General features: G+C 50.7%; 1 protein-coding gene across 1 annotated transcript; it reads left to right on the forward strand.

The window, feature by feature from the left end:
- The first annotated feature begins 7,812 nt into the window (after window positions 1–7,812).
- On the forward strand, window positions 7,813–83,909 carry SLCO2A1 (solute carrier organic anion transporter family member 2A1). Its single transcript, XM_053669211.1, has 14 exons — window positions 7,813–8,138; window positions 44,167–44,304; window positions 49,356–49,518; window positions 64,995–65,222; window positions 66,100–66,198; window positions 67,667–67,803; window positions 69,056–69,131; window positions 69,551–69,715; window positions 70,708–70,897; window positions 72,599–72,764; window positions 75,030–75,193; window positions 78,516–78,580; window positions 80,920–81,043; window positions 81,968–83,909. The coding sequence occupies exons 1-14, from the start codon at window positions 8,043–8,045 to the stop codon at window positions 82,086–82,088; spliced, it is 1,932 nt and encodes a 643-aa protein (XP_053525186.1). The 5' UTR covers window positions 7,813–8,042; the 3' UTR covers window positions 82,089–83,909.
- Window positions 83,910–104,262: the final 20,353 nt, after the last annotated feature.

Genomic DNA, 104,262 nt, shown 5'->3' on the forward strand with positions numbered 1-104,262 from the left:
CCTGCAGTGGACAAGGAAAGGGCGAGGTGAGGGCGGGAGGGAGGGGCCCCTCAGAGCAGGAAATGCCGAAAGGGCTTGAAGGAAGCCTGTCTCGGGGGGGCGGGGGTTGTGTGTGTGCACATGCTGCAGCCATGGACTTGGGCTCCCGGGAACAGGGGCGGCATTCCAAGGCTGTGCACATAGAGGGCAGGAGAGAGGAGAGCAGGGCCTGGGAGGAGGCTGAAGGGATCCTGCAGGTGCCCTCTGGATCCTCAGCTCCACCCCCAACATTAGGGGAGGGTGGGGCTCCAGCAAAGCTTGCTTGGGGATGGGTGCAGACTTACTCCTGCCTTCTGCCACTCTGTGGCACCCTTTATGCCTTCAGTGACCTCTGGCCTGGGAGGACAGATGACAGCCCCCTGCCCCCAGATTCAGCTTCCATAAATGGGCCTTGGTTTAAGTGTCTCCCCAGGCCCACTAAGGGGAAGCATACTGGGGAGATGCCCTTATGAAGAAAGCAGGGCCTCCTAAGGAGAAAAGCAGGGACAGCTGAGGAGGGGACAGGGGACCACAAGGAAGCACTGCTGAACTGGGAGAAAACAACAGTAATAATGGGGACCCTTACCAAGGACTTGGAGTCCAGTTCGCTCCTCACAAAGTACTAAGAGGCAGCTGCTGCACAGAGAGGTTAAGAGACTTGCCCTAGGTCGCATAGCTAGTAACTTAGAGCAGGGGAGAACAAGAGGAGAGCCCCCATTGGACCATGAAGTCCGATGCCTTGATTGTGCAGGTGAGGAATCCAGCTCTCTCCAGGAAGGGGGCCCACACAAGGCCCCCAACCTACAGTCAGGGGGGCTGAGTTCCTTCTCCAGAACTTGGGGTAGAGGATAGGGGTTTGGACCAAGGCAGCCACACCCCATGGCATCCTTGGGTCAGCCCCTAGTTGGCTGTCTGAGCACCAGGGCTTTGTCCAGGTTACTGGGGACAAGGGAGACTTCAGTGCCTGGGTAGACTCTACAGCCGAAACAGTCGTGCCGTTCCCCTTGGGGTGCTGGTGTCCCTCTACAGGTACCCAGAGAGGTGTTACTGGTGAGGAGGAAGAGACCAAAGAGGTGCAAATTCAGCATAAGGAATAACTGACTATCACAGAGGCCACTTTCTGGAGGCATCCAGATTACACTGCTGGGAAGCAGTTGTGAGGCAAAGAACTTTGGCAAAAAGTTACCTATCAAGCCACTGTTTGTTCAATGCAGGAATGAGAGACTTCTCCAATGTTCAGGACAAGTAGGGGTTTGAGTAACTGCTGGTTGCCTGTGTAGCCATTCAGAGAGATATGGATGCACCCCCCTCAACATGGAACAATGCTTATTGTAAAAGAGGGGAGACAAGGGATGTGCTATGATTTTTTTAAGTAAAGAGTTGCTTATGGGAAAGAATTAGAAAAAATAGAAAATTTAAATCGTGATCTGGAATTATGAGTGAACTGAATATTTCCTCTCCCAGGAGAGTTAAAAAACACAGTTGAAGTATTTTTGAAAGAGTATAAAGATTGCCTTGGCTGGTGTGGCTCCGTGGATTGAGTGCTGGCCTGCAAACCAAAAAGGGTTGCCAGTTTGATTCCCAGTTTGATGCCTGGACTGTGGGCCAGGTCCCTGGGGTGGGGCGCACAAGGGCAACCACACATTGACGTTTCTCTCCTTCTCTTTCTCTCTCCCTTCCCCTCTCTAAAAATAAATAAATAAAATATTTTTTTAAAGAGTATAAAGATTAACAAAGTTGAAAAACAAACATCATGGCAAAGAGACTAAGTGCTGATTTTCTGTTTACTTGGCATCACCCAGATGACAGGATTCAGAGACCCAGGCCTGCATGTGGCCAAGGACAGCAAGCAACTCAGGTGCTCTCTGAGTGTGTGTTGCGTGACCCCAGCAGGACCCGGAGGCAGAAGTGAAGTCCCAGCTCTGATTATCGAGAGGGTTGGTGGTTAGCTCGACATGACCTGAACAAGGTGGGGGGAGTGCAGAGGACAGGGCCAGGCTGGGGCCCCTTGCCCACAGGGAGGAGGCCTCTGAGACCGCAGCGGCTGTGGGACACAGCAGAGGCTGTGGGACACAGCAGATGTGGGAGAGGGGCCCGGCCAGGCCTGCTGGGGGTTCCTCTTTCCTACCCCTGCTCACCTCCTGCCAAAGCCGAGAGTGACCTCCACTGGGTGGGATGTGAAGCTGGAGCAGAACAGCTAGGCCTCAAGCAGTCTTTCCTGGAGGAAAACAGAAATCTCATCACTGTGCGCCCTGCCCTGTGCCAGGCACTGGGGGACCCCAGATAACATGCAGGGGGGCCAGAACCCTAGGAGGCAGGACACCCTGGCACCCCTCCCTCCCTTATTGCATCCTCTCAGGGCAGAAGGGGCGAAGTCAGCCTCAGACCCTGAGAGGGAGGTGTGGAGAGGATAAGGGCGTGGGGTGGGGCCCGGGGTCACAGTGGAAAAGAGAAAGGTGCGTGGTGGATGCTGCAGGGATAGCACGTCCCGCACAGTAGAGAACAGCAGATTGGAGGGTGGGTTGGGAGCTGGCTCCAGGAGGGCCCAGCGGCCGGGGCTCAGATGCTCATTTAGGGCTGGGTGTGGTGCTGGCAGCAGATTCCCAGGGTGCAGGGGTGGGCACCAAGGTGGGCCTCAGACCCCCGAAGGGTCGTCCTGTGAATGGGGTTGGACTGCGCCTGCCTGAGGCTGCGGCTAGGCTCTGCAGCTGGCTGCAGGGGGCTGAATCTGGCTCTGCCACTTACTACCAAATGGCCTTCAGCAAGTTATTTTAACCTCTGTGTGCCTCGGGTTCTCCAAACAGAAAATGGCACCAATACAAGCCACCCCTTTCCTTGGGTTGCATTGGGGATTAAACGCGTTGACATTGCAGCAGTCCCAGGCTCAGACCGCCAGCATTGCATGTTTGTTAAACATAAACCAGTGACCAGGGCAGCCCACAGGGACAGCCCACTGCCCCCGCAGTGACAGTGGCAAAGCAGTGGAGCCCTTGCCTGCTGAGGGGCCCTCCGCCTGGCAGTAGTAACAGTCACTGTGGGACCCCCTCATACCTGCTGGTGCACAAGGACCCAGGAGGCTAGAGTTAATCCATGACGACATGCGAGTACCCTAAGTGCCAACGGACCTGCTTCAGCACTGGAGAGTGTGGCCTGTGGACGGCTAAACACACCCAAGGGCCATGGCCAGCCACCAGTGAGGACAGATGGATGAAGGGAGGTGGGGCGGGGCTGGGCGGGGCGGGGGGGGGGGATGGAGGTCAGAAGGGATGAGCCTGGGAACACAGGCAGTGGGTGGGGCAGAGGGATCATGGTGCAGACAGCAATGGCCTGGAGGCCTCAGGACAAGGCCTCCCCCAGTCCCGGGGTCCTTCTGGAATTCATTTCAGCTCATTCCCACTTTCATAAACATTTTTAAGCCACAGGATATGCTGGGCCAAATGACAGACATGAGGAGGATTAACACAGAACTTGGTCCCAAGGAGCTCACCTCTGAGCTGAAGGAGAGAGAGGGGGTCGGTCCCACCTGGGAGGTGGACATTAACATCTCCACCTTAAAGAGAAGGACAGAGGATCTGAGAGGTTAAGCAAGCCACCTCAGGTGCCAGAGCGGACCTGAAGAGCGATCCTCATCCCTGTCCGACCAGAAGGTCTGTGCACTCGGCCGCCTCACAGACTGTCCCCACTGTGACCTGTGATGATAAAGGGAAGAGCCCTGAGCCTGTTCGCTCACCTGGAAATAATGACCTCCGGTGTCCTGGGTGACAAGGGATAATGTTTGTAACAGGTCTGTACCAGTGCAAGACATGTTTCTACACCTGTTAAGGGGCCCAAGACAGGTAGTCACAGGAGCTGCTCTGGAAGAGCAGATGCCAAGCATGGTGAGGCAGCAGCCCAGGCAGGGTGAGCAGCGAGCACAAGCCCAGAGGTGTGAGTGTGAGGTGTGAGTGTGCGGGGACCCGAGAAAGCCAGAGACAGCTTGGCAGAGAGGACAGCCTGAAGCTGCCCAGTCCCCCCCCCCCCCTCCCCCCCCCCCCCCAGTCCTCCATCCCTCCGCAGCACCTGGGAAGTGGCTGCCGGCTTCCTCCTTTCCAGTTCCGCCTCCACCCTCTTATCTGGGCCTCTGCGCCCATTGCTTGCCTGCGGGAAACTCTTGCCCAGGTCCTCAGTGCCAGCCTGTCGCCAGCCCAGGGGTCATCCTCAGGTCCATCTTACCCCTCAGCAACCCACCTGTGCTCTTGACCTCCTTCTCTTTGAAATGCCACCCTTGGGCTGCTATACTTCCCTCCACAGTGGACTCTCCCCTTGGTCTCCTTTGCTGGCTCCATCACTGTGCCACCCCGGATGTTGCTGGTCTTGGACCTGTTTCTTACGAACACACTCTCACTGGCAGACCCATCCATTCTCGAGGCTTACCCGTCGCCTCCGTGGGGGGTGTCCGAGTTGCCACCTCCGGCCCAGTGTGCACCTGAGCCCTGGATCCCCACACACCTGCCTGCTAGACACCTTGACTTGCATGTACCCCAGGCAGTCTGAACTCCAAGTGAGCCCAGGGGACTCAGTGCATTCCCTCCATAGTTGCTGCTCCTTCTGGGTTCCTTCTGCCAGGGGTTGGCCTCGCCGGTGCAGCTCGCCCAAGTCAGACCCTGGAAATCATCCCTGACGTCTCCCTGCCAACACCTGGATGTCCTCCCCTTTCAGTATCTCAGCGCCTTTCCCTCCTTCTCTGCTGCACAACGGGCCTCACGTTTGCTCCTGGGTTTCCTTCCAAAGACTGCCCCTTTGCACTCTTACCCAAATGCCAGAGAGGAGTCCATGAAATGCAAATCTGCCCAGGTCACCCCCATTCAGCAGCCTTTAATGGCTTCCCTTGCTTTTCGAAATAAAACCTACGCTTCGTAGCATGACACTCGGTATTCCAGCCTCTTCACCGCATACCTGCCCACTGTCCCTGGGTCTCATGCTCCAGCCAGACTGAAACCATTGAGTAAACTTGCCTTCCTTCACCACATTCCTCCTAATCCTCTCACCCTTAGGGCTCAGTGTGAGAGTCACCTCCTCCAGGAAGCCTTCCTGCTGCCCCAGGATGAGTTAGGGCTGCTCTATGACAATAGTTCTCTTCCTACACCTCATCGATGCTTTCTTTCCCTTCTCACTCCCCACATAAGACTATGTAGTCTTTGAAGTCAGGGATTGTCTTTGCGGTTTGTTTTGCTACAGTGCTAAGAAATATTTGCTGAAATCAAAGGATCTGGGAAGGGTTTTGGAAGCAGACCCTGAGGTGCCTTTAGGGAAATGAGTTACTCCATGGGCAGACACTGAAAGTCAAAAACACAATATACTTTTTTCCCCTTTCTCCTAACCGAGATGCAGTTTTGTTCAGGAGGCAGCGGTAGTATTAACTGCGTTCCTCAACCTCCTTTGCACAGGGTAGCCACGTGACCCAGTTTGGGCCAACAAGACTTAGTGAAAAGTAGCTAAGCATGTTTGGGGGAGAGTTGCTTCCCTGATGTAAGCACAGGCCTTTCCTATATTTCCTGTCTTTCATTTCCTTCCTGGAGTGAGAAGAGGAGGCTGGACATGGAACAGCCATCTCGGGATGATGAGCCAGGGAGGATGAGAGCCACACACCAAGGAATCCTGCAGGGGCCTTGATCATGGCACTCTTGACTAGCTACTAGCAGTCTTCTTATTATGAGAGACAAATAAATCTCACTGAAGCCACTTTGATTAGGTTTCCATTACATTTAGCTGAACTCCACCCAGTGAAGTAAAGGCAGGTGAAAGCAGATGACCACCGGCAAGCATTTCCGCACTGGCCCTCCCTTTGAAGAGGATGCTGGTCCTGACAGTGGGAAGAGGGCTAAGTTAATGGAGCAGGATGAGTTGAGGGTCGGAGAGGCTGCCCTGCCTGGGATTCCATCAGAGGGCCCTGCAAGGCTTCCAGGTTTGAGGAAGAAGCTTTCTTTGGCCATGGCAGCCCTAATGTGCCTGTGACCTTGACCTCTCTTCTCTGCTTGGTTTCACTTGTGAAATGAGGCTGCTGGAATAAATAACTTTTCAAAGGGCACAGGGCTCAAGTCTGGGCTTTAGAGTCAGACAAAGCTGGGTTCAAGTTTCAGGTCCATCACTTAGTAGCTGTGTAGTCTAGTCTTCCCGGCACTTTTTAAAGTTGACCTACATAGCACCATCACCTGTGAAATCCAGACAATAATAGCACCTGTAATTGTGGGGCGAGTGCTGGGCTCTGTGGAGTCTCACACATGGATGCCCAGCAGAATGCCTGGCACAGTCCACCCGGGGTGTCACAGCCCAGTGCTCAGCACACTTTGAGTACTCCGAGGTGGCAGTTGTCCTCATGTTCCAAGTTTTCTAAGAGAACATAGTGGTGACCTGGAGTCTCACGCCTGCCCTGGCTCTCAGGCTGGTGCTGGGCTCAGGAAAGCCTCTCCGGATGCCCTGCGCTCTGTGGTGGGTGAAGTGGCCAGAGGCTGCCCACTAGCCCATGGCTTTTCCTTCGGCAGTGCATGCTATTGTGTCCAGGGCCCTAGGACTACAGGACACGACAGCATGGTGGATGGGAGATAGGAGAAGCCCCCCGGACACAGGACAGCCCAGACCGGGCCTAGAAAGGCATGAGGTGTTGGGTAGAAATAAGAAACCTATGTAGTCCATCCATCCTGTGGGCTTTGTTATAACCAGCACTTCCTGGTATTGACAGTGGGCTGGCTAGTGCTTTTCCTGCAAGTAGGGTGGGCTTGCCAAGGTTGGCTTTGCAGGGGACTGCTCGAATTAGGGAGCTGGAAAAAAACCTCTGCCACTGGCTTCCTTACTGCAGCTGCTTTTAATAGAACTTTCTTCTTTTTCTCTTGAAAAGCCTCACCTATCTCTCTGCCACACTGAGAATCCTGGTGGGAAAGAAATCTTGGGGAAAATATGAAGCTGCTGCTCTCTGCCAGCCCTGGAAAGGAGGTCAGTGGGGTGCGTCCGTTTACTCAGCCACCCCCTCTCCCCATCTTCCCCTTAGCACTCTAGGCCAGCCCAGCGGAGCTGACACTTGACAGCGTCTGCAGTTTACCTTGGCTCCGGGCCACAGAGTTTGGCCCAGCCCCGGGCGGCCCCCACTTCTCCACCTTGTTACCGGCCCCCCTCGCCAGCGCAAAGAACAGCTTAAATATAAATCAGTCCTCGACACAAACAGAACCTCGGCGAGCCTCAGAGCCATCACCGGAACTGAGTGCGAGTCCAGGTTCTCTTGACGCGAGTGCAAACAAGCAGAGACTGGCTCCGTAAATCTCCCCGAGCGCATCGGGAGGGGCGCGGGGGCTCTCCTCCCCTCCAACACCCCTGGCTCCCGTGGGCCCCTCCAGAACCCCTCGGTCCTTTTCTGGCTTCCTCCTGCCCCCATAGCCCTGCGGACCCCTTCTCTGGATGCCTACAGTCTCCCGCCAGTGTGTTCCCCCTGCACCCACACCCCGCCCCGCCTGTCCCACCCGGCGACACCACCCACCCTTTCTCAGTCTCCGGCCCCCGCAGACATTATCTCCCTCCCCCCTCCCGCCCCCCGGCCCGCCGCACCCCCAGCCTCCTCCCCGCTGGCGGGACCTTCCTTCACTAGAGGCGGTTAAGCCTCGCGGGTCGCAGCCGAGCTCCTGGAGCACAGACGCAATCCCCGGCCCAGCCAAGCGGTCCGCCGCGTCACACCTGTCCGAGGGGGTGGCCTCAGCGGGGCGGGGCGGGGACTCGCAGCGCCTTGGACAGGCTGGGAGAAGGAGGAGGGGCGGCCACTTATAAAACTTCTGGGCGCGCACCCTCTCGCTCAGTCCCCGCGCTGCGGACCTGCTAGGGCCGGCGCCGCCACGCACGCCACCCCTGCGCCCGGCAGCACCGGCCCGGCTCCCGGCCCTTGCTCTACTGGCCTCCTGCCCCGGGTCCGGCCGCCAACGCCCTGACCGCACCGCACGGGACGCCGCCCCGCGCCACCGCCGTCTTTCGACCCCGCGCCCGCCCCGCCGTCGCCCCCCACCATGGGGCTCTTGCCCAGGCTTGGTGCGCGACGGGGCAGCGGCGCCTCCTCCGGCCCAGCCGGCCGCTGTCCCCGCTCTATCTTCAGCAACATTAAGGTGAGCCCGAGAACCGGACACTGTCCGGACCCGAGCAGCGCCGGGCGCACCTTCCGCGGAGCCCAGGAGGCTGTGGATGCGCCCAAGACTCTCCGCTTAGACCTGGGTGCCGCGCTCCGGGACGCATCCCGGGATCTGGCGCGGCGGGCGAGGGGACGCCTGGACAGGCGAACGCGTGCTGGGTGTGTGTCTGTGTGGTACAGTAAAGTACCTGCTTATCGGGATAACTCTATTCAGATAGGCTTGGCACCAGGGAGTTGTTCTGTTCTTTGATTGAAAAAGAACATCTCATGGGGCACTTTTCGAGATCTCCTGCAGGCAGTTACTTCCTAAACAGGGTGTGCTTGGAGGCGCACCCCCTGTCGGGGAAGGCTGTGGTCCCCCCAAAACGGAGGAGGTGAGAGCCCAGCTCATCCGTGGTGGGCATGAGAAGGGATGTTCTCCTTCCTCGGGCTTTTCTCTCCCCGGGAGCAGCAGCACGGGGGGCTCTGCTTCCTCCCTGCCTGCAATGTTCAGAATTCCCCCAGGATGGCTCTCAATCTTGTGCATGGGGGCCAGCTTTCCCGGTCCTGACATTGCCCCAGGCAAGCAGTGGGTTCTGGCAGTCTGTTCAGTAAGGGCTAGACACGTTCCAGGCAGTGGGGGAAGGCCGGGGCGGAGCAGCTGCCTGGTGCGGGCAGTTTCTTCTCCAGGGTCGGGAAGGCTGTCCACTCCCTCACTCGTCTAGGAGGACTCAGAAAGGTTGAGTCCGTGCTCAGGGTCTTTTGCCTGTTCCCGCTGGTCAAAGCAAGTGAGAACGCACCTGCCGAGGGGGCAAAGCCAGTGAGAGTGTGGGAGGTTGCAGAGCCCCACATCGGGGCTCCCCGGGGTCAGGCAGGGGGTCATGGGGCAGAGCAGTTGTTTTGGACAACCTTGCACTCCGATGGGGCAGAGGAGAGCCTCCAATGGGGCACCTATGGGGGAACCCAGATGTGAGCGTCCAACAAAAAGGGATCTGGAGGTCACAGTGGATCTCACCTGCCATGTTGTGCTGTGTATAGTGCATGTTTTTTGCCCAAATTTTGAGGGAAAATGAGGATGCACATTACAGTGTACATGGGTATGATAAATTCACATTCCTGTGTATTGCACACACAGAAATGTGGGTGCACATTATATATGGCAAAATACGGTACATGCTTATATTGTTGGCAGTGGACCGGGATCCTCATTCCTGCTTCTGCTCTCTCCCCACACCACAGTATGTACAGGCTGAACTGATGCCCTGGTTGGATATAAATAAGACACCCAAAATTTGAGATAATTTAAGATACTCCTCAGATCTCCTCACCTTTGGCCAGCCCTGGAGGAGAACGCTGTGTGTGGTTTTGATCCCACCATTTAAAAGAGTCTTGGAGAAGTTTCAACAGAGAGGGGCGGAAATTTTGGTGTTTATAACTTAGGAGACGGGGAGGAAATGGTGGGGAAATGGTCGGGTGGTCTGAAAAGAGAGGGTCTCAGGAGGGAGCCAGGGTGGGGGAAACTTCCGCTATTTCCACCACGAAGGGCCGGAAGGACAACTCATTCCAGAGCAGATTCCTGATGGTGAGGGCAACCCCAAATGAGGTCGATGCATTTAGACCCTCCCTGAGTCCCTAAAATAAATGCATGCGTGGCAGCAGTTTCTTTGAAGACCTGTAAGAGTAAGACAATTTCTCACGTGCTGATGCTTTAGCCACAGGTGCCTGAGGCCTGGGCCCCAGGCCAATTGGCCTCCTAAAGTCTCCTGCCAGTTGAGAGGTTTTCTTAACTCTAAAACCCAGATTTTCTTAATTATTGCCTCTGTTGATCCATTGTAATTCTAAGAGTTTGACAAAGACTTCATTTGGCTTCCCGGAAACAGTCTGAGACCAGGCATAAGGTTGGATCACCTTAAGGCAGATATAGGGCCTGAGATTTCATTGATTAAATTACTGGAAGCCTTTTCTTCCAGGGGATGTTACTAGCCATCTAGGGGCTTTGCTGTCTGATGGGAGATTATTTCCTCCTCTCTGTGAGAGGTTGGGCAGCCTCCCTGCACCCTCCCAGTGGGGTTTGTGTGACATGTGATGTATGTGACATGGGGCAGGGGAGAATAAGGGAACCCATCCATTTTCTGGGTCCCTTGTTGCTGGGGCGGGTGAAGCATTTACTCTGTGACATTCCTGCAAACCCCCACATACCGTATGGCTTCGGGCAGGGGTGTTGAACTCTTTCACTGGGGACCACATCAGCCTTCTGCCTCACGGGACTTCATGAGGATGGTGTGAGATGAGGCCTGGGGAAAGGCTTTGTGAGCCGTGCTGGGCTTGCTGGGATCGGCACCCACGTGAGGCTAATTCTGGCCTCAACGAATAGGCTACACATGCAAACATCACTTAGGCTCTATTGTTCCACTCGTTATAGTTCACAGTTAAGAGACACTATAGTTAATAATGTCCAAAATAATAGTAATAACTAATGGTAACAGAGCTGTCTGAATGTAGCAGGAACTCTGCAAATATTTTACCCATGTTAATCCTCATGACAGCACTCCCAAGTGGATACTGTTACTGTCCCCACTAAGGAGGAGGAAAATAAGGATCAGCAAAGCTGGCCCCTCCCATGTGGAGACACAGCCAGAAATCGGGGGTGGGCTGGTAATGGAGAGTCAGAGACCCTAAAGCAGGGTGTCAAACTCATCTTCACAGGGGGCCACATCAGCCTCGAGGTTGCCTTCAAAGGGCCGAATGTAATTTCAGGACTGTGTAAATGTAACTACCCCTTAACTAGGGCGAGGAGCTGGGCGCTGCTGCTGGGTAGAAACGAGGTGCCAGGTTGAATAAAACAAGGTGAAGGCCGGATTCAGCCTGCGGGCCTTGTGTCTGCCACCTGTGCCCTCACCACCACGCAGTGCACTCAGCTCCAGGTCAGCACGTGGGGACACCCTGGGTGTGCCTGTTCCCAGAGCTCAGGGCTCTCCAGGCCTGGGGACCCACACAGCCCAGCCACGACCGGGGGCTTGCAGCGGCTGCAGCGTGGCCGCTCCCAGTTGCTAATGGGCTCCTACCTCTCCTCTTTAATAACTCGTCATCCACAGAGCCCAGCTGCTCTCACTCTCGGGGTCGTTTTTCTGCCTCCTTCTGCAGGAGTAAACACAACGGCAGTTAATTTAGAGACAGCCTGGTGTCTCCGGCTTTGCCGGATTCTTAAAAAGTAGGGGGCCTGCTCACCAGTCACTGTCAGAGAGATCATGTGGTGTCTAGAACTCTAAAACTCTAAATTAAAAACGGGTTCATTCAACAATTACTGGGGCGGGAGTGAGGTAGGAGGGAGTCTTTGTGGCTACTTCATCCTGGCAGCCTCACAAAGATCTGTTTCTCCTTAAAATGAAACTTCTGGGGCCAAACTGAGGTTATGTTGTGAAAGGAGTGGCTGACTGGTGTCTGCTGCCCAAATTTCAGGCACTGACACACCCAGGGCCCCAGCGGAGTAAAACAGTGTATAGCCAGTGAGTGAGGGAACATCCTGTGGGGGCGGGGGGGGGGGGGGGAGGACAGGGAACTGGGGTGGGAAGAAAAGGAGAGATGACTCTGGCCTGAGTGGCCCTGGTGACCTCTGACGTGGGAGGGAGGGCTAAAGATGAGGGAGTGGTGCTGGTCCCCAGCCTGTGGCCTTAGCTCCCCGAGGTCCCTGAGGCCCAACCAGGGGCTTAACCTCCCCGTTTCCAGAGGAAATCACCATATCCCAACAACCTGTAGACTCAACAGAATGTCCAGCCAGGGCCAAAGACTTTTTAAGTGACCCCCTGGGGTACGAAGTGCCCTCTCCCCATCAGGGGTGGTTTCTCTGACTCTGAGGTCGGCATTGCTTCCATTTTCCCGGCATCTGTCCCAGCCTTGCCCCATTTGAAGGGGTACAATGGGAGAACAATGGGAATGGGCGGGGTGGGGGTCACAGGTCACTCAGACCCCTCCCTCCTGCCAATGCTCCAGGCCTTTCTTAGCTTTGATTTCTCTCCTGGTGATGGATTTGCGACCTGTGCTGCCACAGAACAAACAACACCGGGAGCTCATTTCATCTCTCCAATCGCTCTCTTTCATCTGTGACAGTGACTACTCTTCTTTCCACTCTGGGAGGCCCGGATGTTGGGATGTTGGGAAGTTGGGATGTTGGGAAGGGGTGTGGCTTCCCCTCACCTCTTTCTGTTCTGCAGAGAAGGTGGGTGGCCCCCAGTGCAGGCCTCACCCCTTCCTTGTTCTCCGTCTCCATGGTTTTGACTACCTCCTGCCCATATTTTACCCCCTTTCTGTCTGTGGAGGCGCTTGGCCTGCAGGGAGCCCCAGTTATGTGCCAAAGCCCAAGAGATAATAATGGCAGAGCTGAGAAGCCAGGGTGCGCCTGGGCGAATGGGCCCATCACAGGACTGTGCGTGGGGCTGGGCTAGTTTGGCCCTCATTCTGCTCTATGAGTTCACTGACGTGTCCTGGGCACTGCACTCTCTGTTTCTGTTGAAGAAGGGTGTGGTGTGTGCATTTACACGTGTACCTACCCCACAGGCCCAGGACAGGTGTGTTGTCACTGAGGTGCTTGGTCTCTTTATGTGGGACCATGGGAGAAAGCTGGGTTCTTAGTACCAGGCAAAGTTGAATTAATTTCTGAGTTTTTAAAAAATTTATTTTGAAACAATTATAGATCCACAGGGAAAATCGTACTGAGAGGTCCTGTGTACCTTTCACCCAGTTTCTCCAATGGTTCCACCTTATAAAACTACAGGCCCAGGCCAAAAGCAGGAAGCAGACATGGCTACAATGTGTATGTAGAGTTCCATGCCATTTTATCAAATGTGCAGCTTCCTGGACCCACCAGCCCACCACTTCAGGACGCAGAACTGTTCCATCGCCACAGAGATCTCCCTTATCGTCACACCCATCCCCTTTCAGCTGCTATTCCCAGTGCCTCATGGCCACTAATCTGTTCTCTATGACTAATTTTGTCATTTGGAGAATGTTACATAAAAGGAATCACACAGTGTATGACCTTCTAGGGTTGGTTTTTTTGAATTCAGCACAAGGCCCCGAGGTCCACCCAGGTCGCTGCATGCATCCGCCATTTGTTCTTTCTCATTGCTGGGTAGTTTCCCACTGCACGCACGTCCCGTGATCTGCCTAGGCAATCACCTGTGCAAGGACATCCGGGTTGTTTCCAGTTGGGGGCTGTTACCAATAAAGCTGCTAGGAACAGTTGTGACAGGTTTTCGTGGGGACATACATTCTCATGTCTTTGGTGTGAATGTCCGGGAGTGCATTTGCTGGGTCCGAGGTAGCTGCGTGTGGATTTCTTGTTAAAGACATTGGCACAGGATTCCCAGAGTGGCCATCCCATTTCCCCAGCAATGTGTGAGAGATGCAGTTTCTCGACATGCTTTTGGTGCCGGCCTTTGGTGCTGTCACTGCTTTTTGTTCTAGTTATTCTAATAGGTGTGTAGTAACTTCTCATCATGGTCTCAATTTGTATTTCCCTAATGGCTAGTGATGGGGAACATCTTTTTGTGTATTTATTTGCCATGTGTATTTACTTTCATTGAAATGTCTGCTCATATTATTTTATTTATTTTTCATTGGATTTTTTAACTATTGTTTTGAGAGCGCTTTATACTTATAAGTCCTTTGTTGGGCGTGTGGTCGACAAATATTTTCTCCCAGGTGGTAGCTTTTCATCCTCTTAACAAGATCTTTCAAAGAGAAAAAGGTTTTAATGCCGATGAAGTCCAATTTAAATATTCTGGATCCCGCTTTTGGTGTGATGTATAAGAACTCTTCACGGAACCCTAGCCCCCTGAAAGTTTTCTCATTTTGCATTTAAATCTGTGATTCACTTTGAGTTAATTTTTGTAGAAGTGTGAGGTTTAGATCAAAGTTAATTTTTTTTTTTTTTTTTTGCCGGGGATTATCCAATTACTCCCGCATCATTTGTTGCAAAGACTAACCATTCTCTACTGAATTGCCTTTGCATCTTGGTTGAAAATCAGCTGGCCGTACTTAGCTGGGTCTGCTCTGGGTTTCCCATTCTGCTTCACCGATGTACATGTGTATCTCTGCCAATACCATACTGTCTTGGTTACTGTTGCTAGATGGCAAGTCTTGAAATCAGATAAAAGCTTGGTTTTTATTCTGCAACGGTATGTGTTTATCTTGTAGATAAATTTTATAAGCCATTCAATTTCCCTTCTACTGTACTTTGCCTTTTAGGAAGATTTAAGGACAGATTTAAAGTTCGCTTTTAGTAATTGGATGGGGTTTTACACCTAACGTGTGTTCCAGCTTTTCTTCTGAACTTTGCTAAAAGGCTGGTTATCTTTTCCTTTGAACTTGATTTTTTAAAAAGACTTTATTTATTTAATTTTAGAGAGGGGAAAGGGAGGGAGACAGAGAAGGAGAGAAACATTGATATGTTTGCCTCTTGGATGTCCCCCACTGGGGACCTGGCCTGAAACCCAGGCATTTGCCCTGACTGGGAATCGAACTAGTGACTCTTTGGTTTCCAGGCTGGTGCTCAATCTACTGAGCCACACCAGCCAGGGCTGAACTTGAGTTTTAAGTTCCTAACTTAATTTTTATGTTCCTTAACTGCTATATAACAGCCCCCAAAGGAGGTATCAGCATCTCCATTTAAAGCAGGATCTTCCGTCAGAAACCTTACCCCTTCTTCCCATGGGTGCAGAGTGCCATTCAGCTCTGTAATCTCTAGCCCGGGGAGGGGGGGATCCTTTGGGCCTGAGTTCAGTGATCTGTGAGGTCCTTTCAAGTTCTCAGATTCTCATCTCATTGCTGTTCTCTTGCTGATTGAGATGAGAATAGGAGCAGGGCCATCTTGGTCTGGGCGTAGCTGGGAGATCTGCCTGCTACGAAACCTGGCGAAAGCAGAAGGTGCTGGCTGCCAGGTTGTCTTTGCTCAGCCCCCAGCTCTGGCTCTCGGTTTGAGGACCCTGATACCCTGGGTGTGTCTCACTGTTTGGGATGGATTGAAGTTGACCAGGGGTGGGGGAAGAAACCCAGGCAGGGCACACCAGACTCTGCAGGGTGGAAGGGTGGGATGATGTCACCCAGGGGGCAGCCCTCTTTCCGAGCTGAGTTGTCTTCCTGCCTCATGCCCCTGTTGCATGGAAGTGTGAGGGATGCCCAGGGGGAAACACTGAAGGCTCTGACACAACACCAGCCCAAGACTTGTGACCTTTGGGACACAGTCTGGTCAGCACTGAGCCCCACAGGGCTGTTCCCTCCACCTCTAGAAATGCAGGCCAGCTGACCCCTTCCTGCAGACTCAGCATGCACTTGAGTCCTACCAGAACCCGGAGGCCTGATGACAAGCCTCGCTGTGTTTACCCAAACATCAGGACACCTATTTATGTGTGTTCTGAGCAGGGCTCTGCCCCACGCCCTTGGGAGCTGTGGCGGAGAGCGCACAGCCTCGGTGAAAATGCCAGTGTCTGGGCGGAGCCGGTGCTGTCAGACGGCCCGACGACGCCCTGGATCCTGGGAGGGGGTGAACCAGTGTCCACACAGGGGCAGGGCCAGGGGACGAAGCCAGTATCTGGAGGTGAAGCCTGATGAACCGTGAATAGTACATTTCTGCGATAGTTTGCTTTATTTTTGCTTTCCAATTATTGTTTCTGTTTTTAATTTTATTTTTCCATTACCATTGATCCCCCCACCACACTCTCCTCTACCTCCACCCCTCCCACCCACAATCACCACACCATTGTCCTCATCCACGAGCTCTTTCTTTTCTTTCTTTTTCTCCTCAATTCCTTCCACGCCCAACACCCCCGAGCTGCCGTTGTCAGCTGCTCTCTATCTGAGTCTGTCTCTATTTTGCTTGTAGCTCAGTTCCTGATAATTTATGTTTTACCTTAAAATTAAGTGAATGTCACAGTTTTTCCACGATATCTGTATGCTTCCGAGTAGTACGTTGTCTTTCCCCCCCGCACATCTCGGCGCGACACCAGTGCTCCGGGAGGCCGTGCGTGTGTAGCTCGTGCTCCCAGACGCGGCTCCCAGGCGGGGCATAACCCATCTGGGGAAACACAGCACAGCAGACTCGCGTCAGAACTAGTTTATCCGGTTAGTTCTCCCAGCCAGCTCGTTGGGTGCAGAGGGAGCAGGTACCCAGAAAGTTTAAATGGGGCAGATGTAGGGTGTGGATGTCAGATAAGTCCTGGGCTGGGCCCTGTGGGACACCTCAGGTCGGGAGCGCCCTAGAGAATGCAGTGCAGGCCCTGTGGGCCTGGGGAAAGGGGACAGTGTCAAAAGGGAGGGGTCGGAGGGACAGCAGGTATCTGGGGTCACATTTGTCCTGCCTCTCGCTAAAGAGATGGCAAGATTGCAAGTCCAGATTAAACTGACCACTTTCTCAATCTGTTTTACAAGTCATTCCTGCCGGGTGCCTCGGGCCTGTTTGAAATCTTATGGCTTTGCCTCTGAGTCACGGTGCCTTAGAAGTGGCTGGCAGCGGAGTGTTGGTGCCTCAGCCCCGGCCTCCCTCGTGCGTAAGACTCTGCTGAGTGTTCCCCATGCCAGGCTCTTTACCAGGGGTCACTGTTGCCCCTTGGCTCCCTGAGAAGCTTCCAAGCTTCTAAGAAATAATTGCCTCTAAGTCCCCAGCTCCCCTGTGTGACCAACTGCCGAGATTTGCCCAGGACTGAAGGAAGGCTTCCTGGGACCCAGGACTTTGAGTTTGAGAACTGGGAAAGTTCTGGGCCGATTGGGACACATGGGTCACCCTACTACCTCCTTTTCTGTGACATTTTACCAGAATGGAGTGCCACCCTCTGACAGTGGGGTCAGGGAGGTCCCCAAGAAGGGTCAGGATGGTGCCCAGGAATGGAAACAAACCCCAAGGGTCTGAGTCAGGAGGAAACGGGGGGCTTCCCGAGAGCAGAGAGCGACAGAGCAGCAGGGCCGTTCCTCCCTCTCTTTTGTGGGGCAAGCCCTCCTGCCCTGTTCTGCCTTCATTGCCCGTCATGATTCTTATGGCAGTCTAAACTTTTATCTAGACTCTATGCAAATGATGATAAAGCGGAGCTATAGAAAGATGGTACTCCATGGCTCATAGAATTATTGAATTTTAAAATCGAAAGTGACTAGAAAGTGTGTCTGCTCAAAGAAGCAGGAATCCTCTGCCTACATAGCCCCTGTGATGGGGAACTCACCATGTCCCAAAGCAGGCCCAGCAATGAAGTGGTAGCACCATGGACTTTAAGCAAGTCTACCCTGTGCTGAGCTGAAATCTGCCCTTGGTCATGCATGGAAATGCCCCAAAGTGAAGCTGGCAGAAGCCCCCTCTCTGGTCACTCTCTTCACAGTTTCCTGTAGAAAGCAGTCTCCCCGCTCCCACCACCCCTGTAACTGAGGAGCTGCTAGCAGGGTTGAAAGGAAAAGCCACCCTTCTCTAAAGGCTGAACCAAGCCCTGAAGGTGGGTGTTACTGAGGGGCAGGTGTGGCCCCGGATTGTCCCTGAGCACAGAGCTTTCTTGGCTCCTTCCGATCACTGCCAGGAGCTTGGTTGTCACTCACGAGGAGACCTCAGGCTCAGGGTTTCCTAGTACAGAGGAGACCACCCTTCGAGCCCTCCAAGGTTGTTACATCCTCATGGGCTGCAAGGCCGGCTCCCACCCCACCTCTCACACCTTTCCTCCCGCCCCCATTTCTCTCTGTTCTCACTGCCCAGCTCTCACTTTTCCCTGACTTGGGGATGTTCATGGAGTATCCCAGCCAAGCCAGAAGAGCCCCAGACAGGCCACTGAGTCCACCCTCTGCTAGATGATGTCTCTCTGGAGGAAGTAAAGGGGCTCACTGGGGAGACCACATGCCCGGACTTCCTTAGCACGGGGCCCCACAGAGACCCTTACAGAGGGACCTGGCTAATGCTAGAACATACCTGTGGATCCCAGCCTGAGCCCCAGCACTGCACCCCGCACGTCTGACTCACCCAGACTGGAGGGGCCAAGTCAGTGTAGCACCAGCCGTGTCCGTGGGGCCCCCTTCACCCCTGGACCTCGTCACTGGCTCGTGAAGAGAGCCTGCAGGGCCTCATCCTCCCATCTCACCAGCACAGTGCCCTTGCTGTCGGGAGGCTGACCTGACCCCGCTGCAGTTCAAGCCTCCTTCTTAATACTGTGCCCCAGGAAAGCCTGGGTCCCCGAGCAACCTGGGAATTTAACATATACACGTGTAAAATTAACAAGGAGCGGAGGCAGGCTTTCATCAAGCCTGTTTGATTGCCTTAAAGTTACACACACTCTGAAATCCCACCCTCCGCATCAATGCATGTTTGGCGGCAATTAGGATTTTCTGAGCTATCATCACAAAGATGGATACATTTTATTAGGACACGTGTATGGTAAATATATGCGGGCATATGGATATTTAGTTATGAATGCAAATGTGTTTGGGCATACCCATTATGCGCCAAATGTAGTGAAATAAGTGGACAAGATTAGGTCCTTTCAGAAACGCCATCTGACAAAATGCTACCTCCAGTGCTAAGAGGTGTATATTGTCCACATTTTGTAGCGGAGGAAATTGGGGGGGGGGGGCGGCCCATGGGAATTGCCACATTGCACAGTGACACAACGAGGGGGTTTTGGGGACTCTGTCTTAAGACTCCTTTATGGCTGCTGCCTACGTCCAGCACAAACCGCAACCGGCTGAGCCAGAACTTTGCTACCTCAGTCCTTCCTGCTGACAGACATGGGCAGGGCTGCTTCTCTATCGTTACCATTTTATTTTCCCCAGCCAGATTTTGGCCACAGGGGCCTGAAAGTCTCCGTTCCTTGGGTTTCCTCACCGGCTGCACGTTCCCTCACCCATGGCCATTGGCTGGACCAACACTCTGCTGTACAGCACACAAGCATTGGGCCCAGGGACTGGCGTGGGGTGAGGGCCACAGTCAAGGGCTTAGAAACACCTCCTGGAAGAATAAAGGGAAACTCAGTCAGCTGAGCAACGTTTGATCGTCTGACTCCTTCACTCGGAAACTTAGAATGAGGACACGACTTATACATCTAGCAACTGGAGAGCCAATAATTAGACTCTGGGATAGCCATCAGTGGAATGTTATTTACAAATCATTTTTAAAAGTTTTATTGAGAAACACTTAAACTTGTGTGCAGGATATATTCTATGATATTAAGTAGAGGTGGCAGGGTCAGCAATGTATGTAGAGATGATCCATTTTTTTTCTAATTTATTGACTTGAGAGACATCAATTTGTTGTTCCACTTATTTATGCATTCGTTGGTTGCTTCTTGTATGTGCCCTGACTGGAGGTCGAACCCACAACCTTGGTGTGTCAGGACGACACTCTGACCACCTGAGCTACCTGGCTGGGGCCAGATGATCCAAATTCTTAAGAAGCTTGAAGAAGGTATACCTAAACAGAGATAGCACTCTGTTTTGGAAGCCTGTGCTTTTGTGTTTCTTCTTTGTGACTTTCCATGTTTTCATTTTTCTGCCATAAACATGTCCTGTATTTGGAATTAGAAAAAACTACCAGTTAATGTCTGTGGCCACCCCCACACCCCCCTTCTCTGGGTGCAGTGAGATAGCTCATCGTGGCAAGCAAAATGCCATCTAAAGCAGGAGGTAGCTGGTCTCCAGGTCCCTAAGGATGATGGACCAAGGATGCAGCCAGGACGGTAGCCAGGAGGATGGGGTATCTGGAAGGGCTGTTCCTGCAGCACCAATCATGGTCCCCACTGCGCTGATATACAGGGTCCAGCAGAAGTCAGGCCTGCTGCAGTGTGGTTGGTAGGGTAATGATATGGGTGTAATAATTTATAGCTTTAATCTGAACATTTCACCTAAAATGTCATATGGTGTGCTTGAGTGTGATATTGTTGTGTTACAGCTTATGTACATGCTTATAATTTTGTAAGAAAATATTTTGCAATTAAAAAAGGGGTTATTATTTGTGCCAGACCCTGTATATTATCACATTTGAGCTTATGGCTCCGCAGCGACGGAGAGAAAGTCAGATCACAACACTTTAACTCCTAAAGAGAGGTGACACTATGGAACATTTTCTTTTCTGGGAACAGCGAGAGGTGTTTGTGTCCAGGAAGCCCTTTCTGCTCTTCTGGTGCCCTCTCCCAGGACTGGCTCAGAGTTTGGGAATCCAGACCAAAGCACTGGCCAAACATCTCAGGGAAATGGGTGTATCTGATTGACTTCGTGCCATTAGGAAGAGGAGGGTGGACAGAGGATGGGATGGGATTTGCTAAGTGCTGCCTGGGGTCTGGTCCTGAGCCTAAAGTTTAGCACCTGGGAGGAGGTGGGGACATCCCTGGGTGGGCTTTCACCCGGCCACTTGGTGAGCCTTGATTGACCACCCACTGTTTGTAAGACAGTGCTCTACTCGTGTTGTGAACAGTTTTGAACTCCAAGGCCAGGAACAATGTCAGAACGTCTGCATGAGACGAATTCATTCATCCCTTCATTCACATGACCTGTGATTATTGATCACCTACCATCGGCCATGGGAGCTATAGTAGCGAACAGAACAGAGTGGGCCATGGGAGATATACGAAGACTGTCCAGAAAAAGTCCAACCATCACTAATATGTATGACCTCCGCATGGGGTGCACAACCACAAATCAGACTAGGTTTCTGTCTTCCAAAGGTTCCAGTTACTTGGGATAAGATGAATCTTTTTTTCTTAATAACTAGGAAATTACTTTTTATTTTTACTTTATTTTTAAAGATTTTATTTATTTATCTTTAGAGAGGAAAGAAAGGAGAGAGGGAGAGAAATATCAATGTATGGTTGCCTCTTGCGGGTCCCCTGCTGGGAACTGGCCTGCAACCCAGGCATGTGCCCTGACTGGGAATCAAACCGCAATCGTGTGGTTCTCAGGCCCGCACTCAATCCACTGAGCTACACCAGCCAGGGCGAGATGAATTTTAAAACTATAGCGAACTGTGGTCTCCGTCAACATGACAGGTTCCCATAGCATGGGACCCTCCTACCACACATACCTAGGAATGTTACAGAAAATAGAACACCAACAGATATTTAAATACACAGCTGAGCTTGAAAGAAAGAAAGTTAAAGCTTTAGGTACAAGAAATGCAGAATGAATTGCACACCAAAACAGTGGGTGCACCAGCGGACTCTGCGGCAGGGGCTGGGAACAGGGGCGGAATGTGTGTGCTGTGACTGGACCAGTAAAGAAACCCCAAAGAAACTCCTGGCGTATAAATCTGGGCCCCTTGGTGAGAAGGGAACTAGTACAAGTCTGCCCACCAGCCCAGGGACAGCAAAGAGGCTTATCTCTAACAGGACCTCTGGGTGAAATCATTCTTTTGGGAAATCAAAACATCAAGTCTGTGCCATATGGCACTAGAAACAGAATTCGTCCTATGCATGTGGTATGGGAATCTCTAAGCAAATAAATTAGCATAAACCATTGCTTATAGGCTGGTGATAACGCTGTGCCATCTGGTACACGCCAGAGTAGAACGGTTGTGGAGGGATACTTCCGCAGTCCAGACTGACCGGAATCCCCAAGAGAAGACAGTGCCCATGGAAGAGGCGCTCATGCAGTTACACAGGGAGGCCCTGGCCAGGTAGCTTAGTTGGTCGCAGCGTTGTCCCTTTGTGCCAAGCTTGTGGGTTTGATCCACGGTCAAGGCACATACAAGAAACAACCAATGACTTCACAAATAAACGGAAATTGATGTTTCTTTCTCTTCTTTCTCTCTCTCCTCCTCCCTTCTCCTTTTCTTTCTCTCTAAAATCAATTTTAAAAAAGTTATAAAAGAAAACAATGCACCTTAAGCAAAAATCAGCAGATATACAAAGAGAAAGATTAGCACTGCAAGATTTTGAGATAATGGAATGTTCCAAGGAGATTATAAAAATACATTAAAATGTTTAAAGAGGTACAGGAAGAAAGATAGCACCAGGAAAGAACACACACTGTGAAAAAGGAACAGACAGATTTGAGAAAGACATGAGAATTCTAGTAATAAAAAAATATTGGCATAGAAAATAAAAACTCAGAGAATGGTTAAATAGCAGGTTTGAAATCCATAATCACATTTGTACTAACTGGTAATTAGTTGTGGAAGATAGGGTTGAAGAAGTCTCTCTGAAGTCAGCACAGAGAAATAAAGAAGCAGGAACTGTAAAAGAAGGGTTAAGAGATATTTAGACAGTAAGGACCAAGTTCCAGGTGAGTCTGAAATGAGTGAGACTAGAGTGGATATATGATAGGTAGTGTTGGAAAAAATTGTAGAGAATTTCCAGAATTCACAAAACATACAATACCTCGATCTAAAGATGGCACAGTACGTTCTGACAGAAGTTTGCTCCCAAAGCACACCTACATATTATACACTGAAGCTGAAGAACAGAAAACTTTTCATAGCCACTAAATAAATTACAGCTTACTTGTAAGAATCAATTAGACCAACAAGAGGCTTCTCGATATAAATAATAGATACTAGAAAATAATGGAATAGTTTTCAAAATGCTAAGAGAGGATTACAACCAAATTGAAATTTTATAACGAAATAAGAGGACAAAATAGAGATTTTCAAACCAAGACAGAGACTTTAGTAATTATGAGTCCTCACTAAAACTAATAAAAGGTACAATTCATGATGCAAGAAATCAAACACAGAAGGAAAGGGTAGGACACAAAAAGTGGTAGTAATTATTGATTATAGACAGACAAGAAGGAATAATGACTGGTGGAGGGCAGAAAAGATGGAAAGGGAGATTGGAGTTAAAATCTGAAGTTCTAGGTTTGTTTGGGAGGAGAGTGGAAGAATTCATTAACTTTAGTCTTTGTCAAGTCAATTACATGTGTGAAAATGTGTGGGTAATCATTAAGAAAAAGATGTTGACTTTATACCTTCTAAAGAAAAAGGTACAAAGTAGAGACCTAATTAAACTAACAGAAGCCTGGAACAGAGCAAATAAAAAGCAAAAAACAAACAAACAAAAAATGTCATGATAAGTAGAAGCATAATAAAACGAAGTAGATCTGTATTTCTCAGAAATTACAACACATGAAAATGGACTACTCTTACCATTTCAAAGCTAGAGAATCTCGGGTTGGATAATGAGGAAGGGGGAAAGATAGGGAGAAGAGAGAGAGAGAGAATCTAGTTACATGTTCTTTTAAAAAATGTTGAAAATCAAAGGACAAAAGAAGATATATCAGGAGAATGCCAACTAAAGAAAGATTTATCTACCTTAATAGAAGTATGTTTCTAGAATATATAAAATATCTTGATAATCAGTAAGAAAAAGATAAGAAACACATTAAACAAATACATGAAGGATTTGGGCAGGTGGACCGGAATGTCAGCTGGGCTCTGTCTACCCTCTCTACTTTTCCCTGAATGTCGCTGTCATTATCTTCCTTTGTAAAAATTTATCTTTTTCATGGCTGAGACATGCTCAGCAACCAGCATACCTGCTGCCCTTCCAATGTGAAAAAATCCTGGGGCAGGATTCTGATTGGTTCAACTGGGTCATGTGCCCCTAGGGGTTTGCTTCTCCTGATGGGAATGGGAGGGGTGTGTTCCTGGAACCATGTGGCTGAGTAGGAGCCCTTCTCTAAAACAAGGGGGAGCACTATTCTCAAGGCTGAGAAGACAAGACAATTGAGATTTCCCGTGGAGAGGGAAAGAACAGACTCAAGACACCAAAAAGGAGGTGTGGTCCCTCTGAGGGAAGAGAGGTAGCCTGAATGAGGGCATCGGTAGTGAGGAAGAAGAAAGGGGTTGGTATGATTCATAGTTTGTATTATTTTTCTATTGCTGCTATAAGAATTCACCATAAATTTAGTGGCTTAAAACAACATGAATTTACTATTTTATAGTTCTGGAGGACTGAAGACCTAAAATTGAAGTGTAGGTAGGGCTGTGCTTTTTTTCTGGAAACTTTAGTGGAGAATCTGCGTCCTTGCCTTTCTTAACTGCTAGAGCCCCCTACATTCCTTGGCTCATTGGCCCTTTTCTCCATCCTCAGAGTCAGCAGCTTACCATCCTGAAATCTCTTTTCCTCTCACCTTTATTTTCCTGATTGACACTCCCACCTCCATCTTATAAGGACCTTTGTGATTACATTGGGCACACTCAGCCGATCCAAGAGAATCTCCCTATTCTAGAGCCTTAATTTAATCACATCTGCAAAGTCTTTGTAGCCACGTAAGGCAACGTATTTACACGTCCTGAGTATTAGGACGTGGACGTTGGGGAGGCTGTTAATGTGTCAACTTCAGGGGCCAATCAAACCAGAGCCAACAGAAAACACACACACACACACACACACACACAGAGAGAGAGAGAGAGAGGGAGATATTAACAGATTTACTACAAAGAATTAACACATAGTTGTGGGGCTGAATAAGCAAATCCAAATTTCACACGGTGGGCGGTCAGGAAGGATGATCACAGGCACGGGCTGAGGCTGCTGTCCACAGTATCTCTTGCTCTCTCTCCTCTCTCTGTCCTGCTTCCAAGTCCTGACTGATTGAATGTGGCCCATGCAGATTTTCTAGGATAATGTTCCTTACTTAAAGTCAAGTTATTATACATATTTTTTAATTACATCTGTAAACTCCTTCCATAGCAACACCTGAATGAATCTGGCTGAATAGTTGGTGACTCATCAAGAGTATTGTCCCGGGTGCAAAGGACAGTGACATTCAGGACTAGTATGGGACAGAAAGTGGCAGCAGGTGATAGAGAGCTCCAAGAGGGGTGTGCACCAATGGGCAATAGGAAACCCCAGAAGGAGGGGTGCAGGGATCAGAGGGGCTTTGCTGATGTCACTGATGGGAGGAAGGTATGTTTAGAAGTGAGCTTCTGCTAAGAGGCCTGGAATAGGGTATTCCCTCTAATGCATCCCAGAGTCTGCAGATCCCATGGCAAGGGTCTGTTGCTCTTCTGTACATGGCTCAGATGCCCAGCATGTCATCAGTGTCCATATGTCCCTTCCTTATGTTGTCTTCCAGTATTCGTTCTGTGACCTTCTGCTGAGAGGTCACATGCTCCTGGGCTGCAGACATGAATTTGCAGCAGTGTTGGAAAGGTGAATGAGCTCATGTCTGCTGCTCCTAGAGCTGCAGCTGGTAGTCAGTAAGCACTTGTTTAGCTAATCTTTCCTCATCTAAATCATCTTATTGATGATTTCGTGTGGGAGTCTCGAGCCCTGCAGGTACAAATCCCAGCCAAAACCAGCCAGGTATGAATAATGAAATCACAGCCCCTTGCACTTGCCTTCAAGAGCTCTAGGTGGGGTAGTGTGGAGTGCTCAGAGGAGCTGGGAGGTGGATGGAGGTGCACAGCGGGGCTAGTTGTGGGGCCCTCTCAGCCAGTACTGACAGTGCAGCCAGATGCTCACTGAGCAAGAAGACCCTGTGCCCAGGATTGGCAGATGGTCAAGGGAGAGAAGAGACTGTTTTAGTTTTACCCCTTTCCTTTGGGTTAAAGCTTGGGCCTTGACTCCAGGAAAGAGGTGTCTGGAAGGAAGGATTCAGTTGGAGTTTAGGAGAACCTACTTGAGCCTAAGGGTGGTCCCCACAGTGTGATCCCCATGCCCGCAACATCAGCATCACAAGAGAGCTTGTTAGAAATGCAGATTCTTGGGCCCCATCCCAATCCAAAACTGGAGAGGGGGCCAGCCTGCTGTTTCAACAAGCCCTCTGGGTAATGCTGATGCTCCCTGAAGCTGGAGCACCTCTGCTCTGGGCCAGTCTCATGTATCCAGATACTGATTCACATGCAGAGATCACCGAAGTGGCTGTGATATCCTGGTCCCCAAAGCATTCATTAAAGTTGGGAGATAATCATATTACACTGAAGTGGTCCCCAGGAAATGGAGTCACTCATGTGAAGCTGTAACTGATGGAAGAACTTTGGGGAGCATCCTCAATTGGCCAGTGAAGGCCTCCTGGAGCTTCCTGCTGTGGGCGGCATGGGGCCAAGTTAAAGGCTGTGAACCTCAGGCCCAGAGACCTGCCTCTGGCCTGGAGGAAGGGGGATGGGGAGGATGCGGAGGGCAGAACCTCCTCAGCCAGGAGAAGCCCCGAGGGCCACATGTTGGAATTCAGGGAATTTCCGGGGTTCCCTAGGCGCACAGGCTTGCTGGGCTAGGCTGAGTTCCACGTCAGTCATTTTTCCCCAGGTAGCCTGGTGATGGCAGATGTGCTCAGAGGGTGAAGTCAGTGGTGTTCTTGCTACTGATATTTATAGCTTAAAGTGAAATAGTGTAGGTAAACAGGGGATTTGAGAAGTTGGCTTGCTTTCCCCTTGCCCCCACTCCTCCCCTCATTTCCTGTGTCTAGACTGAACATTTCATGCTCAGAGAAGACCTTGGTATCCAATGACCCCCCCCCAGCAATAGGGGAAGGACACCGTGGCCTGTCCCTTGTGGCTCCCTGTAGGGGTCTTTGGCTGTAGGGAGTGCCAGAGGGTGTTCGTACCAGGGAAGGATGTCCTCATTTCTTTTATCTCAACATAGCTTTCTGGTGGAAAAGAAGGCTAGCATGCCTTGCCTGACCTCCTGCCTTGACCTCTCAGTGTCCTTTCCTCGGTCACGCCAGCCTGGGACTTGAGGAACTGTTTCCAGGAAAGGCTTCGGGCGTTTTCCGCCGGCATTTCCAACGGAAGCCCTCTCTCTTCTCTCTGCCTGAAGACTGGGTCCCACTCAGTTTCCTTACCTTTCCCCATCCAGGCCCTGCAAATATTCCTCCCTCTCCCCTCCTTCTTGCTCATCTGAGGAGCGGAAGGAGGAGGAAGGCAGACAGGGGGGAGGAGTGAGGGACCACCTTGGGAGATGCATAGGAAAGTCAAAGATGTGAGGCTATAAAAGGCACAGCCCTTTGTCCAGAAAAGTCCAGAGATAAGTTGCAATGATGGAGAGAGTAGAGCTGAAATAGAGGCTGGCCAGGGATGACCAGAGAAGACCAAGTATATGGCCTGACCACCTGCGTCCTGATGCAAACATCGCTGATTAGGCTGCCCATGCTGGGGCAAGGGCAGGGTGGGCTCCACGGGCAAACTGCTACCTGTCGAAGGACTAGACAGAAGACTCCACGTGGACCAAGACATGTCTGTCATTTGAAATCAAACAGCCTCCAGATCCTTTGTCTTTCACATCAGCATCAGACATCCCAGAGAGCCTTGTCAGAGTCCCCTTTGTCCTCCTGATTCTTCTGCAGACTTAGCAGGTAAAGTTCCGCTGGCATCCCCCTGGGGCTCCATTTCAGGCGCCCACTCTGAGAGGCTGCCTGCAGCTGTACCAGAAGATAAGAAGGCAGGAGGCTCCAGCCTCAGGGAGCAGGCAGAGAAGGGAACAGAGATAAAGTGGTAAGACATCATCTCACAGCTGCAGTCTTGCTCAAGGAGTGCCAACATTGGGTGGAGCCCAAAGGGGATTTATTTCCAGACCCCAAATGCAGCTTCTGAGTCACTGTTTTAATTTTAGGATTGGTCCTTGGATTCTATATGGTCCTTTCCTCCTGGACACCTGCTGCTTAGCCTGAAACACAGGAGTGGCTCCCTGGGTACTCACTTGAATCTTCTCCAGCTCATAGTCTAATTTTTGCCTCCCAACACTCACCCCACTCCCCTCTGTGTATTGAGTTCATGCTTCCCTTTCCTTGCTCTTCAGATACTCACTCACCATCCCTCACCTTTCCTTAATCATCAAATCATTGTCTTCCCCAGAGCTTCTCTCCAGCCCCTGGTCAGAGGCTCCATCTACTTTCTTACAAGACCTTTCATTGACCTTTCAGCCTCTGGTCTGTCTTCTCTTTCCTCTGTCTCTCACTCTGGTACAGGATGACCTTTCTAAAAAGTGTTTGGTGTGCATTATCGCTGCTCAGAAATCTTCAGTGACGACTAGGGAGAGACAATGTTCTCTGACTGCTCTTGATCACCAAGCCTCTTTCTCGAGGCGGTTTTCTCCTCTCATTTATCCAGAACTTTCTTAGACCGCCACTTTTTGAGCCCTAATCATGCTTGTGTTTTTCCATTCCTCATCCTGTCTCCTGGGCCGAGGATGACCCCTTCTTCCCTTTATACTTTCTGATATTCCCCTCATTCTCAAAAACAGCCCCTTTCTGATATTCCCCTCATTCTCAGCTCCAACCTCACTTTCTCCAGGGCCCTGTTCCTCACCCTCTTGCGGTCTCAGCGCCTCTAGCACAGTGCCATATTGCTCCCCGCCATCTGCCATGTGACCGGGAGAGTCGTTACTGCTGTCACACGCGTGCCCCTTATCTATAACTCACTGCCTCCACGGGGCCCCAGCCTGTGTGGCCCTTGGTCTCCCTCGGAATGTGCTTGGCCCACAATGATATATATATTTTTAAGATTTTATTTATTTATCTTTAGAGGGGAAGGAAAGGAGAGAGGGAGAGAAACATCAATGTATGGTTGCCTTTCATGCATCCCCTGCTGGGAACTGGCCTGCAGGGAAACGGCCTACAACCCCGGTATGTGCCCTGACTGGGAATCGAACCGCGATTGTCTGGTTCACAGGCCCGCGCTCAATCCACTGAGCTACACCAGCCAGGGCCCCCATAATGATATTTAATAAGTATTTGCTTATGACATTATTTTAAATGTTTCTTTTGGGCAAAATTAGCAATAATGTACCCCTCCCTATCACCACACATACACCTCCCCCAGGAAAATCTGTGAAAGTTGGCCAAGAGAATTGTAAACTGTGTGTGCACCTCTGCCAGAGAAGGGTGTCATTTCAGCTGTCACTGGGAAACACAGCATCCAGTGAAGAGTAAGTCTTGAGGTGTATGGTTTGAACTAAGTGATGGCTTCAGAAGTAGATCCCCGTATAACTATGACTGCCCTGGAATCACAACCGTGACAGCGTTGGAGACAGAGGCCCACAGGTTCCTGTGGGAATGTGCCAGCAAGGGAGTGGCCTAGATAAGGGACTGAGAAGCTTTCCTGGAGAAGTCATGTTCAGAGCTCAGAAGAGGAGTCAGAGTTAGGTGGTGAGACAGGGGAAGGGACAGGGGAGGGGGGCAGGAGAGGGGACAGAGGGCAGCATGCACAAGGAGTCGGAACCTGGTTGAAGAGGCATATATTCAAGGAATAGACCCAAGTTCAATGTGACTGGGCTGAGGCAGCCATGTAAAATAAGGTGCTCTTACAGGTGGGTGCGCTGGTGGATACAGGCTTAGGGTGAATCCTAAAAAGTCTAGGAAATCAAATCTGTCTACAGCCTTTACCTTTATAAAATCGAGAAAAGTTGTTGAGGAGACAGTCTCTGGCCTGTGGAGAAATACCTATAGATGGACTCTGACACTTGTGAGAATTTGCCATCGGCCAAGAAGGCAGAGAATTCTGCACAATAGCTTTGAAAGTCAGGAGGGGAAACAGTTCCAGCTTATGGAGAGAAGAAGGAATACCCCTTCCTTTCACATGGGCTTCCCGTAACTATGTGGCTCACACTCATATGTGGCTCAAAGGTCTGTGCATTTGGGGAAAATTCTCCTGGAACTTAAGCATCGGGGCCCTGCAGCTGAGAATAGAAGGCAGAAGAGCCTGGGAATGAGAAGAGGGGACCCCCAGGGTGGGGAGTGGAGGCTAAAGGTGAGACAGATCAAGGGTGGGAGCAGGAAATGGGTGACCCACACAGGAGGCTTTGGCTGTCGCGGTATGTGTCCACCGTGAACAATGAATGAGTAACAGAGGAATTAGGAAAATAGCTGGGGCTTGAACAATTAAAAAAATAAAGCAACCTGCTTCCTCAGTCACCTGGAGAGCAAGGGCGAGCAGGCTCTCCCTGGAGTTGGAGGGAGAAATGCAGTAAGCCCAGGAAAGGCAAAACAGGTTTTTGGTAGGATCAGCCGAGGATGTCTGGGCCCGAGGGACAGGACTCTGTCACGAACTAAACTGAGGGGATGAGGACCAAGCAGATCACGGAGCATGCCCCTTGTGCTTCTAGTGATTGCCAGAAATCCTTGGTGTTCCTTGGCTTGTAGACACCTCGCTCCATTCTCTCCCTCCATTGTCCAGTATTTCTCTGTATCCAAATTTCCTCTTTTTTTTGTTGTTTTGATCCTTGTCCAAGGGCATGTTTATTGATATGAGAATGACAGAGAGAGAGGAGCACTGATATGAGAGAGAAACATCAATCAGTTGCCTTTCGTACATGCCCTGGCCAGGGATCAAACCCACTACCTAGACATGTGCCCTGACTGGGAATCAAAGCTGCAGCCTTTTGGGGTCCAGGACAATGCTCCATCTCAGAGCAAATTTCCTCTTAAGGACACCTATCACTGGACTAGGGCCCACCCTCTTCCAGTATGACCTCCCCTCAACTTGATTACCTCTGCAAATGCCCTTTTTCCAAATAAGGTTACATTCATAGGCACCAGGGGTTAGGCCTTCAACTTACCTTTTTGGAGGAACACAGTTCAACCCATAATGTCCACCGCAGATGCTGGGGCAGTGTGGGTGATAGGGAATGTCCTCAGCCTTTTGCTCTAGTTCCAGGGGCAGCGGGTGTAGGGTGGGAAGAGGCATGAGAGCAGGCATGGGGGCCATAACAGAGCGCTGCTGGGGGACCGCCTGCAGGGCCGGAAGGGAGGGGCTCATGGGAGGTGAAGCACACGGGGCCTGTGCAGCAGGCCTGTGAAGCAGAGGTACACTGGGGACACACATCTCGGCTTCCCTGCCCAGAGTCATTTAAGGCAATGTAATCTTTGAGTCTGTATTGTTGGTATTTTGACTGCTGTCAGTCAGTGGGGAAACAGAGGACCAAGTTACATGTGCCTCCTACAACCAGCAGGAGGTCAAGTGGTGGAATTTGGAGCTGAGCTCATGGCTTACACTGGGGAGGACATTTTGTTCTCTCAAATTATCTGATGAGAAAGAGATTTGAATGTTTCCTTGTGGCGTCCCTCCACCTACCACCAGAGAAACAGAGGGAGGGAATAATCAGGGAAGTACACCGCTGGGTGGGGCCAGTCTGCTCTGTTGCAGGATGGGGTCCCCCCACCCTGAACATCTTACCCTGGCTGCCAAGGGCCTCTACACGGGACTGAGTCTTTGGGGGACTGCCGTTGCCTTTGGGGTGATGGGGCCTTGGGAGGGAGCGGGCGTCTGTGAGAACAGTCCATGGTTGTGGGTCCCAGGTCCCTTGGCAGGCAGGGGAACGCCAAGGTGATGGGGATGGTGTGTGGGGGGATGGCCTGTGAGAATGTTCCCATGCCAGGGAGGGCTTCTCTGCCAGTGACAGGCATGGTACAGCAGAGACCCCCCACCATGAGCACACGTGCTGGGAATGGCAGGCTGAGCACTCCTGTCTGTTGCACGTGTGTGCAATTCCAGAATGCTGTAGCCTCAGGAGACCCTCTGACACCATAGCTGTGAGCAGGGACATTGTTGACTATAAGCAGTCCCATCACTGTGGCCGAAGTCGAGGTTGACAAGCGTCCATGCACATCCACGCCCTGGCCTCTTGTGGTGAGCAGCTTGCTCACCCTCCTCTCAAGTGTCTACTGCTTTTGAGTCTATTGTAGGTGCTTGCAGTTTGTTCTCAGCCCTCCACTGTGGCTTTGACCGGGCTGGGTGTGCGGAGGCCTTCTTCCTCGTCCTGCAGGACACCCAGGTGTTCCCTCCTCAGTCTTGTTGCTGGCAGCGCCAGGAGAATGCCCAGATGTCCTGCCTCCTCACTCCTCAGAATGAGTCCCCAGCCTCCTCTGCTAAAGAACCAACGTGGATTCAGGCTTTCACTTCTCCAAATGGAGATACTTGGGAGCTCTGATGTGGAGCAGGCCTTGAGCATGGTTCTGATGGATGTGAAGGAATTGACGAGGCTTTGCTGAGTAGTTCGCTAGCCTATGGAACTTGGTCGGGAAAGGGGACAATAAATGGATACAGAAGAAGGGGGGAAATGACCTCTTTCTACAAGGACTTCATAGTCCAATTTGGTAACTTTACATCTGCTTACTCATGGGTGACTAGGTAACTGTCGGTGTCGCTCGCTGACTTTTTTCCTTTCGCACTGATTTGTTCAGCAACGAATATTGGCCAGTGGATTGCCTCTTCCTCATAAAGCAGCAGCCACACTCTGCGGTTGTCTCCCTCCTCCACCCTGCTGGCTGGCTAGACAGGCACAGGTCAGTGCCGAGATTGCTGCACTCAGGGTGGTATAATTGCAGTCTGGGCTCAGTGCCCTGGAGGAACAATAGAGGACGTGTAACAGGAGGGACTTTCTTTGCTGCCAGAAAGATAGGTGGGTAGAAGCTATCCAAGGAACGAGGCAGGAGTGAAGGTGGAGAGGGTGGCCCCACCCCCAAAGGCTCTGAGGCCATACATCCTCTCACACAGCCATGCATTTTCCCCTGAGCTACAAACTCCAGCTGCTTATCAGCACAGAGGAATGCGGGCGGCTTAGTGCCCCAGGAAGGGCCTTGGAGATGGGAGCCCAGGGGGAGCCAAAGTGGCTCCGGCTGCAGCAGGAGAGCCCTGGAGGCAGGGGTGCCCTGCCTGGTTTCCATCTGAGGTGGTAGGAGTTCTCTGGAGGGTGTTTTACAAGGTCATGACAGGCCTTGGTCTCCATTCTCAAGTTCTCAAAAGATGGTGCTGACGTGCTCTGTGCTTCCATAAAGTGTGAAACAGGCGAACTAACCTGCGTGGCTAGAATTCAGGAGAGTCGTCACCCTGGAAGTAGGCAGTGACTGAGAAGGAAGGGCACTAGGGGCCTTTTGGGAAGCTGGGAATGTGCTATTTCTTGATCTGAGTACTGGTCCCTCAGGTGGCCTCAGTCTGTGAATTGTTATCTAGCTGTGTCTGTAGGACTTTTGTGTGAACATTGTATTTAAAGAGTCTCAAAAGATTGCTCTGGCTGCTGGTTACAGACCAGATTGGAGAGAGGGAGGAGTGAAATTAGGGGAAAGGCAGGAGCCTGTCTGTGATGGTGGCCAGGCGGGACCTGACCGCAACCTGGGCACAGTAGAGATGGAGAGCATGGGATGGATTTGAGGCTTGGTTTGGAGGGTGAAGCAGCCACCAGTGCAAGAACTGGGATTGAGAGGAGGAGACGCTGTGGGGTGACAGTGATGGTTTGGGGCAGGAGTTTCAGAAACTGATCAGAAGTTGAAATTGTGGGATGGAGTTTACTGCAAGGCCTGGGGTGGAGGAGGGTGGTCCCCACTTTGGCTATGGGCCACAGCTCCAGTGTTCCCCGCCCCGATGACCCCCTGTGTGGATGAGTAGGACACCCAGGACAGAAGTGTGTGGAGACAGACAAAAGGCCCAAGGACAGACCTGGATACCATCTGCATTCTGTAGGGAGAGAAAAAAGGGCGCCCACAAGGGTTTCTAAGAAGGAACAGCCAGAGAGAGCAAGAACACTGGGAAGACAAGTGACATCTCAGATGGGGAGGGGGAACAGAGTATCACATGCTGCTGCCCCTAGGGAAAGCAGTCATGGGAGAGCCCATTGATCGGGCAGTTATAACTGGCCACCTTGGTGAAGAAAATTTCTGTGATACCTCCTTCCCCAAACTCTCTTGAGATTGGGCAGCATGGTGGAGCAGAATGAACGTCTTATTTGGAGTCAGTTGCTGCTATCATTTACCAACGGTGTAACGTGAGACAGTTTTGTAAGCTTCCCTGAAGTCTCTTCACCCATAAACAAAAGGAATTTCCATATACTGCCTCTTGGAATGTATATGGATGAACTTTATGCAACAAATATTTGTTGAACATTTTATGTGTCATACAGTCAGAAGGTACAGGATGACTAAGACTGACAAACGGGGAAACAGAAATTAATAAACAAATGAACAAACAAACAAACAAACAAACAAACAAACAAGATATGTGGAGAAAATGCTCAGCCCCTCTGTACTTCCCTGGGCCATGAACCTGCCTTCTCGGACAATGATGTCTCTCCTTCTTGGCTGGCTTTCTGGGCGTTAGCTCCCGAGGTCCTGGCTCTTGCGATAGGATGTGCCCGATCCCTACTTTCTCTCTGTAAAACTAGATTCCCCTTTTTTGAGGCGGGGAAGCAAAGGGCATAATCTTCAAACCCTTCAGGGAGGTGAAGGGAAATATTAACATCCCATCTTGTAACAGCAAAGACTTGGGAGAATATAAAATACGTGAGGGTTCCATATTGACACAGTCTGAGTGTTCTTTTCCTGCCATAAGCAGATTCAAAGCAGCTCCCAATGGTGCCTTATTACAGGCTAACAAATTACTCTTGTGACAACTTCCAAAAAAGACACATAGCACTTGTCCTTCCTGAAGGAAAGCTCCTCTGATTTCAGAGAAAGAAATGGCTTTGGGATTTTCAGAAGAAGGCTTTGGACACACGCTTACAAAAATGTCAATGATGAGTTTGTCTTGAAGTTTTTATTTTTCTGAGAGACATTGAACACCAGGCTTCTAGCTAATCGGATAAACTTGTCTAGTCTTATGCACTCATGTTCCATTTCTTCCAGAACTTTTTTTCTTGATCTATGATTTCTGAAGATCAGACCACGGGTCTTGGTCGCCTCAGCCCATGGGCTGCCCTGGGCTCCTCTGTTCCATCCTCAGGCCGACCCTGACATCCGCCTTCGCCATCTCTAGGGCTAAGTCAGACGGGCACCATCGAGGAGCAGACGACAATGGAAAACAAACACAACAGACGGTGCGGGGGGGGGGGGGTTACTGGGATAAAGAGCTAGAAAGCTCGCCTACTTCCTTTTATGTGTCCTGTGTCCCTTCCAACAAGGACGCCACAGTGGAAATCCACGTGTTTCTTTATAGATGGTTCTGATCTTTCTACTTCTAAGGACCCCTAGGACTCTGCTTCAGCCAAGGCCATTTCTAACTCACCATGTAAAATGTGCATGCACTAAATCACGGTAAAATCTACAGAATTGTGGAGATTTCCGTGTGAGAGAGATATATAAGTGATATATATGTGTTATCCTCATCTGAGGACATTTTTTTTCATTGCTTTTAGAGAGAGAGGAAGGGAGAGATAGAAACATCGATGTGACAGAGGAGCATTGACTGGCTGCCTCCTGTATCCACCCCGACCAGGGATTGTATGTGCCTGGACTGGGGACCAAACCCCACAACCTAGCCCTATGCCCTGACCGGAACCGAGCCCACAACCTTCGGGTTACGGTACAAGGCTCCAACCAACTGAGCCACCAGCCAGGGCTTCAGGTGATATTTTATCTACACCGAGTGGATATCTAAACGAGGAAAAATGGCTGAAAGACCCTGATTTAATCTAATTTATTTGGGACCTGGCTCCAAAGACATGCCTTGGCCCCCCCCCCCCCCCCGGGCTGTGTGAAAGGCAGGAGAGAGCCTGCTTCAGCATGTGCTCCTGGGAGCCTGTGGTGGTCTCCTGTGCCTCCCTCGAGGCTCCAGACCCCCTCAAAGCAGCTGTCACAGGCCTCAGCGAGTGGCCTTTCTTGGTCTCATTAGGAGAACCCTGACAGACAGTAAGGTGACTCTGCAGACAGCGGGGGCTCACAAGGAGACGCTGGGCGGTGAGAACTGTCGGGGGTCGGCCTCTGCTGCCTCCCTCCTGGTTCCAACTCTCCCACTTCCTTCTTCAGGGACAATGAAGCTGTGGCGGAAATCTATGTTTTTCTTTTCTTTTTAGATTGTTCTGATTTTTATACCTCCTAGGCTCCCCCAGGACCTATCTTATCAAAGGCTTTTACTAGTTTATAATGATACTAATAATATTGAGACACCTATTATTATTGTTGCTATGAATACCACCGACTTTGACCCTCGGCTGGCTATTTTGAATCTTGAACTTTATCTTGCTCAGGCATTCTTCCTGCATGGGAACATATTTGATTTCCTGAATCACTTCTTAAAAGGGACGTTCCCCTTTGGCGCCCCAGGCCATGATTTCAGTCCAAAGTCACACCCTGCAGAAAGTACCAGGGGGTAGGCCGACTGGCTGGTTGAAGGAGGCCTTCCTTCTAGGACACATCTGAATCTTTGTTTTCTTCTTCTTTTGGCAGGAGAGGGGAAAAGGGTCCCCCTCTTCCCTGCAGCTTCAAGGGGCCTCCTCGCTGGTGGGCCTCACAGGAGCCAACCCAGACACCCCCTGGCCCCTTTCAAATGCCTGCCTCTCTCAGGTCATTGGGAAGCTGCCGGGAGTCACCTTTCTGAGTTCCCTTTGTCTCCATTGCATCGGGGCCTCTTGAGCCCCAAACTTCCCCTCCCAGTTCGTACCCATTTGGTGACCTGCCAACCAGGACTGAGAATGGGCTACGGGGGTAGAGATACTGAAAAATCGAAATGTGAGTGGAGATGGGCAGACCCAGCACCAGTCTGGCCACGTGCTTTCCCTCGGAGACACACCAACCACTCTGGCAGATTCAAGTCAAATAAATGAGTTGTCGGGATGCGAGTGTGGTGGGACGGGGCGGGAAGGAGGGTGGCGGAGAAGGGCTTGTGTCCACTTTTTGGTTTGACCGCTTAGTCCACTGACAAGTGTATGCTACTGTTCCCCCCCCCCACTGAAAAAGTGGGGGCAGAATCATTAATTTGTTTGCTAGACTTAGCATCAGGAGAGAAATTGGGTTTATAATTCAAGGTAACAGGCCTAGCACATGTTTGTCTTCCTGTATCTCCAACACCCTCATTAGAATGAAAGTATTCAGAGTTAAAAAGTGTTGAAAACCAGTAAGAGAAAAAAGAAAGGGAAAGAGAGTACAAATGAGGGGAAAGTCAGCTAGTGAGGGTGTGTGCGCCCAGGAGGGAAGTCTGCTCCTCTGGCTCCCAGCGGGCCTGCCACTTGTGAAGCCATCCAATCATGACACAAATACTGATAGATCAATTAAAAGTTGGGGGCAGTAGGGAGAGGAGTGGGAGATGCAAGAACAAGTAGCCTAAATCCTCCTCTGGAATGGCTTCAGTCTCCAGGGATGAACGAAGAAATTGCAGAACAAGCATTTCGCTTTGTGATGTGTGCAGGTAACCAGCAGAAACATTAAAATCGGAGGTGGTCGTCCCGGGACTTTTGGTGGACTTGATCTGAGGACAGGGCTGAGTCTCGTCATTCTAAGCTCTTTCCTATGACTTGATTTTTAAAACATGTGCCTGTAATACATTGGTGGGGAGGAAGATGAAACGGGGAAAATAAATGTGAGTGGATTTATGATTACTCAGGAGGGATTCCAGCTGCCTGTGAGAAGAAGCTTCTGAATGCCAAGTGTTGCTCGAATTGAGTTGTCAGCGGAGCTGTGCTGTTCTGGGGTTTCCCACAAGATAAGCGTGCCTTGGAGATGTTCCTGCCTGTCTGGGGTGCAGTCAGCTCCAGCCTAGGGAGAGAAGGGACAGAAGGACTCTGGAGCCAGATTTTGACTCCCAGAGGTTAGCGACACTAAAGCAAGAAAGAGGCCCTTGGAGCCTCCTCCCTCATGCAGAGAACTGCAGTGGCCCCCTGCACACAGGACACGTGAGACTCTCCCTGCATTGCTGGGGAAGGTGACAGCAAGGTTTCACTGCACTCTTCTTTTCCCTTCTCTCTCTCACTCCTCCTCCCTCTTTCCTTTGCTTTCCTCCCTCCCTCCCTTCCTTCCTTCCTCCCTCCCTTCCTTCCTTCCTCTTTCCCTTCCTACCTATTTTTTTCTTCCTTCCTTCTTTCTGAAGAATGGTTCCATTTACATTGCTGACAGATATCATTTATGGATAGAAGCAGTTGTTCCAAGCTAAGAGGTCACAGCGTCTGTCACACTCCAGCCACATCTCTTGCTTGCTAATGGTTTTCCCCTGACTTCTGGGATCTCTAGCATGTTAAATGATCTCAGACCTCACATTCAGTGGACACAAGGCATCAGGTGACTTTTCTAGAGTTTTACCTTCCCCGAGATGCATGTGGACACAATCAGCGTTGGTTGACTGCAGAATCAGTGGTGGAACAGGTACTAACTCTATGGGGATCACATTTCAGAATTTCTTCTCAGTGTCCCTATCACCATGATTACATGCCTTGGGTCGTGGTTCCAATGTTTAGTTTGGAAAGAGAATCATAAACATCTAGAGCAGAGGAAACCAGGTCTGCACTCTGACACTTCTCATCCACCCTGAACTGGATGGTTTCTGTGCTTGTCCCATGGTCCCCCCTTTATGGTACTGCTCATGTCTCTGAACCTTCACCTGGCCTCTCAGCCAGCATCTTCTCAGCCTTCCTTAGCTCTTTGGCACAGGTGGAGAAAAGATTTCTCTTTATTAGAAGAATCTTTATGACCACTCCAATTTCCCCGCCTCCTTCCTCTCCAGATTTCCTCTTCATGCTCCTAGGTTTGGGGAAAGGTGGAGCTATGGGCCCGAGTGTTTGAAGTCTTAGAGCTTCCCGCCCACCCTGGCTTGCAGGAATGCTCTCTCCCAGCTTCCTTCTATAGCATGTCCGTAAAGATGTGGAGCTTTAACACACACAGGTACACACACACACACAACTTAGATATTGACATGGTTTGGACCCTTTCAAAGTGGGCCCTTTGGATAAACAAATTTATTCCAATGACATTGCCAATGCTCCTAATATTCTTTTTTGTTAGGTCTGTGGAATTCCCTTCAAAGCCTCAGAACATTATGTTGAATACCTTCATGGTTGCAAGCCTTTTTAAAATTAATTTTTTCTTAGATCGACTTTATTGAGGTAGCATTTATATATAGTACAGTGCACAGATTTTAAATGATTCAAGGGCTTGGACAAATGTATACACCTGTGTAAATATCACCACAATAAAAATATAAAATATTTCTACCACTCCAGAAAGTCCCTTCCAACGTAATACAAATCTTTAACTTTTTAGTTTGGGTTTAGAAATATCCAAAAATTAGCTAGAGTTGAGCCAAGTCAATAAGCGAGCAGCTAACTGGACAAAAGCTGTTTTGTGCCTTGTAAATTCTGTGGCTCGTAGACTGGTGGAAGGCCAAGCTGAAGGGGGGATTCACAAACAACTGAGGGCAGATCGCTGGAGCCAACAGCCACTCTGAGGGTGCGTATTCTGGAGCAAGAGCTCATCAGTTCACATATTTAAAGACACATTTGTTCATTTGATAATAGCTGAGCCCCAATTTCAGACCAGGCAGCCAATGGGGAGGTGGCATCCTACAACACACATTGTCTTCCTCCATGGAGTCTACACCCCAGTGGGGGATGATGTAATTGTAGTAAGCAATAGTGCTTTCAAAAAAGAAGTGGAGTGAGGAGACAGAAAAGGATGGTGCCTTATTTTTAAAAAGATAACATGACCCACATATTATCTTTCTTTTCATGAAGAAATCGCAAGACCCAGATTTTACCATGAACTGCTTTCTAAAAGGGACATGGTATCTTTCCCTAAAGTATCTTTTGCAGAATACTAGTCATATTTTTTTTCATAAAATATATGTATATTTTTAATGTGTATGTGTTGCATGGTTAAAGTATAGAGAAATTTGGATAAAACAAATTTAAGCAGGTCTTTACTGGAGGTTTCCTCCAGAGTCTTTAATGTGCAAACATAAATTATAACTATTCATGTGGGAATATGATAATATGCAAACTTTTCCAAAGTTTTTTTCTCCTGGGAATCCGTTTAACTCAGAGAATCTCAAGCAAGCGGTGTTCTGGGTGCACATTGTGGGAACTTCTGTTCTAGAGTTCTTGTGCCACAGGAGACTTGAAAACCCCAGAGAGGCTTAGTCACTTGGGCAAGAGGAGGCAGTGGAAGAACTTAATGAATATCCTTCCAGTATGTTGGCAGGAAGGGTGCCAGGTGCCTTAGACACATTCTCTCGTGCAGGCCTCACAACAGCAGTGAGAACAGGTGTTATCATAGCCCCCATTTACTGGGGAGACCACCATCTGAGAGGACAAATATGTAGTCGAAAGTAAGGATTTCCACCAAGTAGGTTTGTTTGACTCTAAAACCCAGACCATCAAAACTCTTAACACTAACTATATTGTCTAAATGATGGTGGACAGTGGGGTGCACCCAACCAGCAAACTTTTCCTCCTCCCACCATTCCATCTCCATACACTCTTAGACCCCATGGTCTCCAGGTGTGGATTTCTGGTTCTGCTTTGTGTCAGGAGTTTGTTGCTTCCCCTCATGCCATCCCTGGATCAGTTACTCAGTAAGTTTGAGCAGCCTGGGTCATGGTCCCAGGGTCCTGTTCATACAAGCTCAGTAGTCAGTAGGTGGGGTCACATGGCTCTGATGACCCTGAGTGGCCCTGGCCAGAGAGCTCTGTGGGAATTATCCATTCACTTCTTTCTCTTTTCCTGGCATTTTTCTCCCTGCCCACCCTCCCTTGTAGCTATGTATCTCACTCCCCTCATTCTGTTGAATACACTGGAAACGGGTCCCAGACACATGCCAGCACTTCTGCCAGGGCACCCAAAAGGCATCCAGACCTAACAGGGCTGCAGCAGCTAATGCTGACAGTGAGGCAGGTTCTGTGAAGGGGTGTGAGATGTGGAAAGGTGCCAGCTGACTTTAGGTGGAGTCTTCCCCCTAGTAACTGGGGGGAGAAAATGGGGAATTTCTTTGTTTACTGGAAAGAGCAAAGGCATATATTTCAGGAAAAGATCTGAGATAGTTTTTTTTCCTTCCACTGTCTTCACCTTCCTCTCATGAGACTGCTGGGGAATTTGGTAGAGATTAGTCACTCCTGTTAATTCATTACTGATTTAATTAAATGAAAGGCCTTCCCAGGCCTTTTCACTTGAGCTTCATGCCCAGAAACTCGGGTGTTCCAAAACTATCCTCCCATGCCATGTGTCTGCCACTTCCTGGGCCCCTGTCTCCTCACAGGCCCTGCCCCCTTCCTGGCCCTCAGGTTGGAACTCTGGCCCTTTTCTTCCACCTTGAATCAGTGACACTGGCTGGTGTGGCTCAGTGGATTGAGTGCTCGCCTGCAAACCAAAGGGTTGACAATTCGATTCCCAGTCAAGGCACATGCCTGAGTTGTGGGCAAGTACCCAGTAGAGGGTGCATGAGAAGCAACCACACATTGATGTTTCTCTCCATTTCTTTTTCCTTCCCTTCCCTCTGTCTAAAAATAAATAAAATTGAATCAGGGGCAGTATTGTCAACTTAACCTCTGCAAGAGCCCCTGTGGGCTCCCTCCCCAAATCTCTATTGTCCCAGCCTTTGGTCCAACCCTCACTGTGTCTCCCCCAGGCTATTATGATAGCCCTCACTCTTCTGCTGAATGCTTACCTTAATGCCAGCCATGTGTCAGGATGCCTCTGTGCAGAAGTTAGCATCAGGGCGCTTGGATTTTTGTAAGCAGCCTTGAACTAGACACATAACTGAGCCCCATGCTGGGCAAGAGGACCCCTGAAGGGCAAGGAAGAGTTATCCAGACAAATAAGGGGAAAATGATTCTGTGTAGATTGTGAACAAATACACAGACAATGAATGCATGCTGTGGGGAACTTGAGTAGTGTGACCTTGAAGAAGTTTGAAGGGCAAGGTGTGTGGCAACAGGTGTTGCAGCTATCTAGTGCTGTGTAACAAAGTGACCCCAAACTTAAAACAATGACAGCATTGCCCTGGCTGGGTGACTCAGTTGGTCGGAGCATCATTCCATACACCAAAAGGTTGTGGGTTTCATTCCTGGTCAGGGCACATACCGAGGCCGCAGTTCAGTTCCCAGTCAGGGCACATATAGGATGCAACAAATCGATGTTTCTCTCTCACATTGATGTCTTTTATTTCCTCTCTCTCTCACTTCTTCTTATTCTAAAATTCATAAACATATCCTCAGGTGAGGAGTTTAAAAAAAATAATGATAGCATTTAGTTTGCTCACTAATCTGCTATCTATCCAAGGCTTGGTGAGGATAGCTTACGTCTGCTCCATTTGGCTTTGAAGGCTGGGGCTGGAATCCTCCAAGGGCTCGCTCAGTAACATGATACTGGCTGCAGGCTGAAACTGGCTGTGGTTGTCAGCTGCAACACCAGCCCTGGGCTCCTCCATGAGTAGGAGAGACTGGGCTTCTTTACAATGGGATGTCTGTGTTCTAAGGGTCCCAAGACAGAAAGAGCCAGGAGGATTTTCTATCGACTTTCAGGACTTAGCCTCGGAGGTCACACAACATCATGTCTGCTTCATTTTCTTCATTAGAAGCAAACAGCTTAGACTGGCTATATTGAAGGGGAGGGAACAGAGAACCCATCTTTTGATGAATAAATGTCATTGTCACATTGTAAGGGGTGTTTGTGGGGCAGAGGATAATAGTGTAGCCATCTTTGTGAAATACAATGAGCCACAACAGAGTATGGAACCAGATTCTGGCAAGGTCTAGGACTTGTCATGTCTTGGATAAGATGCCGAGGGCATTAGTTTTTACTTCGTAGGAAGTGGGAGTCAGTGAGAGGTGTGAATTTATGTGTCACCTGCTCACAGTTTGTGTCTGAGAAAGCTCTGCCTGGGGTGGGGGTGGAAGACATGGCAGAGCAGACAGGAGACAGGTGAGAGGCTACTGTAGTAAACAGCGGGAAGAGGAGGACCTGAGGCAAGAAATAACATGGGCAAGTCAAGACTGGAAGACACCAGAAAGAAATCACAGGGCTTAGCAATCACATGCCAAGGGTTGAGGAATAGGGGCATCCAGGATTCCCAGTTTCTGGTTTGGGGACTGAGTGAAGGTGTTGGGAAATGAAGAAAGAATAGGAGAGGTTTGTGAGGAAGGATGAAGAGCCCTATTTGGGAAGTGATTAGTCTGAGGGGTCTGAGAGTGTTCGCATGGGTGCATCCAGCAGACAGAGTTTGTGGGTATTACCCTTTAAGGGATGGCAAGACATCCAAGATCTGATTGGATTTGGCCTGGACCAGAGACTCAGGACTTGAGCATGCTCAGATGCCCAGTGGCCACGGAAAACAATCAGGCCTGGACAAACCCCATCATTCTCCCCATCACTATCTGTTGGGAGTCCCAGGCCGGCCTCACAGAGGCTCTGCCCTAGATGGTGGAAGAGGGAAATGTCAGCTTTGATCCCACAGCCCAGCGTGGGGCCCCTGCAGAGGGCACAGGATTAGCTTTGCAAGGAAATAGAAATGAAGGCGGGAGCCCCAGTTGCTCTCCTGAGACGCCAGCCGTTCAATTAAGGAAAGAACTTTGGCAAACTATGAAACATAATGACACCCCACCCTTTCTTTAAAGAAAAGCGCAATCTCCAGAAGGGGCACCTTCCAAGGGGCTCAGGGATGTACAACTCCTGGCTCTGAACCTGCTGTGTCCCAGCCCAACAGCCGAGAACCCAGTGGGCCCAGAGCTCAGCGAGGAGCTGATTCCAGACGCCACAAACTCCTTTCCTCCCTCCCTGCTGTGTCTCTGCCCCGACCACCCACAGAATTCACATTTACTCACCCCACATGGCAGGGTATCTGGGGCAGGTCAGGATGCAGAGACCATGGCCAAGGCCTTCCCCAGGCCGTTTCACTCAGCTGGGGCAGGAACCCGCACAATCACACATATCCCTGATAAGAGGTGATAAAAAGCTTGGGGACATTCCTTAAAACCAGGTGATTTGCGAACCCATCCTGGTGAGTCACTGGGTATTAAGGGTGGGCCTTGGTGGGTAGATGTTGCTGGAGGCTGGGGAATGGAGAACAGGTCAACAGGAGTGGAACAATGTGGCCCTGGGGCGTGTTAGTGCCCTGGGGGTGGCAGGGACAGGAGGGAGGACACAGCAGCAGCCCACAGGGCATGGTGGAGTCGGCAGAAAACCAGTCAAGAATGTGGCTGATTAGCCAGGCCTTTCCCAGGGGTGCTTCTCCAACCCTGTGGTTTACTGGGTCATTTATGGCAAGAGTGTTAAGAACGACGGGAATGGTGGAATGGAGGGCTGATGACGCACTGAGTGACTCCCGGTGAAACCACAACGGCATTTCGCCCTCAGAACCACCGGATAAAATCAGCATTCCAAGCAACAGATGAGAACACAGACTGGAAGGCCCAGGTGGCCAGCCAGGGCTCACTGTCCAGGTGTCTCCCCCAGGTGTTCGTGCTCTGCCATGGGCTCCTGCAGCTGTGCCAGCTCCTGTACAGTGCCTACTTCAAGAGCAGCCTCACCACCATCGAGAAGCGCTTTGGCCTCTCCAGTTCTTCCTCGGGTCTCATTTCCAGCTTGAATGAGGTAAGCAGGATGTTCCAGTCCATCTGACCCTGCTCGTGCACCCCAGTTCAGAGTGGGGTGTCCAGGAAGAACAGAGAAGTGGGGATCCGGGATAGACACGTGGAGAAAGGACAGCCAGATGCGATGGGCACGGTGAAAGAAGCTGCATTTCCTGAGGCTTTCTGGCACCGGGCACTGGGCTGAGAGCCTCTGGTGGCTCCATGTAAGGAGATGGGGTTCCCAGGCCCAGCTGCTCTCTTTCCTTTCCACAAGATCCACTGTTCTGGGTGGAGGTAAGGGCCTCCCCATCCCTGACCTGGGCCTCCTGGCCACAGCCCTGTGGCAAGCACCCTGCTTGTTCCTCTCACCTGGCACACAAAGGCACTGGGGCTGCGCCAGGCGCAGGGCTGTTGCCTCCAAACTCTGGGCTCCTAATTGAGTTGTGTGACCACCCACAAGTGCATGTGACCTCTGCCCATCCCCAGTCTGGTAGGAAATGAGTCCAGACATGCAGCCGGGGAGGCAGCACCAAGCCCAGCAGCTCCTGTCTTATGAGCATCGCAGGAGCCAGAGCTGCTCAATGGCCTTGACCCCCAGGAAGGTCAGATCTCTCTGACCTCCCAGCAATGTGGATTTCACACTGTCCTTCAATGATTGCACATTGAAGTTAGAGAAGATAGGGTGGGTTGGAGAGGTTGGGGGTGGGAGGTCAGAAGACAAGGTCTCTAGGAGTCACTGGAAGCCGGTGAGAAAGCAGCATGGGAGGCAGCAGAGCCCCCCTTAAACCGCCCCCCCCCAACCCCGCACCATGGCAGCAACACTGGTGTTCCAGGTAAGGAGACAGAGCTCCCAGGCCCAGCTTCTCCTCACGAGGACCATTGTTCTGGGGTGGAGGCAGCAGCCCACCCACCCCAGAAGCCTAGTTGTTTCTTTGGAACATAGTTAGATCTTCTCTTGACTTAGTGAATTCAGGTAGTAATTTAGATGTAGTAATTCAGAGACTGGGGCTCTCCCAATTTAGCTTCTAATACGGAGCTATAAAGAAGGTGGGTCGTCTCCTCACACCCCCTCCAACCACCGCCTTCCAGTGTCCCCATCCCCCTCCTGCTCCCAGCTGGTGTGGCTCCTTTGCCCTTCACCCCTTGGGATCCCCTGCAGTCCCAGGAGGAGGGGTTTCTTCACAGTCACGTTTTCCAGAGGAGGAAGCGTGCCTCAGAAAGCCCAAGTGTCCCTCCCAGGTCGGCCACATGTGTGTGCCCAGCACAGCCAGGATCTGAGCACAGACGGTCTGGCGGCTACATGCCGAGGCCCCCTCTGGACCCCTAACCTGCCTCTCCTACCACCACTCCCAACCGGGGCCCGCAGACCTCGTCTTCCAAACGCACTGCTGGAATCCCTACTGACACCCTTCTCTGCACGCACTGCCCACCGTGGGCTGCTCCTCCACTCCTGTGACATACACGCACCTGTGCACACACAGCCCTGTGGCCCATCCTGCTGGCCTAATGGGCCTCAGGCCTCTCCTCTGAATCCCCAGGCCCACGTGTATGCCTTCACCCTGCTCTGTGTGTGTGTGTGTCAGCACACGTGTGTCTCTCAGGGTGTGTGTCCAAAGCTCCGGGGCCCGGTGACCGGGTCTGCCCCTCCGTGTAGGTTGTGCTGTCCTACCCAATGGGCCTGGCACCCCGACACAGAATTCTGAGTGTTGGCCCGTGACGGTGGTAATGCCCCTAGTACATGCTGTCCTCACCGTGAAGGACACAGGGAAAACACATCTCCGACATCCGTGTCACCGCAGTCCTATCCATGACCCTGGAAGGCACCCTAACCCACCACAGCTTTTTCCTGCCGAGCCCAAAACTCCGAATCCTTCTCAACACAGTGGCCCGGGCACTTCCTGTCAGCGTCAGAGCTGCAGTGTCACTGAGGTCACAGACGAATCGATGAGCTTCTGTGCTTCAATTTTAATTTATATTTTTCTAGGCCTGGAACAAAAACGTGGCCCAGGAACAACTGGATTTTCTGGGAGGCAGGGAACAGCCAGCTGGGACATGTGGCAGAGTCTACAGCAGGAAGTCGATTAGACAAATAAGGAACAGAATACTTCCTCAGGCTGTGGTTGAATAAAAGCTGAAAATAATTCACCCATTACTTCTTCTCTTTCCCAAACTCAGATTAGCTTTTCCACAGTCTGGTGTTAAACTATGCCTGTGGGTGTGTTTTGAGACAAATACCACGAGAAAGTTCATTCTTCGGACCACAGTCCTGTGTCTGTGCCTGTCTGCGTGTCTGAGTATCTGTGTGTGACTGTGTGTGTATTTGTGTATCTGTGTGTGTATATGTCTTATGTGCATCTGTGTGTGTCTGAGTATTTGTGTATGACTATGTGTATCTATGTGTGTGTGTGTGCATTCGTGTGTGTCTGTTATGGGGGCGTGTAGAGAAGGTGAGGCAGGAATTTAGCCATAGAGCTTTCTGTTTTCCTGTCAGTCCTGCCCCGGGCATTTAGAAATGGACCAAGTAGTAAAGTAGGAGTCTTGCCAGAAGAAGGGAGGGCAGCTAAATCAGGGCGGACCTCATAGCCCGGCTCCAGGCTCCCAGCTTCTATGGTAGGCAGTAGCTGCCATGGCTTCTTGAGCAGAGTGGGGGTGCAGAAAGCACAGTCTCATGAAGATGGACCCTCTAGAAGAAGACACTGGGAGATGCTAGTGGTGAAGGACGGTGCCTGCAGAAGTTGGCTGACCGGGAGGCTGCGCCACTAGGCCAGGCCTGAGAGGCTAGAGGAGAAGAGGGCCCCAGCAATACCCCAAAAGAAGAAAAGGCAGGATTTGGCAGCTGCCTGAGTACAGACTGAAGACATTACAGACCACACCTGTCAGAAGCCTGAGGGGTGTGGGATGAGATCCAGGCCCAGTGGTGGGGAAGGTGAGGCCGCCTGGGCACCTGGAATGCAGGACCAGCCTCCAGCGGGGCCAAGTGGGGGCCGGCAGGGAGGGGCACAGGGGAGACGAGGACTGGGTGTGCAAGGTGAGTGGCAGGAGGAGGAGCTTGGCTGACAGGAGGAGACACTGGGCGTCTTGCCTTGTGAAGAAGTGGCTTCTCTTAATTAATGTATTATAACAATTAATTATTATTGTTAATTCTTATAAATATAAGTTATATTTCAGCCACTCCTTTTTATTGAAATATACTTGACATTTAACATTATATTAGTTTCAGGTGTACAACGTAATGATTCTGTATTTGGATACCTTGCAAAATGATTGCTTCAATACATCTGGTTAGCATCTAGCACTCACATAGTTATAGGTTTTCTTTTCATGATGAGAACTTTTAAGATCTTAGGAACTTGCAAATATTCAGTACAGTGTTATTAGTTATCATCACCAGGACTTCTTGTATTACACCTGGAAGTTTGTATCTTTTGACTCCCTCCACCCATTTCACCCACACCCTTCTTTTCAAAAGGTTCTACCTGAGCAGAGACCTAAAGCAGGTGAGATGAGAAGGGAGCAGCCATGTACACAGGCCCAGGGAAGGCATGGCTGGGTCATGTTCAAAGAACAGCTGGAGTCAGGGCGGCCAGAGTGGAGGGAAGAGGAGGGGGAGAGACAGGAGCTCAGAGGAGAGTGAGAGCAGGGAAGAGGGCCGGGCTCTGCAAGCTCTGGGACAGACTTTGCCTTTCACTCTTGCAGGTTAGAGCAGAGGGAGCTGGTCTGACTCTGCAGCAGCACCTCTCTGCTGCTGGGTGGAGAATAGACTGCAGCGAGGCAAGAAGAGAGGCAGGGAGGCCAGTGAGGAGGCAACTGCAGTAATTCGGACAGGATATGATGGTTCCCAGGTGGTAGCGATGGGGAGGTGCGGGAGAAGTGGTTGGCTTCTGAGTGGCTGTTGAAGGTCTAGTGGGTGGGATTTACTGATGGTTGGATGTGGGTGTGAAAGGGCAGGCAAGGATGATGCTCAGATGTTCTGCTTGAGAATGGAGCTGCCATTCACTAAGGGAGGAGGTCTGGGGAGTGGGAACCAGGTTTCCGGGCAAAGATAAAGGGTGAGATTTGGGGTGTGAATTAGAAGCACATGCAGAACGAGTAAAGCCTCGGGATGGACGAGCTCACCAAGATGGGAGCAGAGGCACAGGGTCAGAGCTCGGCGAGGGGCAAGCTCGGGGTGGTGAGGAGGACTCAGCCGAAGAGGCTGAGAAGGAGCACCAGGGAAAGGAAACCGGGAGGAGGTGGTGTCGTGGAAAGCCAGTGAAGGAAGGGTTGCGGGAATAAAGAAACAGCCAACTGAATCGAGTGGGACTGAGAGATCGAGTAAGGAGAACTGAGAACTGACCAGCGAATTTAGCAATGAGGGGGGTGTTGGTGATCTTGGCAAGAGCCACGGCCCCTATTTCCTGAGACAGGGGCCCTGCTTTTGCAGCCGGAGGAGACTGTGGTGCAGACAGGGCAGTGGCTATGTGGGTGCTGACACCCAGGGACCCTGGAATCCAGGTGAACATGTGTCCTGGGGCAGAAGGTCATGTCTTAGGACGCAGTTGCACTCAGAAGATCTGCCAGCACCCCTTTCACCACTTTTTGACCCTGCTCCCCAAGGTGGGCCTTCGGTTCCCTTCCCTGGCTCTGGGTGGGGCCCGGAGAACACACCTTCCAAGCAGCACCAGGAACATGGAGTTTGTGGTGTGTCCAACTGGGAAGGGACTTAAGGGTGTGTTAGTCCTCGTCCCTCATTGATGGACATGCAAGCAGGCCCGGTGGGGGCAGGGGTGTGTTAGTAGCAGAGCTGCCGGGACAAACACCCACTCCTCCAGGAGGCCGTAGACCAGCTTAGTTGAAACTTAGTGTCTGTTCAAGCCACCACCTAACCTTAGGATCTGGACGAGTTACTTAACACCCGGAGCCCCAATTCTGCCGTCTGTAAAATGAGCATTTTTGTGTGGTAAAAAGAGATCGCGTGTGTTGTTTGGTGGTTATTCTGACTACCAAGCCCACGTTTTTAGGGAGTTCAGTGAGGGAGCACATGCCGTCTCCAGGAGTCTCTGGTCTCACTCGGCCCCTCTGCTCTCTCCGAAGACCAGCAACGCCATCCTCATCATCTTCGTCAGCTACTTCGGCAGCCGGGTGCACCGTCCGCGGCTGATTGGCATCGGGGGTCTCCTGCTGGCTTCGGGCGCCTTCGTCCTCACCCTCCCACACTTCCTGTCAAAGCCCTACCGGTACACCGTGGCCAGCGTCGGTAAGTGGCCTCCAGACCCTGCAGGACTGGTCCAGAAATGCTCTTCCGTAGGCCACTGTCTTGGGGTCGAGGATGTCTAAGGATAAATGAGCCACCTGGGGGTGTGCTGAGAGAATAATTGATTCCTGTGTGTGTCAGTACCAGACTGCTTTTTTAAAAGTCTTATGTACAGATCAGGCTCAAGAGATGAAGCACTTAGAGTGATAGAAGGGATTCCTTTACGGGTCGCAAGACCTACCGTGGAGACAGATCAGTGGCAGGACTGGAAACAGACGGAGTGGGAACCAGGACGCATTGTCAGCTGGGTTCCGGTCGTGGGAACCTGCCCCCCACCTCTCTGTAGGCCACCCGTAAGTAGTCATTTCTCACGTGCACCGTGGCCTGGCATCCTTCCGGGCTGCGGAAGGGCTGCATGCAGCTTCACGCAGGCAGGGGAGGAGACAGACCTGAGCCTGGGGGCCCGGCCGTGCCCTTTCTTTCCCTTGGTCTACACAGGATCAGGTGAGGACGGCTCCGAAGGACAGTCGGGAACTGCCGGCCGCGCTCTCAGAGGGGGTGGTCTGGCCCACTGCACTGCTGTCTTCCCAGACCTGAGGCCCCTGCCTCTCTCCGCCAGCATGAAGGTCAGGGAAATGAAACCAGCAGGGAGCCTGGGGCGCTTTGGCCAGGCCAAGGGGAGGGCATCCTGCCAGGTGCCACACATGGTGGCCTGCTTAGCCTGATGAGTCGGCTCCCCACAGCCTGGGCCCCATCCCAATGGCATATGCTCCACATGGAGCGGCCACCACAGAGGGTGGTTAGAGGTGGGGGTGAGGGGGGCTTTGAAAGCCCTCGCTCTGCTCCTTGTTAGGGACGGCTCCACAGCTGGGTTCAGTCCGCCGAGATCCTCCCGCTCTGCCATTCCTGCCTTGACCTCCGTGCTCTGAGCCAAACTCCACTGAGAGAGAAACCCAAGGGGACTTTGCGGGGGGCCATGGCTTGCCTCTCAGGCCTGTAGGGAGGTGAACTAGCTGGGAAAGGGAACAGTTTGGTCATGGTGTTGCTCGTTTTGTTTATGAAAATTCTATTCGCAATAACAGGACACTACAGTCTCACTTTGGCTGGGCTCGGAGCAGCAGCTGGAAGTGCTCAGGGTTGCGCGACCTTCAGGACATCCTCCTGGTGCCAGCGGATGGGGTGGGGAGGACTGTGGCCCAGGAGCCCTGTCCGTGGGTCTAGCTGGGGCTGTGCACCAGCTGGGTGCCAGGGCCACATGGGTGTGTACCCTGCTAATACGCACAAAGATGTTCACGCAGTCTCACCTCGGTGGAAAATTTGAAATGTGACTCCTACTTCAGTCATATTTCTCTGAAAACTTGAGTTTCGAAGTGTGCAAGGTCACCAAGAACAGACGCATTTCATTAAAAGCACCCCCTCTGAGGGTGTCCTGAATCTGAAAGGTCTTCTGGAGTCAGGTGGTCCGGGTCTGAATCTGGACATGGAGGTTCCCCAACACCAGGGCCTTCAGTTCTTTTTTGCAGCTCTGAGTCAAGGTTTCTTCCCATATGAGATGGGCCCCTGCTGTAAGGCTGTGAGGGCTGAGAGGATGCACGCTCAGAATGTAGCCCAGTGGCTGGCACGTGCAACAACCATTTAAGTGGCAGTTCTTGTCACTGGCGGTGGTAGGGACAACCCGTGTCGTGCTGGGAAAGCTAGAGTTGCAGATGAGGAGGAGCCCTGCTGTGTCGTCACAGGCGAGTCCGTGGGGTTCCTCTCTGTGAAAGCTCAGACTTCTCTATTCCCAGATCCTCAGGTTGGACGAGCCTCAGGTTGTATGACTGGGTAAGAACATGGACTTCATTCAGTTCCCAGCTCAGACCATTTCTTTGCCCAAAGTCTCCTTAGGCAAGCCACTACTTCTCCTTTCCGAACCTCAGTTTCCTCACTGTGAAGTGGGAACAATAATCCCCTCTCGTTCAGGGCGCTCTGGGCAGGGAGTCAAAACAAAATAGTTTAGGTCAAGTGCCTGGCCCACGTCAGCGGTTCAGCGCACTTCCCTGTGCTGCCCTTGTTGTGGTTTTTGAAATCTGTTATTCATAAGGAATGACCCCTAGACTACCATCATGTATTGATTGAGGATTTCTTCCCCTCGGAGCAGACATGCTCCAGAAATGGACATGGGAAATGAAGAGTAACTATGTGTTTTAGGAAAACAAATTAAAGAGGGGCTGAACAGTGTGGGAATCATGGAGACCTTTCACAGCTAATTGCCGATTTTAAAAAGGCCACGCAGACATTTATGAATGTTTAGATTTTCCAAATGTCAGTGGGGTCCAGAAATGTGTCCTGCTGGCGTCTTTAGAGAAAAGGGGAGCTGCCCAGCCAAAGCCTCTAACACCACGTCTGGAAGGCTCGGAGTGGTTTCGGTGCACGGGAAACAGGCCGACACGAGACCAGCTCTCCCAGGAGACGGGAGAAGAGCCTTTGGAAACCAGTGTCTGGGAGGACGAGGTGTAACCTGCAAAGAAGGCTCCTCTGCCAAGTCCAGGGGGAGCTGCCTCCACGCAGACAATGGACGTGCACAGGCAGGGAGCTTCCTGCAGGAAACGCAGGAGAGGGCGTCGCTTGTATTTTTGGAACAGCCAAGAAAAGAAAGGGAGGGAAGAGTCGCTTTCCAGTCCTTTATTCGTGATGCTGCCAGCCCCTCATCCCCGGGGTGTCCCTGGAGAGGAGGGGGGTGCAGGGCATGAAAAGGGGGGGCCTCGGGCTGCTCCGTGCCTGTGTCCCTTCCTCAGTGGGGGACACGCAGGACCTGGCATCCGCCCCCAACCCTCAGGGTAGAACCCACTCCCTGACCCACGGGGGCCCCACAGGGTCTGTCCACTGAGGGAACTGCTCCCGGATGGGGAACTCAGGGCTATTCAGTAGTGAACACTCAGCTGAGGTGTAAGGCATTGAATGTGCTCGGAGGTCTTGTGCAGGAAAGTGTGGGTGTGTTTATGGGGTAATCGTGTGTGTGTGTGTGTGTGTGTGTGTGTGTGTGTGTGTGAGAGAGAGAGAGAGAGAGAGGGAGAGGCATTTCTACGTGTATGGAGTGGAGTAGTGAGAAGATGCACAGGCGTGGAGAGGAGGTGGGGGTACGTGGAGATGGGGAGGGCAAGGTGGGCAGGAACTCGGGAGAAGTGGGTGTTTAGTGTGAGTGGGGATCTGCGTGGAGCTCTGGAAGGTGGAGCCAGGGATGTATGTGAGGGAAAAGTGTGTGTGGCGGGACTTGGGGTACATGTGCGGAGGTGGGGGTGTAAGTGAGGGTCAAGGGGAGTGTGCGTGTGTATGTGTGTGTGTTAGGAGGTGAAGGGGGGATGGCCAGGGTGAGAGCTACACAGCCTGGCCAGTTGGATCTGTGCAACCTGAAAAAGAAAACAAGAGGGGTAAAAGAATAAATCGTAAAACACATGGGTATTATTAAGTCAACTGAGAGGAAAATAGCCTCAAAGAGATGAGCACAGTAAAGCCTAATAAATGAGATTTGATGTGGAATGTATTTTTAATGCATAAGATAGGAAAGAATAGACACCAACGCGGGGAAATGATAAAAACCACCAGGCTGCCGTGCTGGACGTGCGGGAAAGCCAGGGACAGGCTGGGGCTCTGCAGCCAGGCTGGTCGTCTCCATGGCAATGGCGCTTGGCCTCTCTGAAGGCCCCAGCAGTAACGGATGCTCTGTTAGGCTTTCTTAACATCTGTTTTGTGAGCACGTCGCAATCCCCGCCTGGGGCAGCCTAGAAACATGCCTCCTTGTCTGGCTCTCCCGCTCAGGTCTGGGCTGAGATGTGAGTGTGCCCCCCTCTCCGTCCTGCCCCCCCCCCCCCCGAGGTCGTGTAGTTGGTTTCTTTTGTCCGGGAATGCGGTCGGGAGGCAGGCCTGCTCGGGGGCTGGTGGAGGGAGGGAGGCCTTGGCAGCATCCCCTGCAGACAGTCACCTCTCCGGGCCCCCTGGCAGACTGTGTGTCGCGGGCCCACCTATTGCCGTGGGGAGGGGCTCCTTGGGAGAGTCAGCACCCAGGGTGGAAAAGGAAGGCTGATTACTATTCCAGTGGCTTTGGACACCCCAGCAAAAATGATAGGCAGTGGAGAATAGCCCCCAGAAACAGGGTGCATATCTCTATTTTTCTGAGGAATATAGTTCATTTGGTCTCTTTTTAAAGGTTTTTTATTTTTATTTTTAGAGAGAAGGGAAGGGAAGGAGAAAGACAGGGAGAGAAACAATCTGGGCGAGAGAAACATTGATCTGTCGTCTCTTTTCTCACGCACCCAGCTGGGGACCTGGCCCGTAACCCAGGCGTGTGCCCTGACTGGGTATCAAACCAGTGACCTTTTGGTTCACAGACAGGAACTCAATCCACTGAGCCACACCTTCCAGGGCAGGATGTGGTTTTGAAGAAGCCATTGGTCCCTCCCTCCTGTGAGAGGCCTGGGGCTCCCCGGAGGACACAGGGAGGAACTCTGTTCTTCTTGCCACACTTGGTGGAGCTGAGACTGCTGGCTGTGCCCAGAGGCCAGCAGCGGACTGACGGCTTGAGATGGGAAGCACCAGACACATTTGGGCAGTTTGCTACCCACCAGGAGATAGGAGGCCAGTGGGAGCAGGTTCTTCCTCAGGAACCAGAGGACTTTTCAGGAATCAGAGTTTGGACTGACCACCATCAGAGAGGTGCGAGGGTCAGAGAGGTAAACATGGGGGAAAGAGCAAGGAAAAAATCAGGACCAAAGTGACAGTATTTGGAGGTGGGGCCTTTGGGAGGTGATTAGGACCTGAGTGGGAGCCCTCAGGAATGGGGTTAGTGCCCTTGTAAGAAGAGGCCAGAAAGTCAGGCCACCCTCTTTGGGCTGTGTGAGGTTATAAAAAGACGTCGGCACTCGGCCACCCTCGAGGGGCTCTCTCCGGAACCCCAGCACGCCAGCACCCTGGTCTCAGACTTCTTGCCTCCAGAACTGGAAGAAACGGATTCCTGTTGTTTATCAGCCACACAGTCTCTGATGCTTCGGTGCAGCACCCCAAACTGACTCCGTTAGCTTCCTCCTCCTCGGTTGGAGTCCCTTCTTTCAGTCCTGGTCTAATTTTGAATTTTCAGCCTCTGGACTGTCTTATTAGCCATTCCTCCCAGCTTTGTGTCATTCACAAGTTCACCAGCTGTTCTCCACTTTCACCCGAGCCTATGACAATGATGAGAGGCCCACAGGTCGGCCGCCGTCTTCCAGGTCGCACTGGCCCATCAGCCCTGGCACCGGGCGCGCCTGGAGCGGCTTCTCCCAGCGGACTCTCTGGGCGCGTGTCCACAACTTGTCTACCAGGATATCATAACAAGCTTTGTCAAAAGGCTTCCTTCAGTCAAGTAACACCGTGTTACAGCTTCCTGCTGGTCTGGGCGCCCTATTAACAAAGGAAATGAGCTTAGTTTGGCATGGATGGCTCCTGATGAACTCATGTTGGCTCAGCTAATTGCTTTTTTCTCTTCTTCAAAGAGCTCCACATTGGCCCAGTGACTAAATTGGTGAACAGTAAGTTCTGCCTCACTCCCAACTGGGGGATGTGAATGAAGCACTAAGACACAGTTTTGATAAAGAGCTCAGCCAGGCAGTGAATGCCTCCTTCTTTGGCCTCGCGCCGATTCCTCAGGGTGTGCAGGGACAAGGGTGCGGGTGGGGGGAAGCCGCTTGCCAGCAGTGACACCCAGCCTGGATGGGCTGTGCTCAGAGCACGGCCCTCTGACACCTGGCTCATGGGTCACGTGGACACCTCGGTCCAAACAGGCATCTTCTCCTCTGGCCCCCTCTAGTGCCAGGGCGGCAGTGTGGGAAGGAGCGTCCAGCCGCAGCCTCAGAACTAGCCTTGGAAACTCAGTCCTGGGAGCAGAGCAGGGGGGCTCTGTCCTCCTGCCACCGCCCTACGCTTGCTGTTTTCTGCACAGATGTGAATGACCCTGTCAAGCAGCCCACGGGCCTCCTAACTCCTCTGCTACAATCTGTTCACTGCTGGCGACCAGCACCGATCTTACTTTTTCTACATTCTGGACCCCATCCCCAAGTTCTTAAAAACCTGGGCGATATTGCTTGTCTCCAGGGTTCAGTCACCTCCCTTACCCATTTAAATTTCTCAAAAATTTCTGGACTCTATACATAGAAATTGGCCAGATTGTATGATCACTATGTTTCAAGTTACAATGTACTCATTTTTAATCTGAATAAGAATATGACAAGGTAGCTATTATATCTGTTTTTTAAAAGACTTATTTATTTGTTTGTTTGTTTGTTTGTTTATTTTCAGAGAGAAGGAAAGGGAGGGAAGGAGAAAGGGAGAGAAACATTGCTGTTTCTCACAGGCCCCCAACCGGGGACCTGCCCTGCAACCCAGGCATGCGCCCTGACCAGGAATACAAACCAGCCACCTTTCTGTCTGCAGAACAATGCCCAACCCACTGAGCCACGCCAGGCAGGGCTACTGTATCTGTTTTGGAGATGAAGACACTGAGGTTCTGAAAGGCCCCCTAACCAGTGAGCAATAGAACCGAGACTTGAACCTGGTCTGTCTGGCTTCAAAATGTGAATTCCATCCATCTCTCCATGATGTGACCAGGGATGTCAATCTCGACTCTGTTGCTTTCAGCTGGTACAGAAGAGTACATTCTGCTACTTCCCCAAAATGAAGCTCAGAATGCGTATGCCCATAGAAATTACAAGGGGAGGCTTAGTCTAGCTGGAATAGAACATGTATTACAGGAACGTTATGGATCAGTAAGTCCGGGCAAACTCCCCTGGGAACGCCGTCCCTTCCGATGTGCAAACAGCCCTCTTTACAAACGACCAGAGATCTCAAGTCGTGAGTGAGACGGGGACAGCCTGTTCCAGGCCTGCTGGTGGGAGTAGCCAGAGTTTCTGGTAAAACTGTTGAGTGGCTGGATTTAGAAGGATGAGGAAATAGGTCCTTCAGAGTGAAACATGCTGAATGATGTTCCAGGAGTTTGCTGATAGCCCAAAGGCTTGGCACCTTGGTCACGCTTCCAGAAAATTCTCCGGAAGCACCCCTGCCTTTCCCTATTGTTCCCTCATGGATTGCTTCTGAGGTGTGGGTTTTGCTAATCTCCACCTCATTTGACCCTACTTGCCCCCAAGCTGTGCCCTTTCTCATCGGAGCGGTCACAGTGGTGTTCGAGAACCAAGACTTGAAGAAGTCACTGCCGCTCTCGTATTTCCTGGCTGAGTTCTTTCTCTCCTCTGCCAAGATGATGGGAATGACTAGTCAGAGGAAAGCCTTTTGCCATGGCTTGGCTATGTTGCTTGACCCTTCCAGAGTTCTCTCTCAGCCCCTTCTCTGGAACTTTGTGCGGAGGCCTCTTATGATACCCTGACAGCTGTCCAGCCCGCTGCAGCCTGGCCACACCGGGAATGTGTGCATTTAAACAATGGTGAGGCCAGCCCGTGGCTGGCCCGGATCTGCCCCAGCTCCATGGATTCCATTCTAGGGCAGCAGACCACCAAGCCTGCTGAGGGGTGCAGAAATTAGAACCGAAATTCTGCACATTCGTGTTGTAGGGTGGTGAGTCACAGGGTTGACTCCACGCAGCTGGGGTGATGGGCGGGAAGAGGGCCCAGGCTGTTTGTAGTTAGCCCTGTGAAAACTGGCACAGCCAGACCCCTGGTGTCTTGTGGGTAAAAGAATGTGCTTTGATGAACTTAATCCTTCCGGAAGTCTGCCTCAGGGAACACGAGAAACAGACCAACATCCAGCTAATGAGTAGATTGCCCTCCCTGCCTTTCCCTGGGCCCTCCAAGATGGCGGCAGGCAGCCTTGGGTGGGCAGGTGGTCTTGGGTGGGCCAGCAGCCTTCGGAGTCTGGTGGCTGGAACAGTCAGGCATTTCTCTCAGTCTGCATGGTGGGGAGATCAGAGCTAGCAACCTCTGGGGAGGAGGGCGATGTGCTTCCATAAGTCCATGGAGAGTAACTAGGCACTAGGTTTTTGCTAGACTGCTTGAGAAGTGGGGAGGAGGGGGGAAGCGATTGGCTCCACTCCAGGGAGGAAACAGGTGCATTGAGGCAAAGAAAGTCCAGCCCCCAGTTCCGAGAAAGGCTCTTGACACAGGTCTTTTTCTCCCCCTATTTCAGGCCCTTGGGCTCACCTCTCCCTGTCCCCTTATTTATTTTTTTTAGAAGAGCCTAGTTAATGATCTAAATTCTAGAAAACTTTGCTCTTACCAGAATGAGCTGGCCACAGCCACCCACTGCGGGGAGTCCCAGGCATGAGTTCTTGGAAAGCCCACACTTTGTCTGTCTCTGACATAAACACATGCATACCCCATTTTATTGCACTTCACTTTATTGAGCTTCACAGATCTTGCATTTTTTACAAGTTGAAGGCAAGACCCTCCACCAGCCAAAAGATTACAACCAGCTTTATTGCCATACTCACTTAATTGCAGTGGTCTGGCACCAAACCCACGGTATCTCCAAGGTGTGCCTGGTCCTGTCCCCACATCAAGCCAGGGATCAGCGGGTCCTACCCACTGTGAGTCCTGCTCTTCCTGGCCCCTGGGCTCTCTGCCTCCCTGGTTCCCTGAGGACGGTGCTCCCAGGTGAAAGAAGCATTGTCCTCTGCAGGTGATTAAAGCCCTTTCCCATCACATGCGTCCAATCCTGAAATGGGATGGATTTGGCCCCATCCAAGGCCTGGCGTAATGAAAAGAGAGTTCGTTAGAAGGTCTGGTGCTGATGTTGAATACAGACTAGGCAGAGGAACTCAGTAGACTTGGATTTAATTGGGACCATGATGTTTTAAAATACGTATTTTTAATAAAGCAGTTTCTGACATAGAATCCGACATTTTAAAAGTTAATAATAGCCCTGGCTGGTGTGGTTTCATTGGTCAGAGCATCATCCCATGTGCCCAAAGGTCTCGGGTTCGAACCCCAGTCAGGGCACATACGTAGGTTGTGGGTCCGTGCCCCATTCCGGGAGGCAGCCAAATGTTGTTTCTGTCTCATATCAATGGTTCTTTGTCTCTCTCCCTTCCTCTTTCTCTAAAATCAATTTCTCAAAAGTTAATAACAGTTCAACAGTCTCCAGAGAGTTTGGCCTCCTGGACACTTTGTTAGGTGGAATTACACGAGGGTTGTTGTGGTCTTGGCAAACCTTGCAACGTGCTATGTAAAGACTTAATAAGGGAGCATTTGAGATCCTGCTTACTGGCTGGCGTATGTCACCAATTTGGCTCAAATAAACTCATAAAAATCCTCTAAAAAAAAAAAAAGAAGAAGAAAGAATAAGCCTAATAAGCCTGTCCACATTTTCATGATCTTCAATGACCATTAAATGTCCCACAAAAAAATAGAATTTAGCCTGCTCAGCCAGCAGTGATGTTCTAATAAATAAGTATTTAGTAAAAATAATAAGAATAAGCAAAAGCAAGAACTAGAACTCTTTTTTAAAAATATATTTTATTGATTATGCTATTACAGTTGTCCCATTCCCCCCCTTCATTCCCCTCCACCCTGCACACCCTCTCCCACCCACATTCCTTGCCTTTAGTTCATGTCTATGTGTCATGAAGAACTAGAAATTTTAAAAGCAACACATTCTCCAGTCCTTTCGTCCACATGCTCTCCTAGGACCAGCCTGGCCTTGCGCATCACCGTCCACACCCCCTGTGGACCCGGCCAGCACTCCCTGCCCCTCACCCAAGGGACAGCATTACCTGATTTACCTGATGTCTCTCGACTGGGTCATTTTCCCTCTTTACTTCATGGGCCCTGAAAACTGGCCTTCATCTTTCCGGTGCATTCACTGCACTGTCCCCTCCCCCATGGTCATCACTCTTCTGGGTTTTTTCTTAAAATACAATCCAGGCCCCCTCCTGGGGACACATGTGCCCTCCAGGAGTGGCCATGCCTCACCCTGACTGAATTTCGTGCTGGCCACAGTGAGCTTCGTTTTGTGTTTTTGAGGGGCCTCCTGCACCCCAAGCCCCTTCACATTCCACTCTTCTCTCCTCCTCACCACCAATCTGTCTACTCCTGCTGATCCTTCCCAGGGAGTCTGTCTCTGAGTCTTTCCCCAGACCCTCTGTCCAACACCACCGGGCTTGCTGCCTCCCCCACGGGCTCCCTGACTCCCTGTCCTCTCCCTGCTCAGTGTGTATGTGCTGTGCCGGGTTTTTCTTTATGATGAAATATACCCAACACGAAATTGACCACTTTCACTGTGTGTGGCTGTACAGTGCAATGGCGGTAGTACACTGACACTGTTGTACAGCCATTATCACTCCCCATCTCCGGGTCTTTTCGTCCTTTCCAGCTGCAGCGGCACCCACTGCCCCCAACTCCCCACACCGCCCCCTCCCAGCTCCCGGCAACTGCCATTCTGCATTGCCTCCGTGGGGTTCTCTGTTCTGCGTTCCCTGTGAGTGGAATGATGCCGTGTTTGCACTTTTGTGTCTGGCTTATTTCAGTTCACATAATGTCTTCAAAGTTCATCTACTTCTTATGTAGCGCGTGTCAGAATTCCCTGGTTTTTAAGGAATTGTAATATTTCATTGCATGTCCATATCACAGTTTGTTTAGCCATCCACCCGCTGGTGGACATTTGGGCTGTTTCCACCTTTCGGCTGCTATGAATAATCCTCCGTGAACACTGGCGTACGTACGAGTACCTACTCAAGTCTCTGCCTTCAGGTCTTTTGGCCACGTGCCCAGGAGTGTAAATGCTGGATTAGATTGTCATTCTGATTTTGTCTGAGGAACCGCCACACTGATTTTCACAGTGGCTGCACCATATTTCATTCTTACCGGCAATGCACGAAGGCTCTGATTTTTGCATATCTGACGCAACTCTTGTTTTCTGGGGATTTTTTTGTATTAACTGTCCAAATGGGGGTGAAGCGATATCTCACTGTGGTTTTGAGTAGATGGGGCAATACCATGGTTGCTTCTTCAAAGATCGGTGTACCACAGTAGACTAAAACTTTATAATCTCATCACCTGTGCCTGTCTCGGTCACCTCCACTTCCACGCCTGCAGAAGGCCTGCTCGCAGTCAAATATGGCCAAACAGCTGGACAACCGAGCATGAGTGGAATTTGGTCCAGGTGTCTTTTCAGAACTCAGCATCCGAGCCATCCCCTGTGAAGCAGGCATCGGCCACACAGCTGCAGACTGGCCTGGGCGTGGTCCATCGGTGGCTGAACTGGGAGTGAGGGCCAGTTCTTTGCATTCAGGTGATCTTTAAAACACTCTTGTAGCTAACATAGACGTGGCCCTGCCACCTCATAACTGACAAAATGACTGTCACTGTGACACACCTCCACAGAGGAGACAGGTGGCTCAGTCACACACACTGGCAAGCGACAGCAGCCCGCGGTTAGAGAACTTCAAACTTTTCTCACTTCTTTATACAGGTTATGCTCGAAGTTGCTTGGACCTTCTGTAAGGAAATGCCATTTGAAAACTTGGCAGCATCCCTCATATTTATGGGTCCTTCAGAGGCACACCCACTCAGACGGAGCTGGCCAGGGCAGTGAACAGACAAGTGTGTGCGCTGGCTCGTTTGAGTGACTGCACCCTCTGATGTGCGCCGCACCGTTTGGTCAGGCAGTGGAGTGGTTCAGGGAGGTTTCCCTGGCTGGGCAGTTGCTCTGCTCTCATTCCTGAACATGCCCGTTTGGTTTTGAGAAGGGCATAGGGGTCTCAGGACTTGCCCGTCACTTTTTTCTAAAGGCCAGCACAGCCCACAGTGTGTAAGCGCCCATGCACCTGGTGTGTGCCACGTGGCTGCCTTGCTGAGGGCCAGGAGTGGACAGTGAGCCTGGCGTGCTGCCTGCTGGGCCCTCCAGGGGCCTCCCACTGTCTGCAGTGCCTGGCCCTCTGTAGAATCCTCTGAAGTCTCTCAGAGTTAAGGTCACTGGTATAGGATGTCATGGATGCAGGACTAGAACCCAAGTTGCAAGCTCCCAGACCAGTCCTTCCAACACTGTTGGCCTTGCTGCCCATGGCCACCTGGACCTTCCTGTGGGGAGCGGGGTGAGTCTGCAGCACCACACCCCCGTTTCTGGGTATTGGACGTGGGTCAGTGTTGGTAGGATTCCCCAGTGGGTTGGAGAGTGGACTACAGAGCCCCCATGAGCTCTGGCACAGCAGAAGTACTTCATAGTTGTGTGCCGGGCTGTCAGACCCAGTGACTACCCTAAGACTCAGACCTCTGCAGTGGGACCAGCCACACCAGCCTTCCCTCAAAAGGGCGAGCACAGCCGTCATACCTGGGGATGGACCTGCGGGGTCCAACTCTTCATGTCTGCACTCCTCTCTGGAGCCATAGCCTTCTAGCTCTTGATTTTTTAAAAAAGATGTTATTTATTTATCTTTAGAGAGGGGGGAAGGGAAGGAGAAAGAAGGAGAGAGAAACATCAATGTGTGGTTGCCTCTCCAGCGCCCCTCACTGAGGACCCAGTCCACAACCCAGGCATGTGTCCTAACTAAGAATTGAACCAGTGACCCTTCACTTTGCAGGCTGGCACTCAATCCACCGATCCACAGCGGCCCCCTTTTAGCTTTTTAATGACTCAAGTGGAATTTCTGCATCCAGCCACTGTATGGTCTCTGCCTCAAGGGAAACTAAGGCTCAGAAGGGTTTAGAAACTCACTCAAGTTCACACAGCTCCTAGGGTTAAAACCATTTTTTAAATTCTTTTCAAACTACTTGTTTGAGGTATGGTTGACATGCAAAAAAAAACAACCTGTACGTATTTAATGCATACAGTTCAGTGAGATTGAGAAGAAGTATCTCCCCCAGACACCACCACCACCATCAAGGCCATAGACACATACATCACCTCCCAAAATGTCCTCCCACCCCCTCTTCTATTGTGTGTATGGGGGGGTGGGCGGTAAAATTTGCTATACTTAGCAAATGTTCAGTACACAATTCAATACGAAGCTATAGTATCATAGCAATCCAGAACTTACCTTGCATACTTGAAACTTCCTGCCCTTTGACCATCACCTCCTCATTCCCCTCCCCTCAGCCCCTGGCAACCACCACTCTGCCTCTACCAGTTTGACTGTTTTAGAATCCACACCTAAGTGAGATCATACAGTATCTGTCTTTCTGTGTCTGGCTTTTTTCACTAAAACTGATTTCTTGACTCCCTATACTGTGCATTTGTTTTATCTCATCGTCTCAGATTTCGTCAAACTCCCAGCAGCCAGCCCCTTTCTAGGAGACCTCTCCTGGGGAGGAAGTAAGCGTCGGGTCCCAGCTACCCGTGGAGTTTGGACAGCCCAGGTGTTTGTTTGCATGTGGCCAGGCTCCCCCAGGCCCAGCTCCTCTGTCCCCGCACAGCGTGGGCTTTGTCTTTTCAAAGCCACCCTTTCAGGTTTGACTTTACTGTGGGCTTAAAGTCAGACACATGCAGGTTCAAATGCCAGCTCTGCCTTCAACCGGCCACTTAGGTAGACCAGCAGCAGCTGTGAACAGGGGATCATGTACGTCACCTCCCTGGCAGAGTCTGCCTGTGCAATAAATAGATGGTTAACACTCTGGCACTAGCACTGGGTCTCTACAGTACAGCCTATAAGTTGGAGAAAGACTCAACACCCCACTGGGGCGACGAGGCGGGGTGGGGGACAGAGAAACACAGCTTTGGTCAAAGGCCAAGGTCAGAAAGAAGGGCAATGGTTTTGGCAAGAAGACACAGGAACTGAGAGAGACGTTAAATTTTCGCTCTATGTATTGATGAAACATTTTAAATTTAAAAGCTTTTACTGATGCTTTATTTCAAAAGTGTTGTGTGTTCATTATAGAAATATTAGGAAATACAGAGACATACACACATGTCACCGTGGCCCCATCACCCAAAGAGAGCCATGGTCTCCCCAAGTTTTTCTCCGCATATTCAATTAGTCCCTATAAGTTTTCTAAATTAGGGACTATATTCTTCTCCAAATAATGAGGTATTTTTCTGAACCTCTAAGATGTTACAGCTGTCTTTCCAAGCTAATAAGGCTACCTGTCCACCCTGATTCTAAGAGGCTGCCTCCTATTTCACCATGAAGTTGGACCACCCTCTATTTAAATTCTGCGTTGAAAGGTGGGATAATGGACGTGGCATGAGAGGAGAAAGGTACAGAGGGACCCTGACCCAAGTCCAGGGGCCCGTCACTCTCCTGGGTGCTCCATTCTCTGCCCCAGCTGATGTCAGGCTTGAATGACCTTGACCAGACAGGTGTTTTGGCCCCCTTTGGCCCTTCCGGGGACAGGCCTTTCTGGCCCATGGGGAGCCCCCTAGGCCCGCAGTCTTCCAGTGGGTCCTGTACAAACAGCAGTAGAGAGGACGGGCGATGGTGGGGCCAGGCCAGGCGCAGCATGTGCACAGGGGGAGCGCCGACCGCTCCCTAGCCCCACGGTCCAGGGCAGCCCGAGCACAAGAGCACTGGACAGAGTCCCAGGTGCGGGGCAGGTCTGGTCCACAGCCCTCCATGTTCCTCTTGGTGGAACTTTGAGGCTCACCTAGTTCTGGGCTCGGCCCTCTCTGGGAGCATCACAAATGAGAACGAAACTGAATCCCATGAGTGCTAAATGGAAAAACCCACAGAATAAGGTCAGTAATGCCAGTGGTTTCTATTGGCCTGGATGAAAAGGCAGGAAGAAAAGGCATCTTGTGGAAAGGAGCCGTCAGGAACCTTCAAGATCTTGGAGGGCTGACAGTGCTGACTGTTTGGTGTGGGCCAAATTAGAAACAGCCCGGCCGTGTCTCCGCCGCCACAGGCATCACAGTGCCCACAGGCCATGCTGGGGGTCTCTGGGACCCTCACAGAAGGATCCCAGGGTGCAGCCTGCTCCTGTGGGTGCAGCCTCAGCTCTCCATCTGTAATAGAAGGGGATGAACTCAAGGGTCTCAAAGTCCCGGCCAGCTTCCCATGATTCTTGGGAGCCACCCAGGTTTCCTAAGGAATTAAAGGCCTTTGGCAGGAGGCTCTCCAGTGTGATGCAGTGTTCATCTAGGAGCAGGGCCTCTGGGTGACCCTGCAGGGACACGCCCCAGCCAGGATGGCACTGCCTTCTGTGGGACAGACTCACTTCTGTCCTGCTAAAGAGAGCCACAGCCTGTGGTCCCGAGCCAGCAGCTGAGCACAAGGCACTGACAAGCCTGGGTTTTTATCTTGGCTCCTCCTTTTCCAGCTGCAGGGTCCCCTCCTCTGGCAATGAAGGTATGGGTCCCTCCATGCTCAGCTCCCTGTCTGGACCCATAGAAGAGGGACAATGGACACCCAATAGAGGAAGAGTTCTCCCCACCCCCAAAAAGGGCTGTGTCTGGAGCAGGGAGCCCACACACTCACCTTTCCCTCACCTTTGTCTCCAAGGTCACTCCCAGAAGGCCTGGGAGAAAAGCCAGGTTCAAGGTGAGCGGTGGAGCCCGGGGACCAGGGTGGTGACGCGCAGGCACTCTCGTTGCAGGGAACAGCAGCCTCTTCCAAACTGAGCTCTGCCCACAGCGCTGGCAGGACCTGTCCCCCAGTAAGTGCCGCAGCAGCACCCAGGACACCCGGAAGGAGACCAACAGCATGTGGGGCCTCATGGTGGTCGCCCAGCTGCTGGCGGGCATCGGGACGGTGCCCATTCAGCCGTTCGGGATCTCCTACGTGGACGACTTCTCGGAGCCCAACAACTCGCCATTGTACATCTGTGAGTCGCAGGCCTGAAGAGGGCTGTGGGAGAGAGGGGCGCTGCGGGTGGGGTGGGGGCTGCGGTGACCCGTGCCTAGGCCCCTCTTTGCCCCACGATGCTGCAAATGAGTGCAGAGGTTTGGGGGACGGACGGACCGGGTTTCAATGGCAGTTCTGGCACCTGCCCGCTGTGGGATTGGGGCAGCCGTCTGAGTGGCAGGGCCCCAGGTTCCTCCTCTGCAGGGTGGGGCTGACAGTGTGCACTGGGCAGCTGTGGGACCACATGCAGTCACAGTATGTAACCGTTTAGCCCCATGGTGGGCACAGGGATGCTCCTTGTCCAGCAGCAGCTCTCGGTGCTGTTTGGTCCTCCAGGCCTTGGCCAGGGTGACTGTCCGAGCCTGATGGACAGGTGGGTCTCAAAGAAGCACATGCGAAAAAGATAGATGACGTTAGAATGCTCAATCCTTCTCCTAGCCCACGCCACACTGCACAATCTCAGGGCCTACACCCCAGACATGACAGACTGCACCCACGACTCTGTGGCCTCACGAGCTCCTGCCAGGGCCTCCAACATTGTCCCTACAAAGAGCTTTGCCAACCAGCACTGCTCTGGGCGGCATCCGTAAATGCCAGGGAGGTGCTTCCCTCCTGGCAAGTGGATCTCTCGGGCAGCTGCCTGGAGGAGAAACTGCTTCGATTCTGTACATCTTAGGATGTTGAGTGGTTCTGACATTGTCTGTGGGAGATGCCATAGGTGTGGACCTGTCAGTGTCAGGGGACAGATGGGGTGACATCTCAGGCATCCTTCAGCTAGGGAAAGAGCCTGAAGCTGCCACACCCACTCAGTCCCCCTCAGCCCCCCTCAGCCCCCTTTCCCCTGCTTTCCTTTCCAGCCATCTTATTTGCCATCTCTGTATTTGGACCGGCTTTTGGGTACCTGCTGGGCTCCGTCATGCTACGGATCTTTGTGGACTATGGCAGGGTGGACCCAGGTGAGTGTGTGTGATGATGCCCATCCCATTGCTAGTTTCATGAAACCACCTCCCCACCTCTCCCTACCTCCCATCCCCAGCCAATCAGGGCAGAGAATGAAGCTTCAGCGGCAAATGCTCACCGCCGGGTGCACGCTGCTGCTGACCTTCAGAGAGCCGGGAGCAGGGGGTGTGTGCCTCCTCCCCTCACCACGGCACGTGTTGGATGCTAAGAATGAGGGGGGCGCACTGCTGAAAAAAATCACACTCTTTCTGACCTCAGTAAGTTTGCAGCTCAGGTTAGTTGCAGAGAAACCTTGAGATACAGGAAGGGCCTCAGGTATTGCCACCACAGGTGCCTGTCTTGGTGGTGGTATTAAAAGTCATTCCTGCCAGCCAGGAGTTGTGGCTGGGAGGCAGCTGTGAGCCAGCCCCTCAGCATGACACCCCTACCCACACCCGCACGCAGATCCGAGTCTGCCCACTCACACAGAATGTGGGCATGTGTTAAACCCGACCATGCTCCACAGACTGCCGCCTCCAGGACCACCAGAGCATGGTGGCACCTGCGTGGTATCCTCTGCCTGTGCTTCCAACAAAAGGGGAAAAGCCAGGGGGTCTTTCTGTTTCAGTTTCAAGCCATCTTTGCCCTTTCGCTGGCACTGTCTGTGTTGGTTCCTGACTCTTAGTTAACCAAAGGACTCTCCGCTAAGCTCCTGCTTCACCAGGAACAGTGCCCAGGGATGCTGGCCATTGTTCAGCTGAGGGCCCTTCTGCTCCGTCTCCTCCCTCCGTGCCTAGGGAGTGTCTTACAAAGAGAAACGCAATGCAGACTCTTAGATGTGGGAGGGAGACTTGCCAGGAGAAAGCATCTCCTTGGAGGCCAGGCATCTGACTTTGGGAGGGCTGTTTCCTCAGGCTACCGAGGGTTATGAGGCCTCCTTCCTTTGGGATCAAATACGGCTGGGCAGTGGTAGCATTCGGTCGTCAAGAGCTCAGGTTTGAACACCTGGAAGACATAGGTTTGAAACCAATCAATCACCTTAACCTTAAATAAGGGCAAGGGCAACCTCTCTGAGCCTCAGTTTCCTGATTGGCTAGAAGTGGGTGGACATAGCTCCTACCTCATAAACTTACTGGGGGAACCCAACAGGATAAGAAACATAGACATGTGGTCTTGAGCCGGGCCTGTGTTGAGCCCCGAGAGAGTCACAGCCAAGGATTGGGAATAAACTAAGGTGAGGCCAAGGCCCTGATCCCATCAGCCTGGGGGCTCTCTGGTGCTGTGCTTCATGCTCAGGGGCCTCTGCTTCCTGGGAAGACCAGAATGGCCAGGATAGGGAATGTCAACTTGACCCAGGTTGTAGTTCATGGATTTGCCTCTTCTCCATCGTGAGGCAAACATGCCTCTAATCAGAGGGTCTCTTCCCAGTAAGGTGAGATCATGTGTTCATCCAGCAAGTGTTTATGTCCTTTGCTTTCTCTTCAGCCTCAGTTAACTTGAGCCCCGGAGACCCCCGATGGATTGGAGCCTGGTGGCTGGGCCTGCTCATTTCCTCAGGCTTCTTGGTCCTCACCTCCTTCCCCTTTTTCTTCTTTCCTCGTGCAATGCCCAGAGGAGCGGAGGTAAGGCTCAGAGAGCCCGTAACTCTACCTATAAGAGTTTAAGAAAGGGAGGCAGCAAGTTAAGCAAATTCTGGGTGGAATCTAAATGGATCTCATGATACAGGACTTCTCAGAGTCTGGGGGAAGTGAGAGCGCTGGTGAATCTACAAAAGATGGTATCTCATCAGTGTCCCCTTCCCCGTGGTACATCCGGGGATGTGGTTCAGGAAACACTGAGCTCATCTACACTGGGACAAAGAGGGAAGAGCCAATGAAAGCTGAGTATGTGACCTGGCGCAGCTGACGTTTGTATCGCATGGGGCCCATGGTGTCTGAGCCTGAGGCGCTGAGAAAGCAGGGTGAGGGTGGGCCGAGGGAGGAGCAGAGTGTGAGCAGACTGACCTTCCGCACATCTTTCAGTCCCGTCTGTTGGGGAAGGAAATCAGGAAAGGATGAGAATGGAAAACAGGGATGGGAAGTGTGGGCGGGCACTTGGATGCTGGGCCGATGGGTCTAGAACCTGTTCTGACCCCATGAAGTTCTGGGGTGCTGCAGTGATGGGGTTACCAGTCCGGTGGCAACATGGCAGTTGGGTTGAGGTTGGGGTCAGGAAGGAAGGAAGACTGGAAATCTGAAGAAGCTGGTATGGAGACAGGGCGGGCAGCAGAGGGCCAGGGGAGTGGCTGTGGCAGCCGAGGCCAGGGCGGGGATAGATGTTCTTGGAGGCACTACTGAGAGGGACTCAGCAGCGACCTGGATTGGAGGAGAGGAGGGGCTACCATTAGTGCCAAGGTTTTGAACCAGACGCAGAACTTGGCATTCGGCGTTGAGGTGTGTGGGATCTTGGCCTGGCTTTGGGAGGACAGGCTGGGGCAGGAGGATGGGGGCCTGTTTGGGGGAAACACTTCAGAGGTTGGCAGCACACTGTGGTGTTTTGGGGTAGCCACAACAGACAGGCAAGGGGTGAGATCCGGTCAGACCCTTTAGGGCATCGGTCATGGGGAAGATAGATATCAAATAATGTGCCCAGAGATATGTTGAGAGGCATTGGCATGGAAGCGTTCTGGTCAGCAGCCAAAGCACTGGGCTCACTGACAGACAGGTAGCATTTACTTTAAGAGACTGTTCTCTGGACAACCCCCCCCGCCACTCACACCTCGGGCAGCTCATGGCTGCCCAGCCCGAGCCACTGAGACCAGAAGGGTCAACGGTCTAGGAAGCGTGGTTGCAGGGAACCTGGGCCATTAACACTCATCTTCTTTGCTGCCTTCAGCGGTCTCCTGCCATAGCGGACGAGGCGAGCAAGATGAAGGTCAAGCCAGGAGGCTCCCTGGTGGATTTCATTAAACGTAACTCACTGACCCAACAAAGCCCTGGGTGGGCTGGCTTGGGCGGGGTGGGGGCGGGCATCAGGGAGTACCCGAGTGTGCAGCCCACGTGGTATTGTGTGTGATAAGGGCGTTAAGAGCAGGTGGTCTGTAACTGGCCCATCTCACCGGAGGGGCTCTGCCAACAGACAGATTCCAGCAGAGCCAGTCCCACCCCACGTCCCTCTCTCTCCTCCCTTCACACGGAGGTGGCTGTCATGTGAGGCCAATGTCCAGTGAAGGCCAATGTCCACGGGCCAGTGAAGTCCTTGGTGCCCAGACTCTGCCCTGTGGCATAGCAGCACTGTGTGGAGGGAGGAGGCAGGCAGTGGCCAGTGTCACAGTCTCCATGACGGCCGCAGCCCGCGAAGGCCTGGCCCCTGACGGCAGTGTGTTTGCAGGCTTTCCCCGCATCTTCCTGAAGCTCCTAATGAACCCACTCTTCATGCTGGTGGTCCTGACTCAGTGTACCTTCTCCTCCGTCATCGCCGGCCTCTCCACGTTCCTCAACAAGTTCCTGGAGAAGCAGTATGGCGCCTCTGCGGCCTATGCCAACTTCCTTATCGGTGAGTCCCGGCCAGACCGGACACCAGGAGCCAGAGAAGGACTTGCCCAGGAGAAAGAATTTTAAGGACAAGTTTCTTGGTTGGCAATCTGGAGTGCTTTTAGCAGGTACCTGGGGTCCCTTTTGTTCCAGGCTGGGGGCTGCCTTCCTCCCCGTCAGAGGGGCTGGAAGCCTGACCGCCCCCGTCGTCGGGGGCAACCAAGGAAAGAGAGCATCCGTTTGGTGTTAGGTAGTGCTCCTGGTCTTGTTCCTTCTTCTCAAGGGCTTGAAGACATTTGCTGGGGGAGGGAGCATGTGACCCAGGGGTTCTCAGCTCTGGCTGCACTTCAGGCTCTCCTGCAGAGCTTTAAATGATGCAGATGCCCAGGCCCCACCCTCCCTCAATGAAATCAGAGTCTCTGGGTGGGGCCCAGCTTTAGGGCGTTTTGCCAGTGAGGTTGAGAAGCACTGATGTAGTCCCATCAAGTATCCAAGTGAATTACTGGACCCAATCCACAGGTGAGCTTGATCATATACATGGGGCACAGTGGTCAGGGTGTGAACCCTGATGTCCTCTGTGGCCCTTGGTTGTGACCTTACTCTTCTAGCCTTAGGCCTCTGACTAGCAGGCAGAGGGCACCACCAGAGCCTTGCTTATCCCATGTGGTCACAGTGAGGATGCAATGAGGGGTCAGGCAAGGAAAGGTACTAAATAAATGCACATTCAACCCACCTCCATCTGGCTGCAAGGGTCCCACTTCCTTCTTTATTCTTTGCATAGGCAGGGTCATCTTCTAGGTCAAGATCACTCTGTAGATGTGCCTGGCAAATAGTAAACACTCAACTAATGTCAGGTATTACATTGTAATGGAACCTATCAAACGTTCCTTCAGGAACTGCGCCCCTTCTTCATGGTCCAGCTCGGAATCTGTGCCCACACACACTCCCAGGCCTGTGCACACAGACCCGCCTCTCTCTCGCTCTCATACCCCCTCTCTTCTCCCCGCCCCCCAGGTGCTGTGAACCTCCCCGCTGCAGCCTTGGGGATGCTGTTTGGAGGAATCCTCATGAAGCGTTTTGTTTTCTCTCTGCAAACCATCCCCCGTGTGGCTGCCATCATCATGACCATCTCCATCATCTTTTGTATCCCTCTCTTCTTCATGGGGTGCCCCACCCCGGTCGTGGCGGAGGTCTATCCCCCCAGGTAATGGGAATGAGGGGTGAGAAGATACCCTTTGCTGAGGCCAGAGCCTGGCTCTGGCTGCCACGCCTCCTCCTTTCTGCTTCCTCAACTCTTCTCTCCTTTTCACTTTTTTATCTAATCTCTTATGTGAATACTTAGAAAACTGGGTGTTGAATAAAATGATGAATTCTAAGAAATCAGAGGGTCCTAGTGGGCCACCAGCAGTCAGGGTTAGGGTTCTGTTTGGTTTCGATTTGTTTTTTGGTCTTTGTTTTAAATGTCAAAAACCAATTAGTTTGGTTTCAAGATGAATCTGGGGGGCTGTGAGCCCCAGGAACCAGGAAATTGACTATGTTTTGCCAGTATCAGCTCCGTGCCAGCTAGAACTACAGAGTCTCATTGAACTGCTGAAGAAAGATGAGAGAAAGAGACTGGAAAAGATCTGGAAGAGAACAATGAAAGCAATGGCAGGCTTAACAATAAGGGCAGGCAAGGAAGAAGGCAGGGAAATTAGACCTGTTGGTTCACGTACAGCAACAAGGCCCTAAGTTTTAGATCTGGCTTTGTGTTGAGGAAGAACTTTAGAGGCTTACAGAGGGAGGACGCTGAGCAGGGAGCCTTTAGGTTTTTTTCCTAGGGGCTACCTCTCAACCCCTTCTTCTGTCTAACTTCGCCTAATGAGGTTACAACATTTGGGATGCCACATCTTTCAGCCTTGGCATTTTCTCCGTCTTTCTCTTTGAAATAACCTCTTCTGTCTTTGGTGGGGAATAGAAGAGGGGGTGAGCGGGAGGGAAGGGTTGCTGGGGACGGGGCCCCCCTGGTTCGTATCGGTCTCCTGCAGGCTGACTGTAGACAGAGAGAAGCCGGGCAGGCCCTGGGCCTCTGGAGGCTTTCACTGGGAGTTACAGGAGTTAGCTCAGGGCTTCGTCATCAGTCTGGGTTCTAGTGCTGGCCCTGCCCTCGCTAGTTGGGGAAATTGCTTAACTTATCTAATCTTCGGTGTTCTTATCCACAAAGAAGAGCGTTATAATTTTGGAATTATTGTGATGGTGTGCATGAAAAGCCCCTGGGCACTGTGCCCGGCACAGAAGAGACGCCCCGTTAATGTGAACTATCATCAGTGTAACTATTTTTAGCAAAGCTCTGGACTGTGTTTGTCAGCCCTGTCCCAACCGTCCCCAAGATCCTGGATATCAGATATGAAGACTGGTGGGGATGGTGAGGCCAGCCAGTGAAATCTCCTTGGTGGACGCTGAGGGGGATAGAAGGCCCCGGGCAACGTCTGCATAGTCCTAGAGACACCAGCCATCTAGACCCTCCCCCAGCTCGAGCCCAGGTAGCAGAAAAGGGACGAGAAATATTGCCTGGGTCTTTTGCGTAGCATCCACTGTCTCTCTCATTAGAGTCCTGCATGGTTATTTGTCTTAACCACTTCTACAGCGGGGGGAGGGGGGGCAGTTGCCAACCTGGTCCTTCTGACCAGCAGTTGGTTGGTGTGGGCTCCCAGTGGCAGAAGGATCGGAGAGGTGCCATGAGCTCCGACCAGCAGCCAGTTCACCATTGGCCCCAGCAGGCATAAATCAGACCCCAGGGCAGTGCTGGCCCAAGACAGAGCCTCACAGGCACGCTGACCAGGCGGGAACTCGCACTGGGCCGGAGCGGGGAGGTTTTCCTTTGGTCTCGCTTTGTTTGAGTCCCTGTTTCCTGTGTCTCTGGCAGCACATCAAGTTCTATATACCCGCAGCCGCCTGCTTGCCGCAGGGACTGCTCGTGCCCAGACTCCATCTTCCACCCGGTCTGCGGAGACAACAGTGTAGAGTACCTCTCCCCGTGCCACGCGGGCTGCAGCCTCGTCAACCTCAGCACCATAGCCTCCAAGCAGCAGGTAAGGGCAGGAGGAGCCCCGCAGGGTCCCCGCACTCAGCGTGTGCCCTCAAAGACAGCTCCTCCGCTCCAGGACGGGCAGGGGGCCAACCACACCGTCCTCATTGCCCCCATCCTGGCCTCCAGGTTATGGCCTCCCTCTCTCTACTTGCCCTTCTCTACGGTCATGACTAGATGCCTACAACCAAAAGTCGATTAAAGAGTGGCCAATGTTCAAGAAATGCTCATTCCTGGAGTAGAAACCGGCCAAAGCACTCCTCCAGCTGAGGCCTTCCAGTCTCATCCTGACAGCTCCTAGTGGGGGTCTTTGGGTCCTGCCCTCTGGCTGTGTGCTAAAGCCCCATGGACAGGCCCAGAAAAATCAAGGGCAGAGCATCCTCTGGGATGTGGACCTGGAAGGGTTGAGCTGGAAGCAGTGATCAAGGTCATTATGTTCACCCCCTCAGCTCCCAGGTGTGGCCACACAGCTGGCCCAAAGTTGTGTAGTTATTGAGGGGCAGGTCTGAGTCTAGAACCCAGGACTCTGCCTCTGTCTGGAGGCGCATCTGTTCAAAGTCAAGGTCCTGGCCACCAGCCTTCCACACATACAGTCCACGTTCACTAGTTCACTTGGAGAGGTCCTGTCAGCCCTCTGAGCGCTATGACTCCTGGCCTTCTAGGATCAGCCAGCAGCAAATTAACATGAGTTAGCTCAACAAATCACCGACACCCGACACAGCCATGCATGCTGGGGATTTAGTGGTGAGCCAGATGAGGTTCCTGCTCTCGTGGAGTTCACATTCTATCAAATACACACACAGTTTAGTTTTCGGAGGTAACTCATGCCATCAAGAGACTTAACGAACAGAGTGTGCCTGGGGGCCTCCCCGAAGGGGGTGACGTCAGAATTGTACCTCCAGAAGAAAACCCTAGAGAGACCTGGCAGTGAAGCATCCCCACTGAAGGAACAGCCAGTGCACAGGCCCCAGGCGTGGAGGCCCAGGCTGGCACTGAGAAAGGCGAGTCTCAGCCAGCCGGCAGGCCAGGGCTAGGAGTCAGTCTTTTCCTGAGAGCAGTGGGAAGTCTGTGCAGCCCTAATGCACCTCGTTCCCTTGAGCCTGTGTGGAGGTCACGGGCAAGGCTAGCCCCCACTCACCAGCCCCCTCCCGAGGATGAGGGAAGGCTGCTTCCACAGCCGCCTCCGTGTGCAGAGGAGCGTGAGTCTGGGGCAGAGGGAGGTCGGGGAGCTTGGACGAGGTGTTCTTTTAGTCGCCCTCTTGCCCAAGGAGTCTGGTGGCTTCTGCGGTTTTCTTATCTTTATTACTTACCTCTGACTCATCTACTTCCAAAAATAATCTTGACACATTTCCAACAGCAACACAAGTCATCACCATCAACATATTATCAAGGAAAAAATAGTAAATTATAAGGAAAAAAAATCTATGGAAGTAGCTGCCATATTATATATAACATGTCTGGGCTTCCTAGCAGCTGAAATAAAGGAGGTACATAGTTCTTGTCGTCTGGTAGAAGAAAGCACACTAGTCCCAATCCTGGCTTTATAGCTGCTTTGACACTTAAACGGGCCTAGGCTAGTCCATCAGATACTGTGAAGGGGCGGTGGCTGAGTCGTACAATAGTGTTAAGCCGTATGGACTTGCAGACTTGAGACGGGCACCTCCTTCTCTAGAGGCCTTCACGGGCAGGAGACTTCTCTCTGGCAAAGGTCCTGACCGATGGAGAGCTCAGTGGATTCCACCGTGTTTCCTCTGCTGTCTCCTATTTGTACTTTCCTCACCCTCCCTGCGTAAGCACACAAACAGCAAAAACAACTCACAAAGCCATGGCAGGCGGCAGGGGGGTGAGGGGGACAGGGGAGGGGGGACTGATGGGGGGCAGAGGGGAGCGGCTGGCTCAGAGAAGAACCCTCATAGCCCTTGGTCCCAAGCTGGGTGTGTGCGCTCACCTGGCAGTAGCACCCTGCATGTACTGACGTGGGCATAACTGCTGGAGGAGCCCAGCCCACACCAGGCAGCTGGTTTCGGTGAAAATGGTTTGTTTGGCCCAAACAGTGGCCAGAGGTGGGATCCACAGGACACCTCGAAACCCTGAGCTGACCTCTTCTCCCACCGCCGAATCCAGCCTCCCTAGTTCCCCAGGGGACCTAGAGGGCAGAAGGTTGAAACCTGAGGGACTGTCTGGCAAGAGCTGGTGCAGGCGTTTGGTGTGCGTGCAGGCAAAGTAACGACAACACATTTTCTCCTCTTTCTTCTCTCCCCTCTTCAAGATCTACCTGAACTGCAGCTGCGTGACTGGGGGGTCTGCTTCGGCGAAGACAGGATCGTGCCCCATCCCCTGCGCCGACTACCTGCTCCCGACCATCTTCCTCATCTCCTTCGTGGCCCTCATCGCCTGCATCTCCCACAACCCCCTCTACATGATGGTTCTGCGGTGAGTGCACCTCCTTCCCTGCCTTCGCCTTTGCTTTGTGTCCAGCCACCCATTTGTCATCTCTACTCCTTTTCCTGGTTCTCAGAGCCCTCTGAACATGATGTACAATGTTCTTTGGGTGAGAAATGGGGAGACACACGAACACAACAGCAGCCGGGCCCCACCCGGGCCAGGCTGTATGCAGAGCTCCTCGCTGCGTCTCCCTCTCCCGCAGCCCTGCGGTGTCCCCATTCTGCACGTGGGAGACCACCAGCCCAGGATGGCAGAGCTGAGAACAGCAGAGCCACGTGCCAAAGCCAGGCTGCTTGGCTCTATGATACAGAAATGCATGTCGATTCACTTATTTTTAAATCCTAAAAGAACTGAGAGGAGGGAGGAGAATTCAGTTGGATGCATGAAACCGGGGATGGAAAACTGGGACAGTTCCAGAGACAGAATGAAAGCTCTGGGAAAGGATGAAAGTGAGAAAAGTGCAGTGACTGGGAGCCAGGACTCAGTTTTCAGGTCAAAAAGGGGAGACTGGCTGAGGCGGGGGAGCAGGGGAGGGCAGAGGTGTCCCATTACTGTGGCACCTGGAGGTCGAGCTTTTGACAGGGAATGACCCTTCCTTCACCTCACTCTCTGCAAAGGAGAAAACAGCATTTCAACCAAGGTCACCTTACCCACCCCTGCCTGCTTCCCACCTGTCCTCACCTGCCTCACAAGCAGAGAGGGAAAAACACAGAAGTTCATGCTGGGCTCCAGGGTCAAAGGCCCCGCTCTGCCACACGCTGGTCAAATGCCCTTGGGTGTTGCCCGTCTCGCTGAGTCTCAGTTTCCTCATTTATGAAAGTGGGTTAATAATATGGACCTCAAAGTGTTGGTGGACAGAATTAGATGGTAAATTGATTCGTAAATATAAGGTGCTCTACATGTTGGTTAATTATCACAAGTAACCAAATGATAATAACAGTTATTATTATTATTAAGAGCTAGCTAGGTGCCAATGACCTCTTTTCCCCAAAGCCTAGGTGATAAGAAAGAAGCAGAAGCAGTCACTTGTCAGGGGCGGGGATTTTACCCTCCCTACAAGTTAGCCCACAAACTCCCAAGTTCCTATTCTGCTGCTGTCTCAAGGATGCTGGCAGAAGACAGGAGACTCCTGGGTCAAAGGCCAAGGACTTTGTTCCTCGTAGCACAGCAAGCAGCATGGACGTCACGTTGCGTCATCTGTCCCTGCCCCTCAAGTCCTAGGGGCTGACGTGGAGGCGCCCAGGTGTATGTTTCCTAGGCAGCAGGTGTGTGTCACAGCTGAGAAACACTGAGCTTGGGACAGCCACCGCCTCTGTGGACCAAGCCCGCCCTTGGTCCGGGGGAGATTTGACCTCCTGCTTCCAGGTTGCTTGTTGCAACCACAACCCTGAGAAGTGGTCCAGGAAAGGAGCGGTCGGGACCCTGCCTTCGAAGCACACTCCTCAAGAGCACTGGGGGTGCTCAGAGCCCACGACACCTAAGCCTATGGAGGGGGATCCCTTCTTGCACCCCAAGTCAGATGGATACTAACCCTGAGAAAAATCTGTGGGTGGCCATGACGAGGAAAGGGGCTAGGATAAGGAAACTTCATGGGGGTAGGAGGCAGTCCCTGTCAGATCACATCCCAGAGGACCTCTGTCAAACCCCAGGGCTGGGGAAGTCATGGGGGAAAGCATCATTTCAACCACAGGACAGGCTTTTCCAGAAAAATCTCCCCCTTCCAAGTCTAGCCAGGGGCTGGAGTGAAACTGGAGAAGAGGGCCCAGGACCCCAAAATGGACTAAAGCTAAATCCCACTGGGAAGGTTGAAAGAATGGATGCTACTTAGTGTGAAGAAGGTGAGGCTTAAAGATGATTGTGTAGGCGGCCTGGGCAGTGTGGTATCAGTCCTGGTCCCCAGTGAGCATGGGGCTACCAGCAGGGAGTGAAGTTTCACGGGAAACATGGGAGGAGAGAGAGTGGCCAGAAAGCCAGCATTAACTCAGGTTTAAGGGGGCAGAGACCAAAAAGGACTCAAGATCTCCATCAGAAATCAAGTGAGGGTGCCCAAGTCCCAGTTAGCGGAGCATCCAGGGGAGTCCGCCAGGGGCCGAGGGCCGAGGCATCCGTTACGGATCAGGCCATCGGAGGGATCTGCAGGCTCACGGGGAGCAGACCTCAGAGTGAGATGTGAGACCCTTCCCACCGAGGGGAGGGTCCCCAGCAGATGCCTCAGTCCCCTGCTACACTCCAGTGAGCATCGCCCTCACCAGGCCACCCCTCACAGATGCTGGGAGAAGGTCCCTTTCCCATTTACTTCTAGTTCCCTTCCGTGCTGTCCCCTGAGCCCCAAATGCTTTTCTCTAATAAGCACCCATGGAGGAGTGCGTGTGCTCACAGCACGGAGAAGCCAGGTGCCTCTGCTGGCCAGCACCTGGTCCCCTGGTTCTGGGTGGGCAGCCAGCAGCTGGCCAGCCAGAGGCCCCACCCACCGCTACCCCTGGTGCATGTGGAAGCTCCCCACACCTTCTGGGATGGCCTGGCAGAACCACCTCCAGATATGGCCTCCTCTCTCTCTGAATCTCCTTCCTCAGCCAAGTACTCTTCCCCTCTTGCAGGAAGAAGTGGGAGGGGCAGGACTGGCTGCCTAATTTGCAGGACCCAGGTCAAAATGAAAATGCCAGGCTCCCAGTTCCAAAACTACGAAGAAGTCTGAGACAGCCACAGCAGAGTACTAAACCAAACAGCCTTGCCAAGGGGGTGTCCCTTCGAGGCTGCACAGGCTGCACACCCAGAAAGCTGCCCCCAGATAGAGGATTCTTTTAGTCACACACGGAAGCCAACAGCCCAGGGCCCCAATTACGCTTTGCATCAGGCTGCCTTTTATTGCTACAAAACAGGTTGTCAGACTTGCTGCTTTGAAAATGTGTATCAGCATCCTCTCTGCTTCCAGCCACTTCTGCCCATTACCCCTTAAAGAGGGCTCAGGGCAGCCCTGAAAATCAGAAACACCAGCAATTCTCAAACTTGAGGTGCATCAGAATCTCCTGGAGGGCTTCACACAACACAGATTGCTAGGCCCCGCCTCCAGGGTGTCCGATTCTTAGGTCCAGGGTGGGCCTTGGGAACCTGCATTTCTCACAAGTTCCCAGGGGATGCCGATGCTGCCGGTCCAGGGATCGAGGTGTGAGAACCACTGATGCAAACCACAGAAGCACTTGGCTGGTGGAGCCCCAACTGCCAGTCTGCCGAAGCCGGCTGCCCCCGGCCCTGCTGAGGGAAGGCACAGCCCTGAGTCCTCCTACTGCTCATTTCCTGTTTTCCTTTTCAGTGTGGTGAACCAGGAAGAAAAGTCATTTGCCATTGGGGTACAGTTCTTGCTGATGCGCCTGCTGGGTAAGTGTCTGAGGCAGCCCCTTTTGGAGGAGTGGCCCTGGGACATCCGAGGGGGATGCGGTACGGTGTGGGGATGGGAAAAGTCCTCTCTCCTCTCTGTTGTACAGAGAAGGTGTGCATGATCGACGCCACCCCAAATGCTGAGACCCTCTGTGAGCAGTTTCCCTGTTACTTGTGGTTAAACAGATTTCATCTATGGCATTAATTCCAAAGTAAATTACGTAAGAAAAGCAGACACAGCTGAGAATACCTAATAGAGAATTGAAAGCAGGTATCTTTTAATCTCTAAGAACTTGCCATCAGAATAAAACCTCACATTTCTGTCCCAGCCAGAATGGCAGCTGAGCCCAGCCCTGACTTCCCACCCATTTTACAAAATTCACTCCTCCTTCAGCCAAAGTTCTTCTGTGCATGTGGGGCCCTGTGTGAGGAAGCCCTGCCCACTGTCAGGCAGCCCAGAGCTGCACTCACGTGATCAGTAGCGCTCTCGGGAGGGCGAGCTGCCTTCGGAGAACAGCGCACACCAGCCCTCCCGGGTGCATGGAGTCTCACTAGTACATTCTGGGCTCATTGCCAGAGCGCGTACACTGACAGGTCCCTTCTTAATACATCCTGACACTAAATAAACACGAGGCACTAATACAGAGACCCTTGCAGGGACAGGTACACAGAGGAAAGGGACTGGATTCAACTGGAGATGTGTTTATGAAGGACCTAGTGGGTGCGCACTGCAGCGGGTACGATGGTAATTGCAGTAGAGGGACTTCAGTTACCACCAAGTGTACTTTCCGACCTGAAATGCTGAGCTTCTACAGAGAGGTGCATTGCTCTCCAGGAGCACGGTCTGCACTTGAGCCTGCAGTGTCTTCCATTATCTTCCGGGCTGTGTTGGGGATACGACCTCCTGGGCCTGCTGAGTGGAAGCCTCACCCAAGGTTGAGTGAGATGTTCAGATGGGGAAGAATGAGTCAACTTCAGCAACATTTCTTGGCTTTGGGTCACTTGTTCCTCTCATCCCCCTTCAGACCCTGTATTACAAGCACAGAAGACACAGGGCAGCGGATCCACCCTGTTCTGGAGGCTCCATGGTCACGCCTGTTTTCATTTATAACTCATTCATGACTTGCCCATAAACCTCCACTGGGAAAGAAACCTTGTTTTCTGCCCTGCGCACCCAGCAGCGGGATGGGCTGCAACAGCCCTGCCCTGCCTCTTCCAGCCACCCTGCCTTTGTTTCTTTATTTGAGCTCAGATAACTCCCTGTGCGACCACGTTAGAAAATGCAGGCCTGGGGGGATTCCATTCATCACCCAAGAATGCAATTCCACTCTGGGATTTTAAAAAATATAAAAAGATTTTGTACTTATAAACCCCAGCAAGTTTAAAATCGCCCACTGGGACTTGGTTGGACATTTGCTGGACTTGGTCTCTATTTAGGGAACACCATTGGCGGTCAGTCAGTCCTTGTGGCCAGTTTCACTCTTTTTTCACCCGGGTAGAGAGGCTGGTTCCAGAAGCTTCCCACTTATGGATGGAGCCCCAAGCAGAAGACTGCAGCTTCTCACAGAGCCCTAGATGGAGTGTGGGAGCCTGTTGCCAGCACAGCGGTTCTGAGAATGGGATGGCCGGCCTGGGCAGGGACCCCCAACAGCCCCTCCCCAGTCCAGGGACTGCCTAGAACTGTAGAGAGCAAGAGGGGCCATTCCAGAACATTGAACAGCAGTAAGGCACAGCCCCTGCTGGACCAGGTCACTCACTACTCAACTCTGAGGAAGTTTGGGGGCCCTGGAGCAGAGCCTCTGAGCAGCCAGGGTATTGGGGTTCTTCTGGGGGTGTTGTGTGAGCTTGGGATTCCAACCCCCATAAACTAGCCCTCAGAGTCCAGCTCTGCCTCTTCTGACCTATGCAATAGAGAGCTCACCAAGCCACCTTCCTCCTCGTTAAAATGAGGGCACCCGCCCACTTCCAACTGTTGTAAGAATCTGAGGAGCTGTTACCCCGAAGAGCCCCTGCCAATGGCGGAGGTCAGCCACATCCCCATGGAACCAATCCCAAGTGTGGGAGCTGTGTTGTCTGTGAGCAGGATCAAGGTGACCTTCCTCTGCCCTAAAAGGATCGCTTGGGTCCCTCTTCTAAACTCTATCGAAAGAGGAATTCAGGCTTCACAGAAAGTTATTCTGCCTCCCAAAGTCACTGTGATTCCCAGGGGCGGGGCAGAACTGTTCTCACACCGGGGACCTGAGCAGGCGTTGGGGGGCTGGTTCCCCATCCTGCTGGGCACCTCTGCCTGCAGCTCCATGTGACCCGAGCTCTCTGAACTCTCTTCCCACCCATGCCAGCCTGGCTGCCCTCTCCAGCCCTGTACGGCCTCACCATTGACTACTCCTGCATCCGGTGGAACTCGCAGTGCTCCGGCCAGGAAGGAGCCTGCGTCTACTACAACAACGATGCTCTCCGAGACAGGTGGGTGCCCAGCATGCCCTGTGTCCCAGAGGCTGGCCCCCAAACCTGAGCGAAGGGCAGTCACCTGTTGTGGTGGCTGCTGTGGGGGGTTCAGGTGTCTGAGGTAGAAGGCCAGAGGGGTGATTCCATAGAGAGGAAGCGGGGGCCCCTCTGGCAATGGGCGTCTCGGGGCTCACAGAGAGTCATCCAACTAACAAGACCCAGGGGCGGCTCTGAGGCGGCCCCCAATTTGCAATTCCCACAGGCCTCTGCAAGGGACGGCGGCAGAAAGAAGTGTAGCAAGGGGAAAGGGGGTGGTTAGAATGCAAGGGAGAGGCCATTCTGTGGAATGCTGAAGCTGGGCCCGCCTCCCACTGCCCGGAAGGAGGTGGCCCTGTCACGGCTCCTAGAAGAGGTCAAGGACGGGCTTCTGTGGGTCTGAGCCCAGCTACAGTGCCACTAGTTCTGCACCCCTTCCAGCCACCTCCTCTGCTGCCAGCATCACACAGACCAGAAACAGTGGGGACAGTGCATGGAGGGGCCTGGTTGTGCCCGGGAACAGTGTCAAAGTGGCACAGAAGGCTGGGAAAGGGGTGCACCAAGAGGGCAGAGAAGAGGTGCCCCTCTTCTTCAGGCTTGTTGGAAGGACAGAACCCTCAAGGCTGGTGGGGCTGCAGTGATGCCTTTGGCCCTCTAGGGGGCGGCAGTGCAAGGATGAAGACCAGGGGGTTAGGCTTTGCCTACTCACCGGGAGGCTTGTATCCCTGTGGCTCAAAGGAGTGAGGAAAATGGTCCCCACCTGGGTGGTGACAGGTCCTTCCCATAGTGGTGATAACACAATCCCTGGGCCACTGTGAGAATGATGCTGCTCTTCCTGGAGGCCCTGAGACACAGGCTACAGAACCAGCCTCCGCAGCCCCTCACCAGCCCTGTCCTGCCCCACAGGTACCTGGGCCTGCAGGTAGGCTACAAGGTGCTGGGCACGCTGCTGCTCTTCTTCATCAGCTGGCGGGTGAAGAAGAACAAGGAGTACAATGTGCAGGAGAAGGCTGCAGGCCTCATCTGACCCCTGACCCTTGACCCTTGGCCCGGCACCCTCTGGCTTCAAAGTGTGGACTACCCTTCCACACGTGTCTGTATATACTAATGTCAATATGTCATTTCCTTTTTGTTTTTTTAAATAAGAAAACAACCCCGGTCACCATTTGCCTTCCCTGCCTCCTCCCAAAGGCCCCTTCTCAGGGTTCCTTAGGGCCGCTGCGCTCCTGGGCTGGGTGGGCACAGCTGTGGGGCTGGGTCTTCCCTGGCTCCTTGGGAGGGAGCCCCACATGCCTGCACTCTCCTCGGTGCTGGGTCCTCCAGTGAGGACACCCCCTTAGCTAGCCCCTGCCCTGACCAGTCCTGTAGGGGGTGGTCTCCTGAGCAGAGAGAGAAAAGGGGTATCTGTCCAGAGAGAGAAGGGAGTGGGTTGAGTGGGATAGAAGCTGGGGGAGCCTGGCTGTAGCCCGCTTCTGTATCTGAGTTCAGCATCAGCACGGAACCCAACAGAGTCCAATTTCCCTCCTCTCTCGTCCTTGCCTCCTGCCCCAAGAGACTATTTCGTGTTGGGAACTGTGGCCAGCTGGTCCCTCCTAGTTGCCCACACTCAAGCACTGGAGCAGGGACCAAGAAACCCCAAGGACAGTCATCTAAACACTGCTCATTCATTCTAGACCCTTCTGTACATGCTTGTCTGTCTGGGGGTGTTTCCAAGTAAGAAAGCCACACCGTGGCGGAGACCTGAAGAAGTCTGTGAACTTGCGTGGTGCCCGACCCCTCTCCCCCCACAGTGTGGGGGCAAGACTCCTCGTCTCAAAGGGACGGGAAGGCCCTCTCCAAGTTTCCTTGGGAGCCGAGAAGGCAGCTTCACATAGCTTCCCCGTCTGGACTTCAGGTGCCACTGAATAAAGAGAAGCAGCCCAGGATAGCGGCAAAGCCAGTGACAAAGCCAAGGGAAGGCCACATGCTACCAAGCTGGATGGTGAGCTGCAGCCCACAAAATAGAGGCTGGCAAGGATGACTTTCCAGGTTTCAAACACTGGTATTCAGGGACCTTTCCTCAGCCCTGAGAGGTGGCGCCCTCTATGGGCCTGAGTGGAAAGACACTGCAGCGGGGTGGGAGAGGTGCAGAGTTAGAAGCCAACAAAGGCCTTTTATCGATAAATATCTTTACTGGACTTTGTGCAAGGCGGTGCTAGTACACGGTTCTCCACTGAGCTTCACGGAGCTCCCACCTCTCCCCACCTACACTAGGGCCCCCCCTGGACCGAGGGTGCTCCGCGGGCAGTGGGGGATGGGGAAGGCCAAGCAGAAACCCGGGAATTGTCAACAGGATCTTGACCAGCCATGCCTCCCCCTCAGACTCACCCTGCACCCGGCCCTTTGCCAGACAGAGGCCTGTCTGCACTGTGTCCTCCAGAGCAGCAGGTACTAGCCATTGTCACGTGCATCTCCAGTGCCACTGCTCTTGGAATACCCCTCCAGAGACATACCAGAAGCCACCCCCAGAAAGGCCAAAAAATGTATGGCACTGGCCAAACTGCCAAGAGACTGAACTCTGTGAAAGCCACTGTGACAGTGGCCTTATTTCCAAAGACCTCACTCAGGGAGGAAGGCTCCACGCAACCTCAGTTTCAGCATTCAAAATGGTCCTGCTTGGAAAATGATTCCCTGCAACGAACTCTGGTCTTTCTTTCCTGCTGCAGTTTAAGTAAATTCTGAAGGCACTGCTTTCAGCTAAGCTCATGAACAGTGAAAGCCAACCTTCAGATCCTGGAAGATTGGTTGCCCTCCCAAGCCTTGGTTCTGCTATGATATTGCTATGAATATATTATAATTTTGCTATTGACGTCAGCGGGTCATGAATTTGTGCTGCCATGTATATCTGTCAGAGAGAAGGCTGAACCTGCACCTTCTGGCCTGAGGAGGCGTCTGGGCCACAACCCGCAGGGGCCCTGGTCACAGGGATCAGAAATAATGCAACTCTCGGCCCACCAGCCTGCTACAGAGGGGCAGGTGCTTCTTGTCCCTTCAGGAAGCTCCGCGGGCATCTGTCAAAGGCCCACAGTGCTGGGCTCTCAGGAGGCCTGATCCCAGCCCTTGAGTTTACATCCAGAAGCGGGGTTGGTTCGTCGCGAACAGCTAAGTCCCGAATATGAAACAGAATTAATGTCACAGTCATCAGCGACCACTTGGTCACAGCCACCCCTCCCCCTCCCACAGCAGCTCGTTCCTCCCAACTGCCAGTGGGGCGTCCAATCCTGCCACCTTCAGTTCATGTCTAAGCAAAGCTTGACAAACTTCCTTGACTGTCAGGCTCTCCTAGAGGACATCACTGAAATGTAGGTCCTCAGCCCCCTCCACTCATCCTCAGAATCTATTTATGGGGGTCTCAGGGGACCCAGGAGTGGCACTTGTCATAGGACCCTTGTGTGAGACCGACGTGGGTGGCTGTCAGGCCCTGTGTGGTGGGCCAGCAGCGCAGCCCAGCCTTGGGTGTGCCCACCTGGGCTGAGGCCATTGAGGAAGGTACAGACGTGATAGGTCTTTGGCGAGCTCACGTGTGAGTGAAGGGTGACACGGAGAAGGGGTGCCTGCCCTTCTGAGTCCCTGGGTGACTGCGGCCAGGAGCTGGCGGGCATGTAAAACAGCCCAAGAGCTAACTTGTGTATTAGGTCCTTACCAGCGCTGGGAATGGAATTCTCTCTCCCCAGGCCTGAGAGTACCAAAGGTGTCACGGTTATTTCTTTAAATCGGTTATGTCTGACTTCCAGCCCTCGTCCTGCTGGCTGGCTGGGAAGTCAACATCAACCATCCTCGGAGCTGGCTCCCAGGACCTGAGGGTCCTGCCGTGGCCGGGTTTTGCTTCTTCCCCAGTCTGAGGCCTCTCCCTGCTTCCCCGGCTGAGCCTGGAGAAGAATCCAGAGCCGAGGGCTAGAACTGCCCCCCGCCTCCCCTATGCTGTCCTTCCGGCCCATCCCAGGAAGCCCACGCCTCCGCTCCATCCCTCTCCCAGTCCCTCAGGGCTGAGCAAAAAAGCCGGGAAAGGAATTGTCTGCAGGAACCTTTTTATCCCATCCTTCATTGAACATTCTTGGCATAAGAGAGGAAAATTCAGTGAGAGACAAACACCATAGCTCCATAAATTATTCTTTGGCTCAGAGCCCTCTGGAGTAATCACCACAGCCCTACAGTGGAGACCAGACTGACCTTAGGAGCCCATTTGAAGAAAAGGAGTTTGAAATCCAGGAAGTAACCATTGTGGCCAAGTTTATGCAAACAATAATGGGTCAGACTTGAACTCAAACCAGGCCATCCAGTCCTCTCTGTCCGGTCCAGCTCCAACACCAGCCCTGTATCCCCCACTGAAGTCATTCTGAACTTGCAGGAGGTCCCTCTGTTCCCACTGGGGTTCCTGGCCCGTGGGAGGGAGGTGGGGGGAAAATCTCCCGAGGGCCATGTGACGTAGGTAATGGAGGTGGGGAGAACCGGGTGATATTTCATGTACCCTCCTCCTTACTTCTTAAAGTAGCCAGGTCATTACGACTGCTCACTAACCAGGGCTACTCTGGTCCTGCAGCACCATGCCTTAAAGGTCAGTTGTAGAAGACAGGGACAAGGAGGAAAAGGCCATCGGGAGAAAAGGCTCTGAGTGATCTGCACATAGGCTGACCTTCAAGGGAACACCCCCACCTGGTGACGGTTTAGCAGATTCTTGTTCAGGAAACAAAGTTGTATTGTGATTTTTTTTTTCCAGCCAGTTTCAAAGATGGATAGATACAGTAAAGCTGGAGCTGAAGCTAGTCAGGATCAAATTGTTATTAAAATATTGTATTACAGATTCCCAAAGAGATTGGCAGGGGCTATGAGAGAGAGAGAGAAATCTCATGAATCTAACAGAGAACACCTATCTTTTACAACAACAGGAATTAAATACCTAGGAGAAATGTCTACCTGCTACTAATAGCACCAGAGTCATTATAACCTTTCCTCAGAGATTAAACATGTAAACAGATCCTGGACAAGCCCTTGGTAAATCGTGAGCAAGAGCAAGTTCTTCCCTTAGGACACCCCCTGCCCATCCATTCACTCTTTACCCCCCCCCCACTCACCCCTGCAGCGAGGCCCCCCTCCGCAGGAGTCAGCCTACCCTGCTGAAGTCCTTGCCCCCCCCAGGCAACTGCTGCACCTTGAAAACAATGACTAAAATGGGCACAGATGTTTACAGTTTACGGAGCCCATCCATTTAACCAGCTCCCGTGAGTCAGGCTCGGCCAGCGTGTGGTAACACGGCTCACTGATCTGCCACATGCTCACCTGGACCCTCGTGAAGTCCACTGCGGGTCCAGGTGAGTCTCCAGGGCAGTGGCCTCCAGATGGCGACTCAGTAATCTGGACTGTTTGGATCCTGAGGTTCCTCCATTCCTTAACCTGCCGCTGCGATGGGTAAGGCAGGGGCGGGGAGTCTCTGAAGGTCGTTCACTGGGAAATAAACGTTCGGCCCAGAAGTAACATGCTTCATCTCTGCTCCCGGCCCATTGGCCAGAACTAACTGCATATCCCTTCATAACTGCCATGGGGCTGGGGAAGGATGATCCTCCTGTGAGCTCCGAGGAGACAAACTTTAGTCATGGGTGAGCATTAGAACCTCTGGCACTGGGGCGAACCTGGGCAGACACAGGTACTCACTGGGCATGGAGATCAGCTTTGTCAGGCTGTTGGGGGAGAAGGTACAGTCAGGAGAAGTTTCCCAAAGGAGGCAGCCTCAGTGGTGAGATTCCCAACAGGGTCAAGTCCATAGGCAGTTTGCAGAGGGTTGCCTTAGAGGAGGCGGAGATGGGGTGGTGACTAAGAGAGATGCAGGGTCAGGGAAATGTTCTCTTGAGATGGGAGAGATTGTTGGAGTCAAGAGCCAAAGGATCTGGGAGGCTGAGGAGCTGGAGGAGCCGAAGCAAGGTTTCCGAGATGGAGAAGGAGATGAACCGACCCACGGCAGAGGGATTTCACCCAGCGCTCCCCCCACCCCTGCAAGGCCAGTGCGACCAGTCCTTCTGGTAAAAGTCGAAAACGAGCCCCCTTCCATTGTCATTTGTGCCTCCATTTGTTCATTTCGTACTCAATTTGTACAAAGACAAAAGATGACACACAGGCTCCCTACTACCCTCCAGGGGCGTACAATTAGGAGCCAGAATGAGACCTTAACAGAGGGCCAAGTACAAGTGCTATAAAGTCATTTGGTTGAGAGAACAGAGACAGGACTTGGACCTGGTTGGTTTGGAGGGATGGACTGGATTTCAAGAGACTCCAAGATGCGGAAGACATTCCAGGCAAAAATAAGGCAGCAGGAAAACCTGTGCAAGTCCTGAGAATTCACTGGACAAAGGGACCACAAAGGTGAGCAGAGGTAAAGCCTGGCTAGGCAGTCGGGTCCAGCCTCGGAGGCTCCTGGAGGGTCTTGAGGGCTGGCTTACACCAGGCCAGGAGCGGTGGGGCGAGCCTGGTCCTGCTCCCCAGTCAGCACCCATGGCTACCTCCTCCCACTCAGGGCCTAGGAGAAGGGCCTCAGTGCCCAGCCAAAGGATCCCAAGCAGGCACTTCTAGCTCAGGGTTCCGGGCAGGAGCTTACACTGTGAGGGACACCGGAGCAGGTGATGCTATCATCCTCAGGAGCATGGGGAGCTCCCACCTCATATGCTTGCAGGAACCTCCGCCGGCAACCCCCCTGTTGGCCAGCGCTCCAAGGCTATCCCGGCCCAAGATGGGGTGGAAGCTGCTCTGTTCCCTCCCCCGCCCTCCCACTGCCTCTCTCTCCCTATCTGGGGGCTGGAACCCACACTTGGAGCTGGACGTCAGAAGGCTCAGTCCAGGCAGGGTGGGGCAGCTAACTTAAAGGGGCATCAGTCTGGGCCCCCAATGTGTTGCTAACTCCTTTCTCTTGGCTCTGTGCTCCATCAATGTACCATATACCAGGCATCCCCTTTCACGGATACCAAATCCATAAATGTGACCTTGAAGGTCCCAGGTGGGTACCAACATTTGTTTAAAACTTGGTCCTCGGTACACCTCACAGCCTGGGAGATTAGAATGGAGCAGACGCTCTCTCTTAGGTCCACACTGGGAAAGGACCCAGATGGGTTTCACACTGACTACGTACTCGACCGCAGCCACTTCACCGCAGACACACGGAAATTCCAGAAGGGCTTCTGCAGCCTTTCGATAGCTCAGGCGTTCATTGAGCGCTCAGACACTGTCCTAAGTGCTGTCCACAAGTTTGTGCCTTTAATCGTCACCATAGCCCTATGAGATGCAGTTATCACCATTTAACAGACCAGGAACCTGAGGCACAGCCGACTTGGGCCTTGGCTCCTGTTCTCTCATCTCCTGAAGACAGCTGAGGTCTGCGGGGAGCAGATCAGGCAAAATGGCAGGCGGCCACCAGGGGGCGCCGCTCCATCGGCACGCACCGCACCGCAGGCACCACGCCCGCCCGCGGGCGAAGGAACGCCAGGGAGACTGGCTTTGCCTCCGACCGAGCGCTGCGTTAACCCCCTCCCACCCCCCGCTCCCACCCCCATCCCAGCTACCTGGCCCGGAACCTCGGACAGCTTACCTTCCCCGCCCTGCGCCCTCGGTCATGCAGGGCTTCCATCACCAACCCCCCACCCCGGAACCGTTCCACTCCCGCATTCTCCTATTCCGGCCACCTCGGGATCTGGGCCCACCTGCATCTATCTACTCTCTGGTCAGGATCTTGAAAGATTTTCCTTTCTCCCTGCCCCGTGACAAAGCACCAGCCTGTTTATGTATGTTTACATGGCAAACATGTAACAAACACGTTAAAGAATAAGGACGCACCAAGAGTGGCCATGGGAACACGTGGCCTCCCCCCACGCCTTCCGACACGTCGACCCGTCGTGGGCAGGGCTAGGGCCACAGTGTGCTGTCATCCTCCAGGGGGTGACATTGCGTCAGGGGGGTCCAGGCAGCTTCCAATCCCTCCTTCCTCCAGTCCCCAGAGCACCTTCTGGGGCCTGGCCCTGAGTTAGGAATGGCCATCAGCGAGAAACTTACATCTGTGTCCCTACCACTGTCCATCTTGGCAAATGTCCATGTGCCCATCCTGCCACAGACTCAGCACTGAGCAAGGGCTGGGCACCGGGCTTGTGGGGCGAGCCAAACAAGTCTCTTTCCCCCTGGAATTTACAGTTTGGGAAGACAGACATAACCAAGGAGGCACACCAACCGCGTGGTTGCAATGGGCTTACCAATTAATTACCAGCACAATAATGCCAGGAAGCAGAGGTGCAGACAGACAGATGGACACCTGCATCACAAGGGGGTAGGTGGTGGCGCCACCAAGGTGATAAAGGCCAGTTTCCTAACAGTTAGGGATCAGTTAGGGTAGAGGAGGTGAACTCCCGCTGAACTTGAAGGAAGGGACAAGTGTGTTGATGGGCAGGTGGGGTCCTTAGAATGTAGGTATTCTGGGCAGAGGGGACTGTAGGAGTGAAGACCCAGAGATGAGAAAGCCTGTTATGTATTCGTCTGAAGGACAGGAGTGCGCACAGTTACAACTTGACAGACGTGTAGGAGGAGGTAAGCTCTAGAGGGAGGGTGTACCACGCACAGCTCCTTTAGTTACTGGGGTACTTACTGCCTGTGGTAATGGGGGAGCCTATTGACAGAGGCAAGGTGCAACCAGACTTCTGGGTTTAAAAAGCCAATGGGGCAGGTATACTTGAGAAAGGGAGTCTGGCTGGCAAAAGTAGGGAGGGACGTCAAGAGCCAGGGGCAGGACCAGCAAGCAGCAGGAGCATCCCAGACACCCACAGGCTCCAGGTGGCCAGGCTGAGCGCTGCCTGAGGAATGGGCACACTGGGGCAGGTCCCTGCACCAGAAGGTAACTTTCATAAAACGGACTCTCTGTCCCTGGGCCCAGCACATGGGCTCTAGCTGGCCTACATGACATTGTTTTTAAATTCACTATAAACACTAGGAGAGTTTGGATCATGGATTTTCTCTTGGAACACCTGGGGCCGGCAGTCCCACCTGGTAACAAGGGACAGGAGCTGAGTAGAGGCCACCCCTTTCAGATGGTCCCTGTACTCTTAGGGTTGCTAGGGTCTCCAGATCACCTCCTTAGCCCCTGTAGGTATTTCAACTTTCATACATACACACATCCTTTAAGAGTCGAGCTAAGTTAAGCCATGAGAAATCCAGGTGAGTGTTGGAAAGGACCAGAGCAGGAGCTGGGGGCCTGGAGAAGGAGATAAGGGCTGTGTTTGAGAAATAACGACCGGAGATGATTGGCAGGGCTAAAGAATGCCAGGTGGAAGGTGTGAGGAACCAGTGCTGACTGCAGAGTGCGAGTAGCACTAACCATAAAAAAAAAGACTGATAAATTGAACTACATTAAAATTAAACATGTCTTTTAACCAAAATCACCATTAAAAGAGAGACAGCAAGCCACAGAGAAGAGAAAAAGATTTCCAACTTGCACAGCAGATAAAATATTTGCATTCAGAATTGGTGCCTACACATGTAGGCAAGAAAAAGATACACCCAATAGAGAAACAGGAAAAAGATTTGAAAAGATACTTCACCAAGGAAGGTATTCAAATGGCCAACAGATATAATAGAATGTACTTAATTTCATCAGTCATCAAAGGAATGAAAATGAAAACCACAACATGGTTCTAGTCCATCTCCACCAGAAGGGCTAAAGGTAAAAAAACGGATGATACTAAGTGTCACCAAGAATACAGAGCAACAGAAACTCTCATACATTGACGGTGGAAATGTACCCTGCTGTGATCATTTTGAAAACATTGGCATTTTCTATGAAGCTGAACACATACATGCCATCTGACCCGGAAATGCCCCTCCTAGGCGTATGCCCAGCAGAAAGACACTGCACGCGTGCACCGATACATACAAGATGTTTCATAACAACACTATTCACAGTAGTCCCACCTGGGAACAACGCCACATGCATCCATGAGCACTCACGTACCATAGAGACTACAATGAATTTAAATGAACTATAGCAACCACAACATCATGAATGAATCTTACAAACATTTCATCGAAGAAAAACTGGAACACAAAAGAATACATACCCAGAGAGTCCCAAACCAGGCCAACTGTACTGCTCTGTTATGAGTCAGAAAAGTGGTTATGTTTCAGAAGGGAGGAAAGCTTAGTAGCTGGGAGGAGCGTGAGGGAGGCTTCTGTGATCATGGCAGTATTCAGCTGTGTAGACTTGCGGTGGGTGCATTGTTTCCCAGTAACACATCAAGCTGTACGGTTGTGCCCCGAGTGCTCTGCACTGTAGTTCAGAGTATAAAGTGTCAAAATGTCCCAGGGTCTCAGTTAGGCAGCACTGTGATACGTGTACCATCACCCCAGGGATAAAACACAGAATCACCCTTCAAGTAAAATCACACCTAAGATTTGGTATTGCTCAAGTTTAATTAGGAGTTTTGAGTAATTTTTGAGCAATAATCAATTCTCATGGTAGGGTAACATGTTGCTATCTTTTGAAATAAGTGGTCTGTGTCTTGACATGCCCTTAAATGGAAAGTACTTCCAATTGTAAAACTTTTACCAACTTACCTGTACACGTATACATTTTTAATGAGGGCCATTATTACCATATTGCAAGGTACCACCTGCCCTGTAACCTGTTTAAGACAGAGGTGGCTTCAAATCAAATGTCTGATTATTTTTAATTTAGTAAAATAAAAAGATGTTACTTCTGTTCTCTCCTTTCTCAGTCTGCACTCTTTGATAGGGGAAAAAACAAATTACATGAAAAAAATAGGATTATCATTTTCAACATTCAGCATAAATTATAATAACATTTTCATTTTTATTCTTTGAAATTCATCTGGAATATAAAGTGTTGTAATTAATAGCTTTTTACCCCCCCAAAATTACTTAGATGGATGCTTAAGCATTCATACGTAGTTTAATTTTATATTCACAAGCTACCTATTTCGAGAACAAAATTTTGGGTTTTTTTAAAATAAAGTCTAGTCTTCTATCCGCAAATTTTAAAAATTCATTTAACATGTTTACACACATCTTAGCATTTAAAACTCACACGCCTTCACTCAGCTGTCTGTGAGACTGCAAAGGCGGGCGCCCGGGCCGTAGGGACGCGGGGCGGTGGGGGAAGGAACAAAATGAAAACGCTGGACAAGCCTTGTGTTGTTAAGGCAATGAGTCCAGAATCTGACAGTCACTGTGCTGTTCGTCTGAATACCCCTGGAATATTATTCCTCATTTTTGGATCATACTCCCCTATGGTCGTGATTCACGTGTGCTGAGCAAGAATCCGGGGAGGCACACCTCCTTTCTCCCCCCATCTCGCACACTTGGGGAACACCATCCCCGCTGAAACAATGGAGCACAGCTCCACCGCCCTAGTACGAATAGAGAGCCCAGGAGGCCCTCTCAACCCACCGGGTGCTGCCGGGGCTCAGTCAGGTCGGGGGATTTTCCTGGGGTGGAAAGCTGGAAGGCCCTCGTCCAGAGAGGGGGCTATACATCCTGACACACACAGCAAGCACCTCCTTTTTGTTCTTGCTCATCCACTGTGGGCCACATCGTTTAAATGTGAATTATGCTCCTCATGAACACCCTGTGCACTGTTAGAAAAAGGAAATAATACACATTTGTGGTCAGGCTGGCTCCCATTTAAACAAGGAGGCGATGGGAGCATAAAGGCCTAGACCGGCCATTCATGGATCCACCCACCCCTTCAGCCTTCCTGTCCTCACCCAGCGTCCAAAAGGGCACTCAGGCCGGCCAGCATGGGCATTTTCTGGGCCTCTCAGGCTCCTCCTTTGCTCCTTTGGCTGCAGAGAGGTGGGCGGGGGGCCAGGGGAACCGGGAGGAGAGCCTGGGTCTCTGCCTTGGGCTGGGGTATGGATGGAAACCTGGTGGGTGGGAGCTTCACAACTCAGATCAGAGTAAATTGACGCTTTCACAGCTTTCAGACGGAAACCTTAATTTACACAGTGGGAGGGGAGAGAACCTTTTGTCTCTTCCTTAATCTTAAAACCTGTGGTAGGCTCAGGGGTAGTAGGTCCGCTCCCCAACCCCCTGAAACAGTGAAAGTTACTTTCTAGGGCAAAGACTTTGCAGATATTATTAAGGATCTTCCGAATGGGGAGATTATCCTGGAGTATCTATCCCCGTGGACCCGAAATGAAGTCACAAGTATCCTTATCAGAAGGAAGCAGAAGCCAATCACACAAAGAAGAGGAGGAGGCAGAAACCGGACTGAAAGCGGCCACAGGACGAGAACCAGCCAGGAGAAGCTGGGAGAGGCAGGGACAGATTCTCCCCAGGACCCTCCGGAGAGAGCACTGCTCTGCCCACCACGGACTGTCAGCGCCTGGCCTCTGGAACGGCAAGAATAAATCTCTGTTATTCTCTGTTGGTCAGAACAACTTCTGATCAGATTTGCGCTCATTCGTTAGAGCAGCCGTGGGAAGCAAGCATACCTCCTCTCAGCCGGAACCCTAAATTCTTAAAGAAAACTCCCCTGAGACGGGTTTCTAAATCTTGGTTCTTGATCCAAATGTCCAGTATAACTCATCCTTCCTATGGATGAGTTAGTGGTTATAAAGCAAAGTCAGCCCCGTCGTAGCCCGGAGCTGGCAGGGGATTGGCTGGGCTCCCTGCATCCCAGCCCATAAAGCCCCACGGAAACCCGGAAATCCACGCTCCGCGACTCCACAATTGTCGTAAGGGAGACTCTATGCTGTACTTACAAGTGAATATGCTACACATTCTTGCATAAATATTTTTAGGGAAAAAAAGCCTACCATTAAATGTCTTATTCTCTAAAGACTCTCCGTAATCTATACACGTTCAGGTTAATTATAACAAGGTCAGAGGGGACATAGGCAAGGATTACTTGCCGAGGGGTTGTGAGCAGATTTAATTTCCTATCATAAATAGAGTTTGCAGCGCTAAAGGAACACTTGCACGTGGTTTTATAACAAGCATCTTGATAACTACAATTTCCCTCTAACAAACATAAAAAATAAAACAAGCATTGCAGTTTCCATGGCCTCGATGTTAAGGCTTATATTCCAAAGAGAATTAACAGTAAACCTAGAGTTAAACTCCGGACGGTTAGAGAGCATGCCATAAACAAACTGCCCAAGGTAAGGATGACAAGATTAGGTTAAGCAGGGTAATTAATTTTTTAAAAATCTTCTGTTTTATATGAAGGAAAACAAGTATGAATTTTGTAAAAGGAATGCATATGTATTATAAATTATTCAAGCACTCACAGAGGTTAAAAATTTCAAATGCCACTGCTCATAAATAATTAGCTGTTAAAAGGGTACCATTCTAGAAGCTTTACACGAATGTGTTCCAGAAAGGCTGAATAGATAGATGGGAGTATTTTGATATATACGCAATTGTTTTATATATGCTACTTGTAATGCTATTGTAGTTCATTTCATTTGTATTTAAAACTTGAAAAAGAAATCTAAAAGTATCTGAAAGAATTGTGAAATTTCCAATAAATATTCATTCACTGCAAGAGAGTTTATTTTTAAAGGTCCTTCCATAATTACAAGAAGAGATTTCGGAGGAAGGAACACATTGAGATTACATGTGTTTTCATTCTATACGTCAACTTAGGCATTTCCATTTGAGTCCCTGACTTGAAAGATCAGGACCTCAGGTCCAGAACCTTCCTGTTCCCTCTCCCACATCTTCACACACTGCAATATGAATATTTGAAGGTGGTTATATTTTAGTTTGTAACTGTAATTTGCAAAATGCATTGTATTAGTATTATTTCACAGTTGGATATTTCCAAATCTTAACCATAGCTTCTCCACTCCTGAAATCTTCATTTTGATTTACAGAAATTTAACTTTGTATAAGACCTTTACCCTTCTCAGCTCATAATATTTATCTCTTCAATCTTTTTTCTTCTCTTTTTCACATTTTTAAATTTAATCTTTATTATATTTTCCCACTATCCTTTAGTCCCCTTATATCCCTCTACCCCCAGCAATCACCCCACTGTTGTCCATGTCTATGAGTCCTTTTTCCTTTTTGCTCCACCCCTCCACTCCCTATCCGCCCCTCCCACTAGCTGTCATCTGTTCTCCATCTACGAGTCTGTCTCTGTTTTGTTTGTTACTTCAGTTTGTTCACTAGATTCCACATATGAATGAAATCATATGGTATTTGTCCTTCTCTGATTGGCTTATTTCACTTAGCATAATGTTCTCCAGGTCCATCCATACTGTTGCAAAGGGTAAATTTTTATTCTTTTTTACAGCTGAGTACAATTCAATTAAGTAAATGTCCCATAGCTGTTTTATCCACTCATCTGTTGATGGACACTTGGGCTGCTTTGGTATCTTCACGTTTGTAAATAATGCTGCAATAAACATAAGGGTGTTTACGTTCTTTTGAATTATTGTTTTGGATCCTTTGGATATATTCCTAGAAGTGGGATCTCTGGGTTAAAATGTGGATCCATTTTTATTTTTTTCTGGTATCTCCATACTGCTTTCCACAGTGGCTGCACCAGTCTTCATTCCTACCCTCAGTGCAAAAGGGTTCCCCTTTCTCCACATTCTCGCCAGCACTTGCTGTTTGTTGATTTGCTGATGATGGCCATCCTGACAGGTATGAGATGGTATCTCATTGTGATTTTAATATGTGTTTCTCTGATGATTAGTGGTGACATTGAACATCTTTTCATATGTCTACTAGCCATCTATCTGTATGTCCTCTTTGGAGACGTGTCTATTCAGGTCCTTGGTCCATTTTTTAATTGGTTTGTTTGGTTTTTTTGGTGTTGAGTTTGTAAGTACTTCATAAATTTTGGATAGTAACACCTTATAAGATGTAGTGGCGAATGTGTTCTCCCATTCTGTGGGTTGTCTTTTTAGTTTGTTGATTTTCTTCATTGTGCAAAAACTTTTAATTTTTTTCTACGAAGATGCATTTTTATTTACTTTTTCATTGTTTTTTTTTAAAATATATATTTTATTGATTATGCTATTACAGTTGTTCCATTCCCCCCTTCATTCCCCTCCACCCTGCACACCCTCTCCCACCCACATTCCTCCCCTTTAGTTCATGTCCACTGTCATAAATTCTTTAGCTTCTACATTTCCCACACTACTCTTGCCCTCCCCCTGTCTATTTCTCCCCACCATCTATGCTACTTGTTCTCTGTACCTTCTCCCCCTCACCCTCCTCCCACTCCCCTGTTGCTAACCCTCCATGTGATCTCCATTTCTGTGGCTCTGGTCCTGATCTAGCTGTCTGCTTAATTTGCTTTTGTTTTAGATATGGTTGTTAATAACTGTGAGTTTGCTGTTCATTCACTGTTCATCTTTTTTATCTTCCTTTTCTTAGATAAGTCCCTTTAACATTTCATATAATAAGGGCTTGGTGATGATGAACTCCTTGAACTTGATCTCATGAGAAAAGCACTTTATCTGCCCTTCCATTCTAAATGAAAGCTTTGCTGGGTAGAACAATCTTGGATGTAGGTCCTTGCATTTCATGACTTGGAATACTTCTTTCCAGCCCCTTCTTGCCTAGGTCTCTTTTGAGAAATCAGCTGACAGTCTGATGGGAACTCCTTTGTAGGTGACAGTCCCCTTATCTCTTGTTGCTTCTAGAATTCTCTCTTTCATTTTAATCTTGGCTAATGAAATAATGATGTGCTTTTGTGTGTTCCTTCTTGGGTCCACCTTCTTTGGGACTCTGAGCTTCTTGGACTTCCTGGAGGTCTATTTCCTTTGCCAGATTGGGGAAATTCTCCTTTATTATTTGTTCAAATAAGTTTTCCACTTGTTGCTCTTCCTCTTCCCCTTCTGGCACCCCTATAATTCAGATGTTGGAACGTTTAAGGATGTCCTGGTGGTTCCCAAGCCTCTCCTCATTTTTTTGAATTCTTGTTTCTTCATTCTTTTCTGTTTGGTTGTTTTTTTCTTCCTTCTGGTCCACAGCAGTGATTTGAGTCCCAGTTTCCTTTCCATCACTATTGGTTCCCTGTGTATTTCCTTCATTTCACTTAGTGAAGCTTTCATTTTTGCATCTAATTTGCAACCAAAACCAACCAGTTCTGTAAGTATCCTGATCACCAGTGTTTTGAACTGTGCATCTGATAGGTTGGCTATCTCTTGGTTGCTTAGAAGTATTGGCTCTGGGGCTTTGAGCTGTTCTTCTGCTTGAGCCATAATGTTTTGGTCTGTTTGCATCTGTTACGTATGAGGTTTGGAGCCTTAGGTGTTCACCAGGGCGGGGCAACCCAGTTGCTGGGTTGTGATACTGTATGTGGGAGCGGGGTCAGAAAGGGGCAATGGCGTTTTTTCTGCTCTCTCTTGGATTTTGGTCCCCTCTGCCACTTCCCACAAGCAAATTGTGCCCTTCAGATGCTGGTTCCCAGGTGGGTGGGCTTGTGTATGTTCTAGGACACTATGGGTCTCTCCAACGAACTCTCCTGTGAGGCTGGGAGTCTCTCCTGTCACCTCAGCCCCCACAAGCTTTTTCAATCAGTGCTTTTAGGCTTCATTTTCCCCTTGCTGGACCCCTAAGTTGCGTGGTCTGTCTCTCTGCCTGTTTTTGCCTGGTTCATCTGCACACAAATGTGTAACCATGGTCTGCCTATGGCCTTGCATACCTCACTGGGTCTGCAGGTCTCCTCCCCGCACCCCAGGTCTGCTGGCTCCACACTGCCTGCGAGCCTGGGGTCTGCCATCCACCACCTTTTCCTGCCCCGACCCCTCATCGCCTGGCTGCCAACTCTGCCCCTCTTACGGGTCTGGATGAATGGTTTGTTGTTGCTGGACTTTTGTACAGTTCAATTTTCTGTCTGTTCTGGTTGTATTTTTCTTTCTAAATCTTGTTGTCCTTAAATTTGGTTGTGCGAGGAGGCACAGTGTTTCCACCTACGTCTCCATCTTGGCCTGTGCAAAAACTTTTTAAAAGCCATGTATGACAAACCCACTACCAACATCACACTCAATGGGCAAAAAGTACAAGTATTCCCCTTAAGATTGGAAACAAGATAGGGATGTCCGCTTTCACCTCTCTTATTCAACATAGTACTGGGTGTCCTAGTCACAGCAATCAGACAACAAGAAGAAATAAAAGGCATCCAAATTGGAAAGGAAGAAGTAAAACTGTCTTTATTTGCAGATGACATAATACTGTACATAGAGAACCCCAAAGATTCCTTCAAGAAACTACTAGAACTGATAAATGAGTTCAGCAAAGTAGCAGAATACAAAATTAATATCCAGAAATCAGTTTCATTTTTATATGCCAATAAGAAAATAACAGGGAAATGAAGAAAACAATTCCATTCACCATTGCTTCAAAAAGAATAAAATACCTAGGAATAAACCTAACCAGGAATGTAAAAGACCTGTACTTGGGAAATAATAAGACATTGAAGAAAGAAATTGAAAAAGATACAAATAAATGGAAGCATATACCACGTTCATGGATAGGAACAATTAACATCATTAAAATGTCCATACTACCCAAAGCAATCTATAAATTCAATGCAACACCTATAGAGATTCCAGTGACATATTTAATAGAACTAAAACAAATATTTAAAAAATTTATCTGGAACCACAAAAGGCCCCGCATAGCAGTAGCGAACCTAAGAAAGAAGAACAAAGTTGGAGGAACCATATTACCTAATATCAAACTATACTACAAGGCCATAGTCATCAAAACAGCATAGTACTGACATAAAAATAGACACACAGATAAATGGAACAGAATTAAACCCAAACCTTTAATACTTGATAGAGAAAGCAAACGCACACAATGGGCTAAAGATAGTTCATTCAATAATGGTGTTGGAAAAATTGGACAGATATGTGCAGAAAAATGAAACTAGACCACCTTCTTACACCACACACAAGAATAAATTCAAAATGGATCATAGACTTAAATGTTAGACCCCAAAACATAAAAATCCTAGAAGAAAACAGGCAGCAAAATTTCAAACATTGCCCAGAGAAATTTTTTATTGGATATATTTTGCCAGGCAAGGGAAACCAAAAATAAATAAATAAATAAGTAAACAAATGGGACTACATCAAATTGAATCTTTTATATTCTTATAAGTACTTACTTTCAACAAGATTTCCCCTTACAATTTTCACTCTAACTTGTGGCTTATTTTCTTAAATATTTAAAATTTTCCCAAAGGTTAGAGAAATTGTTAAATTTTACCCAATGTCACACAGCTAGTGTGAGAAGGATGCAAATACAAGCCTAATTTCAAAGCTCACCCTGTTGTATCTATCCATTATCCGCTGACATCACTCACTTACACATTTGCTCATTATCCATCACTCCCCACATATTTACACTCACCTCTCCACCAAACATTCTCCTCCCTACTTCTTCATTACTCCACTCACACACATATGATGCAAACTTACATACACACAGGGGGAGAAAAGAGTAGGCTTACCTATGTTTGTGTGGAAAACAATACAATAATTAAAAATAATAATACAGAAATAAACTCTGTAACTGTAAACCTACTTTTGCCCCACTATGTATATATGTAGCCATTCATCAATCCAGACATTCCAGACATTCCACCCATCATCCTTCAACACGTCTATCCACGTTTCTACATTCATTTGCTCCAGCGTCCAGCTACTCACCCTTGTATACATACACACACAGACACAGCCACTCATTCAGATATTCACAACCATCTACTTGCCCACAAAGCTACCCATTCACAAATTATTCCATTACATTTGCCAGGGATCCTTTTATTCTTTCTATTAATTCACCTACTCATCCAACTAGTTTACCAATGTTCTCAATTACTGATAACTCTGAGACTTCCATAGAATGGGGAGTGGTCTCCTAACATTTTTTTCTGGTCTCATTCCACTTCTCAGTCATCAAGAGGATGCCATGAGCACAATAAGGAGGTCTACGAGCTCACATCCTAATTATCTCTCACTCATATGAAAATTATTGCAACAGAGACTATGAGTCTTAAGGTATCTTATTAAATGTGGAGCCCTCTGTTAAAAATTTCCCCAATTATTGAAACTTCTTGTCTTCTTTCAGTAACCAATCCTTTCTTTGTTAAAGAACCAGGAGCAAAGAGTACAGCCCCAGACCATGAGGTAGAAATTTTACCCATATTAGGACTCCTTTAGACCTTCTCCATCACTGGCCTGATAGTTTTATGTAGGCACAATCTTCAGACAATCCACTCAACTGCTTAGTTTCCTGGCCATGCAGCCAACACTTGAGTATAACTTCTCGATGTACACATACAGTAGTTTAACCTCTACTTTCCCCACCCCTGTTACAAGTTAAACAGCTTGGAAGCTCCACTTCAATGGACCTCAGTAAGAAGTTGAGTAAGAGAAGCTCAGTTTCTCATCCAAGTGAATGATTCCCACCTAGAATGATTAAATCAAGGCTATTCATGAAAAAAACATGTCAAAATAAACCAAGAGGAAAGAGCGTAGAAATGAAAATAAATTTTGAAGACCTTCTTGCAGAGTAATTTGCAAAATAAGGACACTACAATCAAACCCAGAGTTGAAAAAGCAGAGGAGAAAGAAAAGAATGTTAATAATAACAATAAGGAGCGAAAGAAGGAGAAAGGGAAATACTGGCAAGAAAGTGAACCAGCTCTGTGTTCTGGCTGCCTCCCTGAAAACACAATGATAGAGAAATCACAAAAATGAGATGGAGGAACTGACATAAAACTATGACTAAGACCTGAGGAGACTAAAGCTGGGGGGAACTAATGACAGGTTAGTAGCAAACTGGCGTGGGAGAGGCAGATACTGGGGTGCGAAGAAAGGGAAATGGAGAGATTTTAAGTTCTGTTCACTCTTCTCTCCCACACATCCCAGGGAAGATGACTGGTGGCCTCTGCCCCCAGAAGAAAGAAATCGGTAGCTAAAGCCTGGCTGCTCAGGAATGCCAGAGAACTATCAGAGCCACGCTGAGCCGAGATTCTGCTAAAAACAAATGCAGGTTGACCAGATGCCTGAGCATGTTCTCTTCTTTATCCCATTCCCTTCAAATCCTCATGGATAGCAGGTGACTGTTCATGGACGTTCAATGATCTCATGAGTGGTGGCTGACCATTCCAAAGATCTTATCTTCTTTAAGTGCTGGAGTGGGGGGGGTCGCAAAGAATTTAAAGAAAAATCCCAGACTAGAGAAATTTCTCTGTTGAGTAGCAATTCTGGAGTACCTGAAGCTCTCCATCCTGGGGCTCATCCCCATTCCTTCCTTCATAATCACCAGGAGGGACAAAAACACACCTTCTTTGTATCCCTTACTCATTATCAGATGGGGCAGCTGATGACCATGAGGGAAATGAGATTACAGGTCAAAATCAGTAGAGACCTGAGGAGTAAAAGCACCATAAAATATGCACACATATTTGAACACAATAAACACATCTGAACATAATGCACAGGTAGATCAAGAGTGTAAAATAAGCATAATGAATATAACAAATATATTCAAATATATGAGAGAATAATGGTAAAATGAAGAGGGAACAAGAAGCAACAAAAAAGAACCCTGTGCCTCTTCTGATGGAAGAATAAGTAATTCACTTAGGACACCAAGAAAAACTAGGCACAGTTTTAAAGAATTTGTACTAGAGGATATTGGAACGAAAACAAAGTAGTCACGTAGTTGGCCTGGATCTAGGAGAAAATGGGAATCTAGAAGTGTATTGCCCTGGGGCCATTGAATAATTCTGGACAAGTGAGCCGAGAGCCTGAGCAGCAGTTCAGTCCATCTCAAAGGAATGGGGTAAAAAGTTGGAGTCAAGGACTCCCACTGAAGTGAGAACCCAAACAACTGTAGTGTAGTAGGTTTGGGCTATAAGTAGACAGGCTCTCACAGAGATTTCAGTCCTGCAGCAAGTTGTCCCGGTCTCTCAAGTTGGATTTTTAAAAATTCCAGTTTGCTAGAATTTCCTAGAGCTTGGCGTAAACAATGCAAGTCCCTCTTAGAGACAGATAACACATTCTCTAAGTCCTAGGTTTCAAATATGCAAATTAAAATTACTGTGAGAAATCACTACAAATCTACCAGAATATCTAAAATTAAAAGACTTACAATATTAAATGTGGGCAAGGATGTGAAACATTCGAACTCGCATATATCACTGGTGTTTGGTACAACTACTTTGGGAATAGCTACTAAATCTGAAAATATACACACTGTATGATTTAGCAATTCAACATATATATCCAGAAGAAATATATATATGTGTGTGTGTATATATATACATATATATATGAAGATATGTCCAGAAAGTATACAGCCACATACTATGAAAAAATAGACATTTATTAAAGATACAAGAAACATTGTACAAAGAACAATGATGCCTCAGTCCCTTTCAAAGTAGGCACCTTGGGACCTCACACCGTTCTCCCAGTGTCTCTTCCACTGTGGTAAACACTCTGCAAAATCCTTTGATGGAAGCACCATCAGCCGCCCCATTGCATTTTCCTGAATCTCAATGATGGTCTGAAATCTCTTCCATTTCAAAGGTGATTTTAATTTTGGGAAAAGCCAGAAGTCACAGGGCACCAAAACTGGGTTGTAGGGGGGTTGAGTCACCTGAGTGATTTGAGATTTCACCAAAAAACTCTGCAGGAGACGTGATGCACCAACAGGCTGCTTGTTGTGATGAAGCTGCCAATCACAGTTGCCCACAGCTGCGGCCGTTTTCATTGTATTGTGTATCACATCTCTCACACCGACAAAGAACATTGAGGTAGTGCTCCTTACTAATTGTTTGGCCTCGAAGGGTGGACTTGTGATGGACAACAACTTCTCAATCAAAAACACAGTTAATGTGATCTTGATCTTCTTGCCTTTGTTTTTGGATCATCGACCTAGATCGCAGGTGGCAAACACAGGCCCGAGGGCCAAATCCAGCCCTCCACCTTGTTTTATCCGGCCCAGCACCTTGTTTCTACCCTGCAGCAGCACTGAGCTCCTTGCCCCCAGTTAAGTAGTTACATTTACACAGTCCTAAAATTACATTCGGCTCTTTGAAACCAACTGCAAGGCTGATGTGGCCCTGGTAAAAATGAGTTTGACACCCCTGCCTAGACCCACCATTTATCTCCAGTTATGACCTTCTTGAGGAAATCTGGTTCATTGGTAGTGGTTTGAATCAAGTCATTAGCAACTGCAGCCCAGTGTTCCTTCTGCTCTGATAGCAGAAGCTGTGGAATGAATTTTACCATGGTACGTTTCATGCCAAGACCCTGCATCAAAATCCCAGACACAGTAGTTTTGGGAACTGGCCAACCTTCTAGTTTTCACACTGTGAGTCAACTAACTACGTTGACTGCAGCCTGACTACATTCAACATCCCCAGGTGTTCAGCTTGTTGCAAGCCTTCCAGAACATGGATCACTTTCAACAGATTCTTGACCATCTTTGAAGCATTTGTGCCACACTTTTATTTATGCTGCACTCAATGCATTATCCCCCAAAGTGTTCTGAATCATACAAATAGTTTCTGTGGAGGAATATTCAAGCTTACTACAAAATTGGATGCAGATTCGTTGCTCTGCTCACTCGGCCATTTTGAATGAGACGTCCACACAGTACATATGCTCACTCAACAGCTTCTAGCTCCCCCACTGACTTATAGAGTGATGTCGTCATTGTTCACACATGTGCATTCCAGCCCACTCTCCTTGGCTGCCAGGCTACATCAATGTCACACAAACTATTCTTCCAGACAGACCTCATATATTTAGTACATATATTCACCAAAAAGTACAAGAATTTTCATAACAGAAGTATCTGTAATGACCAAACATTGGATACACCTGAAATGTTCCCCTAGAATAGACAGGTAAATAGACTGATATATTCACACAACAGAACAATATACAGCAGTGAACATGAGCAGTCCTTTAAATAGAAAACTAGACCACGTGGTAGGATGGTAAGAGGCAGTTTTGTGAAACCTCCATTAATCATAACACTGGGATTGTTTCTATCACTTGACATCTGCTCCTTGTTTTCATCAGCTCACCGCTGTTGTGTGCCTTAATGGATCAGGTAAACACAGAGGCAAATGGGAGGTTGCAGCCTGTCCTCTGGGAGCTCATTGTCCAGATACACCTAATTATTATTGC

The sequence above is a fragment of the Artibeus jamaicensis genome, unplaced genomic scaffold (genome assembly GCF_021234435.1).
Source record: "Artibeus jamaicensis isolate MK-2021 breed Jamaican fruit bat unplaced genomic scaffold, CSHL_Jam_final contig_519, whole genome shotgun sequence".
In the NCBI taxonomy this organism is placed as follows: domain Eukaryota; kingdom Metazoa; phylum Chordata; class Mammalia; order Chiroptera; family Phyllostomidae; genus Artibeus; species Artibeus jamaicensis.

Bases quoted from the DNA above. Each gene is read 5' to 3' on its own strand.
- SLCO2A1 (XM_053669211.1), top strand. From the start codon at position 8,043: ATGGGGCTCTTGCCCAGGCTTGGTGCGCGACGGGGCAGCGGCGCCTCC. The intron at 44,305-49,355 runs GTAAGCAGGATG...CTCTCTCCGAAG, and splicing joins TCATTTCCAGCTTGAATGAG to ACCAGCAACGCCATCCTCAT. The intron at 70,898-72,598 runs GTAATGGGAATG...TGTCTCTGGCAG, and splicing joins GCGGAGGTCTATCCCCCCAG to CACATCAAGTTCTATATACC.